Source organism: Muntiacus reevesi, chromosome 4 (assembly GCF_963930625.1).
Source record: "Muntiacus reevesi chromosome 4, mMunRee1.1, whole genome shotgun sequence".
Classification (NCBI taxonomy): domain Eukaryota; kingdom Metazoa; phylum Chordata; class Mammalia; order Artiodactyla; family Cervidae; genus Muntiacus; species Muntiacus reevesi.
The window spans coordinates 145,003,321-145,141,478 of NC_089252.1; the positions used below are offsets into that span (position 1 = coordinate 145,003,321).

A 138,158-nucleotide genomic window follows, 5' to 3' on the forward strand; every position below is an offset into this window, starting at 1 on the left:
GATTGAGCTCACGCCCCCCGACCCCTGCAGTGAAAGTGCAGAGTCTTAACCACTGGACCACAAGGGGGAGTCCCAATATATTCAATCTTAGGATTAACCTAGATTCATATACTCACTCAGTTTCTGAGTTTTAACACTATGGAGTCAATTTGTAAAAGGATACTCTGATAGTATATATCCAGGATGTCAGAAAAATGCAATTGAATAGTTGTTTCTGAACAGCTGCTGCTATCTAACTGTGTGCTGGCCTAATAAAAAAGTAGTCAGAGCATACCCAATAGTCAGGGAGCCATCAGAGGTTATAGCGGCTGATAAAAATAGCCTCAATTTTAAACATTATGATATTAAACACCGAGCCTTTGTCCCAGAAATATTGTACAAATTCAGGTTTGTATCTGTTTATAGGGTCTTCCCTCAATGACCTCCCCGTTTGGCCAAGCTAATGTTGGTAAATGGGCTTCCTGCATCCTTTTCTCCATAGATGATTTTACATTTTAATTTAAGCATAATTTTTGAGCTCTTATGTATAGCTACTTTTAATATTTTTCACTGCTTTTTTTCAAGCAATAAATACATTAGTACTTTCAGAGTAAGATTATCACAAAGTTCTGGGATCTTTTGTGTTTTGAGAAGAGCCCATTTCTGAGTTAACACTTCATCTATTTTTAATGCTGAGCATGTTTTGGGAGAGGAGGATCTTTCTGGTAGCCTGATTAGAAGTATCTTCATTGTGTAATCAACATGAAGGATGACATTTCTGTGCCAGAGGTCTTAAAATTTCCTGATTTCATGGAACATATTAGCGCCAACTGCTGGAATGTTTACTCTGGTGAAGTAGCATAGTTGCATTCTTTCCTCGCCTGTTTTCTAAAGAGGACAGTGTTGACTGAAACATGTCTGTTTGTTGGTGGCACTTGAAGAGCCTCATAGTAGGTACAGATGGCAACTTTAAAAATAATTACCCTGAGCCAGTAGAGAAGAGTGTATATAATACACAGAACAATGAGTTAATGTCTAGAATGCAGATTTATTTTCAATGTTGTTGCATCTTTCCCTTCCCCAAATACTAGACTTCCAGTCAGAGTATTTCTCCACTACAGAAAACAAAGAAAAGGAAATCATCACCACAGATCATATTACATTCATTTTAGTGCACTTTTTGTTTTTTTACCTTGGCATTCTTGATTTTATCTCAGTGGGTACTTTTTCTTTTTCCTTTGGTTTTCTTTCCCAGAAGCGCCTGGCAGGCTCTACAGCCCGTGGGGTCACAACGAGTCGAACACGACCGAGTGACTAAGCGCATTTCTTTCCCAGGCCTGGAGTCAGAATAAATCTGAGGCATAATGGTTATGACTTCATTAAGGTGAAACTAGTTTTTAGAACCCTAGGCTTACAGAGGAGCTTGAGGCCTCGGGTATACTTCACATTTATCATCTTCTTTGTTTCCTGTGTTTTCTGCAGTATCGTACCAGATTAGCAGTAGCACAAATGGACTAAATCTTTCCACTCCCACAACACTGCCATTTGAGGTAAAAGGAATTTTTTTTTTTTGGAGTTTACCTCTGTACTCCCAGACATACTTTCAAGAAGTATAAAGATGAATACACAAATATTTAAATGTTAGACATTTATGTTTGTGGTAAATTAGACCTTTTTTTTTTTTTTAATTTCACTGAGCCCCAGGCAGCGCGCTAACCTGTGCTAACCTGCGTGTGTCCCTCTGCTTGTCTGGTACACTCCCACACGTGGCCTCCCGGCTGAACCAAATTTAAATAACAACATGGCCATTCATTTGCCTCTGATGTAATTTTTGCCCACTCTAAAAAGGAGTTTATGAAAGCCTCAATTACCCAGCCCTGTTTGGAGAGAATTAAGTGATAAATAGAGCATCATGTCTAATATGGATAGTGAAAATTTTTCTGTAGCTGTTAGATAACTCCTAATTTTCAGATTGATTTGGCATAATATAGGTTATTTTCTGCTGTTAACTAGAAAATAAAAATTTTAAAAGTCAGAAAATCATGTCCTAGGTTCTAAAGGACATCAACAAAGGTATTTTTGAGTTGACTATTTATGATAGTTGATTTGGAAATCAACTATCTTAAAAAAATTGAAGGCTGTGAAAATTCTGACTGAAATTTCTGCAGTATAATTTGCTACATATTGAAAATTCATTTTTTGTAAGTACTTTTCAGAAGACTTCTTATTTTTCTTATATGTGGCTTCATTTTTTGTAATCCTTATAGAGTAGAGAACACCTATAAGCAAAAAGTTGTATATCAATAGAATATGGATAGGAAACAAACACTGAATTTCATCACTTCTATTTTTTCTAAAACAATTGAAAGCAAACATCCTCTGTCTTATTATTTTTTGGCTTGGATCATACAGCTGACTCCAGAACTGGGGGAGAAAAAAAAAATCTTTAAGAGCCCTTTGCTGCTAAGTCACTTCAGTCGTGTCCGACTCTGTGCAACCCCATAGACGGCAGCCCACCAGGCTCCCCCGTCCCTGGGACTCACCAGGCAAGAATACTGGAGTGGGTTGCCATTTCCTTCTCCAATGCATGAAAGTGAAAAGTGAAAGTGAAGTCGCTCAGTCGTGTCTGACTCTTAGCGACCCCATGGACTGCAGCCCACCAGGCTCCTCTGTCCATGGGATTTTCCAGGCAAGAGTACTGGGGTGGGGTGCCATTGCCTTCTCCCAAGAGCCCTTTAGGATAAGTATAAATCTGAGTTTATGATGTTACCATGCCACCCTAAAGCTTGAATTTTAAAATATTAGAAGGGAAAGTGGGAAGATTTGGCAAGATCTTGAGATAGAAACAATAAGCACTTCTACTTAGCAAACATCTATTTAGTATTGTTCTCAGTATTGTACTTGGTATTCTGATAAAAAGGAAAGTGAATGGATCGTAATTCCTGATTCTAGGGATTTACCATTGAGTGGGTAAATTAGCTGTGTTTAGGCAGATGAGACAGGTGTACATCTTCCTCAAGGATGAGGTCCTAGGGCCCTGCAGAAAGCGGGGAGGGGCTGGAAAGATAGCATGAGGAAGAGCTGATTCAGTGAATTGCAGGGAAGTCAGCAAGTGTTCATACCCAAAGCAAGATAGAGAGCAGCAGATTTAAAATACATTCCATAACAGTTGTCAAGGGATCAGCTATCTTAGGTTGTCTAAACTAAACCTTTGCTTCATGTTCCTTCTACTTTATTTATGACACTTCTTGTTAACAACTACAGAGTACACAGAGTCTAAAGTGTCAGTAAGTTCATTGTTCTCATCCCAATCAGATAGCAAAATGAGGCAGATGCCTGCATCATTTCTAATGAAATAATACTGTAAGTAACTGTGAAAGATGCATAAAATTCAAGCCAAAAAATGTTTAAACTTGAATCATTGTGGTATCTATGGAAATAACATTCTCAGGTTCAAAGAGAAATTATATGGCTCATTCCCCTGTGTTTATTAGACACAGTTATTAACCTTTTGCCTACCTCTTAAGGCTTTATAGGTGGCGCAGTTGTAAAGAATCTGCCTTCCAATGCAGGAGACGCAGGTTCAATCCCTAATTCATGAAGATCCCCTGGAGTAGGAAATGGCAACCCACTTGGACCAACCCAGTATTCTTGCCTGGAAAATTCCACAGACAGAAAATTTCTGGTGGGCTACAGTCCATGGAGTTGCAAAAAGTTGGACACGACTGACTCCACACCCACACTACTTCTTAAATGTAGGTGTTCCCCAGAGCTCTGATCCCAACCCTTTTCTCACCTCGTTCACACCTGTTGCTTCACTGGTAAGCAAGTTAGATCTGTCTTCTGAGTGTGAGACCTATATATAGATTATATTGTATGTGAGGTTTCTACCTCCCATAGGTAGGTGTATATAAATAAGTGTGTTGGCCGTTTACAATAGCCAGGACATGGAAGCAACCTAGATGTCCATCGGCAGACGAATGGATAAGAAAACTGTGGTACATATACAATATACACAATGGAATATTACTTAGATATTAAAAAGAATGCATTTGAATCAGTTCTAATGAGGTGGATGAAATGAGCCTATTATACAAAGCGAAGTAAGTCAGAAAGAAAAACACCAATACAGTATCTTAATGCATATATATGGAATTTAGAAAGATGGTTACGATCACCCTATATGCGAGACAGCATAAGGGACACAGATGTAAAGAACAGACTTTTGGACTCTGTGGGAGAAGGCGAGGGTGGGGTGATTTGAGAGAATAGCATTGAAACATGTGTATTATCATATGTGAAATAGATCACCAGTCCAGGTTTGATGCATGAGACAGGGTACTCAGGGCTGGTGCACTGGGATGACCCTGTGGGATGGGATGGGGAGGGAGGTGGGAGGGAGGTTCAGGATGCGGAACACATGTACACCCATGGTTGAGTCATGTGAATGTATGGCAAAAGCCACCACAATATTATAAAGTAATTAGCCGCCAATTAAAATTTAAAAAATAAATGTTGAGCAGCTCCTCAAAATGTGCAGTTGTAAACCTCGTAAATGTACTATAGTCAGCCTACTACTGGTAAAGCTTTTTAGATTTGGTTTTGGCTCTGCAGTGTGGTATGCAGGATCTTAATTCCCACTGACTAGGGATTGAACCCATGCCCCCTGTATTGAAAGTTTAACCACTGAACTGCCAGGGAAATCCCCCAGCGGGCATCTTTCTTCACTGCTATTCTATTTCACTCCCCTGTTTAAATCCTTCAGTGGCTGGCTTCATCTTGTTGTGCCTCAGCTAGCAGCCATGTTAATCTATTGGGGGATTTGTTTTATGTCAGTTTAGCTAACCTGTTACTGTGTTTTCCTTCTGCCTTCTCTGCAGAGTTATGGGTTAGCTTGGCCGTGAGTGGCATCTTGCTTGAGATTTGAAGGTGAAAGGTGAAGCTGCTGCTGCTGATGCTAAGTCTCCTCAGTCGTGTCCAACTCTGTGCGACCCCATAGACGGCAGCGCACCAGGCTCCCCCGTCCCTGGGATTCTCCAGGCAAGAATACTGGAGTGGGTTGCCATTTCCTTCTCCAATGCATGAAAGTGAAAAGTGAAAGTGAAATCGCTCAGTTGTGTCCAACTCCTAGCGACCCTATGGACTGCAGCCCACCAGGCTCCTCTGTCCATGGGATTTTCCAGGCAAGAGTACTGGAGTGGGTTGCCATTGTCTTCTCCGAAAGATGAAGCAGCAGCTGCCAGATTCTTTTTGTACTTGGAAGGCTTGGTATGGAGCGGTGCTATTACAGTTTGTGTGTGGTGTTTATCTGCTGGCTCACGTCACTGTTGTTGAGCAGCAGTCAGGCCCACAGATCCTTCAGTTGCTTGTGGATCTCCTCCACAAACCAGCTTGTCTGGCTCATGGGCCAGGTGTGAGTTAGCTCCATGATAGAGGCTGCCAGCTTTTCCTAAAGGTCATGCCATCAAAGTTAGAGTCAGCAGGACTCTCACTCAAGTTTCTACCTGTCTTTGTAAGTTATCTAGTTCATCCTTGCAGATTCTAGTTTCTTTTTCCTTCTCAATTGCTGCCTTGTTAACTTTGGGTGCCAGGATTAGAAATACAACCAACAGCCTAAAACGGACTGTTTAACCAGCTCCCCAAATTGCTTGAGGTCATATCTTTATAATACATCTCTTTTTATATATCACTGCTAGTAGTTTTAGAAGGAAATGGCAACCCACTTCAGTATTCTTGCCTGGGAAATCCCATGGAGAGAGGAGCCTGACTACAGTCCATGAGACTGCAAAAGAATTGAACCCAACTTAACAATTAAACAACAACCAAAACAACTAGTAGTTTTGTTTATCTAACTGAACAGACTGAAACAGAATTTGGTATTAGAAGCTTCCAGAGGAACATAACTCCGAAGATCGGTTCTGGGTTTTCTGGGGTTCTCTTGATCTGATATAAGGTGTGGCAACTCCAGTGGCAAAGAGTATGCCAGCAGTCCATGGCATGTGTTAACAAAACATTAAAAAAATTGTCACTTTGCAGATACCCTTAATCAGCTGCCTATAGAAAGCAAGGCTTTGGGAGATCAAGTTTTTACTGCCATAGAACATTTAGTGGAAATAAGGAGTCTACTACAGTTGGTTACTTATAAGTGTGCTGGAAACCTTGGGAAAACTATATGATGGGTTCATGGGTTGTTTTTGAGAAGCAATTTCATTTCTTTATTAAGGTGCACCAGTGTTGGTCCTTTATTGGACCGGAACCTGGTGGCCCGGAGTCGATGATGAGAGAGTGAAAGATGGAAAGAGGCTAATATTTCCTGGGTTACATAGCTGGCTTTCATACTCCAGGAAATCAGCCAGAAATAGAAAGAGGGAGAGAGAGAGAAAGAAAGATACGGGGACCCAAGCTCTGATGGAGCAAAGGTGCTTTATTGGATTCTGTATGAGTATATATATATATATATATATATATATATATATATATATATATATATAAAGATCAAGAGACCAGACTTTACAAGTTTACCAAGGAAGCAAGGAGCAGTAGAGGACATAAGGCCAAGAGGCTATCCATATGAAAAGAGGGTCATAAAATAGTTACTTTTCACCGTATGGAAAAGCTAATGAAGGAAATCCTATGCAAGCATCCCATCTCTCTGATCTCTGTCCTGGGAGGGGCTTGCCTGCTCCGCTCATCCAACATGGACTGATAAGGAACAGAGGGCTCAAGAGAGGTAGGAAACGGCACACAGGAAGCCTCCTGTTAAATGCTACCTGACACACCAGGTCTCACTTGAACCATGTGGGATCTAATTCCCTGACCAGGTATCAAGCCCAGGCTGCATTCATTGGAAACTCAGAGTCTTAGCCACTGGACCACCAGGGAAGTCCCTGGGTACATGGCTCTTAATTCCTAGCTTAAGTTTGTGTGAGGGACCTGAAAGTTTTATGACATTCCAAAAAGAAACTATTAACTCCTTAGCCATGAGATTGATACTTTTGAAAAATATACACAGAGGCTAATCTTGTAAGTGACTAATTACAATACAAATTAAATTCCCAGCCTCATAACCTCTTGTGTTAAAGTTTAGGTCATTGGTTTGGAAGGATTAGGACTGAAAATTGAGATGGGGACGAATGGGCAGATTTCAGTGAAAATGGGTCCTAGAGCCCCAATATCTTACCGATACTCCTTTGCCAGGAGAAACAGTCGTTTGATCTGTCTGATAATGGCTGAAATTTGGACCAAAAGGTAGTCTCCACTTAAAGAAGCTGAAATACCAGAACTTCCTTAGTATACTTCCATGGTAGAACAGTGATTCCTTTTTACTGGTGTCATTCTGTTGCCCGGGGAATCTGGCAATGACTGGAAATAATTTGGTTATCACAGTGGGGGGGTGGGGTGGGTACCATTGGAATCTAGTGGGTAGAGGCCAGGGATACTGCTGAACTTACTAAAATGCACAAGACAGATAGTCCTCCGCAACAAGGAATAATCCAGTCTAAAATGTCATAGTGTTGAGATTGAGAAACTGTGTAAAAGAAGGTATTCAAAGCCTTAGGGAGATTGGAATGTTAAATTTGATTTATGCTGCTCATGTGTGCTCTGTGTGTGTGCTCAGTTGTGACCGACTCTTTGCAACCCTGTAGGCTATAACCCGCTGGGGTCCTCTGTCTTAAGAGATTTCCCAGGCAAGAATAGTGGAGTGGGCTGCCATTTCCTCCTCCAGGGGACCTACCCCTGACCCAGGGATCGAACCTGGGTCTCCTGCAATGGCAGGCAGATTCTTTACCCCAGAGCCATCTTTATCCCGCTCATCCACCTGCTAAATGTATCTCCTTCCTTCTGCAAAGCTGTGAGAAATACATTTGTGAAGTGAGCCCTGGCCTCCTTGAAGAGATCTATGGTAATGATTTTCTGTAAGCCAGAAATGACAGTGGCAATTTCAGGGCTTCCTGAATTCAGTGGGAATGATAAGATTATAGATTGGCTGGGATAAAGTGGCAGCATTTATTTGGCAAAGACAAGGAAAGTGTGATTACTGTAATGGGCAGCAAAGCCAAAGTAGTAGTCAGCATAGTCTAAGCCAAAACGATCTTTGATGTTGGCTAATTCATTATCATGTACCTAGAGTTTCAAGTGGTGAGCAGCATGTAAGCTGAAAAGTTCTAGATTTGCTGAGCAAAAGTTTGACTCGAATCATCACAGTAGAGAGAGCCGTGGCCCCTCAACCAATTCCCGAATTTGAGTCAGCTCACAGACCCAAAGTCCCTGCAGTAAAGAGGTCAGATCTCCTTAAGGACACACCCTGTTTCATAGCCCCAAATGCTAATACTACATATCCTCCTTCTAGTCTTCCCCAAAGAACCTGTGACTGTTCAATAGGTTGCTTGTGTAAAAGGAAGAGGGAAATAATCATATTTATGGGATACTGTTAAATATTAGTTCTGAATTGACACTAATGCCTGGAGAACTAGTGTGTTCTACCAGGCAAACTAGGAGTTTATGGTCAGATCAGTGGAGGTATGCTGTGGGTCTATTTCATAGTTGGTCTGCTGGGTCCCTGAACCTACCTTATGTTATTTCCTCAGTGATGGAATGTGTAATTGAAACAGACATACTCAGTAACTATCAGAATCCTCACATGGGTTCTCTGACCTGTGGAGTAAAAGGCTTTTATGGAAGGGAATGTGAAGTATAAACCATTCTAAATGCTTCTGTTACCAAAGCAATATTATATTCCCAGAGGGACTGTAGAGCTTAGTGTCATCACCAATAACTAAAGGTGCAAGGGTGGTGATTTCGACAACATCTTTATTCATTTTGCCTCTGGCCAGAAGGCAGATAGATTTTACAGAGTGAGAGTGGATTTCTATAAACGTAATCAGGTGATAAGTCTAATTGGAGCTGCTCTACAGGTGTGGTTTCATTCCTGTAGCAAATCAACACAATTTTTGGTATATTGTTGCAGCTGTTAATCTGATGGATTTTTTTTTTTTCTGTACACTTTTTAATAAAGACTGTCAGAAGCAGTTTGCTTTCATCTGGCAGGGCCAGCAGTATACTTTCAGTGTTCAGTCTCAGGGCTGTGTGAACTCTCTGGCCCTATGCCACAATCTAGTCTGTAAGACCTTGTTCAGTTCAGTTCAGTCACTCAGTTGTGTCTGACTCTTTGCGACCCCATGAACTGCAGTATGCCAGGACTCCCTGTCCATCACCAACTCCCAGAGTTCACCCAAACCCGTGTCCATTGAGTTGGTGATGCCATCCAACCATCTCATCCTCTGTCATCCCTTTCTCCTCCTGCCCTCAATCTTTCCCAGCACCAGGGTCTTTTCAAATGAGTCAGCTCTTCGCATCAGGTGGCCAAAGTATTGGAGTTTGAGCTTCAACATCAGTCCTTCCAATGAACACCCAGGACTGATCTTTAGGATGGACTGGTTGGATCTCCTTGCAGTAACTCTCAAGAGTCTTCTCCAACACCACAGTTCAAAAGCATCAATTCTTCTGTGCTGAGCTTTCTTTATAGTCCCAACTTTCACATCCATACGTGACTACTGAAAAACCATAGCTTTGGCTAGACGGACCTTTGTTGGCAAAGTAATGTCTCTGCTTTTCAATATGCTGTCTAGGTTGGTCATAACTTTCCTTCCAAGGAGTAAGCGTCTTTTTAATTTCATGACTGCAGTCACCATCTGCAGTGATTTTGGAGCCCCCAAAATAAAGTCAGTCACTGTTTCTGCTGTGTCCCCATCTATTTGCCATGAAGTGATGGGACCAGATGCCATGATCTCAGTTTTTTGAATGTTGAGCTTTAAACCAACTTCTTCACTCTCCTCTTTCACTTTCATCAAGAGGTTCTTTAGTTCTTCTTCACTTTCTGCCATAAGGGTGGTGTCATCTGCATATCTGAGGTGACTCATATTTCTCCTGGAAATCTTGATTCCAGCTTGTGCTTCATGCAGCCCAGCATTTCTCATGATGTACTCTGCATATAAGTTAAATAAGTGGGGTGACAGTATACAGCCTTGACGTACTCCTTTTCCTATTTGGAACCAGTCTGTTGTTCCATGTCCAGTTCTAACTGTTGCTTCCTGACTTGCATACAGATTTTCTCAAGAGGCAGGTTATGTGGTTTGGTATTCCCATCTCTTTCAGAATTTTCCACAGTTTATTGTGATCCACACAGTCAAAGGCTTTGGCGTAGTCAATGAGGGTAGGGAGTTACTTTTATTTTTATATGTCTAGACCAGCACAGTGCTTTGCACATAGCACATGCCCAATAAGTGTTTACTGAATGACGGAAATGAGAACATATTACTTTGCAGTAGTTTCTTGGTGTGTTTTGTTTAAGACCTGGTGTCTCAGATGGTAAAGACAGCCTGCAGTGCAGGAAACAGCCCACAGTGCAGGAGAGGCAAGTTTGATCCTGGGTTGGGAAGATCCCCTGGAGAAGGGAATGGCAACCCACTCCAGTAATCTTGCCTGGAGAATTCCATGGATAGAGGAGCCTGGTGGGCTATAGTCCTTGGGGTTGCAAAGTTGGACATGACTGAGAGACTAACACTTTCACTTCTTTCACGTATCACAGCTTCAGTAAATGAAATTGAAATAAAAATGACAAAAACAGCAAAAAATAAATAATAGTAAAATGATGATGGCAGGTATATTGAGAAACAGGTACAATGCTGAACACTGTAAGTTTAGCCAAATCTTCCTGGAAAGATATAATAAGTGATATTAAGCTGAATATGCTTCCTGCCCTGGAAAGTTTACTTTGGTGAACATACTCCAAGGAACTAAGCAAAGAAAAAGTCAAGACGTTGACACAAAGATGTTTATGGCTATACTATGTATGAGGAGAACGGTGCCACAAGAGAATGAGAGGGTTGGATGGCATCATTGACTTGATGAATTTGAGCAAACTCCAGGAGATAGTGAAGGACAGGGAAGCCTGGCGTGCTGCAGTCCATGGGTTCACAGAGAGTCAGACATAACTGAGTGACTGGACAATATGAACAAAGTGTGAGGAAAAACAAAACATCCCAAATGGCCCAAACAGAAGAAAAACCACCATAGCCTTAGAAAAAATTGTAAGTATAGGAAACGTTGAGAAAGAAGCAAAAACAAATAATCTATTGCCACAGAGTTTAAATACATGTAATGTACACATATACCTTAGCAGTGATCATAAGATTTTAAACAATACAAATCAATTATAATGACAGAAGTTAAGAAATATATTCTGTAAATTATCTGCACAGACTCCTCTATCCTGAAGCAGAAAATACTGAGTAGATATTCTTAATAAAACAAGTGAAACAAACTATTTAATAATATATATATACAAATTTTATCATTTATTTTTCTAGCAAAAGCTTAGCCCTCTTCCCTTATCAAATCAAGACTCTGTTCTTACTGAAATTTGTTTTCTTTCTTTTTGAGATTAAAGTCAGAACCTTTATTGCTTTCTATACAGCCTCTCTGTAATTTGTATATAATTGAGTTTAGCTGGAAACACTTTCATCTTTCTACTTCAGTCACCCTAAATGTCTCTGGATAAACAGTTTAATTTACAACAGACACAGTGATTAATCTCTGTTCATTGTAGTGATTTGTTCAAGTGACACTGAGTTCTTGAATTGTTTTTCTAGTTAAAAATGCTAAAAAAGATGAAGCAATCACTATAAAATTATTTGCCACCATTTCTTGCTATTACAAGCCTTAATCAAATTAAGTGGCACATTTGGGGTGGGATGAGGAGGGAGATGGGAGTAAGGTTCAAAAGGGAGGGGATATATGTATATCTGTGGCTGATTCATGTTGAGGTTTGACAGAAAATAACAAAATTCTGTAAAGCAATTCTTCAATGAAAAGTAAATTTTAAAATATTAAATGGAAAAAAATTAAGTGGAATATTTAAACATAGAATATATCTATAAAATAAAATAAAATTTTGATTCTTTTTGATATGGGAATAATGACACCTATAAAATTGCTAGATTTGTAGTGACATTTAATGGAAACATGACATACCTTTTAGAAGGTTTTGTGGAATTAATCACAAATTATGTATGTCTGACTTTTATATGTATATATTGAACTTTTATTGAAGTATAGTTGATTTACAATTTTGTGTTAATTTCTCCTATACAGCAAAGTGATTCTGTTATATATATATATATTTTCATATTCTTTTCCATTATAGTTTATCACAGGATATTGAGTATAGTTCCCTGTATATATGTATGATTTAAATAAGTTATTTTAATAGTTTCCAGACAAACACAAAGAAAGAGGCGTGGCTGAAGTATACAATAATAATTCTTAGGGCAGCTAAAGTATCCAAGAGAGAAGGAAGAGAAAGTTTAGCTTTTGAAACAAAATACTGATGTTTAGATTTTGTGGGTTTTTTTTTTTAAGTCCACATACTTATAGTATTTGTTAAAAATATAAATGTATTAAATATCTGTTGGGAAAGGATAAAGAGGCCAAGACTCCAGATACAACTATAGTAATATTGATATTTCTTGAACTAGAGTTTATTTAACCATCATTGTTAGCATCTGGAACACAGCAGGAGGCTAGCAACCGGTCACAGAGCTCAAACACCACAAAGTTCATGCTCTCAAGTATATAGGTAGGCCCAAGGTTTCATTCAGAGCTCTTTAACTCTGAATTGACTCAGTTCTTTTAGGCATGGGTATCTAGCTTCTGGCAACACAGAATATTAGAAGCAGAAGTTTCTGATGATGCACAGTAATAATGGAAGAAACTGAAAAATCTATGAACACCAGACACCAAAACTTAAAGGAGTTGATTAGAGAACAGAGAGACATTTCCTCAACTCATGATGGGGTTGTATCTTAATAAACCCATCATAAGGTGAAAATACGGTAAGTCAAAAATTCATTTAATACAACCTCATCTATTGAATGAACTTTTTTTTTTGGTGGCTTAGGGGTAAAGAATCCTCCTTCTGTGCAGGAGATGCAGGAGATATGGGTTCAATGCCTGGATCAGGAAGATCTGGAGTAGGGGATGCCATCCCACCCAAGTATTTTTGCCTGGAGAATCCCATGTACAGGGGAGCTTGGCAGGCTCTAGTCCATAGGGTAGCAAAGAGTTGGACACAACTGAAGAGAGTGAGCACATTCCCACACACCTATTGAATATCACAGATTAGACTAGCCTATTTTTTTTTTAAGTTTATTTATTTATTTTTGGCTGTACTAGTCTTCATTGCTGTGCCCAGGCTTTCTCTAGTTGCACTAGAGGCTACTTTTCATTGCAATGAGGGCTATTCTTTGTTGCTTTGAGCAGGCTACTCATTGCAGTGGCTTCTCTTGTTGTGGAGCATGGGATCTAGGCACTCGGGCTCAGTAGTTGTGGCTCACAGGTTTAGTTGCTTCACGGCATGTGAGATCATCCTGGATCAGGGATTGAACCTGTAACTCCTGCATTGCAAGGCAGATTCTTAACCACTGGACCATCAGGGAAGCCCTAGACTAGCCTATTTTAAGTGTACTCAGAATACTTACATTAACCTGTAGTTAGGAAAACTCATCAAACACAAAGCACATTTTATAATACAGTGTTGAATATCTTACGTAATTTATTGAATATTGTACTGAAAGTGAAAAACAGGATGGCTGGGTACAAAGTGGTTGACACTGTATTGGTTGTTTACCTTCATGATGGTGAGGCTGACTGGGAGCTGCTGCTGTCCAGCATCATCTTGAGAGTATGGTACCACATATCATTAGCCCAGGAAAAGAACAACATTCAAAGGATGATTTCTGTTTTTTCTTTTTTTTTTAACATGTGGCTATCTACAGGTTTCCCAGCACCATCTGTTGAAGGATCTATCTTTCCAGCATTGTGTAGTCTTGCCTTCTTTGTCATAGATTAATTGACCATAGGTGCATGGGCTTATTTATGGGTTTTCTGTCCTCTTGTTGATCTCTATTTTTGTTTTTGTGCCTGAACCATACTGTTTTGATGACTATAGCTTTGTGGTATAGTCTGAAATCAGGAAGCCTGATTCTTCCAGTTCCTGTTTTTCTTTTTCAAGATTACTGTGGCTATTCAGGATATTTTGTGTCTCTGTACAAATTTTGAGGCAAACTCAAAAAATTTTTTCTAGTTTGTTCTAGTTCTGTGAAAAATGCCATTGATAATTTGATAGGGATTGCAGTGAATCTGTACATTTTCTTGGACAGCATAGTTATTTTGACAATGTTAATTCTCCCAATCCACAAACATGGTATATCTTTCCATCTCTTTATGTCTTTGATTTCTTTCGTCAGCATCTTACTGTTTTTAGAGTATAGGTCTTTTGTGTCCTTAGATAGATTTATTCCTCGGTATTTTGTTTTTTTTGATGTGATGGTAAATGGAATTGCTTCTTGAATTTCTCTTTCTGATCTTTCATTGTTAGTGTATATAAATGCAACAGATTTCTGTGTATTAATTTTTTAACCTGCAACTTTACCAAATTCATTGATGAGTTCTAGTAGTTTTCTGGTGTTATCTTTTGAATCTTGTATATATAGTATCATGTCACCTGCAAACAGTGATAGTTTAACTTCTTTTCCAGTTTAGATTTCCTTTACTTCTTTTTCTTCTCTGATTGCTATACCTAGGACTTCCAAAACTATGTTGAATAGAAGTGACGGGAGTGGACATCCTTGTTTTTATTGCTCATCTTAGAGGGAATGGTTTCAGCTTTTCACCATTGAATTTGATGCTACCTGTAGGTTTGTTGTATGTGGCCTTTATTATGTTGAGGTTTGTACTTTCTGTGTTCACTTTCTGGAAAGTTTTTATCATGAATGGGTTCTGAATTTTGTTAAAAACTTTTTCTGCATTTATTGAGATGATCATATGGTTTTTATTCTTCAGTTTGTTGATGTGGTCTATCACATTGATTGATTTGTGAATGTTGAAATGTCCTTGCATCCCTGAGATGAATCCCATTTGATCATGGTATTCTTTAACTTTATACACAAAAATAAGCTCAAAGTGGAATAAAGACCTAAATGTGAGACCGGACACTATAAAACTCCTAGAGGAAAGCATAGGCAGAACACTCTCTGAAATAAATCACAGCATCTTTTTTGGCCCATCTCCCAGAATAATGGAAATAAAAACAAAAATAAACAAACTGGAACTGAGTTAAACTCAAAAGATTTTGCACAGCAAAGGAAAAGATATAACAAAAAGACAACCCAGAGGTTGAGAGAAAATATTTGCAAATGATGTGACCAATAAGGGATTAATCTCCAAAATTTGTAAACAGCTTATGATGCTTAACAGCTTCAAAATAGCCCACTGCAAAAATGAGCAGAAGACCTGAATAGACATTTCTCCAAAGAGGCCATACAGATGGCCAACAGACATATGAAAAGATGTTCAGCATAGCTAGTTATTAGAGAAATGCAAATCAAAACTATAATGAGATATCATTTCACACTGGTCAGAATGGGTATCTTCAGAAACACCATTAACAACAAATGCTGGAGACGGTGTGGAGAGAAGGGAACCCTCTTACACTGTTGTGTGCCGTCACTTCAGTCGTGTCTGACTCTCTATGACCTATGGACAGTAGCCCACTAGGCTTTTCTCTCCATGGGATTCTCCAGTCAAGAATACTGGAGTGGGTTGCCATGCCCTACTCCAGGGGATCTCCCTGACCCAGGGATCAAACCTGCATCTCCTGCATTGCAGGTGGATTCTTTACTTCTGAGCCACTGGGAAAGCCCCTTACACTGTTGGTGGTAATGTAAATTGGTACAGCCACAATGGAGAACTGTATGGAGATTCCTTAAAAAACTAAAAGTAGAGCTGCCATATGACCCTGCAGTCCCACTCCTGGGCATATATCTGAAGGAAAACATCTGAAAGGTCACATCCACCCTGTGTTCACTGCAGCACTGTTTACAACAGTCAAGGCATAAAAGCAACCTAAATGTCCATTGAGAGAGGTATGGATAAAGAAGACATGGTACATATATACAATGGAATATTACTCAGCCATTAAAAAATGAAATAATGCCATTTATAGCAACATGGATGGACCTAGAGTGTGTCATATTGACATACGAAGTAAGTCAATCACGGAAGGAGAAATACTGTATGACATCCTTTATACAGTGGAATCTAAAATTATACACATGGATTTCCTTATAAAACAGAGACTCACAGATTTAGAAAATGAGCTTATGGTTGTCGGGGGGACGGGGTAGTTAGTGAGTTTGGAAAGGTCATGTACAAACTGCTATTTTCAAAATGGATAACCAACTAAGACATATTGTATAGCACATGGAACTCTACTTAATGTTATGTGCCAGTCTGGATGGGAGTGGGGTTGGAGGAGAATGGATACATGGTTGGAGGAGAAGCCATACATATGGCTGAGTCCCTTCCTGTTCACCTGAAACTACCACAACGTTGTTATTGGCTATACCTCAATACAAAATACAAAGACAATACAAAATAAAAAATTTAAAGTTTGGAAAAAAACATCAAGTGAGAAATGCACATTAAAATGATGTATAACATAACCACATTTATTTAAGAATGTATTTCAGTACCTAATGGCAAATTTCAAAAATGGAAAATCACAATTACTTTTGCTCCAAGTTACTTTTACTAATGCATGCTCCATGAAATAAAAAGCTTGTCCCTGAGAAAGAAAAGGAAAAAAAAAAAAAAAAACACCAAGGATTTTAGTTTGAGGAAAATAAATTGATAAGATGATTAAATGTCAGATTTCAGTGGCCCCAGAGGCCCACTTCATGAGAAGACATGGAGAAATCCAAAGTTACTACCATAACATTGTGGTTAATAGTGTCATCTTCTGTCAGATTGTATACAGAGCTGCCAATCCATATTTTCTGTTCATGGAGTAAGGGATAATAATAGTTAAAATTTAAAGCAATTTAAAGTATTCAAGGTCCTATCTATCACATGTTAACCTACTTAATCCTCACAATACACTTATTTGGTAAATATTATTATTCCTATTTTTTACAGATGAGGAAACAGAGTCACATAGATAATAAACAACTTGCCCAGCATCATACAAATAAATGTCAAAACCAGGTTTTTAACTTGGGTTGTCTGACTCCAGAGGCTTGTAATACTGTCCCACCAATATGTTTATTTTAGAAAATTGAGAAAAAGTTTACAAAGAAAAATAGTCGTCTCCTCAAGATAACTACTGTTAAGATTTTGTGTGTACTTTTTTATGAAAATGTGATGGTGGTGGTTTATTTGTGAAAGGTTGTTGCTAAACCACAAAAGACGCTGGGATTCTGGGCCTCCAGAAGAGTTCAATCCGGGGCCAGAGACGAGGCTTGATCCCTCAGAGATTTTGTGTAATAAAGTTTTATTAAAGTATAAAAGAGATAGAGAAAGCTTCTGACGTAGACATCAGAAGGGGGCAGAAAGAATACTCTCCTGCTAGTCTTTCGCTGGTTGTTATATAGCTACTAACAGTCTACTAATTAAAGAATGGAAATATCTCAAAACTCAGAGAATGGCCCCAGGCCCCTCACCCACAACATGCATTTTGAGATAACATTGGCACCAGGTGAGTCATCCCAGGCCGTAAAACAATTGGTATGAATCTTGAAGAAAGGCAGATTTCCATACAGAATACATAGTTTCATTAACGTAGATTAGGAGAACAATGTATGAGTATAACATACTGGTTTGTCAAGTCAGTTCTGAGCCTAAATCTGAGCCTTTAGGCGGAACTGACTTGAAGATAGAGTCTAGGGTAAATGCATAGCATATTAACATAGCCAAACATTTCCATAAGAAAAATGCATTGATTAGCTCAAGGTTTGAGAAAAGTTAAAATCAGGTGGAACCAGGTGTCGTTATGGCAACAAAGAATTTTAAGAAACACCTCTTTTTAAATTTGTATAGAGAAGGGGAAAAATATAACACTAGTTTGTTTCCTCCTGCCGATTCAGAGAGAGAAAAATGTCTGACACTTGCAGCCTCTTTCCTCCATTTGGAGACCCCTGGCCTTCCTGCCTGTTACCTGCTCACTTGCTAAGGTGTGTCCAACTCATGCAACTCATGGACTATAGCCTGCCAGGCTCTTCTGTCCATGGGATTCTCCAGGCAAGAATACTGGAGTGGGTTGCCATTTCCTCCTCCAGGGGATCTTCCCAAACCAGGAATCAAATCTGGGTCTCCTGCATTGTAGGCAGGTTCTTTAGCAACAGCTACAAGGGAAGCCCATATAAAAACGTATTTTTCCCCTATACCAGGATTGGAATATACATTCTGTTTTATAATATTTTATTTATGATTTTGAGTATTATTCTAAAACATGGTTTAAAAAATCTTTACACAAAAAAAGAAAAAATCTCTACACAGTATTTCACACCATTAAAGTTACCATCTCCTATTTAACTATTCTCATTTAGACTATTTCCAGTTTTTCACTACTGTAAATACTGTTACAGTGAACATCCTTACCCATAAGTATTTGTGACCATCTAAATTATTTCCAAATAAATAACTTGCTAAAAAGGGGAATTGCTGAACCAAAAATGTGCCTTTTTAAAGGTGCCTTATATATATATTTAAATATCTATATATATATAATATATATATATATACCAACCTGTTGGTACAGGTTGTCAAATTGCATGTGTGCCCAGTTGTCCACTCACATCCAACCCATGGACTATAGCCTGCCAGGCTCCTCTGTCTATGGGATTTTCCAGGCAAGAATACTGGAGTGGGTTGCCATTCCCTCTCCAAGGGATCTTCCCGACCCAGGGATCGAATTGGTGTCTCCTACGTCTCCTGCATTGGCAGGCAGATTCTTTACCACTGAGCCATCTGGGAAGCCCAGTTGTCAAACTGCCCTTTGGAAAAGTTGCAGCAGTTTGCATTCATACCAGCAATAGATGTGAGTGTCCATTTTCAATAAATGCACATTGATACTTTTTTGTCATTTTGGTGTGTAATGTATTTTTGATAACATGCATATCTTTAATCTTAACATCTCTTACTAAACGTTATTGGTTGTTTGGATTTCTTCTTTTCTGATTTGTTTCTTAATGTCTGTTATCATTTTTCTAATAGGCAGTTTTTTTTTCCTTACTGATTAGTAAGAGCTTTTAGTATAATTAGACTTCGTATGTGATAAGTGTTTTTCCCCCATTTGTTGTTTGCCTTTTAATTACAGTTTTTTTAAACTTTAAATTCATCTGAACATTGTTCTTAGGCTCTGCTTTGCAAACCTATGGGAGTCTGAATCCATGCCAAGCACTACCTGAGGCTAAATAGCCATGTTTTATATTTTGTATCATTGCCACAGAATGTAAATGATAGGAAAATTTTAAAAAATTGAATCACCTGACAAATGAAAAACATACTGTACGGCACAGAGAACTCTCATTAATGCACTGTGGTGACCAGAACGGGAAGGAAGACCAGAAGGGATTCGCTTTGCTGCACGGTAGAGACTCACACAATATTGTACAGCAACCATATTCAATCAAAATTAATTTAAAAAATAAAAGAGTAGGGAAAAAATTTTTAAAAAAGCACAAATTTTTGCTTTGTTGAAATAAAAATTATTGAGCCATCTAACAGTGTTACTAATTCATGGTAATATTTTTCTTTTTTTCTTTTCTTTTTTTATGTTGGTTTGATTTCTGTCATACATCAACATGAATTAACTGTAGGTATACATATGTCCCCTCCCTCTTGAATCTCCCTCTCACCTCCCCGCCCATTCCTACCCCTCTAGGTTATTACAGAGCCCCACTTTGAGTTCCCTGGGTCAAACAGCAAATTCCCATTGGCGGTGTACTTATATTTGTTACTGTATATGCATCCATGCTCCTCTCTCCATTTACCTCACCCTTTATTTACTTTTATTTGAAGAATAATCACTTTATATTATTGTGTTGGTTTCTGCCATATGTTCACATGAATCAGCCATAGGTCATCTCCCTCTTGAACTTCCCTCCCATCTTCTACCCCATCCCACTCCTCTAGGTTGTCATAAAGCACCAGGTTGAACTCCTGCATCATATAGCAAATTCCCATTGACTGTCTCCAAGCAGTTCATGATATTTTGTCCATGGTATTTTATTCAGTCTGTGGATGCTGTGTGTAAATAACTGTCATACAGCAGTAACTGCTGCTTTCATCTCAGTTCATTCAGTTCTGTCGCTCAGTCGTGTCTGACTCTTCGGCCCCATGGACTGTAGCACACCAGGCTTCCCTGTCCATCACCAACTCCCAGAGCTTGCTTAAACTCATGTCCATCCAGTCAGTGATGCCATCCAACCTCATCCTCTGCTGTCCCCTTCTGCTTTCAGTCTTTCCCAGGATCAGGGTCTTTTCTAAGGGGTCAGTTCTTCGCATCAGGTGGCCAAAGTATTGAAGCTTCAGCTTCAGCATCAATCCTTCCAAAGAGTATTCAGGACTGATTTCCTTTAGGATTGACTGTTTTGATCTCCTTGCAATCCAAGGGACTCTCAAGAATCTTCTCCAGCACCACAGTTCAAAAGCATCAATACTTTAGTGCTCAGCTTTCTTTATGGTCCAAGCCTCACATCCATACATGACTACTGGAAAAACCATAGCTTTGACTATACAGACTTTTCTCAACAAAGTAATGTCTCTGCTTTTTAATATGCTGTCTAGGTTTGTCATAGCTTTTGTTCCAAGGAGCAAGCATCTTTTAATTTCATGGCTGTAGTCACCATCTGCAGTGAGTTTGGAGCCCAAGAAAATAAAGTCTGTCACTATTCCATTGTTTTCCCATCTGTTTGCCATGAAGCTTTCATCTGGGACAGTCTTATAAATATAGATCAAGTCTGGATACAGTAGAGGCTACACATTATTAAGGAGTCTAAAGAAGTTTTCTACTTATCTACCTTGGTGGGGGGAGAAGGGAGACAAGAACCAATGAGTACCTCTAAAAGCCATGGTGACTCTCCCATTCTCCTTAGCTTCATCTAGCTTTCCTTAGTCTTGGCTGTCCCAAGCAGAGTTCCTTAGAGAGGGAGTTCCCCCAAATTCTGTGGGCAACTATGAGACCTGTGTTCAGGAATGGAAAACTTGAAATTTCCTGTTGGAAAAAAATTTCTCCATAGAAGGGGAGAGAATGGAAGAGGAGACCCAGACTTGGGGAGGTTGGTGATGCACTCTGGGTTACACAGGTTAGGCTAGAGAGATGCATGTTACCCATTCAGGTGACTGTCTAGTAGGAAGCTGTACATGAAGATTTGGTTTAGAAGAGAGCTGAGCTTGATACTAGATTCGGAAACCATCTGTGTGCATGGTCATTGAAAACTCGGGGAACATGAGATTACACGGGTGTATATAAGCAAAATTAGAGCCCAAAAAGAACTCCAGTGTTTAGGGAATGATCACAGGAAGAATAGCCAGCAAAAGTAGTTTTGCAAAAAAAGAAAAAAAGTGGTTTTGCAGGAAAAGTTGAAATCGGAGCGATACAAAGCCCCAGTGATAAGCACTGTGGTGCAATGATAAGAATATGTGCATTAAAGTCAGATTTGCTGGCCAAGTATCGTGGGGGCAAGTTTCTTAACTTCTCTGGGTCTATTTCCCCAGCCCAACATGAAGACAATATCTGCATTAAGGACTGTGTGGGAATGTAGGAAAGTTCCTGGTTCTATTAAGCACTGAGTGGGTGCTTTGTAGGAGCTAAGGAGGAATATGATCCCCTAAGAGCATTCTCAGTGCTTAAACCTGAGATGATTATTTGCTTTGCAGAGAAGTTGTGAGATTAGTAACACTGTAAGCAAACCATCTCCTAATTGTGCCAGTTAATGCCCAATCTTGGGACATAAGAATTTGAGTATCAGAGCTTTTTCAGTTACAGTTTTGATGTTGGCCTACCCTTGAGCCAAATTGTAGTCGGCCCTTGATATCCACAGGTTCCACATCCTCAGATTCAACCAACCACAGATCGAAAATACTGGGATAAAAATCCAAAAAGTTCAATAAGGGCCAAACTTGAATTTGCCACATGCTAGAAACTGTTTATGTAGCATTTACATTGTGTTAGGTATTATATATAATCTAGAGATGAGTTAAGGTACGTGGGGGTATGTCCATATAAATTATATGCAGACACCACACCATTTTATATAAGGGGCTTGAGCTTGTGTTGATTTTGGTATCTGTGGTGGGGGCAGGGAGGGACCCCAGGCATACTAGGGACGACTATATATTATTGCCTCGAAACCCTGTCTTCAAGTCCTTTTCTTCCTGAGGAATTTCTCTGTTGGAAAAAAACACTGGGGATTGCAGAACATCCTTTTCCCCTAGAGCAGTAAATTCAAATGTCAAGGTATTCATATTATATGTATGTTCACTTATATTTAGAATAAAACTTTAAGACTAGTTTTTAAGCAAACAATAAAGATAATATGTGAAAATTACATATGGGTATAAAGAATTTCAACGTATACAGAGAGACGTAAAATGAAAAGTAATTCTTACCCCTTATTCAGTTTCCTTCCCAAGAGCTTGTTGTTATTTCTTCAGTCGCTAAGTCATGTCCTACTCTTTGCGATCCCATGAACTGCATCACAGTTCTCTGTTCATCACTATCTCCCTGAGTTTGCTCAAACTCATGTCCATTGAGTCAGTGATGCCATCCAACCATGTCATCCTCTGTTGCCCCCTTCTCCCAAGAGGTAACCACTGTTTATAATTTCTTGTTTATCATTCTCATTAACATAAATGCTTATATAGGTATATTCTTCCCTACACACACAAAAGGACTTGTACTCTACATAATATCCTGTTTTCATTGCCTTTTAAATTAACAATATCTCAAGGATTTTTTTCATATGCCATAGGTAACTCTTCCTTGTTCTTTTTAACAGATGCACAGAAATCCTTTATACTGTGTGACAGTTTACGTAACAGCCTCCAACTGATGGATGTTTAAGTTATTTCCAATTTGCGGTATTTCAAATACTATGATGAATATTTTCACATATGAATGAGTTTTTGCAGATTTGTGCAGAATAGCTATAGGATAAATTCCTGTTGGGTGAAGGAGTAAGTGTACTTGAAAATTTAATATTATTAAATAGCCCTCCAGAGAGGACACTTCCTCCAACTGGGGTATCCAGTCCTCCAAATCCATCCCAACACCATATTGAACTTAAAAGTCTCTGACAGAATAGTAGGTAAAATAGCATCTTCTTTACTTTCTTTTTAATTAAAGTATAGTTGATTTATAATATTAGTTTCAGGTATACAACATAGTGATTCAGAATTTTTATAGATTATACTCTATTTAAAGTTATTACAAAATAATGGCCTATATATTCCTCTGTTGTAGAATATATCCTTATTGCTTATTTATTTTATACATAGTAGTTTGTATCTCTTAACCCCACACTCTTGTCTTGCCCCTCCACCCTCTCCCAACTGGTAACCAATGGTTTTTTCTCTGTATCTGTGAATATGTTTCTGTTTTGTTATATTCATGCCTAAAAATATCTTGCTTTAATTTGTTCTTTAGTTGCAAGACTAAACATTTGAATCATATATTAGCTATCTTTATTTGTATTTCTGTTTGAGTAATTTGCTTCTTTTTCTCTTTTTAAAAACGATTTAAGAATCCTGTTGATCCTGTTGATTTGTGATGTCTTAATATGAAGGAAGTTAACTCATTATCTATCATCCTTGGCAAATATTTTTACAAATTTTTGTACTTTGTTTATAGTCCTTTTCCCTGCAGGAGTTATAAAATTTTATTTTTTATGTATTTATATATGTATTATCAGTCTTTTCCTTTATAGCTTCTTCTGCACGCTAAGACTTTTTTAAAAAACTCAACAGTATCTTTTCCAGGAGCTTTACTTTTATGTTAGGGTGTTTGATCTACTGAAATTGGGAGGGCTGCCCTTGGTGATGGTGGTTGCTACTAAGCAGCCCTCCACAACCCACATTCACCGGCCTGAGCACTCGGCAAACTTGCTGGAGGATCTGCTCCTGGTTCTTCAGGGAGCAGAGCACCAGGGTGCAGACCACCACATCCATGGAGCCTGTGGCCACCTGATGCATGTTCTCCCCGGCAGCCACTATGAAGCGCTCAAACTGCAGGTGTTGGCCTGGGCAATGCACTTGATCAAGAACTTCTCAAAGTTGGGGTTAGGATCAACACAGGTCACCTGGCATCCAGGAGAGGTAGAACTTGAAGTTGACCCCGGTGCCACAGCCCAGCTCCAGCAGGGAGAGCTTCCTGGAGGGGCCCGTGAACTTCCGCAGGTTGCTGAAGAGCTCCCGCAGGTTGCTGAAGAGCTCCCGCTTCTTGCTCGCCATCTGTTCATTGTACATCACAGTGAACCTCGCCAGGAAATAGGGGAACCACTGTTTGCATATCCAGTTCCACAAGCCCAGAAAGTCCAGCAGGGACATGGGAAATGCCAGGATGCAGACAGCGAGCTGGAGGATTAAAATGGTGAGCGCCATCACTCAGAAGAGAACAGATCAACGTTAAGAGATCTGACTCCTTTAACTGGCGGAAGTACCTTTCTGGGCACACTCCAGAGCCAATCAGCTGCAGAGTAGAGAAGAACTGGCTGTGCTGGAAATACACAGCTGAAGTCAGATCTCGAGCAAGAGACCTGTTTCATCCAATTAATAGATGTTTGGCAGAAGTTGCCTCATGGCTTACTTTTCATGAAGTGAAATGAGAAGGTTCCCAGCTTTTCCTTAGAAGCAAAGCTGATTACAACCCCCTATCCCTGCTTAGAGACTACTGCTGCAGTTTAAATGCGGAGTGTGTGTAATCACAGCTTGTCTGTGAGTGACCTCTCCTAAGAAAATGATCTGTGGGTGGAGCCTGGCTAAAACCCACACCAGCAAGCCCATGCCAAGGCCTAGTTATTACTATGTGCCCCATCCCACTGCCATTCCATCCCGCCCACTTCTGCCTCAGTTTTTTTTTCTTTTTTTTCTTTTTTTGTAAGCGAAAGCACTTGCCAGTCTGGTCACAGTTGGCAAGACCTTTCCCTTTTGCATCCTCGGCAGAGGCACTCAGATGTTCATAACTCCACAATAGGATTATTTAAAAATCACTGTTTTGGGCCACCCATCTTTTAAACGGCATGTTTCACCTTCAAACTGTGCCAAACTGCTTCAGTCCAGAGGCTCCCTAGGTGGCGCTGGTGGTAAAAAACCTGCCCAATAAAGCAAGATAGGCTTAAGAGATGAGGGTTCGATCCCTGGGTCAGGTAGATCCCATCCCAATATTCTTGCCTGGAGAACCCCATGGGCAGAGAAACTTGGCAGGCTACAGTCCATAGGGTCACAAAAAGAAGGACACTACTGAAGTGACTTAGCATGCATACATGCCCCGTACTACATTGCTGAGCTTATTTACATAAAAAACAGTCCCCAGAATGATCACCTTTGGGAACCTAGAGTATTTAGAAAATGTTTTCAGATACCCGTCAATTTTAAATAAGAAAGCATGAGTTTTTGGGTGATTAGGGAACATAGAAATTTTCAAAAATAATGATATTTACTTTTTTAAACCAGGTGATGGATACAGAGAATGTTCTGTTGTTTCATTATTTGTTACCATGGTTTAGTTGCTAAGTTGTGTCTGACTTTTGCGACCCCATGGACTGTAGCCCACCAGGCTCCTCTGTCCATGGGATTTAGCAAGCAAGAATACTGCAGTGGGTTGCCATTTCCTTCTCCAGAGGATCTCCCCCACCCTGGGATGGAAACAGGGTCTCCAGCTTTGTAGGCAGATTCTTTACAGACCGAGCCTCCAGGTAAGCCATTATTATTTGTTATACCCTACACATATTTTATAAATATATATTCCATCTTAACAGCTTTCTTGAGGTAAAACTGACATACAATAAACTATACACATTTAAGCTGTCTAGTTTGGTTAAGTTTTCACGCATGTACACACCCATGAAATCATTGCTTCAGTCAAGGTAGTGAACATACCTATCACCTCCCCCAAATACCTCTTGCCCCTTTGTGATCCCTCTTTCCTGTCCTCCCTGCTCCTGGGCCACCACTGATCTGTTTTCTGTCACTAGAAATTAGTTTGCATTTCCTATAATTTAATGTTAATGGAATCATACAATGTCTACTGTCTGTTTTTTCGGTCTGGCTTCTTTCATTTAGCATAATCGAGAGTCATCCGTATTGTTGCATGCATCCATTGATTTTCCTCCTGAGTAGTATTCCTTTGTATGGATCTATAACAATTGGTTTATCCACTCACCTATTGATGGACATTTGGGTTGTTAACAGTTTTTGGCTGTTGCGAATGACGCTACTCTGGGGACTTCCTTGGTGGTCCAGTGGTTAAGAATCTACCTTGCAATGCAGTGTAATAAGGTTCAACCTTTAGTCAGAGAACTAAGATCCCATGTGCTGCAGAGCAACTAAGCCCCTGTGCCACAACTACTGAGCCTGGAACCCACAAACCGCAACTAGAGAGTCCATGAACCACAAGGAAAGATCCAGTGTGCTGCAACAAAGATCCTGTGCACCATGCTAAGACCCAATGCAGTCAAAAAAAAAAAATATGTTTTTTAAAAATTAAGCTACTGTGGACATTAGTGTACAAGTCTTATATATGTACATATGCTTTCTCCTGGATAAATTCCTATGAGTAGAATGTGTAAGTCACATGGTAGGTACATGATTATCTTTTAAAGAAAATGCCAAACTGTTTTCCAAAGTGGTTGTACCACCAGCAGTGAATGAAAGATTGAGTTGCTCCACATCCTCACCTACACTTGGTGTGGTCATCCTTTTAATCTTATCCATCCTAAAAAATGTCTAGTGGTCCCTCATTGTAGTTTTAATCTGCATCTCCCAGATGATTAATGATATCAAGCATCTTTTAATGGGCATATTTGCCATCTATGTATCTTATTTGCAGTATCTGTCCCAATCTTTGGAGTGTTGTATTTATTATTATTGTTGTTGTTTTTGGCTATGCTGTGTGGCATGTAGGATCTTAGTTCCCCAGCCAAGGATCGAACCTGCGCCTCCTGGAGTGGAAGTGTGGCACCCTAACCACTGGACCGCCAGGGCATTCCCTGAACATGTTAAAACTGGGTCATTTTCTTATTGAGTGTTGAGAATTCTTTGCAAGTTGTTATTAAATATGTGATTTGCAAATATGTTTTCCTACTCCATGACTTGTCTTTTTAATGGTATGCTAAAAAGTGCAGAAATTCTTTGTCTGGTTTTGGTATTAGAATTCCATGGGCTCATGCTATGGGAAAGGGAAGAATATAGTATAGAGTATAGGTGTCTTAGACATGTCACTCAGAGACTGGAGTCACAAAGGGCTTTTTGGAGGAACGAACATCTATTTATTTATTTATTTGCACCAGGTCTTAGTTGCAGCATGCAGGATTTTGAGTTGTGGCATGTGAGAATCAGTTCCTGACCAGACATCCAACCTGGGTCCCCTGCATTGGGAGCACAGAGTCCAGCCTTCTGGACTTCCTCTAGGAAGTCCCCCCTAGATGAAGGAACATCTAAAGTGAGACATCAGGGACTTACGTGGTGGTCCAGTGGATAAGAATCCACCTGCCAACACAGGGTACATGGGTTTGATCCCTGATCTGGGTAGATCCCACATGCCATGGAGTAACTAAGTCGATAAGCCACAACTATTGATCCTGGGCTCTAGAGCTGGGGAGCTGCAACTACAGAGCCCATGTGCTGCAACTCTTGAAGTCCGTGTGCACTAGAGCCCGTGCTCTGCAACAAGAGAAGCCACCGCAATGAGAAGCCTGCACACTGCAACTGGAGAGTAGTCCCCGAACTCTGCAACTAGAGAAAAGCCTGTGCAGCAAAGAAGAGCCAGCACAGCCAAAAATAAAATAAAGAAATAAAATTATTTTTTATAAAAGCACAGTGAGACATCGATGGTAAGAGGGCATTAGGTGGATGGAGGATGGGCGGAGCCAGAATGCTGCAACATAGGCACAACATATGAAAAGACAGGGAGGTAAAAGAGAACATCGGTGCATTTGGGGAACAAAAAACATAGGGAGCATCCTTGTGAGGCTGGTATCATACTCAGTTCAGATAAAGAAATGAAACAAAGATTTGATAATTTACCCACAGTATTTCAGTTGGTCTGACCTGGAATCCAGGTCTGTTTTACCCTTAAGGGGCTGTTTTTACTCTCACTGTCCCTCGAATGTCCCTAATGCTGATTGGGTCCTCAGTATTATTACACTGAAATTGCAGACAGGTTGTTTAAAATTAGGAGAGGACGAAGGAGTGAACCTAAGGAATACCTACCTGTGAGGAGTAGGAGGAGGAAAGTGCCAATTGAAGGTAGGAGTGAAAGAACAATTCAAACAGAATGACTCAAACAGCACAGCGTGATGGAAGCCAAAGAAGTCGTTGTAAGAGGAATGGTATCACATTTCAAAGATGGAGAAAGTTAAACAGTTAGTGGGTTTTCTGACTTGCCGGGAGCCAGCTCACAAGATCCCACCCTTGACAAGGTCATGGGGAGAAAGCCTGATGGGCAAGGCGGATCAGGTTTTCAGGGATTCCGAAAAGCTGCCCCCGGCGCTCACCTTAAAGATGATCTCTGTCTTTCTGATGCTTGCTTCAATAGACTACTCCCTAATTTCTGTGACACAGGCAGAAGGCCTTCCCCGATCTCTTTCCAAATAAGAATCAATTTAGAACTTTAATCAATAAGTGTCCCAGGTGGTGGTATTTTATGAGATTATCCAGGGTGAAAGGATTGTTTCGGTTTAAACTCTTTTGCTGGTATTTTAGTTTGTTTGACAACTGCGTTTATGCCCTTGGCACTAATATGCATGATTGCTTATAATACCCTAATCATAAAACAGCATAAAGAACCTGATCACATAAAGGCCCTAATAGGCACAAAGCCCTTCGGGGGTGAGGAAGCCTTATTAGAGAACATAAAATTATTATTCTAAAAGTGGTTATAGTTAAAGATTTAGAAAAATAAGAGTTTAAAATTGTTAATTTTAACCAGGAATGCTAAACAGGGGCTGCCTCACTGGAGCTGCAGAGTCTTTGTGTGATAAACCTTTTAGATAAATTTAACTAACTTCTGCAAAAGGACTGACCTTTGTGTTCATTAAAGAATAGATTACGGAAAACAGCTTTGCGTTCACCTAGGTCATAAAATGTCAAGAGACCCCAAGGCCAGAAGATACTGTACAAGACTCTCATAAACAAAGAAGTATGCAGAAAACACCCTGGTTTCGTGAAGAACAAGCTGATGTAATGTTAAACTATCTTCCCCTTAGAAATGTACTAATTTAGGGTATAAAAGCCATGGTAAAAAATAAAGCATTGCCAGACTCTGCCAGACCCTGCAAACACCCCCGTCTGGTCATTCTCTTCTCTCTCTCTCTCTCTCTCTCTCTCTCTCTTTCTCTCTCTGTCCCTCGCAGACTTGGCCCTATCAAGACTGGTCTCATGTGTCTTCTCTCTCTCTCGCTGACGCTGTTCATCCTGAGGGTACCCCCTGGATCCTGCCGAGGCTGGACCCCGGCACTGACTCTAGTTGGCGATGATCTCATTTAGCTAATGAGACTGTAATTTCTCATTACGGGAGGCGGGGGCGGGGGGGTGTCACAAAAGGATGGAAAAATGAGTGTTAGGTAGAGGAGTGCAGATCATTTTTTCAGGTATGTTAATTACTGGATGCAGGAAAGGGTAAGAAGGGAAACCAACTTTGAGATGGAGGCAGTCTTATTAGGAGGTGATCTTGAGAAAAACACTGAAGAAGGGGAAGGAAGCAGTCTGCACAGAAGTTAAGCTGTGATGTAGGATACAGGCTGAGCTGACCATCAGAACTGTCCCGGGTTGAGGTAAGAGGGGTGAATCTTCACCTTCCCGCCTAGATCAGTTAGTTACTTGATGTGGGCTGCCTGAGAAAGTAGTAAGAGTTCATGCCTGAGGCCAACAGCATTCCCACTCAAAACAGGGGTAATAAGTCCTTCATTCTCACAGGGGATACATCTAGTGCATTCCAGCATTATCACAAGGAGGAATACTTTTAGGATCAATAAAGATATCACAAGGAGGAGTGTTCTTAGAATAGCTGAAGATAATATTTATTTTCCCAAGTGGCTCTGTGGTTAAGAGTCCAATTGCCAATGCAGGAGCCTCTGGTTAAATCCCTGGGTTGGGAATATGCCCAGGAGGAGGAAATGGCAACCTACTCCAGTGTTGTTGCCTGAAAAATTCCATGGACAGAGGAGCCTGGTGGGCTACAGTCCATGGGGTTGCAAAGAGTTGGACATGACTGAGCGACTTTGAGTACACACCCACACATGGTATAAGCTTAGTTATTTAGCTTTGGATAAAGACAATTTAGTACTTACATAGTGTTGAAAGTTGAATACTGGCTGGGTCTGAGTGGAGGACCTTGTCTTTATGAATCCTATTTATATAAGGAAGACAGGGAGTGACCTCTTTGAAGAATGGAGTATTTGAGGCAGAAAGGGAAGCCTTTTGCCTTATTATTATTGTCATCTTTATCATGGGAGTCTCTCTGGTTATGGAGCATTTGAATGTGCACAATATAAGGAGTTAGAAGACCTAGACCTTTGTTGTCTCAGCCATCCAATGCCATTTAGTTTTGATAACTTAACAAGCATGTAGTGAACAATTAATGTTTATTCACCCCTGGAGACACATGAAGAGTACTCCAAGTATCATCAGGAATATCATGGACATAATAAAACAAATATGGATTATAAACTTCAATACCATCAGAATGGAATATAAAAGAGTTGACCAATGATAAAAATATATTTGTTGTCTAATTCCTCTTTCATTTTTAATTTAAGGTCAGAGTAACTTACATTTTTTAGCATAAGAATCAGTTCCCAGTAAAAACTTACACTGGGAAATTAGGGTTCTTAGTCTTGTCTTTGTTCTTATTGCTAGTAGGTCATCTTGTGTGGGTTATTTTTGTTTTCTTTTGTTTCATCTATCACTAAGAGTGTCTATAAAATTCCTAGGAAATGAAAGGAGGCTGAAAGTTAACTATTGAAATTTCAGCAGGTTCCAAAGGATAGAAGGAGGAATATATGAGTCTTGATTCCCTGGTGGCTCAGATGGTAAAGAATCCACCTGAAATGCAGGAGTCCCAGTTTCGATCCCTGGGTTGAGAAGGTCTCTTAGAGAAGGGCATGGCAACCCACTCCAGTATTCAGTCAGAATAGCAGTAAATTGAGCTTAAGGCCACATATGACTGCCCACCGACAGCTTCAGATCTCTGGTTATCCATTGCTGAGGCTTTATCAGAGAGAACTGATATATCCCTAAAGCGTTCATTGAGAAATGGAAGGTGCCTGAGGTGTTTGTTGGGAAACTGAGTAAATCTACATGAACTTTATGTTTTTAAAAGACAAACGATACGTTTACTTGGCAAAATTATTTTAAATTGCAAAACCGTATACAATGTATATTCATGAGAGATCCTTTTGCCTGATCTCCTTTTTGCTCCTCCACTCCTTCCTCTTGGAGTTGGCATTACCAGTTTGGGGTGTCCTTTGGATTTCACTTGTACATGTGTATTCTCTCTCTCTCTTTTGCTGCATAAATGATAGCATACTGTTCTATAAATTGTATCTTTAACTTCACAGTGTATCTTGGAGATTGTTTCCTATCAATCCGTTTAGATCTGCATTATTTATGGTATTCCATTCTATGAATGTCCTAGGTTGTTTTAGTCTTTTGACACTACAGACAGTGCTGTGGGAAATATTCTTGCACATACTGATACTTCCTGTACAAGTGTTTCTTTATTAGGCATTCTTAGAAATGGAATTGCTGGGTCAAAGGATATGTAGACTTTTGACATTTAGATAGAAAATTAATTAGCATTCTTATCTTGTAAAACAGCCTTAACAACTTTTTTGATAAAGAATGAGATAAAATAGTTACATTACATTGACTCATGAGTGCCTTTGTTTCTTTAAGAGAAGGTGACACTTAGTGGTTGGGAGTGAGCTAGCTCCCAGTATACTGAAATAGTGGAGAACTTGGGAATCATGGCCGTGAGGGAATCCCAAGGGAAATTCTATAGCTCCTCTTGCTGCTAAACCATGTTTCCCTGATGCTGGGAAAGATTGAAGGCAGGAGGAGAAGGGGACCACAGAGGATGAGATGGTTGGCTGGCATCACCGACTTGATGGACATGAGTTTGAGCAAACTCCGGGAGTTGGTGAAGAACAGGGAAGCCTGGTGTGCTGCAGTGCATGGGGCCGCAAATAGTCAGACACCATTGAGCGACTGAACAATGACAACGATGCCTAGAAGACAGGTTTAAACTGATTTGATGTTTAGATAACTACTAATCTACCTCCAGTTTGTCCTAAATGTTCAATATCCTTTCCTTTCCTGGCTGTGAGAGTATCCTTACCTGCATTTTTTTCTTTTATGCCTCTAAAAACAAAAAAACTTGGTAACCTATAGTTTGTTTTATCTTCTCTCTCTCTCTTTTTTTTTTTTTTTTTTGTTTTTCTGCCCCCTCCACTCCCTTATCTTCTCTTTCTTCCTGTATCTTAGTGGTTGTTTTTTGTGACATATTTTTTGGGTAGTCGATAATTGGGGGTGGTTTTTTTTTTCCTGGCCTCAGTGAGTAAGCATGATTAAATTTCTTTCTGTTCGATTATTTGACCAGATTAGTTCACAGATTTTATTATAGAACACCCAATTCCAACACTTCACCCCAAGTCCCTTTGCATATCTGTCTTTTTTTACTTGCTTGTGCATTACTACATTAAGGATGACTCCAACCTGTTCATGTTTGTTTTGTCTCTTCAGCTATGGTCAGGATAGATATTTCTTTCTGCAGTATTTTTATTCTCTCCTGAACAATAGTTTGACCATCCTCATTTTCCCCTAACACTTACAGGATTGTTTTCAGACCAAAAACTAAGTGGAAATAATGAATGGAAATTCCATTCTTCTGTCAAGTAAAACAGAAGGATAAGAAATAGGCATCAGCTGCTGCCCTGACCCTGACTCACAGACTCTGCCACAAAGAGCAGCCTGGCCCTCTCCAGCAGGGGGCCAAGTGCAGAGTTCTGGTCCTTCATCTCTAGACCTAAGGCTTAATAAAGGACCGTTATTGGATCACTGACAAAATGTGAATACCAAACTATGGGGGAAATTCTTAGAAATGATTAACTAGAACCACGTCTTTCTGCTGTTTGATGTTTAGGTTCCACGAATCCTTCTGTGGCTGATGGTAGAGCTGGCTATCATTGGTGTAGATATGCAAGAAGTTATTGGCTCAGCTATTGCCATCAATCTCCTGTCTTTAGGAAGATCCGGGGTTTTTTCTCTAGAAAGTAATCAATGTTTTGCGAGATTTCAAAGCAAGTATAAAAACAAAAGTCCTTCCCAGGTGGCTCAGTGGTAAAGAATCTGCCTGCCAAGCAGGAGATGCAGGTTCAATCCCTGGGTCGGGACAATCCCCTGGAGACAGAAATGGCAACCCACTCCAGTATTTCTGCCTGGGAAATCCTATGGACAGAGGAGCCTGGTGGGCTACAGTCCATGGGGTCACCAAAGAGTTGGACATGACTTATCAACTAAACAACAACAACATAAAAACAAAAACTCAAGTGTACCCCAATTTTCAAAATTCAACTAAAGTATTATTTTTTCTGTGTAACCACTCTGGAACCACCTTCTTCCCTTCTGGCAGACATAGGCTCTTTATCTCCCATGTTCTCATGTTTGGTCGTGCATACTGGGTTATCCAGTGTATGGCAATGTATATGATAATTAATTTGTATGTCAGCTTATCCCACTTGTCAAGTGAACTCCTTGAGAGATAAGGCCCATACTTTACAGCTTTGCGTCCCGAATGTCTGTAATAGTAGATAAAGTTTGAATGAATGTATTACTTTACTTAGTGCTGTGATCCTAAAACACCCAAGGCCTGGCCTCCTTACCACTGTTCCCTTTTCCTCAGGTCCTTGCTCCTCCAAGGATCATATATCTAGAGAGTTGTTGGGAAGAGAGTCTTTTTCTTAATGTTTCTATTCTTTTCTTTAATCTCCCTTTTTAATCTCCAACCTAGGAATTCTCTATGGGATGGAGTTCTTATCACCATTGCAGATACCCTTATATTTTTCTTTTTGGACAAATATGGTAAGGACAGTGGGAATGGAAGGGTCACTCAAAGTTTCATCATGTGGCTCACGGGGAAATCTGCCTTCTGTGAACTCACTGCTGCATTCTTCCCTTTAGGTTTGCAGAAGCTAGAAGCATTTTTTGGTTTTCTCATAACTATTATGGCCCTCATGTTTGGCTATAAGGCATGTTTTACAACAGGCTGATCATTAGCTGTTTGTCTCTTTTTCATTAGCTTTTTAAACAAAATTTTTGCCCTTTTATTATAAAAGACAGTGTGTGCTAACAAAACCCAAATTCAGCACTGAGCCAATTTTAAAGGAATAAGGATGTAGGAAAGACTTGCGTCCAGAAAGTTTTGCAGGAATTCCTAGGTCAAAAATGACTAGAATTTCTAGGACTTTCCAGACTAGACTCCCTGGTCCCAAGTTGGCCATCTGAACAACGGAACAGCCTTGGCGAGGGTTAGGAGAGGAGTTGCAGTCTGTAAAAGCAGATGAATCCTGCATTGCTCTCTTTGTTTCCTTTATCATCAACGGAGTAGATGAGGCAGGGTCCCTGGTTCCCTTTTGCTAACTGTGCTGCTTGCTGGAGTGTTACAAGGATGCCCCATAGCCCATGATCTTAGTTTTTTCTTTTGCCCCTTCTCTTTGCTCTCATACCCATCCTCACGTTTGCAAGCTTGTGGCTGGTGATGAGCGAATTTGCCAATGGATTGTGAGTGTACTTCTTAAGATGTGTGGTGCTGAATCCAGCACAGCTGGGAATAAAGAGCTGAAACAGGGACGATCGCGTAATGAAAAGAGAGACATATATAATTTGGCAAGCTGGGAGTCAGGGGGCCCTCCTCTTCTCCATGGCAGGAAGACAAAATGGCTCCTTTCAGCCCGTACTTTTATTGGCAGAAGTCACATGAGATCATTCAGTTCAGTTGCTTCGTCATGCCCGACTCTTTGCAACACCATGAACTGCAGCACGCCAGCCCTCCCTGTCCATCACCAACTCCTGGAGTTTACTCAAACACATGTCCATTGTGTGCCATCCAACCATCTCATCCTCTGTCATCACCTTCTTCTCCTGCCTTCAATCTTTCCCAGCATCAGGGTCTTTTCAAATGAGTCAGCTCTTCACATTAGGTGGCCATAGTATTGTAGTTTCAGCTTCAACGTCAGTCCTTCCAATGAATATTCAGGACTGATTTCCTTTAGGATGGACAGGTTCAATCTCCTTGTAGTCTGAGGGACTCCCAAGAGTCTTCTCCAACACCACAGTTCAAAAGCATCAATTCTTTGGCTCTCAGTTTTCTTTATAGTCCAACTCTCGCATCCATACATGACTACTGGAGAAACCATAGCTTTGACTAGACAGACCTTTGTTGGCCAAGTAATGTCTCTGCTTTTTAATATGCTGCCTAGGTCGGTCATAACTTTTCTTCCAAGGAGCAAGCATCTTTTAATTTCATGGGTGCGGTCACCATCTGCAGTGATTTTGGAGCCCAATAAAATAAAGTCAGCCACTGTTTCCACTGTCTCCCCACCTATTTGCCATGAAGTGATGGGACCAGATGCCATGATCTTAGTTTTCTGAATGCTGAGTTTTAAGCAAACTTTTTCACTCTCCTTTTTTACTTTAATCAAGAGGCTCTTTAGTTACTCGCTTTCTGCCATAAAGGTGGTGTCATCTGCATATCTGAGGTTATTGATATTTCTTCTGGCAATCTTGATTCCAACTTGTGCTTCATTTAGCCCAGCGTTTCTCATGATGTACTTTGCATATAAGTTAAATAAGCAGGGTGACAATATACAGCCTTGAGGTACTCCTTTCCTAATTTGGAACCAGTCTGTTGTTCCATGTCCAGTTCTAACTGTTGCTTCCTGACCTGCATAAAGATTTCTCAGGAGGCAGGTCAGGTGGTCTGGTATTCCCATATCTTTAAGAATTTCCCACAGTTTGTGGTGATCAACACAGTCAAAGACTTTGGCATAGTCAGAGCAGAAGTAGATGTTTTTCTGGAACTCTCTTGCTTTTTCAATGGCCCTTTGGATGTTGGTAATTTGATCTCTGGTTCCTCTGCCTTTTCTAAATCCAGTTTGAACATCTGGCAGTTCATGGTTCATGTATTGCTGAAGCCTGGCTTGGAGAATTTTAAGCATTACTTTACCAGTGTGTGAGATGAGTGCAATTGTGCGATAGTTTGAGCATTCTTTGGTATTGCTTTCTTTGGGATTGGAATGAAAACTGACCTTTCCAGTCCTGTGGCCACTGCTGAGTTTTCCAAATTTGCTGGCATATTGACTGCAGCATTTTGACAGCATCATCTTTTAGGATTTGAAATAGTTCATCTGGAATTCCATCACTTCCACTAGCTTTGTGCGTAGTGATGCTTCCTAAGGCCCACTGGACTTCACACTCCAGGATGTCTGGCTCTAGGTGAGTGATCACACCATTGTGATTATCTGGGTCGTGAAGATCTTTTTTGTATAGTTCTTCTGTGTGTTCTTGCCACCTCTTCTTTTTTTTTTTTTTTCCACCTCTTCTTAATATCATTAAGATCATTCTTAATATCATTGAGATCATGAGGGGATAGGGAGTTTGATCAGCACACCATAAAGAGGGAGTAAAGTTAAGGCCCTGCTGTTCTTCAGGAACATCTTGTTTTGTTTCCATGGGGACGGATGCTGGGGCAGGCAGTGAGGCGGAGCAGAGAGCAAGTCCAGCCCCAGGTATGTCCGTTAGGTGTGCTTTTTAGGACAATCACGGGGGTGCAGTTTGCCGCACCCTCAAGTCATGGGGCAGGTTCTGGTCTCTGCTCTGCCAGTCTGCAACAGTGTGGGGCAATGGTATCCACAACAAACAGGCCAGTCAGAAAATAAGTCATAGGAGAGCTATGTGCTTTAAGAGATGATTGCTAGAGCTGCCCCCTCAATCTCTGACTTAGAAAAGAGAGACTGCTGGGGACTTCCCTGGTGGTCCAGTGGTTGAGACTCTGCCTTCCAGTGCAGGGGGTGCCGGTTCAATCCCAGGTCAGGGAACTAAGGTCCCACATGCCACAGGATGCGACCAAAAATTAAAAATAAATAAACACAGCATCGTAAATCAACTATATGTCAATTTTAAAAAATTAAAGAAAGAAATAGAGATGGTGAGTGTAACAAAGGAAGGCAAGCAGTTTTTTTGTTTCTGGGGAAACTTTTTCAGCTTTTAGTGCTTTGACTCTTCAACTTCAGCCACTGAAGGTTGAAGCATCTGAAATCCATGTTAAATGATCTTGATGAGAGAGGCATAAGCCAATACTTTTTATATACATCTCTAAAGGACATGGAGTATTTGAAATGACTTGTTGCATCTCTAGGGACTCATGATTTTTTCACTTGTCGGGTTTGTTGCATTTTTAGGGACTTCAATAATACAGATTATTTGATTTTTTTTTCTTCTTCTTTTTCCGTATCATTGTGTAATTTTTGCTCAGTTAATCTAATTTGGGACATAAGAAGCACTTTTCAGTTTATTTTGAAATGCTGCTTACTCTTGTCCTGTGATCCCAATGACACAGTATCTTTTTCTGTTTGTGGACAGGTTAGACTAGTCCACCAATAATTATGCTGATTCTTTGACAGAGGTTTGAGGATTGTAGCTGGTATTGTGGTCCTTATCATCTGTTCCATCAGCATGTGCTTTGTTGTGGTTTATGTCCAGAATCTAGGGCATGTGGCATTGTATGTAGTGGCTGCAGTGGTCAGCGTAGCTTATCTGAGCTTTGTGTTTTACTTGATAAGTTCAGTTGGGAAGAGGCAGGGGTGGTTGAGGTGGGGCTAATGCTCAGAAGAGAAAGGACCCAAAAGAGCACATAGCAATCTACCTTCAGGTTATTGACACAATTTACATGAAATCGTTAAACCAGCTGTGACTAAAGAATATTTTTAGCCATAAATTTTCCCTGGTTCCTAAGAGCTTTCATTTTTCTTTCTGTCACTCTGTCTGGTTTCCATTCCTAATAATTCCTAACAAGAGAGTATGTTTGAAGAACTCAAAGAAGATCAGCCATGTAGAAAATAGAGAGTATTATGAGATGGGGTTGGAGAATGGCACTGTGTCTTGTGATTTCAAATCTTTGGAGGGCAGTGCATGTGGGTTCACAGCCCTGCCCAAATTTACTACTTAATAGCTGTCCAATGAAAACATAAGTAAATAGTGATAATCTCTTGTTGAATTATTCTAAAATTATTAAAGAATGATGGTTATAAAACAAGCTACATAGAAAAAGAATACAGAATTATTTATACCTAGATAATAAAAAAATTATCAAAAGTCTAGAGTAAATTATGTAAAAATATTGATAGTAGTTGCCTTCGATGGTGGGACTGTGGATATTCTTTTCTCTATTTTCCAGATCTTCTGTAACATTACTTATATCAATGAAGAGCAGCGATAGCAACGCATCCATCTCCCTATTCTACACAGATTTCTCTAAAAAACATAGGATTGAGGATTAGGGACAGCAGAATTTATACCGTATCTGCTACAGAGAATGGCAAGGCTGGAGGGTGGAAATCCCCTTCTCGTCTTTTTTTTTTTTTTAATTTATTTTTATTTTTATTTTATTTTATTTAAAAAAAATTTTTTTAATTTTTTTGTTTTTATAACCCTTCTCGTCTTTATAACACTTACCTAGTCCTCATGTCAGTGTCTGACACAAGGTAGATACTTATTGGGAAAACATTTTAGTGAATATTGAGAAATTATGTCTTGGATGGATATATCTCTTCTCTTTTCTTGCCCAGTAAACCGTGGGCACACTTAGATTAAGCTGACCCTATAATATAGAGGCAGTTGTTCAGTTGCTAGGTTGTATGCAACTCTTTGGAACCCCATGGACTGCAGCATGCCAGGCTTCCCCGTCCTCCTCTATCTCCTGGAGTTTGCTCAAACTCATGTCCGTTGAGTTGATGACGCCATCCAACCATCTCATCCTCTGTTGCTCCCTTCTCCTCCTGCCCTCAATCTAGGAAACCCAAGTAACTGAGTATGGCCTTGACAGAAATTGTTTTAACAATTTTCTATAGGACATCTTCTGGTGGCCTAGTGGTTAGGATTTCAGACTTTTGCTTCAAAGTCCCAGGTTCAGTCCATGGTCAAGGAATGGAGATCCTACAAGCTAGGTGGCATGGCCAAAAAAAAAAAGAAAAAAAAAGTTGCTGTAGAAGTTAAGGGGATCCTTCCTTTATGCAAATTGGTTATGAAGGTGCTGAGTTGTTCTCAGTCAGCCTGAGGCCATAGAAATTGTTGAAGACCCATTTTTAAGGCCCAGGACTGATTCTGGAATGAATTACTATTCTTTAGTTCAGAAGACTATCACAGCTGTTCTTAGCCAGTCAGTCGTTCCCCGTATTGTGAGGAATGGTGTAAGACTGAAAAAAGTGGTCTTCAAGGACCTCCCCCAGTCAGATAAAGGAAAAAAACACAAAGCAGTAGGAACAGCGGGAACTGAGTATCAAAATTAATACGACAAAGAAGTTTGCATCTGAGCAGCGAAGTGTGGGCGATGAGGCGGGGTAAGAGGACTCTCCAGAGAGGTTGGTGAATGATGACCGTATTTTCTCTTTTACAGTTGACAAGTGTTTCATTGCCACTGGGCATGTCCTCCCTGGACTCTGGGCGCATGGTAAACAGCTCCAAAGTCCTGGAGACCAAAGAAGCCACCCATGGCTATATTAAGTCAACACTGTCCACAGGTACCATCAGGGCCAGTGTGTTTCTGTGGTTTACTGTGTGAACATAGCCAAACGTATGTGCTATTGCACAGGCTGCATTTAGGACTCAACTGTTTGTTGGGAAAGACTTTGTTTCATATTTTTTTGAAAGATGGCTTTATTTTTCTTCCTAAACTTCTCATCTGGGGACGGATTAAGTAGGATCTTTGACAACTTGACATCTGCTGCTCTCAAACAACACTGAACTCTTTCGCTGTCCCAGGGTCAGCTTATTTTATCTTTAATAGAGATAATCCTCATGCATGATTCTTAACAAGACTGACTACATGTTAAAAGTATTTGGAAAATATAATTAATGTTTCATAATACAACTTATAGAGTAGGAATGTAAATTTTTTAATCAAAAGATAATGGTTTTAAAAGGCTGAGAAAGCTATTAAAAAGAATGAGATAATTCCATTTGCAGACCTGGATGTACCTAGAAAGTGTCATTCTGAGTGAAGTAAGTTTCAGAAAGAGAAGGAGAATATCGTATGACATCCCTTATACATGGAATCTAAAAAGAAATAATACAAATGGACTTAGTTACGAAACAGAAAGAGACTCACAGACTTAGAAAACTGTTATTGCCAGGGGAAGGGATAGTAAGGGAGTCTGGGAAGGTCATGTACACACTGCTATATTCAAAATGAATAAACGACAAGGACCTACTGTATAGCATATAGAACTCTGCTCAATGTTACGTGGCAGCCTGGATGGGACAGGGGTTTGGGGAAGAATGGATATCTGTATATGTATGGCTGAATCCCCTCACTGTTCAACTGAAAATGCCACAACATTGTTAACTGGCTAAACCCTGATACAAAATTAGAAGTTTAAAGTTTGAAAAATAAAATAAAAATATACAGCAAAAAATAAATAAAAGGCTACAAAATACTTATGTATATTCTTTTGAGTTATTTTAATTATTTTTGTTGCTGTTCAGTTGCTCAGTCATGTCCGACTCTTTGCAACCTGGACCACAGCATGCCAGGCTTTCCTGTCTTTAGCTATCTCCCTGAGTTTGCTCAAACTCATGTCCATTGAGGCGATGATGCCATCCAACAATCTCATCCTCTGTTGCCACCTTCTCCTCCTGCCCTCAATCTTTTGCAGATCAGGGTCTTTTCCAGAGTCAGCTCTTTGAATCAGGTGGCCAAAGTATTGGAGCTTCAGCTTCAGCATAAGCCCTTCCAGTAAGTATTCAGGGTTGATTTCCTTTAGGATCTACTGGTTTGATCTCCTTGCAGTCCAAGGGACTCTCGAGTCTTCTCTAGCACCACAGTACAAAAGCATCAATCCTTTGGTGCTCAGCCTTCTTTATGGTCCAACTCTCACATCCAGACAGGACTACTGGTAAATGCATACTTTGCCTATACGGACCTCTGTAGGCAAAGTGATGTGTCTGCTTTTTAATATGCTGTGTAGGCTTGTCATAGCATTTCTTCCAAGGAACAAGCGTCTTTTAATTTCATCACTGCAGTCGCCGTCCACAGTGATTTTGGAGCCCAAGAAATAAAGTCTGTCACTGTTTCCATGTTTTCCCTATCTATTTGCTGTGAAGTGATGGGACTAGACCCCATAATCTTAGTGTTTTGAATGTTGAGTTTTAAGTCAGGTTTCTCACTCTGCTCTTTCACCTTAATCCAGAGGCTTTTTAGCTCCTCCTCACTTTCTGCCATAAGGGTGGTGTCATCTGCATATCTGAGGTTATTGATATTTCTCCCAGCAATCTCAATTCCAGCTTGTGATTCATTCAGCCTGGCATTTCACATGATGTATTCTACCTGGAAGTTAAATAAGCAAGGTGACAATATATAGCCTTGAGGTACTCCTCTCCCAATTTTGATCCAGTCTGTTGTGTTCCATGTCTAGTTCTAACTGTTGCATCTTGCATACAGGTTTCTCAGGAGGCAGGTAAGGTGGTCTGGTTTTATTGTCTCTTCAAGAATTTTCCAGTTTGTTGTGGTCCACACAGTCAAAGGCTTTAGCATAGTTAATGAAGAGAAATAGATGTTTTTCTGGAATTCCTTTGCTTTTTCTATGATCCAACTGATGTTGGCAGTTTGATCTCTGGTTCCTCTGCATTTTCTAAATCCAGTTTGTACATCTGGAAATTCTTGGTTCATGTACTGCTGAGGCCTACCTTGAAGGATTTTGAGTGCCTAGCTAGCATGTGAAATGAGTACAGTTGTGTGATGGTTTGAACATTCTTTGGCATTGCTAGTCTTTGGGATTAGATTGAAAACTGATGTTTTCCAGGCCTGTGACCTCTCCAAATTTGCTGGCATATTGAATGCAGCACTTTAACAGCATCATCTTTTATGATTTGAAATAGTTCAGGTGAAATTCCATCATCTCGACTAGCTTTGTTTGCAGTAATGCCCAGTTGACTTCAGGATGTGTCGCTCTAGGTAAGTGACCACACCATTGCGGTTATCTGGGTACTTAAGATCTTTTTTCTTTTTATAGTTTTCCTGTGTATTCTTGCCACCTCTTCTTAATTTCTGCTTAATCTCAATTATGGGGTTTTGATCCATATTAAATATAAGAATATGAGATAAATGATACCAAGGGAACATTTCATGCAAAAATGGGCACAATGAAGCACAGAAATGGTATGGACCTAACAAAAGAAGAGGATATTAAGAGGTGGCAAGAATACACAGAAGAACTATACAAAAAGATGTTAATGACTGGGATAGCCATGATGGTGTGATCACTCACCTAGAGCCAGACATCCTGGAGTGTGAAGTCAAGTGGGCCTTAGGAAGCATCACTATGAACAAAGCTAGTGGAGGTGATGGAATTCCAGCTGAATTATTTCTTTTTTTTTTTTTTTTCAGCTGAACTATTTCAAATCCTTAAAGATGATGCTGTCAAAGTGCTGTAGTCAAATGCCAGCAAATTTGGAAAACTCAGCAGTGGCCAGTCTGGAAAAGGTCAGTTTTCATTCCAGTCCCAAAGAAGGGCAATGTCAAAGAATGTTCAGTCACACAATGTCACATGCTAGCAAGGTAATGCTCAAAATCCTGCAAGCTAGGCTGCAATGGTACATGAACGGAGAACTTACAGATGTACAAGCTGGATTTAGAAAACGCAGAGGAACCAAATTGCCAACATCCATTGAATCATAGAAAAAGCAAGGGAATTATAGAAAAACATCTACTTCTCTTCATTGACTATACTAAAGCTTTTGACTGTGTGGACCACGACAAACTGTGGAAAATTCTTAAAGAGATGGGACTACCAGACCACCTTATCTGCCTCCTGAGAAACCTGTATGCAGGTCAAGAAGCAACAGTTAGAACTAGACATGGAAAAACAGACTGGTTCAAAATTGGGAAAGGAGTACCCTCAAGGCTATATATCGTCACCCTGCTTATTTAACTTCCATGTAGAGTACATCATGAGAAATGCCATGCTGAATAAATCACAAGCTGAAATTGAGATTGCTGGGAGAAATATCAACAACCTCAGATATGCAGATGACACCACCCTTATGGCAGAAAGTGAGGAGGAGCTAAAGAGCCTCTGGATTAAGGTGAAAGAGCAGAGTGAAAAAGCTGGCTTACAACAATCCTGGGAGATAATGAAGGACAGGGAAGCCCGGGGTCCTGCAGTCCTTGGGGTTGCAAAGAGTCCGACAGGAGTGAGCAACTGAACAACAGCAATTTATTTCACTTAGTGCTGTGATCCTAAACTGCCCAAGGCCTGGCATCCTTGCCACTCCCTTGCCACATCCTTCCCTTTCCCCCAAATTCCTTCTCCTCCAAGTGTCATATATCTGGAGAGCTATTGGGAAGAGTGTATTTCTCAATGTTTCTTTTCTTTTCTTTATTGTCCATTTCTAATCTCCATCCCTGGGTTGGGAAGATCCCCTGGAGGAGGGCATGGCAACCCCCTTCAGTATTCTTGCCTGCAGAATCCCCATGGATGGAGGAGCCTGGTGGGCTACAGTGCATGGGGTCGCAAAGAGTTGGGCATGACTGAGCAACTAGGCACAGCGTGGCACACCTCTTAACCTCCACTGAGAAATTTAAAAGGAAAATAAGTTGAAAGAATCATGAACCTGACAGAGGTAGATTGTCTCATAATTTTATATTTAATATGGGTCAAACCACCCTAGTTGAGATTTTATTGTTTTATAATTGAAATAATTCTAAGAGTATGAATAAGGAAAGTATTTTGCAGCCTTTTATTTATCTTTTGCTGTATACCTTTATGTTTTCAAACTCTAAACTTTTTATTTTGTATCAGGGTATAGCTGATTAACAATGTTGTGGTAGTTTCAGGGGAACAGTGAAGGGACTCAACCATACATATACATGTTCCCGTTCTCCCCCCAAACTCCCTCCCATCCAGGCTGCTACATAATGTTGAGTAGAGTTCCTTGTGTTATACATAGGTCCTTGCTTGTTATGTGTTTTGAGTATAGCAGTATTTACATGACCTTCCCAAACTCCAGAATTATCCCTTCCCCTGGCCACCACGTTTGTTTTCTAAGTCTATGAGTCTCTTTTTGTTTTGGTGTTAAGTTCATTTGTATCATTTGTTTTAAGATTCCACATATAAGGGATGTCATACGGTATTTCTCTTTCAAGAAGGAATTTGTCAAGTTTTCAAAGATCCTATTTAATCCAGCTCCCAGATTAGGAGTTCAGGAAGAAAAGTAATGCCATCATTCAAACAGATATGAAACAAAGTTGCTCCCAACAAACAGTTGAGTCCTAAATGCAGTCTGTGCAACAGGACGTCTGGCTATGTTCATGGGGTCACCCACAGAAACACACTGGCTCTGATGGTGACTGCAGACAGTGTTTACATGGTATAAGCCACCGGTGGCTTCTTCAGTCAGCAGGACTTTAGAGATGCTTACTGTGTGCGCCCAGAGTCCAGGAAGGACATGCCCCCTGCAATGAAGCATTGCCAACCCTGAAAGATAAAATACGGTCATCATTCACCAACTTCTCTGGAGAATGCTCTTAGCCCCCTCACCGCCCACACTGCGCTGCTCAGATGCAAACCTCTTTGTTGTATTGATTTTGATACTCAGTTCCCTTTGGTCCTACTGGTTTGTGTTTACTTCTTTTCTCTGACTGGGAAAGGTCCCTGAAGACCTTTTTTTAATTCTGTCCTACACCATTCTTCACAATACAGGGAATGATTGATTGACAACCACTAGTCTCCTGAACTTAACAGTAGTTATTCAGTGTAAAATCAGTTCTGGGCCTTAAAAATAGGTCTTCAGCAATGTCTATAACCTCAGGTTGACTGAGAACAACTCAGAACCTTCATAACCAATTTGCATCAAGGAAGGATCCCCTTCACTTCTACAGCAATCTTTAAAAAAAAATTTTTTTTTTTAAATTTTTTGGCTTTGTCAACTAGCTTGCAGGATCTCAGTTCCATAACCAGGGTTTGAACCTGGGACTTTGAAGTGAAAGCCCAAATTCCTATCCACTATGCCAGTAGGGAACTCCTTACAGTGAATTTTTAAAACAATTTCTGTCAAGACCATACTCAGTTACTTGGGTTTCCTTGGAGTAAGTCCCTATATTATAGGCTCATCATAATCTTAGTGTGCCCATGGTTCACTGAGGAGGAAAAAAGAAGAGATATATCTATTTAAGTCATAATTTTTCAATATTTACTATAATGTTTTCCCAATCAAGTACCTACCCTGTGGCTGATACTGGCCTGGGAACTAGGTAAGTGTTGGAAAGATAAGCAGGGGGCTTCCACCCTCCAGCCTTGTCACTTTTTGTAGCAGATACAGTATAAATTCTGCTGTCCCTAATCCTCAACCCTATGTTTTTTAGAGAAACCTGTGTAGAATAGGGAGGTGGATGTGTTGTTGCTATTGTGACTTTGCACTCTTATAAGGAATGCGATAGAAGATCTGGAAAATAGAATATATCCGTAATCCCACTATCCTAAGACAATTGCTATTATCATTTTTACATAATTTATTCTAGACTTGACAATTTTTTTGATTATCTACATATACATAATTCTGCATTCCTTTTCTATGGAGTTGTGTTTTATAACCATCATTTTTAAACAATTTTAGAATAATTCAATGAGAGAATATCACTATTTAGCTTGTTATCATTGAACAGCTATTAAGTAGTAGAGCTGGGCAGGGCTGAGAACCCACATGTGCTGCCCTTCCAAAGTTTGAAATCACACGACACAGCTCCCTTCTCCAACTCCATATTTTACCACTCTCTACTTTCTACACAGCTGATCTTTTTTGAATTCTTCAAACATACTACATTCTCTGGTTAGGAATTATTAGGAATGGAAACCAGAGTGACAGAAATAGAACAATGATAGCACTTAGGAATCAAGGGAAAATTTATGGTTAAAAATATTCTTTAGTCACAACTGATATAACAATTTCATGTGAATTGTGTCAATAACCTGAAGACAGATAGCTATGTGCTCTTTTGGGTCCTTTCTCTTCTGAGTGTTAGACACACCTCAACTGCCCCTACCCCCTCCCAACTGGACTTACCAAGTAAAACACCAAGCTCAGATAAGCTACGCTGACCACTGCAGCCTCCACATACAATACCATATGCCCTAGATCCTGGACATAAACCACAACAAAGTACATGTTGATGGAACAGATGTTAAGAATCATGACACCACCTGTGATCCTCCAGCCTCTGAAAAGACTCAGCACAATTATTGGTGGAATAGTCCCATCTGTCCACAGACAAAAAGACACTGTGTCTTTTGGGGCCTCCAGATAGGAGTAAGCAGCATTTCAAAGTAAACTGAAAAGTGCTCTTTGTGTCCCAGATTAGATTAAATGAGCCAAGATTACACAATGATAGGGAAAAAGAGAGGGGAAAAAACCCACTATCAAATAACCCATATCATATAAGTCCCTAAAAATGCAACAAGCCCTAAAACTGCACAAAGTCATGAGTTTCTAGAGATGCAACAAGTCATTTCAAATAGCCCACGTTCTTTAGAGATGTATTTAAAAGATATTAGCTTATGCCTCTCTCCTCAAGATCATTTAACATGGATTTAAGAAGCTTTAACCTTCAGTGGCTGAAGTTGAAGAGTTAAAGCACTAAAAGCTGAAAAGCTTCCCCCAGAAATAAAAAATGTGCTTTTTGTCTTCCTTTGTTACATTCAGTCTCTATTTTCCTTTGATTTTTAAAATTGACGTGTAGTTGATTTATGATATTGTGTTTATTTATTTTTAATTTGACCTTTGGCATGAGGGACCTTAGTTCCCTGACCTGAGATAGAACTGGCACCCCCTGCACAGGAAGGCAGTCTCAACCCCTGGACCACCAGGGAAGTCCCCAGCAGTCTCTATTTTCTCAGTCAGAGATTGAGGGGGCAGCTCTAGCAGTCCCCTCTTAAAGCACATAGTTCCCCTATGACTCATTTTCTGACTGGCTTGTTTGATGCAGACACCACTGCCCCACACATCTTTAGGAGCTAACAGAAGTACACTCACAATCCATTGGCAAATTTACTCATCACCGGCTGCAAGCTCATAAACGTGAGGCTGGATACGAGAGCAAAAGGAAGCTGCAAAAGAAAAAAATAAGGTCAGATATAAAAGTAAGATCAGATATAAAAAACAAGACCAGAGCTCCTGTAATACCCCAGAGAGCAACACTGTTAGCAAAGGGGAACCATAGATCTTGCCTCATCTACTGTGTGAGAAATTATTCCTGTCATCACAACATGCTGGAGGGTTATGTGGAAATCTGTAGCACGAACCCAGCGTCAGTTCTGCTCATGGTGTCCTTACAAAATGTGTATCTGCCCTGTCTTAATTTCCATAAAACCCAACAGTGTCCTATATAATATTTAATGTTTGCTTGGATTAACAAACAATAATTTTATGTTCTATGTGTAACTATAGCTAAAATTTCCATTCAACAGACTTAGAAAAGAATAAGCTATTTCAAAAAGCTTTCAGATGCCAGGGATTTCAATGCATTCACTGTAGACTAACACTGCAAATCTTTATTCCTCTGAATTTTCCCCACACCCAACACTAGGCCTGGTACCTAAGGTCAATATAGAGTTCTGCTTGACTCAACGGGATGTGAGTTTCCCCAGCTCCCTCCTCACTTGTAAGCTCTGAAGAACATTCAGGAAGTCATTCATCCCTGTTAGTTGCTCCATGTCTTGGAAGACGGCAATAAGCAGAGCGGGGATGATGGAAATAGAGTGGATCAGACTCACTCAGCAAAGTGTGACCATTTTAGGTTGAGGAATCCCTGGAAGAAAACACAGAAGCAGAATGAATGTCTGGAAGAGGAAACAGAAAAAGGTCTGAGGAGGTTCAGGAAGGCACGGGAGTAAGGGACAAAAGGGAAATGTCCTCTTCCCCTAGTCTACCCCGGTCACAGCAGCACGTACCTCCATGACAAACTGGCCGGAACAGGTCCCTGTCATGGTGGAGCTCTGCCCCACAGCTAGGATCCCCACCGCCCAGATAGAGCGACAGGCCCGAAGTAACACCCCAGCACAACACCCTGGAGAGGCAAGGGAGAAAGATCACCCGAGACAACACCTCAAAATACTCCTCTCTGTCACCTCTCCGTCTTCCTGGCCACACACCCACCTCTATCAAGCACTGTGCTGGCACTGTCCCAGAAGCTAGACTCGGGTCCTGACCTCATACTAGAGGCTTTCAACCTAAATTCTGCCGGACGGTCCCCCATTCCTCCTCAACCTATTCCCTTCTCTTTAGGTTCCTAAAGCCTTTATCCTCAACTGACATGTTAACTATTAAAAAAAAACATCTACAGCACATTTCCCAAATTATATTCCTTAACACAGTATTCTGGAAGATGGTAATAGAAATGGAGATAAAGTGCAAATGAATTCTGGAGATGCTACATACTATTTATTCTACTCTTGGAGGTTCACAGTGTATCTGGCATAAAAGGGACAGAGGTCCCAACAAAGACCACTTTCCTGGGACCCTCCTGGTGGTCCAGTGGTTAAGACTTCATGCTTTCAATGCAGGGGGCATGGGATGATCCCTGGTCAGGGAACTAGATCCCACATGCCACACAGAGTGGCCTAAATAGATAAATAAAGTCTCCAGCCACAAGAGTGAGAGGCGGAGAGGAGAACAAGTATAAAAAAAAGACCACTTTACAAAGAACACTTTCTTGAATCACCCCCAATTAATATCCTGTAGAGTAATATACTTTCAACATAATTTTGGGAATTGCTGATACAATTAATTCATCTTTTCAGCTGATCTTCTATTCCCTTCCATGTATTGAAAAAGGCCTGTCTAGCATCTGAACCTCTGGAATATGACACTCCAGAGAAAATATGCTGAGCTCTGAAGTGAACCCATGCAAAAGACTAGATACCACGCTAAGAATATTGATTCAGGAGCAAAGATAAGACATCTGAACAGCTTTACCCCTTCGTAGATGTGCACAGCCAATATTGACTTTTCGTTAGAGACAATGTATGTGGACTGCCGCTGTTTTTACAGACTGCGACCTGGAACCAAAGCAGTTTAGGGACATATTTTAATTTTGAGGTCAGAACTCAGATAAGATCTCTCCTACAGACGCACACAGACAGATCATCTAAGACACGGATGCTGCAGGCGAAACAATGAACGGGGATTGATGGCAGCAATGTCCTTGAGCTCTTCCTCCATAATTTTTCTACACCCCCAGGTCATCAAAAACTTCTCCTGAGTTAGAGTGTGCAGAGTAATACGTCAGTGGTGGGTCATTATAAATGGTGACAGGAAGTAAGGGCCCTTAAGAAGGCTTCAGCCATGAGAGGACACCCAGAACAGGGAGCCAAGTCAAAGCAGAGCCAAGAGTCAGAGGTCCTATGATGGGGAACAAAGGAGTGATCAAAACTAGACTGGCAGTCAGGAGTCAAGAGGACAGAGAATTCACTGTGACAAAACAGGCTGTCTAGCCACAGATTCTGTTTTCTGTGTGTTGACGTCCCCAACCTGTCATCACCAAATGGCAGGACTGGCAAGCAGCCAGTAGTTGGTAAACAGGAAGGGGAAGGGAATGAAAAAGAGTCAAACAGATGTGAAGCTACCAATAACAGCAGGAAGCAATCTTTGTCTGAGGAAAGCTCCTTCCCGGTCCAAAGGTGCGAAGGATGGGTCCAGGCCTCATCACAGTCCCAGAATGTAAAGCATGACCAGAGCAGTGCTTTAGTGGGCAGCGCTAAGATCTATTTCCCCTGAGTCATATTTTCCTGCCCCAATCCAGTCTTCTCTTCTCCAGTAAAGAGAAGCCACTACTACCCAGGACCGTGGCTTACTTACCACCTGCTCGTTGGTTTTAAAAAAAAAGTGCTCTGTCAAGCACTGAGTGGAGCAGGCAATGGCACCCCACTCCAGTACTCTTGCCTGGAAAATCCCATGGATGGAGGAGCCTGGTAGGCTGCAGTCCATGAGGTCGCTAAGAGTCGGACACGACTGAGCGACTTCACTTTCTCTTTTCACTTTCATGCATTGGAGAAGGAAATGGCAACCCACTCCAGTGTTCTTGCCTGGAGAGTCCCAGGGGCGGAGGAGCCTGGTGGGCGGCTGTCTATGGGGTCGCACAGAGTCGGACACGACTGCAGCGACTTAGCAGCAAGCACTGAGATGACACAGATGTTGATAAAGGAAACAGAGCAATGCAAGAGTCAATGAAAAAGTACTCTATTGGCGTCTCAAATTTCCTGTTTATTGGCTCAGTCTACCTGTCTGGACTAGAGAAATAATAGCAAAAGTCATTTTTTTACTAATTGGAACAAGTTTCCTTGTGATATTTCACAAATTGGAGTCAGCTAAAAGTCCTAGCGGGCAAACAACTGACCACATGAAAGGTGAGGCTCTGCTTACACCCTGGTTCTCTGAGTAGGTAAGAAGTCATGAACCTTTGATGACATCACACATCTCCAAACAGAAAAAAATGACTGAGTGATTGCTGAGCCCTCAGTTACTGTGGCTTAAAGAACCACAGTCCTGCAAGAACAACCTTATTTCACACCTAACAGGGAGATAACCTTAATTACAAAGGCCTCTGAAATCTTCTAGCAAAAGATTGTGTTGGACTGACTGGTAAAACCAAGTTGGGCTCTTTCCTCCTGACCTCCACGAGACCACTCAGGCTTCTGAGAGTTAAAGACAGGAGACACGGTGCCCCATCAGATCTTTAAGAAGGTCTTTGGTCCCTTCTCTATGGGGTCATTTATCTCTGGTCATCTTTGTGATAAAAACAGAGTCCAACTGTGTGGAATCCAACTGTGGAAATGCATCTTGCTCCTACATGGTTCTAATAGTTGTAAACCAAGTGTGTGTCACTTGCTACTAGAGGAAAATTCCCGTGAAATTACACAGGCTACTGAGATAAGATAGGTCTAGCTCACCTTGACTAAGGCAGAATACAGGTATATATGGTGTGGCGTGATAATGGCGCCCACAATGGCCACAGCCTGCATGATCTGTGGGGTAAGACAGTCTGAATAGGATGGCAGGAACATGCCTTTGAGGATTTGGGTCTGTCTGGGTTTCTCTGTAACACACTACATATGAACAGAACATGAGACTAAGGGAATAAGATAGTACTAGAGAACACTGCATCCTTTATTCCTTAAACCCCTTTATCAACAACTACATAGGACATGAGGAATATGGAACCATCTAAAAAAAAAGCTAAAAAAAAAAAAACCAAGCCAGCACAACATCACATAATTTAGACTAGGGTATCCAGACCTTTCACATTGTATTTTAGTTGTACAAAATAGATGTATAGAGAATGTAATTAATATTCTAAAGAAATAAAATGGCTGCTAATATTAATATTAGCATAACAATAACACTTGGGAGACACACCTTAGAAAACAGAGTCAATTCTTGATTACCTACACTAACCATGCTTCTGTGCTCACTATGTACATAAAAATCACTTATGCTTGTCACTAGCAACTGCTGAGACTCACTCAGAAACACTTCTCATACACTCTTTTTCCTGGTTCGATATATCTCTTGGAAGTCTTAGACCAAGCTGTATCATCTACTCATAGCATAGACACATTTTCAAAGCTTAGCTAGGCCAATACACAGAAATCAGTTTATAATAACTGGACATAGAAAGGTGTTAGGTTTCACTTCACTGCATTTAATGGTAAGGTTAACCCAACGGAGTTTTGGGACTGGGGCACAAACTGGGAAACATGCACTATATCCCCTATAGTTCATTAACTGCTGCAATACAGAGACAGTCCAAGCTGCAATTACTGTCAACTAGGATGAGCAAAAGTCTTTTCATGTGGCACTTGTGGTAAAGAACCTGCCTGCCAATGCAGGAGACAAAAGTGACATAGGTTCAATCCCTGGGTTGGGAAGATCCCCTGGAGAAGGGCATCGCAACCCACTCCAGTACTCTTGTCTGGAGAATTCCATGGACAGAGGAGTCTGGTGGGCTACCTACCATGAGGTCACAAAGAGTCAGACATGGTTGAAGTAACTTAGCATGTACAGTTCAATTCAGTTCAGTCTGTCAGTTGTGTCTGTCTTTGTGACCCCAGGGACTGCAGCATGCCAGGCTTCCCTGTCCATCACCAACTCCTGCAGCTTGTTCAAACTCACATCCATCAAGCTGGTGGTGCCATCCAGCCAGCTTATCCTCTGTCATCCCCTTCTCCTCCTGTATTCAATGTTTCCCAGCATCAGGGTCTTTTCCAATGAGTCAGCTCATCCTATCAGGTGGCCAAGTATTGGGGTTTCAGCTTCAGCATCAGTCCTTCCAATGAATATTCAGGGTTGATATCCTTTAAGATTGACTGCTTTGATCTCCTTGCTGTCAAAGGGGTTCTCAGGAGTCTTCTTCAGCACCATAGTTTGAAGGTATCAGTTTTTCGGTGCTCAACCTTTTTTATTGTCCAGCTCTCACATCCATACATGACTACTGGAAAAACCATAGCTTTGACTATACAGACCTTTGTAAGGCAAAGAAACGTCCCTGCTTTTTAATACACTGTGTAGGTTTGTCATTGCTTTTCTTCCAAGGAGCGAGGGTTGACCATGTGGACCTTTTTCAGCAAAGTCAAATTTTTAGGTTATTGCTATCCAATAGATGTGAAATGGGTCTCATTGTTGGTTTAGTTTGCATTTGCCCAGTTACTAGAGATGTAGACTAGTTTTTTACATATATTATTGGTTGTTTTTATTTCTTCTTCTGGAAATGGTCTATTCATACCTTTTGTCCATTTTTCTATTTGGTTGTTTATCTCTATTTTTATTGTCATTGTTGTTGGTTTGTAGGAATCCCTTACAGATACCCATCTTTTTCTAACATGTATGTTAGAAACATATATGTTGCAGATAACTTCTCCCCATTTCCCTATCACTTATGTTTTAATCTTGTTTAAGATATCTTTTATGTAGGAGGTTTTAACTTTGTTAATTTTATCAAAATTTTCCATTTTTCAAAACTTGATTTAAGAAATTAGATCATGAGCTATTCTTTTTTTTTTTTTTCAGATAATTTTGAAGGTTTTGTTTTACAATTTTAGGTCTTTCACTCTCCTGGAGCTTATTTCGCCTTCTTTTCCTGTCTTCTGAAGCTTCTGGAGCTCACCATTTGCTTCTTCACCACATTTCTCTAGTGAGAAGTCTTTGACATTCTAGGCATCTTACTTCCTCCCTCTGAGTCTTTCTCTTAGAAACAACAGAATGGGAACATAAATGAAGCTCCAGGCTTAGAAAACTAGCTCTTTGAAGGCCTGTAAAGAAGAAGCAAGTGGCAACGATCAGGTAAAAGGAGACATTGGGAGGAATCTCTGCAAAAGATGATACATAGGATGGTTCTTCATCCTTCACACCAAGAATCTGAGACTTCTGGGAGAAAATTTAGGCTTGTGGGGAGAAGGAAGAGTGTTTCAGAGAGCTGGCCCCGAAAGAAAGGAGGTGTAGACTTGAGATAGGATCCTAAAAAAACCTTTTTATTTGGTACTGGGGTATAGCCGATTAACAGTGTTGTGTATGGTTTCGGGTGAACAGTGAAGGGACTCGGCCGTACATATACATAAATCCATTCTCCCCCAGTTATGTCCTACTTTTAAAGTCCTTCCACATCTACTGTCTTTCTTTTTTTAAAAAAAATTTTCTACTTTCTTACTTTACCTCTCTCCCCTCCCTTCAAGTCCTGTGAACTTTTTTTTTGTCTTGCACCAGAAGATTGTGAAAGTGAGGCATATAGAATCATATAGAAATTGTTGGTGAATTTAAGGAAGAACCCAGGTTTCTTGATCTTCTTGAACACTGGAAGCTTTCAGACAAGCCCAGCTTGAAACCAAGTTGTGGGAAAGAGGAGCAGTATCCCAAAATTACAAAAAGGAACCTTTGATTTCTAGTGTCATAAACATCACCACAGTCATAATCACCATCAAAAAGCCTTTATCAGGACCTGCTTGCAATGAGCAACTAAAGTAGACACTGAAATAAATTTAGAATGCATTGCCCATGCACATGGTCTAAAAATTCACACTCTATGAAAATTAATATAAGCAGATAAGCAAAGGACATATCTATATGACAATAAAGAAGAGAGATCAATCTAGCTACTGCGGACAGTAAAGAATTAACATAAAACATGTCAGAAGTCACTGCAATTCAAGGAAAAGAGGCTTGCCTGGAGGAAGAACAGGGCCTAGCAGAAACTGGTTATGGGGGTTCCAAGTTCAGGGAAACTGTTACCGACCAATTAGGGAGGGCGCGTCTCTTGCCTTCTGACTTCTTCCCCTCCCTTTTACCCACCACACACATGCCCCATCCCAAGCTTTTCCTCTTTACAGCAACATAACCCTTGCCACCGCTCAAGATCAGAGGAAGTTTTATTTTGTGTTAGTCTTTGATTCTATTCAGAATCAAAATCTTATTTGATTGACTTTGATGACTTATTCAAGGTGACCTTTACTCAGCCTCGGTGGAAACCACCCTCAGGAGCCACTTTGTGCTCCCTGTCTCGTCCACAGCAACTAAGAGCAAAAGGACTGAAATAATGCGTTTGTATCACAGTGCTGTTTTCCCACCTTTTTTGACTGCTACAGTAAGAAACATATTCTACATCAACCCAGTACATACACACACATACATGCAAACACATTATTAAAAATAAAGTTTCACAAAATAATACCTACTTTAGTACTTTTGACATTCTCGGATAGTTCCTATAGAGAGGGTTAATAGCCTTGGTAGAGAGGCCAGGAGGAGAAAAGGACAAACCTTTTTTTTCCTACATTCCTGCATCTTAGTCACATAAGATGTTTTTTTCTTTAAGCCCAGAGCTGATGATTACACAACAGAACAAAATCGGTTTAAACTCTGTTCAGTTCAGTTGCTCAGTTGGGTCCAATTCTTTGTGACCCCATGGACTGCAGCATGCCAGGCCTCCCTGTCCATCACCAACTCCTGGAGTTTACTCAAACTCATGTCTATTGAGTCCGTGATGCCATCCAACCATCTCATCCTCTGTTGTCCCCTTATCCTCCTGCCTTCAATCTCCCCAGCATCAGGGTCTTTTCAAATGAGTCAGTTCTTCCCATCAAGTGGCCAAAGTATTGAGTTTCAGCTTCAGCATCAGTCTTTCCAATGAATATTCAGGACTGATTTCCTTTAGGATTGACTGGTTGGATCTCCTTGCAGTCCAAGGGACTCTTAAGAGTCTTCTCCAGCACCACAGTTCAAAAGCATCAATTCTTCGGTGCTCGGCTTTCTCTATAGTTCAACTCTCACATCCATACATGACTACTGGGAAAACCATAGCTTTGACTAGATGGACCTTTGTTGGCAAAGAAATGTCTCTGCTTTTTAATATGCTGTCTAGATTTGTCATAGCTTTTCTTCCAAGGAGCAAGCTATTTAAATGTCATGGCTGCAGTCATCATCTACAGTGATTTTAGAGCCCTAAAATATAGAGTCTCTCACTATTTCCATTGTTTCCCCATCTATTTGCCTTGAAGTGATGGGACTGGGTGCCATGATCTTAGTTTTCAGAATGTTGAGCTTTAAGTTAACTTTCACTCTCCCTTTTCACGTTCATCAAGAGGCTTTTTAGTTCTTCTTCGATTTCTGCCATAAGGGTAATGTCATTTGTATTTCTGAGGTTATTGATATTTCTCCTGGCAATCTTGATTCCAGCTTGTGCTTCATCCAGTCTGGCATTTCCCACGAGATACTCTGCATATAAGTTAAATAAACAGGGTGACAATATACAGCCTTGACATACTCCTTTCCTGATTTGGAACCAGTCTGTTTTTCCATGTCCAGTTCTAACTGTTGCTTCTTGACCTGCATACAGATTTCTCAGGAGGCAGTCAGGTGGTCTGGTATTCCCATCTCTTTCAGAATTTTCCACAGTTTGCTGTGACCACACAGTCAAAGGCTTTGGCATAGTCAATAAAGCAGAAGTAGATGTTTTTCTGGAACTCTCTTGCTTTTTCTATGATCCAACAGATATTGGCAGTTTGATCTCTGATTCCTCTGCCTTTTCTAAATCCAGCTTGAACACATGGAAGTTCACGGTTCAAGAACTGTTGAAGCCTGGCTTGGAGAATTTGGAGCATTACTTTGCTAGTCTGTGAGATGAGTGCAATCATGCAGTAGTTTAAGCATTCTTTGGAATTGCCCTTCTTTGGGATTGGAATGAAAACTGACCTTTTCCAGTCCTGTGGCCACTGCTGAGTTTTCCGGATTTGCTGGCATATTGAGTGCAGCACTTTCACAGCATTATCTTTCAGGATTTGAAATAGCTCAGCTGGAATTCCATCACCTCCACTAGCTTTGTTCACAGTGATGCTTCCAAAGGCCCACTTGACTTTGCATTCCAGGATGTCTGGCTCTAGGTGAGTGATCACACCATCGTGGTTACCTGGTCCTGAAGATCTTCTTTGTATAGTTCTTCTGTGTATTCTTGCCACCTCTTCTTAACATCTTCTGCTTCTGTTAGCTCCATACCAATTCTGCCCTTTATTGTGCCCATTTTTGCATGAAATGTTTTCTTGGTGTCTCTAATTTTCTTGAAGAGATCTCTAGTCTTTCCCATTCTATTGTTTTCCTCTATTTCTTTGCATTGATCACAGAGGAAGACTTTCTCATCTCTCCTTGCTATCTTTGGAACTCTTCATTCAAATGGATATATCTTTCCTTTTTTCCTTTGCCTTTAGCTTCTCTTCTTTTCTCAGCTATTTTTAAGGCCTCCTCAGACAGCCATTTTGCCTTTTTGCATTCTTTTTCTTGGGGATGATCTTGATCACTGCCTCATGCACAAACAAACCTCTGTCCGTAGTTCTTCAGGCACTCTGTCTGTCAGATCTAATCCCTCAAATCTATTTGTCACTTCCACTGTATAATCGTAAGGGATTTGATTTAGGTCATACCTGAATGGTCTAGTGGTTTTCCCTACTTTCTTCAATTTAAGTCTGATTTTTGCAATAAGGAATTCATGATCTGAACCACAATCAGCTCTCGGCCTTGTTTTTGCTGACTGTATAGAGATTCTCCATCTTTGACTGCAAAGAATATAATCATTCTGATTTTGGTATTGACCATCTGGTGATGACATATGTAGAGTCATCTCTTGTGTTGTTGGAAGAGGGTGTTTGCTCTGACCAGTGCATTCTCTTGACAAAACTCTGTTAACCTTTCCCCTGCTTCATTTTGTACTCCAAGGCCAAATTTGCCTGTTTCTCCAGGTATCTCTTGACTTCCTATTTTGCATTCCAGTCCCCTGTGATGAAATGGACATCTTTTTTTTTGGTGTTAGTTCTAGAAGGTCTTGTAGATCTTCACAGAACCTTTCAACTTCAGCTTCTTTAGCATTACTGGTCCGGATATAGACTTGGATTACTGTGAAGGTTTATATAACAACCATGTACCCTGCTCAAGGGCATGTTTCTCCTTCTTAAGAAACTTCTGACTAAGCCTCTCATCTTAAAATGTATATTGTGAGAGTGGGTCTGATAAGACCTTTACAACCTTGAGACCCTCTTCTGATTTACTGTTAATAATCAATTGAAAAAGTATATAACTCCCTTGCTAGGACTAGTGAGGGGGCACTCTCCATCCCCCTTCTGATGTCTGTGTCAGAAGTTTTCTCTGTCTTTTTTCACTGTAATAAATTTTCTGCCACATGAAGTCTTGAGTGTTTGGAACTTTGTCCCTGATCCTGAAGCTAAGTCCTGTTTTTTGGAGATCACAAATCACTATTCCATTTTTACAAATCTTGATTTTACAAATTCTGATTGTGACACACTAAACTGATTTCATAATCCAGTGATGTGTTGAGATTCAGTCTGAAAAGCACCGTTTCAGGTCACAGATATACAAAGTCACATGCAAGCTAATATTCACATCCTGTGAGAATCACAGAAGGGTTTATAGGGTGTGTGACATTGAGTTATGTCTTGAAAAATGGACAGGATTTCAATCCTGGAAGTGCAGGTGGAAGTAAGAGTAGGAGTCTAGGAGCAGGTCTGGCAAGCCCAGTATGTGTTCAGGATGAAGAGAATATGAAATTCAACTGGAATGAAGAATTTCCGTGGTGGGGAGGTAACAGATGAGGTGGAAAGAAGACTGAGACACGGATTGGATCCCTGAGTCATAACCCCTAGAGGAGAAAATGGCAACCCACTCCAGTATTCTTACCTGGAGAATCCCATGGACAGAGAGCCTGGCAGGCTACAGTCCATGGGTTTGCAGAGTCAGGTAGGACTTAGCAACTGAGCACACACCCAAAGACTCAATTTTGGAAATATATACATAAATATAAACAGTTGTTGTTCTGTCACTAATATAAACATATTCTAATGAGTAGTCTTTATTGCCTGACAGCCATAATATATTTAAAAAATGAGATGATACGTTTACCTCCTATATACCAGACCTCTTTTAGCACCAGGTGTACAAAGATAATTGCCCCTAATGAGAAGCTCACATTTTAGTGGGAGAAGAAAACACAAAAACATTAGCCCACTAAAGGATTCTCCTCATCTTATTTGTGTTGTATCTGTACCACCCATCTTCTGCCTGATGGTGGTTGTGGTGGTAGTTTAGTCGCTAAGTCGGTTCTGCCTGGTATGTAGTTGATTTTCAATAAGCATATTCAGAATGATATAGTGCTAGGGTAGAGTAAGAAATATTCAGATAGCAGGCAGAATATAGGGCTAATGCTCCCTAGAGGAAGGGGTTCAGGAATGCTTCAACAAGAGGGGGATATTTTAATGAAACTAATGGTAGTAACAATAAAAACAACAATAATGAGTTTCTCGGGTAAGGAAGGTGTATGACTGTTACCATAACTGATGCTATCTTGGGCCCCTAGCGGTCCTCTTGTTTTTCCACTGACCCTACCCAGGACTGTACAGTCCATTGAATCACTTCTTTGTTGCCAAGTACTTTGTAGTGCATAGGAATTGTTTGATAATCACTGGGCCCATGACATTAGTAACCCATTAATAAATCTTGACTTAGGAATGCATGTCCTGTTTTGAGCACCTACCCCATATCCTAATTTAACAATAAAATTGTCCCATTGGCCCCTTGGCCATGTGGAGTGCAGTTGTGAAAGCTTCTGGATTATTTTTCTCCCAATCCCACCCTGTGAGTAAGTACCATGTACTAATAATAAACTGAAGCATGATTATATGGAGCTGCCTGTCTTGCTTTCCTGTCTCAAGATGCCGTCTCAGTTTGATGGGCACTTTTTGTTCCCTCTGTCCTCCAACAAAAAAGGAGGGGAGGGAAGAGTTAGGGGGCTTCCCAGTTGGCTTAGTGGTAAAGAATCCACTTGCCAATGCAAGAGACATAGGAGAGGTAGGTTTGATCCTTGGGTTGGGGAAGATCCCCTGGAGAAGGGAATGGCTACTCACTCCAGTATTGTTGCCTGGGAAATTCTATGGACAGAGGAGGCTGGTGGGCTGCAGTCCATGGGGTGAGAGAGTCGGATATGACTTAGTGACTGAGCACACACACAAGACTCAATTTTAGAAATAGATGCATAAATATAAACAGACATAGTCTAATTATTAGTCTTCACTGCCTGACAGCCACAACAGATTTGAAAAATGGGATGATATATTTACGGAACATCTCCTATATATCTGGCCTTTGTTAGCACCAGGTGTTCCTGAAAGACACAAGGTCTGGCTGCTCACAACTCAAAGCCAATAAATAAGCCAGATTGGTGAAAAGAAAAGAATGCTTTATTTCAGATGCTGGCAACTGGGAGTTGAGGTGTATTCATCTGTCCAAAGGTTGACCCCCCTACCCCCATAGGTAAGAGATTTTATAGACAGAAAGAGGGGACTACATACAGAAACAGCACAGTTCGCTCTGACAGTCATCTTCAACTTGGTCATGTGGTAGTCTGACCAGTGTCTCTTGATTGTTTTAGGTATAGTTAATCTTCAGTTCCGGGGTCTGTTTGTTCCCACTTCTTTAAGGCCAATTCTCGGAATTGTGGCAGCTCATGTTATGGGTACAGCCTGGTCATCATGTAGTTAAATTCTCTACCTGGAGTTTCGGTATCTATAAGACAGCTCACAGGATATGGCTCAGAATATTAGCTATAGTCCTTGAGAAGAAATTAAAAGTCCTTCACTATGCTTAATGACTACATTATTATTATTAGGCGTCCTTTGGCTGTTTTCCTTTGTTTTCACATTTCTCAATTCTCAGATTAAACTTATTCTTTGACTAAAGTTCTCTGCAGACAAAAGGCAGGCAGAAGACATCGGGTAGGAGGTAGGGATCAAGGACCTAAGGCTCCTGCTCTGTTTCACAGGTATACAAAGATACCTGCCGCTTTTGAGAAGCTCACATTTTAGTGGAAGAAGAAAGCACAAAAACATTAACCCACGAAAGTATTCTGCTTATCTTATTTGTGTTGTATCACCCATCTTCTGCCTGGTATGTAGTTGATTTTCAATAAGTATATTCAGAATGATTTAGTGCTAGGATAGAGTAAGAAGTGTTTGGGTAACAGGCAGAATGTATAATGCTGCCTGGAGGAAGGAGTCCCGGAATGCTTCAACAGAGATGGATATTGTAATGGAACTAACAGTCGTAACAATAAAAACAACAACAATAATGAGTTTCTCAGGTAAGGAAGGTGTACGACTGTTAGCATAACTGATGCTATCTTGGGCCCCTAGGGGGTCCTCTTGTTTTTCCACTGACCGGACTTAGGACTGTACTGTTCATTGAATCACTTCTCTGTTGCCAAGAGCTTTGTAGTTAATAAGTATCATTTAATAATCCTTAAGGTCTTGTAGCCCTTATGCTCTGCTGATCCTCAAACAATGGCAACCTTTTACTGATGTATTCCAGGAAAGTAGTTACTCCTCATAAATCTAGACTTAGGAACACAGGTCCTATTTTGAGCACCTAACCTAATACCCTGCATTAACAATATAATTGTCCCAGTGGCTCCTGGATGGTGTGGAATTCAGTCACCCATGCTTCTGGACCATTGCCCAATTTCACTCTGTAAGTTGTTTTTCGGCCACTCAGTGGTGTCTAATTCTTTGCAACCTCATGAATTGTAGCATGCCAGGCTTCCCTGTCCTTCATTATCTCCTGGAGTTTGCTCAAACTCATGTCCAATCATTTTATCCTCTATTGTTCCCTTCTCCTCCTGCCCTCAATCCTTCCCAGCATCAGAGTCTTTTCCAATGAGTCGGCTATTCCCATCAGGTGGCCAGAGTATTGGAGCTCCAGCTTCAGCATCAGTCTTTCCAATAAATATTGAGGGGTTGATTTCCTTTAGGATTGACTGGTTTGATCTCCTTGCTGTTCAAGGGACTCTCAAGGGTCTTCTTCAGGACCACAGTTCTAAAGCATCAATTGTTAGGCTCTCACCCTTTTTTATGGTCCAGCTCTCACATCCATACATGACTACTGGAAAAACCATAGCTTTGACCATATGGATTTTTGTCAGCAAAGTGATGTCTCTGCTTTTTAACGTGCTGTCTCAGTTTATCATAGCTTTTTTTCCAAGGAGCAAGCATCTTTTAATTTCATGGTTGCAGTCACTGTTCATAGTGAATTTGGAGCCCAGGAATGTAAACTCTGTCATTGTTTCCACATTTCCCCCATCTATGTGCCATAAAGTGATGGGACAGGATGTCATGATGTTAGTTTTTTGAATGTTGAGTTTTAAGCCAGGTCTTTCACTGTCCTCTTTCAGCTTCATCAAGAGGCTCTTTTGTTTCTCTTCACTTTCTGTCATTAGGGTGGTGTCATCTGCACATTTGAGGTTATTGATATTTCTCCTGGAAATTTTGATTCCAGCTTGAGCTTCATCTGCTGGGCATTTTGCCTGATATAGCCTGCATATACGTTAAAGAAGCAGGGTGACAATATACAGCCTTGATGTACTCCTTTCCCAATTTGGAACTAGTCTGTTGTTTCATGTCCGGTTCTAACTATTGCTTCTTGACCTGCATACAGATTTCGAAGGAGGCAGGAAAGGTGGTCCGGTATTCCCATCACTTGAAGACTTTTCCACAGTTTCTTGTGATCTGCACAATCAAAGGCTTTAGTGTAGTCAATGAAGCAGAAGTATTTTTTTTTTGGAATTCCCTTGCTTTCTCTACGATCAATGGATGTTGGCAATTTAATTTCTATGTTCCTCTGCCTTTTCTAAATCCAGCTTGTACATCTGGAAGTCTTGGTTCACATACTGTTGAAGCCTAGCTTGAAGGATTTTGAGCATTACCTTGCTAGTATGTGAAATGCACGCAATTGTGCGGCAATTTGAACACTCTTTGGCATTGTCCTTCTTTGGGACTGGAATAAAAACTGACCTTTTCCCATCCTGTGGCCAGTGCTGATTTTTCCAAATTTGCTGGCATATTGAGTGGCGAAGTTTAACAGCATCAACTTTTAGGATTTGAAATAGCTCAGGTGGAATTCCATCCCCTTTACTAGCTTTGTTCACAGTAATGCTGATAGTAAACTGAAACATGATTATATGGAGCTGCCTGCCTTTCTTTTCCGTCTCAAGATGCCATTTCATTTTGATGGGCACTTTTTATTCCTTCTGTCCTCCAGCAAAAAGGGAGGGATGGGAGAAGTTAGGAGAGCTTCTCAGGCGGCTCTTTAGTAAAGAATTCGCCTGCCAATGCAGGAGACATAGGAGATGAGGGTTAGATCCCTAGGTTGGGAAGATCCCTTGGAGGAGAAATAGCAACCCTCTTTGTATTCTTGTCTGGAAAATCCCATAGACCAGTGGAGCTTCGTGGTCTATATATAGTCCATGGGGTTGCAAAAAGTCAGACAGGACTGAACATCTGAGCAGATACAAACAGGAGGAGTTAATTTCAGGCAGTTCAGGGAAAACAAAAGCTTGAAAAAGAATATTGAGAGAGTGGATGGGAGATGAGTATGGAAGGAAAAGTCTCCTATTCAAATAAAAAGCACATACGATACAGATACATATTAGCATCTATACAGAAATCAGTTGGCTATTGTGGTAATGTGAAATGTTCAGTGAATTTACATGAATAGGCTTTTATAAAAGAGGATCATTTCCAAGCTGGAGATTTGAATGGAAGGAAATTGTTTTAGATGGAGACACTATGGTATGGTAGTGGGGTACTGGCTCTTGGATCTAACAACTCTTTATTCAAAGCCTGGCTCTATCACTAACTTGTTGTGGGTCTTTAGGCAAAGTTCTTAATCTCCCTCAGACCTAGGTTCCTAATATACAAAATTAAGATTATAGTTCTTGCCTCACAAATTTATTGTGAGGATTAATTCCTGTTTATAACATTTTACATATGGTGTTTGATGCATAATAAGAATTCCATTAATGTTGTCAGTTACTATCAGTGAATAGTAGGGACCCAGTAGGCAAGACTGGAGTGTGTATGTTGGGAGCAATTCCTGAGTAAAAGCGACAGGGGTGCTATGCTAGAGTCTCCTTGTAAAATGCATTCCTATTTTGGAAGTCCTAAACTAAAATAGGGTCTTTCCTTAAACAGGTTTATTCTTGGGTGATTTCATATTTCTTCTTTTTTTTCTTCTATTTTCCCATGAAGGCAGATACATTGAGCCCAACCCAATCTAAGGCAGGTTTGCCTTAGGAAACTTGTCTGCTGTAGAACAAGGAAAAAAGAGATAGATTAGATTGTAGTGGGATTACTTCTAGTCCTGGAATAAAGACATCTTCATCTTGTGATGCTATGCTGTTCTGTGACTCTAGCTCCTGCAAAATGAGACAGAGGTGAAATCTTAGAATAAAAGTTTTCAAACGCAATTAATTGTTCATTAATATCCAGGAGTGGCAGATATATGAAGTTTTTCTTTTCAGGGCAGGTCAAAGATGAGATTTGATTATGCTTCTAAGAGTGTTATTTGCTTCTTGAAATTTCCTCTGGTATCTTTAACAATGTGTTGCCCAGAGAAGCATAAGAGGCATTGTCTAACCAAGAGAAGGTGCACTCCACTGCATATATAGAGGCAAGAAACAGGGGCAGCAGTGGAGAAAATCAGACTGAGCCTGCACAATGAAGAAGCAGAGTAAGAAGGAGGCAGCCCCGCAGTGTGAGCTAAGTAAGTAGCCAGAAAGTAAATATACAACAACCCAGGGAATCTACCCACCAAAGCAGACGTGGAACACGACAAGGATGCCTTCAGCCATTTTATTTTTTAGTTGCAGTAGAAGTTCCCAAAGGAAAGGTTCTGTTCTGGAGGAACTTCATTAAGCCTTTCTGAAACTCCCCATATGTGTTGCAGAGAGATTCTCAGAATTAATTTGTGCATTTTCTTTTCTCTCTAGGAGAAATTCTGTAAGGAAACCCGCCTGTATCAGATGACTGATCATCAACAGACCAGTTTTTTGGGTCCCTGAATTTGCCTGTACTTTGTACTTTATTTGGATTTTGGTTTTTGCAGTTTACTCTCTTTTACTCTTCTCTTGGACTCCTTTATCAACTAATAAAAATTTCTCCTAGCAGTTTTTACACGAAGAAAGATGTTGGAGAGTTTTATGCTTTTCTTCTCTAGGTCTATGACTTGTTTAGATAAGCTTGGTTACCTTTAAGGAAAGCGGTTATGGGGCGATGTGGGGGCCAGGAGAGAGAGGGGTCTAAGAATGTTTCTGGTAGCTATAAACGACATTGTAGAAGATTAGAATGGTTAGTCAAGACTATTTTCTCCCTTCTGAAGCATCACTAGCCTGGTCGTCATCTTCAGAGAAAGACTCTGGGATGTGCGATTGAAACTGGGAATGGAGCGGGACTGCTTTTGGGTAGGTGGAAAATAAAGTTTGGGAGGAGAAGCGAGGCAGCTGAGTAGGAGAGCGGAGAACAATTCATTGCGAGACTTGGGAGCAGAGCCCCTGACGCCGCCGAACTGGCTGCACTAGCTGAGGCTTCGCGGTCCCTCCCAGCTGTGGGGCGCTCTTGGTGGGGCCGCGGATACCATAATGTGGCTCTGGGGGCGAGAGGCGGCTATACTTTGCAGGGTGGAGTCGGAACTCTCTCCGAGCCGTGTCTCAGAAGAAATGATCTTGTCTTCCAGGGACGTGAGGTCACGGCGAGCTACAGCCGGAAACTTACTCTTCTGCAGGTTGCTAGCGGGGTGGGAGACTCCAGCACACAGTGTGGGTTGGACCAGCTCCCCGCTAGCTCAGCCGCAGACAGCTCCCGCCCAGGCCTCCGTGGCCCCGCCCCTAGTCAGCCCCGGAGTGGGCGGAGACTCGGGATCCGTAGTCAGCCTGCCACGCGCGTTGGCCCCACGGCGACTATGGAGAGTCCAAGCCATAGGAATATGCGGCTGCGATCCTGTGGGTCAGCCGCGGGGCGTGTAGGGGGTAGGCTGGCGTGGCGCTGGCTCCAGGGATATGGAGCCGCTGGCGCGGGGACCGATTGTCAGGTGGTTGCGGAGCCGGTAAGGTGGGGAGCGGGCCAGGTCAGGGGTCACGCGGGCGCCCCGCTTTCCCCGGGCTCCGGGCGGCTCGAGGGCCAGCCTGGGAGCAGGCGCCGCGGCCAATATTTGGCGTGCGGGGCGCCGGGCGGGTCTGCGAGGGGCGGCGCGGGCCGGGAGGGCCTGGACGCGTAAGGAAGAGCGAAGGGAGGGCGCCGGGAGCGGGGGGCGGGAAGCGAACGCCGGAGGTCGCAGGGGCCTCGCCCCTTCCCCGCCGCGACCTAAAGAGAAGATGGCTGAACCCCTGGGCGGACCTGCCGCGGTCCCGGCACCCGTGGTCGAAGGTCTGCTGACCCCGCTTCACGCCGCGGGAGAGGCCGACGGACGCGAGGCAAGGTCCCCTCGGCCTCCTTATCTTCGGAGCCCTGGTGTCCCGTCCGCTCCCTGGGCCTCCCGCCGCCGCACTTCAGCGAAAGAATTCGTATTACTCCGGGCGACATCCAAGAAGCGCCTCTTCGTGCGAAGGGCCTGGACAGACCGCCGAGTCCTGGTGTGTAGATCGGTTTTAGGGCTGTTGTGCGGCCTCCAGGCCCAGGAACTTCTGTAGGGGCGTTGTCGCACTCCTTGTGTGAGAAGGCTTCCTGCTGTTACAGCTGTGTTTACTTTTGGATGTTCTGTTTTTGTTTGTTTTGTTTTCAATTGGTCTCCCCCAGTTCTCTTCATATATCAGACTATTTCAAAGAGCATCATTGAAGGAGAAGTTGAGTAACCTGGACTTGAGTTTTCCTGTGTGTAAAGATATTCCCGTACCGTCCACTGCTTTCATAAGGAGTGTTACGAAGTTACGGGAATGTGACACCTCTTTAAAGTGAAAATCAAAAGCAAAAATTCTACGAAATGCGAGGCAAGAGGAGACAGGTTTCCAGAAACTTACTGGCCATAGTTGTAGTGAATATCGCTGCAACTAGGGGACCTTGTGTTTCTCCCTTGATTCCCGTGGAATCTGAACCCCAACTCGTCTTGGCTCTGTAAACCTTTGAGCAAGATTCTTAGGCTCTTTGTTCCTTTGTTTCCACATACTTAAAATGGGGATTGATAATATCAATCTTAAAGAGCTGATGATGAGTTTTGAATTAATACAGATAAAGGGCTCAGAACATTTCCTAGCATGTAGGAGTTTTTGTTATTCCCTGTAAGTGCCTTCTTTCCCCTAAAAGATTCCACAGTAAAGGAATTATGATTCCCTGAACCTATTGCCCGTAAACCCTTAGGCCTGTTTTTCATCCTTGTCATTCATTACCTGAGGGCATAATATGATAACCTGTGACAATGGACTTTCTGCTGAGTTTATTTTATCATTAAGTAAGACGGGAAACTACAGCTATGCAGTACTGGGTCTGTCCATGATAGCTATGTTGGGTAAATGAAAACTTTATTTAGTTTTTATTGGATAATATGTCATTTATAGTCTTGGCCTAGGCCAGTTGTTGTTGTTGTTGTTGTTGTTGTTTTAAGTCAGTGCCCAAAAGACCATGATTGCAGCAGACTTGGTTCCTTCTGTTTCTGGGATGGCTGTGGGACTTGGGTGGAGAACTTTTGGGCAGCCTGGCTACACTTCTTGTTAGTGAATGGGGAAACTATACATAAATCTTACTCTAATGTTAGAAAGTCAGCAGTGGTCCCTTGGAATATACACAGAGATACTAAGCAGCTTTGGTTGATTTTTTTCTTTTTAAACACTTACTTATTTTGTTTATTATTTATTTGACTGCATGGAGTCTCAGCTGTGATGCTCTGGTTTCTCTCTGTGGTGCTGGCTCAGTAGTTACCTCTCCATGTGGGATCTTAGTTCCCCAACCGGGGATCAAACCTGCATCCCGTGTTGGAAAGTGGACTCTTCAAACCACTGGACCATCAGGGAAGTCCTTGGTTCAGTTTTGACTCAGTGAAGTGACGGTTAGAGGTTACACACTGGTATTTACAAAGCAGCATCTTTTCTAATATTTGACTTTTAATGCTAAGAGCTTGGGTGGGTGCTGTGAAATCAAAGATATCTTTATTCCCTATTTCCTTATTGTGTATATAAAGAGAAATGTCTGCTGACAGACTTATGCTCTTTATGTAAGCTTAAAAGCTTCTCTCAGGTTCTCTTGCTACTATTTGGAAAGCTCTAAAGAAAGACTTCTGTCTGAGGTTCTCTCCTTCCAAAAAGCTGCTGTATATATAGGTAGCAGAATTGGGACCTTCTTGCAAAGTGAGAAACTTTGAGTTTACAAAAAAGAACATCATTTAGTGCATAATATGCTGGCCTGATTTGACTGAAGTACATATGGTGTAAATTCAATTATTTTTTTTACTAGATGAATTAAGCATTTTAGCTGGAGTGTCAATATCAAAGTCTCCAAATTAATAGAATGAATATACAGAAAAGTAGAAGGATACAGTAGGCCTGAAAAGCACTGTAAAGCAATTCAAGATAATTAAGATTTATTTAATTTTCACACAACAGTAGGATACAAATTCTATTCATGTTCCCATAGACTATAAACTAGGAGACACTGGAACATATCTGGGAAGATAAAGCAATGTGCAAAAATTTCATGATCTAAAGGTATTAAAATCATACAGAGTCTGTTCTGTTATCACTGTGGAATCATGTTAGAAATCAATATCGAAAGATAATTGCAAATAACCCACATATTTTCAAGTGCAATGTGACATTTACCAAGAGAGATCTTTGACTTAGCCATTGAAAGTCTCAATAAAGTTAGATTGAAAAAAACAGAGGAGGTGATTGCAGAGAAAAAAGCATTTAAATAAGAAATTAGTATCAAAATAAAAAATATTAAAGATACTTTAAAGAAAATCCCATGTTTAAACAAAATTTCCATGTGGAAATTAAATGTCCACTTTTAAATGATGGGTGTATCTGAGAAGACTTAACAAGGAAAATTAGAAAATATTTGTAATAAAATAAAAATGAAAAGACTGTTTGCCAAGATTTGTTGCATGAAGCTGAAGCTGCTCAAGGCAGTTAAATACAGTGTGGAATCTTGAATAAGGTATAAAAACAAATAATGGACATGCATATAATTTTGTGAAACCTGATTCAATGTTCTGATGAAAAAGTTGGAATCTAGGGAGTTCCCTATTGCCCCAGTGGTTAAGATTCAGTGCTTTCGCTGTCAGACTGGAGTTCCATCCTTGTTCTGGAAACTTAAGATTCTACAAGCTGCATGGCGCAGCAAAAAAAAAAAAAAGTTGAAATCTAGAATCCATTTTCTCTCTTGACAGAGATTTCACAGAAAAGATTAGACTTATTGTGTTTTATTAGCTCTGTAAGTAATTATGAGACTAATCATTTAGAATACTAATAGTAAAACTTTATTTAAATTTTAATTTATTAAAAATTTTGTCTTGAGATACTTTTGTTTAAAATTATTTTACAAGCACCTTTTCACACTTCATACTTGAAGAAAAGGCACACTACTATCTCAGTTGTTTACTTTTCAAAGATAAGCTTTAAAGGCCTGTTGTGAATAGGAATTTTCCTTAATTGTATTGAAGACTTTGGTGCCTTCTGAAACAGGATATCAGTCATCACGACAAAAATAATCTGTTAATAATTGAATTGGTTCCTCATGAGTAGGTCAGAAATTAGAAACTTTTAATAATAATAACAATATTAATAATAATGTTCTTTTAGAAATAACTGCTTTTAATACTTTTGGACACTTCTATTTTATTTTATTTAATTAATTTATTTTTTGGTGAGGGAGTTCTTATGTTTTCTAAATTAGCATGAGGGGCTATGTTTTACACTCCAGAAGATACCCCGCCAACACCCCTACCCCTACCACCGGCTTCTGAGAAAATTGAGACTTGCGCTCACTTGAGTTGTTTGTTGGATCAAAAAGAGTTATAGATTCTATCCTTAAAAACCCATCAAAATGAGGGGAAGTCAGTCTTTTAAATATTTGGATTAATCTGGAGGCAAAGGCAGAGACTGCCAGAAGGGCTCTCTGTGGAGGCTGATTAAAACCTGTTTGCCTACTTCCCAGAAATACTTTTTACTTCAGTTTGGTTTTGAATTCTTGCCACCAAAAACATGATTAAGACTTTTACATTTTTTCTATTAAACATCTCTTAATCATATTCAGAAAACTGCGATTATTTTCAAGGTTATCTAATTCAGTAGAACAATTATTCATTTCATATAGTAAGGGTTCAGTCATACAGAGTCACAGAATGCTTGTTTTGAACTTTTTTTTATTTGTTCTTGTTAATTCTTCTCCGTCTCGTCTCTCCTTTCCAGAATCCTATTCTATGAACTCAGACACTCAGGTATCCTCCATAGTATTGGGTCCTACAGCTTCTGTTCAGATACCTGTTCCAGATGGTAATTTATTGCTTTGTGCTATTGACTCATTTTTGTTTGGAATTAGGCTTCAGCCAATAACAAACTTACCATATTGTCCTTCTTGTCCTCTGTTCCATCAAAAATTGTCTGCATTTCCTGTCCTCCAGGACTTCTCTGTAGCTCAGCTGGTAAAGAATCCACCTGCAGTGTAGGAGTCTGCCTGCAACACAGGAAACCCAGGTTTGATTCCTGGTTTGGGAAGATGCTCTGGAGAAGGAAAAGGCAACCCACTCTAGTATCCTTGCCTGGGAAATCCATGGACAGAGGAGCCTGGCAGGCTACAGTTCATGGGGTTGCGCACTAAAGCACCATTGTCCCCCATGCAACAATATCATGGAGACCTCCTCCATTCAGGGGTCACCACCTGGTGACTTAGGCTGTAAATGAAATGGATTTATAACCACAGAGACCTCCCCCAAAACTTATTTCCAGTTCTGAGATGAGCTAAGATTAGCTTCAAGTCTGGTTTCTTATAGCAGTAGTGCTCAGCTAGGGCTTCCCTGCTGGCTCAGATGGTAAAGAATCTGCCTGCAGTATGGGAGACCTGGGTTCAATCCCTGGGTTGGGAAGATCCCCTGGAGAAGGAAATGGCAGCCCACTCCATATTCTTGCTTGAAGAATTCCATGGGCAGAGGAGCCTGGCAGGCTGCAGTCATGGGGTCACAGAAAGTCAGACACAACTGAGCGACCAACACTTTCAGTACTTGTAAAGGCAGTCTAACTTGCAGCCTGGCATAAAAACCTCTAGGGTGCTTAGGCTGCTTCAGATGAGAATGCAGCAGGAAAACATTGAACTAGCGCCTTATAGAGTGTTTAATGAGACTGTGCTTTGACTAATCCTTCCTGATTAAATTTCTCCTTTAGAATTTCCATTCCTTTTCAGTAAATTTCCTCCTCAGTTCAGTAACACTTAAGGTGAAGTGGGTCAGTTCCCTTTAGAAAGCTGCAAAGGTATCTTGGAAACCCTGAGATTAGAGCTTTGTGGTTAAAAATAACCATTTGATGGTTACACACACCGAGTTTCCTAACTTTCTTGTTGGTTAGCCCTCTTCTCCCAGCCCCTGCATTTAAAATTAGCAGCACAATGCAGGAGGAAGGGAAACGCTGATGATTAGTCTGCAATGAGCCCTCCTGTCATGAGGGTGATTCTTCCCCTCTCCCCAAGCTCTTCACTGCAGGTCTTAGTCAGATGGCAAAGGGTTCTTGTTTGGTGGTTTCCCTGCTGCTTCAGATTTTAGCCTGAAATGTGGCGGGGTTTTGCAAGTTACCAATTTTGGGGGAAGCCTGATGGAGATGTAATGTCCAAGGATAATCCTTTGAGTAAATCCTACCAAATAATGGGATGCGGGGTAGAGAGGGTAGTGTCCCATTAGCCTGACTATTTCCTTATAAAAGTTAAGATTTTAGGTTATCAGTGAGGCTAGTCTGGGGATGTTATATATTGAGCCCTAGACATCAGTGATTTTAGAAGAAAATGAAATGATTCTAAAAATCAGCAAATGGCAAAGAAGTGTGAAAGTAGGGGGAAACCATTTATGAGATTTATGTTGACAACTGATGTAGAGCTGAGTGACAAGGGAAGAGGGCTGAGAGGGAGCTTTATCACCATAAGCATTTTTGTATTTCTCAAATTTTCAGCCATGTGAATGTATTGCCTATTCAAAACTTAATTTATTAACAATATAAATAAAAGTAAAGTAAATTGAGATAGAGTCAGGTCAGTCTTACATATTTAGGTATTAAAATATTTAATTTCAGTATTTCTAAGATGTTTATTAATATTAGAGTATCTTGTTAATTTTAACTCACTTCTTCTCAAATCTGTTAATTCAGAAGATGCTTTTGGAGACCATGGGGACTCTGTCAGTCTTGGTGCCATCAACCCTGCCTACAGTAACCCCTCAATTCCTCAGTCCTCTGGCGGGCTCTCAGAGGAGCCCTTCACCACCTACCTGGATGAGAATCATGCCGTTCCTGAGGAGGTTAGTGACAGGTCCTTGGGGGAAAACATTATTATCTATTATTTAGGGAAAATCTATGAATTCAGAGTCTGCTGGACAACTCAAAATCAGCAACCTCAGAGTCAGTTCTGGCAGGTAATCTCTGAAGACTGAATTTTTGCAGTCAGAGTAAACAGAAACTGTTAAGGAAACTAAGGTCCTTGAAAAACAGTTGCCAAGTTTTACTAGTGAGCATTTTTTGATCCATGAATTTCAGGTTCCTTTTTTTACGGTGCCTTTTGTCCCATTTGGATGGTATTGATATTCTCGCTGGGGTTTTAGAATGAAAGACTTGGAAATGGCAAGTAAGAGAAGGGTTGGACTCTTGTTTGAACAGAGTTGACCAGCTTATTGATAAGCAGTGGATAAGATGGCGGTTAAACTTGGACACACCCATATCCAACTTCCGAAATCCTTTGTTTATGAAACTGATATTGTTGCTTTGTATGTGATAAAATAATAAATTAGATCAGCAGTTTGGAGGTGTTAATTTTTTTATTTCTCCAAGAGACACTTTATTATTATTATTATTTTTCTTAACTTTTTATTCTGTATTGGCCTATAGTCATTTAACAATGTTGCGATAGTTTCAGGTGGACAGCAAAGGGAGTCAGTCATAAATGTGCATGTGTATCCATTCTCCCCCGAAGGTGATAATCATTTTACTTTGTTTTCCTTTCTCTTCAGTGCTCTTGTTTTAGCTTTCGTAAACTCTGGGTCTTCACAGGACCAGGACTTCTTATGAGCATTGTGGATCCAGGAAACATTGAATGTGATTTGCAGTCTGGAGCTCTGGCTGGTTTTAAGGTGAGCATGGAATCCTCCTTCTCCTTTTTAAACACACAGAGCACACCACAGTCTTCTCCTCTGCTCTACCTGCTGGATATCAGCCTTGGTGGCTACATACTGATACTTCATTGGCTCTGACACTTAGGTGAAAAGTACTTTTCCATCTGTTTTTAAATTTTATTTTGTCATGTAGTTGGTTTTTAATTTTATTCTACCCAGGTAGTTTCCTTGAACAAAAGTGAAACAGCAGATAGGAAAAACTAAGACTCAGAAAGGTACAAGGTGACCTAGCAAGTTCTGTGCAGAATGTGATACAGAACTCAGGTCATTTGATCCCTGAATGGGGCGCTTTCCTAAGCATACTGTTTCCCATTCCCATTGCCAAACAACCAAACCGAAACTTCCAGTTGTCTCACGAGTGTGATGGTGGGATTTTGTTCTTCTCTAGCTGCTGTGGGTTCTGCTGTTGGCCACCATCATCGGGGTCCTGCTCCAAACGCTTGCAGCTAGGCTGGGAGTGGTCACCGGACTTCATCTTGCTGAAGTGTGTTACCGACAGTATCCTAGGGTAAGCATTGTTTGTTACTCATAGGTACCTGTGTGTCTGGCAACCTGTGCTGTCCCGCCGCCTCCCCCTGACCCCATACTGAAATAGTGGAGGAAGAGGGGATCTGTGTCCCTGAGGACTGGCAGTCCCAAGGAAAATTCTGTAGCTTCTCTTGCTGCTAAACCATGTTTCTACACTCCTTCAAAATCTAACATGAGATTCCTATTTACCAGAAAGTTTCCTTAGACAAATTCTATGAGTAAACACTTACCTTTTACTGTGCCTTCCGGCACCCAGCAGGGCCCAGTTCTCAAAGGGGTGGGGGTGTTCTCTAAAGCTTTTATTCATTCATCCGTATTACTCCATTACTTTGCATTGTTCATATTTTCTTTTTTGTTTGTCTTTGCTGTCAGTCTGAAGTGAGTTTTTTTTTTCACCAGGGCATGTTTGGCAGGATCTTTGAATTTGTTAGTGATGATTTTTCATTTTACCTTGACCCTGGAGTTTACACTGTCCTCCGTAGTTTCTTTCTGGATATTTAGGTCTTTCTTGTTCCTGCTTAAGTCAGGAGTGGATAGACGCAGGGTCTGGAAGATAGCTTTAAACTGACTTGATCTTTAGATAAGTATCTACCTCCAGTTTTTTCTTAAAGTTTAATCTCCTTTCCTGGCTGTGAGAGAGTATCTTTACCTGCTTTTTTTTTTTGGTTCGTTTTTATATGCATCTCGAAAAAAAAAAAAAAACTTGGTAATTTATAGTTTGTTTAGCTTCTCTTTCTTCATGTACCTCAGATCTTGCTTTTTGTGACTTTGTTTTCAGTGGTAGGTACCACGAAGTGGTCCCCCCCACCCCCCTCCCTCAGTGAGCTGGCACTACTAAATTTCTTTCTGTTTAATTATTTGACGAGATTATCTTCCAGATTTTGTTATTGGACACCCAATTCCAACACTTTACCCTGAGTCCCTTTTGCATATCTGTCTTTTTTAACTTGCTTGTGCATTATTATATTAAGGATGACTCCAGCCTTTTCGTGTTTGTTTTGTATCTTCAGCTATGGTCAGGATAGATATTTTTTCTATAATATTTCTGTTCTTTCCTGAACAATATTTTGACTATCTTAGCATCCTCATTTCCCCCTAAGAATTTTAGGGTTGTTTTTAGGCAAAAAAAATTAGTGGAAATAATGAGTGGAAATTCCATTTTTCTGTCAAGTGAAATGGAAGAAGAAATTTACATCAGCTGCTGCCCTGACCCTGACTCACAGACTCTGCCACAGAGAGCAGCCTGGCCCTCTCCAGCAGGGGGCCAAAGCTGAGTTCTGGTCCTTCATCTCTAGACCTAAAGTTTAATAAAGGACTGTTTATGGATCACTGCCAAAATGTGAATTCTAAACTATGGGGGAAGTTCTTTGAAATGATTATTTAGAACCATGTCTTTCTGCTGTTTGGTGTTTAGGTTCCACGAATCCTTCTGTGGCTGATGGTGGAGTTAGCTATCATTGGTATAGATATGCAAGATGTTATTGGCTCAGCTATTGCCATCAATCTCCTGTCTGCAGGAAGGTGAGAGGTTTTTCTTCTAGAAAGTAATCAATGTTTTGTGAGATTTCAAAGCAAGTATAAAAACAAAAGTCCTTCCCAGGTGACTTAGTGTAAAGAATCTGCCTGTGAAGCAGTAGGTACAAGTTTGATCCATCAGTCTGGAAGATTTCCTGCCGAATGAAATTGTACCCCACTCCAGTATTCTTGCTTGGGATATCCTATGGCTAGAGGAGCCTGGCGGACTATAATCCATGGGGTCGAAAAAGAGTTGCACACAACTTAGAGACTAAGCAACAACATAAAAAGAAAAACACAAGTCATTTTCAATTTCCAAGATTTACTCAAGTATTATTTTTTCTGTAGAACCTTTCTGAAACTACCTTCCTTTCTCCTGGCAGATGTAGGCTGTGTATCTTTCATGTTCTCATGTTGGGTAATACATACCTGTGTTATGCAATATGTGGCAGGGTGTATTATAATTAATTTGTATGTCAGTTTATCCCAAGTGAGGTCATTGAGAGATAAGACCAATGCTTTTCAGTTTTGTGTCCTGAATGTCTGAAATACTAGACAAAGTTTGAATGAATGTATTGTTTCACTTTGACAAACCTAGACAGTGTGTTAAAAAACAAAGACATTACTTTAGTGACAGGGGTCCCTATAGTTAAGGCTATGGTCTTTCCAGTAGTCATGTACAGATGTGAGAGCTAGACCAAAAGGAATGCTGAGCGCCGAAGAATTGCTGCTTTTGAACTGAGGTGCTGGAGAAGACTCTTGAGTCCTTTAGACAGCAAGGAGATCAAACCAGTCAATCTTAAGGAAATCAACCCTGAAGACTCATTGGAAAGACTGATGGTGAGGCTGAGCTCTAATACTTTGGCCACCTGATGCGAATAGCTAGACTCATTGGTAAAAGACCCTGATGCTGGGAAAGATTTATGACAGAAGGAGAAGAGGGCGACAGAGGACGAGATGGTTGGATGGCATCACTGATTCAATAGGCGTGAACTTGGGCAAGCTCTGGGAGATGAGATGGTGAGGCACAGGGAAGCCTGGCGTGCTGCAGTCCATGGGATCTCAAAGAGTTGAACACAACTTGATGACTGAACAGCAACAACAAATGGTTTCATTTAGTGCTGTGATCCTAAACTACCCAGGGCCTGGCCTACTTACCATGGATCCATTTTCCCAAGTCCTTACTCCTCCAAGTGTCAGATATCTGGAGAACTGTTGGGAAGAGGGTCATTCTTTTTTTTTTTTTTAAGAGGGTCATTCTTAATGTTTCTTTTCTTCCCTTAAATCTCTGTTTTTTATCTCTGACCTAGGATTCCACTATGGGGTGGAGTTCTCATCACCATTGCAGATACATTTGCATTTCTCTTTTTGGACAACTATGGTAAGGAGTGTGGGAATGGAGGGGTCAGTCAGAGGAGCTGCTTTCCATCATGTGATTTACAGGGAAATCTGCCTTCTATGAACTCACTGCTACATTTTCCCCTTCAGGTTTGCGAAAGTTAGAAGCATTTTTTGGTTTTATCGTCACTGTTATGGCCCTCACATTTGGCTATGAGGTGAGTATTACAGGCTATTCATTAACTTTATTTTTTTTATTGGCTTTTTAAAACAAGATTTTTGTTCTTTCATTATAAGATACAGTAGGTTTTAACAAAAAGCCAAATTCAACCTTATGCCAATTTTAAAGGAATGAATTGTAGCAAAGACTAGTGTCCAGGAAGGCCTGCAGGGACTCTTAGTTCAATTGATTAGAGTTTCTGGAACTTTCCAAACTAATCTCCCAGGTCCCAGGTTGGCCATCCCAATAACAGAGCAGCCTTGGAGAGGGTTAGGAAAGCGGTTGCAGGGTTATTCTGGCTGTTACCTAAACGGATTCTGGTTTTGCTCGTCCTGGTTGACAGTAATTGCAGCTCGGACTGTCTCTGTATTGTAGCAATGAACTATAGGGGATACAGTGCATATTTCCTGGTTTGTGCCCCAGTCCCAACACTCCATTGGGTTAAAACTAACTCTACCATTATATGTAGTGAAGTGAAACCCAGCACCTTTCTATGTCCAATTATTATTAATTGATTTCTGTTAATTTCCCTAGCTAATAAGCTTTTAATAATGCATCTGCTCTGAGTAGATGATACACCTTGATCTAAGGCTTCCAAGGGAAATGCTGAACCAGGAAAAAAGTGTGTATGAGAAGTGTTTCTGAGTGAGTCTCAGCAGATGCTAGTGGCAAGCGTAAGTGATTTGTATATACATGGTGAGCACAGAAGCATGGTTAGTGTGGGTAATCAAGAATCGGCTGTATTCTGAGGGGTGTCTGACAGGAGTTATTGTGATACCATTATCAATAAGGCCCTTAGCAGCTGCTTTATTTCTTTAGAATATTAGTTACATTCTCTGCACATCTATTTTGTATATATAAAACACAATAGGAAATGTCTGGACGCTCCAGTCCTAAGTTCTCTGAACTGTGCTGCTTGGCTTTTTTGGGTTGTTCTGTGGTCCTCATGTCCTGTGTAGTTGTTGATGAAGGGGCTCAAGGAGTAACGGATGCACTGTCTCTAGTACTGATACTCCCTGGTCTCATGTTCCAGAAAAGGCTAACAGCTGTTCTGTTTGTATGTAGTATGTTACAGTGAAACCCAGCCAGACCCAAATCGTCAAAGGCATGTTCCTGCCATCCTGTTCAGACTGTCGTACCCCACAGATCATGCAGGCTGTGGCCATTGTGGGCGCCATTATCACGCCACACAACATATACCTGCATTCTGCCTTAGTCAAGGTGAGCAAAACCTTTCTTATCTCAGTGGCCTGTGTAGTTCATGGGACCCTTTCCTTTAATTGCAAGGGAGGGACACTTAGCTTACACTTGTTAGAGCCCTGAAGGAGCACCTTGTTTTTCCACAGTTGGACTCCACACAGTTGGACTCTGTTTTTATCGCAAAGGTGACCAGAGATAACAGACCCCATAGAGAAGAGACTAAAGTCACTCCTAAAAATACTGAAGGTGTACCAGGTTTCTCATCTTTAAATCTCAGAAGCCTGAATGGACTCCTAGTGGTTCGGGAAAATAAGCCCAACCTGGCTTTTACCAGTCAGTCCATCACAATCATCAGAGACTTTTGTCATTAAGGTTGTCTCTGATTTAGGTCTGAAATCAGATTGTTTTTGTAGGTCAGCGGTTCTTCCAGCCATAGTAACTGAGGGCTCAGAAGTCACTTAGTCACTTTTTCCAATTTGGGGATGTGTGATATCATCATAGGGTCATGACTTCTTACTCAGTGAACCAGGATGTAAGCGGAATCTCACACATTTCATGTGATCAGTTGTTTGCCATCGAGGACTTGCAGTGGACTCCACACACATGAAATATTGCAAGTAACTTGTTCTAACAGTTTTTAAAAAATGACTTTTGCTGTTACCTCTCTAGTCCAGACATATAGACCGAGCCAAAAGGCAGGAAGTTCAAGAAGCCAATAAGTACTTCTTCATTGACTGCTGCATTGCTCTCTTTGTTTCCTTTATCATCAACACCTGTGTCATCTCAGTGTTTGCTGAAGCATTTTTTGAGAAAACCAACGAGCAGGTGGTAAGTAAGCCGGGGACCTGGGTACTACTGAATGTGAGGGTAAGGAGGCTGATTGGGGCAGGAAAACGTGACAGTGACTTGGAGCTCAGGGGAAGTAGATCTCAGTGCTGCGCCTAAGTCACCGCCCCAGTCGTGGTTTACACTCTGGGGCCATGGTGAAGCTCAGTCCATCCTTCCCAGATTTTGGCTGGGAAGGGAGTTTTCCTCGGACAAAGATTGCCTCTTGCTGTTGTTAGTGGCTTCACATCTGTTTGCTCTTTCTCATCCCCTTCCCCTTCCTGTTTACCAACTACCGGCTGCTTGCCAGTCCTGCCATTTGGTGATGACAGGTTGGGAGGAATCAACACACAGAAAACAGGATCTGTGGCTAGACAGGCTGTTTTGTCACTTTGAATTCTCTGTCCTCTTGACTCCTGATTGACAGTCTAGTTTTGATGACTCCTTTGTTTCCCATTATAGGACTTCTGACTCCTGTCTCTGCTTTGACTAAGGGCTCCCTATTCTGGGTGTCCTCTCATATTTGTGGCCAATCTCTGCTCTCATCAGAATCCATGTCCAGTTTCTTGCCTTCAGCATCTGTCTCTTAGGTGACCTGTGAATGAGCTATAGGAGAGGTCTTCTTCTCTTGAGTCCTGGACTCAAAATTAAAAGTTGTTCCTAAACTACTTTGGTTCCAGGTTGTGGTCTGTAAAAACAGCAGCAGTGCCCATACTCACCTTTTCCCTGATGATAACTCAACACTGACTGTGGACATCTACAAAGGGGTAAACCTGTTCAGATTTCTGATCTTTGCCCCTGAGTCAAGATTCTTAGCATAGTATTTGGTCTTTTCTGAGGGTTCACTTCAGAGCTCAGCATATCTTCTCTGGATTGTTGAGTATTGTTATTCAGAGGTCCCATGCCAGACAAGCCTTTTGGATTATGTGGAAGGAAATATAAGATCAGCTGAAAAGATGAACTGTATCCGTGATTCTTAAACTTATGTTGATGACATTTTGTGCTATAGGCGTTAATTGGCGTCAAAGAAAGTGTTCTTAGTAAAGTGGTCTTTTTTTTTTTTATATATTTGTTCTCCTCCCCAATCCCTCACCCTTGTGGCTGGAGACTTTATTTATTTAGGGCACATTGTGTGGTATTTGGGATCTAGTTCCCTGACCAGGGATCATCCCATGCCCCCCACATTGGGAGCATGAAATCTTAACCACTGGACCACCAGGAAAGACCCAGGAAAGTGGTCTTTGTTGGGACCTCTGTCCCTTTTATGCCAGTTACACTGTGAACCTCCAAAGGTAGAATAAATAGTATGTAGCATCTCCAGAATTCATTTGTGCTTTATCTCCATTTCTATTACCATCTTCCAGAATACTGTGTTAAGGAATATAATTTGGAAAATGTGTTGTAGACTTTTTTTTTAATAGTTAACATATAAGTTGAGGATAAAGGCTTTCGGAGCCTGGAGAAGAGAAGGAACTAGACTGAGGAGGAATGGGGGCCCATCCAGCATAATTTAGGTTGAAAGCCTCTAGAATGAGGTCAGGACCCGAGTCTCGCTTCTGGGACAGTGCCAGCACAGTGCTTGGTAGAGGTGGGTGCATAGCCAGGAGTAGAGGAAGTGACATAAAGGAGTATGTTTGGGGTGTTGTCTCAGGTGATCTTTCTCCCTTGCCTCTCCAGGGTGTTGTGCTGGGGTGTTACTTCGGGCCTGCCGCTCTCTACATCTGGGCGGTGGGGATCCTGGCTGCGGGGCAGAGCTCCACCATGACAGGGACCTATTCCGGCCAGTTTGTCATGGAGGTACGTGCTGCTGTGACTGGGGTAGATTAGAGGCCCTTGCCCTTTTGTCCCTTCTTAATCCCGTGCCTTCCCGAACCTCCCCAGACCTTTTTCTGTTTCCTCTTCCAGACATTCATCCTCCTGTGTTTTTTCCCAGGGATTCCTGAACCTAAAATGGTCACGCTTTGCCCGAGTGATTCTGACCCGCTCTATTGCCATCATCCCCACTCTGCTTGTGGCCGTCTTCCAAGATGTGGAGCATCTCACAGGGTTGAATGACTTCCTGAATGTTCTTCAGAGCTTACAAGTGAGGAGAGAACTGGGGTGTCACATCCTATTGAGTCAGGAGGCATTCTGTATTGCCGTTAGGTACCAAGCCCAGTGTGGGTGTGGGGAAAATTCAGAGGAAGAAAGAGACACCTTCTTGGTCTACAGTGAATGCATATGAAATCTCTGGCATCTCAAAGGCTTTTAGAAATGACTTGGTTTTTTTTTCTAAGCCTGTTGAATGGAAATTATAAGCTGTAATTACACAAAGAACACAGTGTTATTGTTTGTGAATCCAAGCAAACACTAAATAATGTATAAGACACTCCTTGGTTTTATGGAGATTAAGAAAATTTGGCAGATACAAATTTTGTTAAGACACTATGAGCATCACTGATGCTAGGTTCATGCTACAGATTTCCACACAACCCTTCAGCACGTTGTGATGACAGGAATAATTTCTCACAGAGTAGGTGAAGCAAGGTCTGTGGTTCTGTTTTGCTAAGAGTGCCGCCCCCTGGGGTGTTACAGGAACCCTCCATAGCCTTGTCTGATCTTCGTTTTCTCTTTTCTAGCTTCCCTTTGCCCTCATACCCATCCTAACATATACGAGCTTGCGACCAGTCATGAGCGAATTTGCCAATGGACTGTGAGTGTGTTTCTTTTAGTTCCCAAAGTGTGGGGGGGAAGGGTATCTTCATCAAACAGGCCAGTCAGAAAATCAGTTATAGAGGAGCTATATGCTTTAAGAAGTGATTGCTAGAGCTGCCTCTTCAATCTGTGACTTAGAAAATAGAGACTATTGGGGACTTACCTGAACTAAGGTCTCACATACCACAGAGAATGGCCAAAAGTTAAAAAAAAATAAGTGCAACGTTGTATTATCAACTCTACTTCAATTAAAAACAAAAAAACAAAAGATAGAGATTGTGTATGTAACAAAGGAGGGAAAGCACATTTTTTGTTCTGATACCTTTTCTGTACATCTTTAAAGGGCATGCAGCATTTGAAATGACTTGTTTCATCTCTAGGGACTCATGACTTTTTGCAGTTTTAGGGCTTGTTCATTTTTAGGGAATTAAAGAATAGGGATTATTTGATAGTGTTATTTTCCCTCTTTCTCTGTGTGTGTCAGCCACTCAGCTGTGTCTGATTCTTTGTGACCCATTGTAATTTGTGACCATGGAGTCTTCTTCAGGCAAGAATACTGGAGTGGGTAGCCATTCCCTTCTCCATGGGATCTTCGTGACCTGGGGATTGAGCCCAGGTCTCCTGCATTGCTGGCAGAGTCTTAGCTGTCTGAACTACCAGGGAAGCGTTTCTTTCTCCCTAACATTGCTTAACTTTGACCCTTTTAACCTAATCTGGGACATAAGATCTACTTTTAAGTTTATTTTGAAATGCTGCTTACTCCTGCCTAAGGAGATACAGTGTCTTTTTCCATCTGTGGACAGGGTGAACTATGCCACCAATAATTGTGCTGATTCTTTTTACAGAGGCTTGAGGATCGTGGGCGGGATCGTGGTCCTTATCATCTGTTCCATCAACATGTACTTTGTCGTGGTTTATGTCCAGGATCTAGGGCATATGGTATTGTATGTGGTGGCTGCAGTGGTCAGCGTAGCTTATCTGAGCTTTGTGTTTTACTTGGTAAGTCCAGTTGGAAGGGGTAAGGGTGGTCAAGGCGGGGCTAACACTCAGAAGAGAAAGAACCCAAAAGAACACATAGCTATCTATCTTCAGGTTATTGACACAATTTACATGAAATATTTAAACTAGCCGTGACTAAAGAATATTTTTAGCCATAAATTTTTCCCTTGGTTCCTAAGTTTTGTCATTTTTCTGTCACTCCAGCTGATTTCCATTCCTAATAATTCCTGACAAGAGAGTGTAGTATGTTTGAAAAACTCAAAGAAGATGAGCTATGTAGAAAGTAGAGAGTGGTAAAAGATGGGGTTGGAGAAGGGAGCTGTGTCCTGTGATTTCAGATCTTTGGAGGGCAGCACATGTGGATTCATAACCCTGCCCAACTCTACTACTTAATAGCTGTCCAATGTTGAAATTAGTAAATAGTGATATTCTCTCTTTGAATTATTCTAGAGTTATTAAAAATGATGGTTATAAAACATAGCTCTGTAAAAAAGGAATGCAGAATTATGTATACCTAGATAATCAAAAAATTATCAAAAGTCTAGAGTAGATTATATAAGAATGGTAAGAGTAGTTGTCTTAGGATGGTGGGATTATGGGTATATTCTTTCTCTATTTTCCAGATCTATAATGTGATATATATCAGTGAAAAGCAGTGATAGCTACAACACATCTATCTCCCTGTTCTACACAGGTTTCTCTAAAAAGCACAGGGTTCAGGATTAGGGACAGCAGAATTTATACTGTATCTGCTACAGAGAATGGCAAGGCTAGAGAGTGGAAACCCTCTGCTCATCTTTCTAACACTGACCTAGTTCCCATGCCAGTATCTGCCACAGGGTAGGTACTTGATTGGGAAAACATTTTAGTAAATATTGAAAAATTATTACTTGAGTAGGTATAGCGCTTCTTTTTTTCCTCCTCAGTGAACCATGGGCACACTAAGATTATGATGAGCCTATAATATAGGGACTTGGGAAACCCAAGTGACTGATTATGGTCTTGACAGAAATTGTTTTAAAAATTCGCAGCAAGGCTTTCCCTGGTGGTACAGTCGTTAGGATTTCGGGCTTTCACTTCAAAGTCCCAGACAGACAGACAGACAGACAGACACACCACCGCCCAAAGGAAATGCTGTAGAAGTTAAGGGATCTTTCCTTTATGCAGAAGTGCTGAATTGTTCTCAGTCAGCCTGACGCTATAGAAACTGTTGAAGACCTACTTTTAAGGCCGAGCACTGATTCTGGAGTGAGGTGCTACTGTTTAGTCAGGAGACTATCTCGGTTTTATTAGTCAGTCATTCCCCGTATTGTAAGGAATGTGATAAGCCTGGAAAAAAGTGGTCATCATGGAACTTTCCCAATCAGATAAAAGAAGCAAACACAGAGCAGTAGGAACAAAGGGAGCTGAGTATCAAAATTAGTACAACAAAGAGGTTTGCATCTGAGCAGTGTGGTGTGGGTGGTGAGGGGGTAAGGGCTCTCCAGAGTTTGGTGAATGATGACTGTATTTTCTCTTTCAGGGTTGGCAGTGTTTCATTGCACTGGGCATGTCCTTCCTGGACTCTGGACACACACGGTAAGCATCTGTGGAGTCCTGCTGACTGAAGATGCTATCCATGGCTACACTGAGTAAACACTGTCTGCAGGTACCATCAGAGCCAGTGTGTTTCTATGGTTTACTGTGTGAACACAGCCAGACATGTGTGTTGTACAGACTGCATTTAGGACTCAACTGTTTGTTGGAAAAGACTTTGTTTCACATGTTTGAAAGATGGCATTCTTTTTCTTTCTGAACTCTAACCTGGGCACTGGATTAGGTAGGATCCTTGACAACTTGACACCTACTTCTCTCAAACAACACTGAACTCTTTTGCTGCCCAAGGGCCAGCTTCTTTTATCTGTTTGAGGCATAATCGTCTTTGTAAGATTCTGAGAAAGACTGACTATATGTTAAAAAATTTTATTTAGATAATTCAATAAATTTTTTATAATACAAAGTACAGAATATGTGTGCATGTTTAGTTTATCAAATGACAGTGCATTTAAAAGGCTGAGGAATTTCCTTATGCATACCCTTTGAATAATTGTTTTTTCTTTACATCTGTTTAATCTCTTATCTCCCTTAGTACAATCAAGAGAAAGCAGTTTGTGTTGTTTATAGCTATACTCCCAAAACCTAAAGTAGTGTCTTAGTTCAGTTCAGTTCAGTCGCTCAGTTATGTCCAACTCTTTGCGACCCCGTGGACTACAGCAGGTTTCCTTGTCCATCACCAACTCCTGGAGCTTACTCAAACTCATGTCCATCAAGTCAGTGATGCCATCCAACCATCTCATCTCTTCCCCTCCTGCCTTCAATCTTTCCCAGCATCAAGGTCTTTTCCAATGAGTCAGCTGTTCGCATCATGTGGCCAAAGTATTGGAGTTTCAGCTTCAGCATGGGTCCTTCCAATAAATATTCAGGGTTGATTTCCCTTAGGATTGACTGGTTTGATTTCTTTGCAGTCCAAGGGACTCTCAAGAGTCTTCTCCAACACCACAGTTCAAAAGCATCAATCCTTCAGTGCTTGGTTCTCTTTATGGTCCAACTCTCACATCCATAATAACTACTGGAAAAACCCTAGCTTTGACTATATGGACCTTTGTTGGCAAAGTAATGTCTCTGCTTTTTAATCTTCTGTCTAGGTTTGTCATAACTTTTCTTCCAAGGAGCAGGCGTCTTTTAATTTCAATTTTATTTTCAATTTAATTTACTTTATTTAAATTATAAAATTTTATTTTATTTTCAATTTAATTTTAATTAAGTAGTGCCTGAGATATATTAAGTGCTCAGTAAAGTGTTTATTGCATAAAAGGTTAGCAAAGATTTTTGTCTGCTACATATGGGCAATGAACTTAGAAATTTGAACAATAATATATTTGGAAAGTGTCACACTGGAATGTTCGTCCACTTAGAAAACCTGAAACCTGTTCTCATTTTTCAGCAAACTTATGAACCTATCTCTCTGATGGACGGAGGTGTCAGTGCCATTGAAGGATATGAGAAGCGATTGTTCCACGTTGCTCTCTCGCCGTACTCCAAAGTGACCACAACTTTGATTGTTGTAAAGAGTTTGTTTCAGGATTCATCAAAATCCACTACTCTTGGTTTCAAAGCCATTGTGCAAGTTCAGTGTTGAAATCTACTAGTGTTGGAGGGTCTCCTCGAGAGGCGTGGGTCGGCAGTGGGTCAGTGCAGGGACTGGGGCACTGACTCCAGCAGTTCTCTGGATGATTTTAATTATAAAATTATACATTTTTAATTATAAAAGATTAAATCTCAACTAGGGTGGCTTGATCCATATTAATATAAATGAGATAATATAAGTGAGATAATTACCACTGTCAGGTTCAGGATTCTTTTATTTTCACTTTAAATTTCTCAGTGGCAGTTAAGAGGGATGAGAAAGCTTAAAATAGATGATAAATGGACAGATGGTAAAACTTACTTGTAGGTGGTGGTAACTAATCTGTTAGAAAATCACTTCAACAATTTTCTGCAGAGATTAAAGAGTTTATCAAATTTTTCTCTGGAGTCCTGATTTTAATAAGTCTCGTATTAGTACAGAGCTCTCCTGATGGTATTTCTTCTTGAGCACTAGAGTTGGGAAACCTTCCCCTTCCTCCTCTAGGAGGGTTGTGATAGAAAAAGATGGTAGCATTTATGAACTGGTGTTTTCAAGAGACTTTGGGGTGAGGAGAAAAAGTTTGAAAGAAAAGGAACCATCTGTTTTATTCCTAAAAAACACCTTCTACCAGAATTGTCATGTTTTTCTGAAGCATGCCCAAGACGACTTGCAAGGCAATCTGAGGAGCTCTGGATGTGAGCGTTGCAAAGCTCGCTTCCTCTCAGCGAGTCCTTTGGTGTCACTCTGGTTGCCAAGTCCTCTCTGCAGGGTTGCACTGAGCTGCCTCTCTTCAGCCATTCCCTCAGAGGGAAAAACTTTGAGACCAGATGGTGGAGCTCTGGAGTCAGAGGAAATGGGTCCCTTCAGCATGGAGCTGCTGCTCTTCAGCCACTTCTGACATTTTGACATGTGGAGCCTGACACCATGTGATTATCTCAAACCAAATCACATTGTCTGGTGGACATAAATAATCAGGCCTTTTAAAGCCACTGACTTGGTGAGAACAGTAATGGGGATGCAGTCGAAGGACTTTTCATTTTTGGTGTCTTCCTTCTGGAGTGCCCGTTGATTGATCTCTGTTCACCTGAGCCCCTAAAGGCATTGTTTCCAATACTTTGTACACAGTCAAAATCGCAGACTGAATGGACTGTTTTATGTTTCATTAAGGGTAAACTGGGGGCTTCTCTGGTGGCTCAGGTGGTAAAAAATCCATCTGCAGTGCAGGAGACCCAGGTTTGATCCCAGGGTTGGGAAGATCTCCTGGAGAAAGGAAAGGCCACCTACTCCAGTATTCTTGCCTGGAGAATCCCATGGTTAGAGGAGCCTGGTGGCCTACAGTCCTTGGGGTCGGAAAGAGTTGGATATGACTGAGTAACTAAGACTCACTCACTCACTCACGGTAAACTAATGTGTTCCACTGACCATACCTTACCTCAGCCCTTCCAGTGACATAGCGCAGAATCATGAGAGGAAAATTCCCTAGCCATCATTCCTCACATCCCTTTCTCTCCCTACTATCATTCCCCAAACTGGTCACAAGGGCACTCTGAAAATAACTAGGGGCTGACGTCTTAAGTTCTCGTATGGCCTCAGTAGGTGAGGGCCATGTTGACAAAGTTCTTTGTAAAGACGGTACACTATCATTTACCTTTCTCCAGAGTCTGGGTAGGTCCGGTCAGTCTCAGATATACAAATGTTTAAAAACCCAGGTAAAAGCTGCTAGTTTTCTTTTAAAAGTTGTTGCAGTCCTGCAGTTGAAGGCCCTGACTTGCAATGATGGCAAATTTCTTCCCAGTTAAGCTGCAGTGTATATCACTATGTGTGTAGTATTTTACAGTGTTAACACTCCCATGCTATATTCCATCAGATGCTCTCACATGTAAAGTGTACTTTCTGTTCAGCCAGTACTTCGGGTACAGTAAACAACATTTGAAATTGAAATCTTCCAGCGCCAGCATATGCACTCTGTGGAATAAAATAACTGCTGCTACAGCATACTGGGAATTAACAGGGATGCGGAGAGCTGCAGTTTGGCTCCTGTGAGGTCCTGTTAGTGGTTTTAGGAGTTGTTAAAACAAGCTTTTAGTGACACTTAACAATGTGTACACTTAGTTCGTAATTTAAAAGTTTTTTCTTCTTTTTTCAATTTGGTTTCCTGGTAAATTTTTTAACCTTGAAAATACTCTTAATGGGTTTCAACAGCTTTGAAATACTGAAACATCAACTACCACCTGGAGAACATATTAGACCCACACTGTTAGTGATTTTTCACTTTATAAGAGTTAGAGAAATACAGTTTACACCTGGATAACCAGGGACGCTGACCCTTTGTGGAATAAAAAAAAAAAATTGGCCTGTAATCTATAGTCAGCTCTTTGTGTTTATACTCGGCCCTTCATGTCCAGTGTTGCTCTGAATCTGTGATTCCGCATTCTCAAATTTCACCCGACTTGGGATCATGTATTTCTGTGGCATTTAGTATTGAAAAAAAATCTGCATGGGGCTCTTTTCTCTTCTCCGCCATCCTATGTGCGGTTGAGATCTGTCCGCACCATGTCTTCTCACAAGACTTTCAGGATGAAGCGATTCCTGGCCAAGAAGCAAAAGCAGAATCGTCCCATTCCTCAATGGATTCGAATGAAAACTGGCAATAAAATTAGGTACAACTCCAAGAGAAGACATTGGAGAAGAACCAAGCTGGGTCTATAAGAAGCCTCACATAAAACGTGGCACACATATTAAGATCACTTACTTAAGCAGCCGTATCACAGTGAGAACATCACTACTGTAATGCTTGGCTCTTGATGTTTCTTATTTCCTCACAATCAGTCTGAGACCAGTAATAAATATGTGTCATCCTTGTACCTGAACGCAGCACCTTTTTAAAATAAACTGTTGTGGGGGGGGATGCCTTGCCACAAGACATGCAGGATCTTAGTTCCCCAACCAGGGATTGAACCCACTTGGCTGCCAGGAAAGTCCCATAAAAAAGCATGTTTATATGCTATTCTATGATGTGAACCAGGGTTTGGCCAACTGGTCTCCCACCTGTTTTTGTATGGTCTGTGAACTAAAGTTCTGCATTTTTAAGTGGTTGGAAAAAAAAAAAAATCTGCATGGGAATAGACCCTCATTCAAATTTACATCATTCAGGCCTCAACATACAACATACATTTAGTTCTGAGAACACTTGATGAATTGTAGACACCAAACACTAATTTCTACTACCTATTCAGTTTTGCTGTTGCTAAAGATTACATCATTACCATATTTAAAGTTGAAAAAAACGGTCATTTTGCCTTTCTCTGCTCTAAGCTGAATGTTTCTCTGTCTGTAGTCTTGTTTCACCATTGAGGTAGCCAATAAGAAGTATGTGTATTTGAAAAGAGAAAGGAAAATTGTTCAGCTTAGATACGAAAGCACTTTGGCAGACCAGATATAAACACAAAGACAAAGCTCAGACACAGTAAACTACTAGGCTTGTCACCAAACACACGGCAGGAAAAGCTAAGTCAGCACTTAATCTGTCCCAGGTGTGTCACCAGAACTTCATTTTCCCTTTCTCTGTTGCAAGCTTCCCCTGTCTGTCTTACAGGAATTGAATACTGTAAGTTAACACCATATAAATTATCTTAGAATTATGTTCTACATGTTGTCCTTCCTCATTTAGCTATTCCTTCTTACTTTTTTTTTTTTTAGCCACTGTGCCATGTGACTTACGGAATCTTAGCTTCCTGACCAGGGATTGCACTTGGGCCCGTGGCAGTGAAAGTCTGGAATTGTACCCACTAAGCCACCAGGGAACTGCTTATTTGGGTTTAATTTCTGAGCTAAAATAATATGCGTAACACTTTGAAGGTCCTGATTTGAGACATTTCCTTTAGCTCTGCCCTCTGCAGTGCTTTCTATTTTTTCCATGGACAGGACCAATGAGTCCAGATGTGTCACCTTCTTTTGACACCTTAGCTTTGGAATGTTAAAAATGACTAACGCGTGCTCATTGGGTGTCTAAGCACTCACGTTTGTGTGTGTGTGTGGAGGGGGTGTGTGGGGCTCAGTTGTGTCTGACTTTGTGACTCCATGGACTGCAGTCCGCCAGGCTCCTCTGTCCATGAGATTTTCCAGGCAGGAATACTGAAGCGGGTTGCCATGCCCTCCTCCAGGGATCTTTCGAACCCAGGGATCAGACTCGAGTCTCTTGCACCTCCTGCATTGGCAGGAGGATTCTTTACCACTGTACCACCTAGGAGGCCCAAGCACTCACATGATCTCATGTAATTCTTATAACAAAAGGATATAGATAAGACATCTGAAGGACCAAAAATTAAAACGTTATCACCAGTAAGTCGGCAGTTGGCATTTGAACCTGACTAGCTTAATTCCAGAGCCCATGTTATCATTACCAATCATCCTACAATATCTAGTATACACTTTGTAGTATACACTTTAAGACACCAAGCTTTGGTGTCTAGCAGCACCCAGAACAGTACCATATCAAAGGTACTTTTCTTAATGCTCTGATGAGTGCTACAGTACATTTTAGGTCAAAAGTTGCCAATTGATAGGCTCATTTTGTTTGGCCTGTGCTAAATTTTCAAAAGCACCTGATTGCTTTTTCTGGTAGGTGTAGAAAATGGGCAGGGCCAGCAATAGCTAAGAACTGAGAGTTTATTCATTTCCGTACCCCTGTGCCCTTGAAAAGTTTAGCTAATTCTCTGCCATTTAGCCCCATTTCGCAGTGTCCCCAAGCAATACCACAAACTTCTCCAATGAAGGAGTTTTCTCTACTAAGTCATCAAGTGATATAATCTGGAGGTCAGAGAACTAAAAATGCAGCCCTTGCTTACTACAAGCCCACCCCACTACCTTAGCTCACTTGAGAATAGGCTGCAGTGAATTGTCCGGTATCTTACAATTGCTCTTGGTTATTACAACCTTAAGTCATAAGACCCTAAAATGTGTGTGAAAGGTGAAGTGCTGTTATTCTGCCCTGAGGCTAGTGTGTTTCAGTAATTCCTAGCCTGGTAGTTGAGAATAGTTTTAATCATGGGCTCCATTTTGTCTCATCTTCTCACAGTCATCACCATCCTCTGATGGGTTTTTTTAATGTCTGAAAAAATATCAAAGACCTAAATGAGTTAGGCTTCCCAGGTGGCACAGTGGTAAAGAATCTGCCTGCCAGTGCAGGAGAGACAAGAGATGCAGGTTCGATCCCTGGATTGGGGAAAATCCCTTACAGTAGGAAATGGCAAACCCTTCCCGTATTCTTGCCTGGAAAAATTTCATGGTCAGAAGAACCTGGTGGGCTATAGACCATGGGGTCACAAAGAGGCAGACATGACTGAGCACAGACATACACACACAAAATGTGATAGCTTATTAATGTCCTTGGCATTTTCAAATGTACTATTTTTTCTAGTTTTACAAATGAGTAGGATAAGGCTCCAGAAGGATACATGACTTGCTCAAGATCACAGGAGGTGGCAGAGTTGGAGCCTGATCCCAGCCCCAGTGCCTTTTCCACTATACTGTACTAGTCCATAGGGTCACGGAGTCAGATACGACTGAAGTGACTTAGCACGCCTGCATACTGTGAATCTATTGTGTGAATTCAGCATCCTGCCTATTCATATAGTCTCATTTAATTCTTATAACAAAAAAAAAATCAGCCTCTAAATTACAGATTAGGTAACTGAAAGGGCCAAAAGAGGCTGTTACCAAGGGCCAACAACATTCCTCAAAGCCCAGGTAATACCAGCAGGGCTAAAAGGAGACTCAGTGATGGTCCCATGGTGAATGCAGAGAAGAAAAAAAGAGTAAGCTACATCTTCACAAATGTCAGTACAAGCCATCTGGATTAAGTCTCCAGGAGTGGGTCTGGCAATGTGTTTTTTTGCTTTGTTTTCATATTTATTTTTGATCTGTACTGGGTCTTGGTTGCGTCTTAAGACCTTGGTTGTTGCCGTGTGCAGGCTTCTCTCTAGTTGCTGTGGGCTCCAGAACCAGAGCTTGCTTAGTTGCTCCCAGGCATGTGGGATCACAGTTCCCTGACCAAGGATCACACTAGTCTTCCGCCTGGCAAGGCGAATTCTTAACCCCTGGACCACCAGGGAAGTCCCTGACAATGTGTTGTAAAAGCAGCTGAAGTAATTCTTATTTGGTCTGATAAATGTTCGGGACCCATAGATTGTTTCCTTTTCTCTTAGCACATGCCATGTTATGTTTCTTTCTTTTTTTAAATGGAAGACTTTTCTCTGCTCAGGTGCCAAAGGACAATAGAGCCCAGATAATAGGGCTCGGGATTTAGACTATTTGAAATTTGATTTCTTTTCTGTCTTTTGGCTGCACTGTGCAGCTTGTGGGATCTTAGTTCCTTGACCTGGGATTGAACCTGAACCCTCAGCAGGGAAAGCACAGAGTCCTAATCACTGGATCACCAGGGAATTCCCTGAAATTTGATTTCTAACACACTTGATATTAAGATATAAAAGTTCACAGTACATTTCCTCTTAATATCCTGATCAGAAACACCCATCCTGAGGTAGAGTATGTCACAAGAATAGTTAAAGTGCAAATTTTGTATTTGGCATTAACAAATCCTTAACAAATTTCAGTTCCTATCAATTATTTTGTATAATTCATATATCTGTAAGCCATTTATTTTCTGAAAGAAGATCAGTATAGCAGAACTGAAATAAGAGCTACTTTTTTTTTTTTAAGAGCTACTTTTATATGCTGATTATAGGTACCTAGATGCCAATTTTAAATACTTATAAATCAGTCTAACCCTTTTCCATCTTTTTGTCCTCAGTACCATCTGGGATTGACAGTTCAACCTGAACTCTTACCTTCTGAACACCATGGATGCTGGCTCACTTTTGTTTACATGACTGACAGCCTGAAGGACCATATAAGACCCGCTTTCTCTTAGTCCTTTTGTGCCAAGTGTCCTGTTAACATATCTCTGTTAGTTCAGTCGTGAGTTTTGTTCAGATGTTTTGAACTAAAGGTAAAGATTTCCTCATAGGGTAGATTTCCTCACAGTGTTAAAGCTGACAGCTGTTAAGTGTAGGTCAGAGACCCACCCACCTCACAACAGGCCTACAACTGCCAGAGTTAAATGATTAGCCTATGATGGCCACACACCCCTATGGGCTTGTGTCTGGACTTCTGGAATTTTAAAAGTATGTATGTGTGTATGTTTGTGTAAACCTGAACATACTCGTTTGGGTAGAGTTTTATATAAAAATGATATTTTGTATTTTTTTTTTTAAAGAATGTTGTTTCAGATAAACCAGATATTTTGTCTGAATCACAAGTGACAATGGAGTAAGAACACTGTTCTTTTTCAGAATGAGCTGACCAAATTGACTGACTTTTAAAGTGATACTTGACTGTGGCCAGTTAAACTTGACTTGGATTTAATCAACCTATCCTTGGTGACTACTGATACTAGCACATCAATTCCAAAGAAAACATTTCTTTTATTCGGCAGTTGTATTTCATTCTGGTTGCTGGCATGCTCTGTGATTATTATTTTCTTTCTTGTTGTTTTTCTTGAATTTTTCTTCAGAGATATGATGGCATTTTCCAAAGAGCTTAATACCTACTAACAATATCCAGAAGTCATTCATTAACCAATGATCAGTTTTCCATGCTGCATTGTAACTCAGCCCACTCTAGCCCTTTAGGTATAAAAAGAATTCTAACATTGAATTTTATAAAGCCCAACAGAAGATAATGGAGATATTAGTTTTCTTTCTAATATGTGTATAGTCCCATCTTTCCTTCCCACTTTTTCCATTAATACTCAAACACCATTTCTAGGCCAAAGTCTATTTCCTAATAGACTTTGAAAATATTTCTAATATGTCTAATACTGACTCTCCTAGGGAATGCTAAGCATTTATAGTCATTTACACCATGCAGTATGAGACTGGAACTAGACTGGGACTTGGAGATGAGTCTGCATGTCACACACTGCCTGCCCACTTTGGATTGTAGATTTTTTTTGACTCCTCTTTCTAACCAGGATTTTTTTTCCATAAAATTTTTATAATAAATCACTTAATACCTAAAACTTGAAAGTTTCTGCATAGTGATCTGATCGAAAAGTCAGAGGATTTTCCACACCAGGCTCGTACCCCTTCATGGAAGTGCAGTTGGCTTATCTGCAGATGACACCACCCTTATGGCAGAAAGTGAAGAACTAAAGAGCCTCTTGATGAAAGTAAAAGAGGAGAGTGAAAAAGTTGACTTAAAGCTCAACATTCAGAAAACAAAGATCATGGCATCCGGTCCCTTCACTTCATGGCAGATAGATGGGGAAATAGTGGAAACAGTGGCTGACTTTATTTTTCTGGGCTCCAAAATCACTGCAGATGGTGATGGCAGCAATGAAATTAAAAGACGCTTACTCCTTGCAAGGAAAGTTATGACCAACCTAGACAGCATATTAAAAAGCAGAGACATCACTTTGTCAACAAAGGTCTGTCTAGTCAAGGCTCTGGTTTTTCCAGTGGTCATTTATGAATGTGAGAGTTGGATTATAAAGAAAGCTGAGTGCCGAAGAATTGATGCTTTTGAACTGTGGTGTTGGAGAAGACTCTTGAGAGTCCCTTGGACTGCAAGGAGATCCAACCAGTCCATCCTAAAGGAGACCAGTCCTGGATGGTCATTGGAAGGACTGATGCTGAAGCTGAAACTCTAATACTTTGGCCACCTGATGCGAAGAGCTGACTCATTTTAAAAGACCCTGATGCTGGGAGGGATTGGGGGAAGGAGGAGAGGGGGACGACAGAGGATGAGATGGTTGGATGGCATCACTGACTCGATGGAGATGAGTTTGGATAAACTCTGGGAGTTGGTGATGGACAGGGAGGCCTGGCTTGCTGTGGTTCATGGGGTCGCTAGAGTCGGACACGACTGAGCAACTGAACTGAACTGGACTGAACTGAACTGAATGGCAACTGTCCATTTTTAATGTAATGAAGTCTGTGCCTTCTCTCCTTTCCTTCTAGCCTCAAAGACACTGAGTTTGCAAACCCTGCGGCCTTTGTATGTTTGAGCATCATTTTCCTCTTTCAGCTTAAACCTTGCTCCCTTATTTTAAAACAGGACCTTTCAGTAAGACTTAAAAAAAAATCCAGACATTGCCTTTGTTCATTTATAATGATTTGATTCTCTGAGTGGCAGGGATTTTTTTTCCAAAATGATTCTTTAAAATTCCCTCGTTTCTACTTCATGGCCTTTGAAATTTCTGATTAAGAGCAACAGCCTTGCATCCCAGGTTAGAGAGCTTGTGATCTTAAAAGTAAAACTGAATTAACATCATTTATCAGCTCTTATTTGAAAAAGGGACTTAAAAAATGAATTTCAGTGTTTTAGTTTCTTTATACAGAGACAGCAACTCTAGATGAATCAATTTGTTGGATTTTTCTTCCCTCCCCGGGCAAGTGTCCAGATGTTCATTTATCAGTAGTTTCATTACCAGAGAATGTTTGGGGAAAGAAAAAAGGAAAAAGAATCCTGTTATACAACTCATGAAAAAGATAAGGTGGTTGGTTAAACAGAGATTAAGTTCTTGGGGGCGTTTCTGTAGCTTATCTCCATTCTTTAATTGTATGTTACTAGGAATAGACTAGAGTTTGCGGAAATTTCTAAGTATACCCCTCAGGTCATACAACTCCTGTAATCAGGAAACTTAATATAAAGCAAAAACTAGATCATGCCAAAATCAGTGGAGGAGACTGATGTTTAAAGAGTGAGTCTTGGGTAAACGTTTTTGCTAAGTTAAGAGCATTTAATCATTATGATTTACAAATCTGGATTTCTATGATATGTACTTATACAGACAATAATATAATCAATCTCCCCCCTTTTGCATGCGGGATTCCCCACCTGGAATCAAACTGATGTCCACCTCCAGTGAAAGTAGAGAGTCTTAACCACAGGGGAAGTCCCAATATATTCAGTCTTAAGATTAACCTAGATGTATATACTCACTCAATTCCTAAGGTTTAACACTGTGGAGTCAATTTGTAAAAGGATGCTCTGACAGTGTATACCCAGAGTTTCAGAAAAATGCAGTTCCATAGTGAGCAACTGCTCAGTACTGAACTGAACAGCTGCTGTTACATACTACATTATTGAGCAGCTGCTGCTACATAACTGTGTGCTGGCCTAATAAAAAAGGCATTCAGAGCATACCCAATAGTTTAACTAGTCAGTGAGGCATCAGAGATTACAGCAGCCAATGAAAATAGCCTTCTCACTTTTTAAACATGATATTAAGCACCAAGCCTTTGCCCCAGAAGTATTGTGCACATTCAGGTTTATATCTATCTATAGGGTCTTCCCTCAGTGACCTCCCCTCTTTGCCCAAGCTAATGTGGGTAAATGGGCATCCTGCATACTTAGCTTTTCTCCATAAATGATTTTACATTTTAATCTAAGCATAATTGGTGAGCTCTTATGTATAACTACTCTTAATATTTTTCACTGCTTTTTTCAAGCAATAATTACATTACTTTAGTATATTCAGAGTAAGATTATTGCACAATTCTGGAGTCTTTTGGGTTTTGTGAGAAGAGCCCATTTCTGATTAAACATTTTTAATTCTGAGCATATTTTGAAAGAGGGGGATCTTTATGGTAGCCTGATTAGAAGTATCTTTTTATTGTGTAATCAGTATGAAGGATGACATTCCTATGGCCTCGGTCTTAAATTTTCCTGACTTTCATGGAGCACATTGGAGCCAACTGCTGGAATGTTTACTCTAGGGAAATAGAGTAGCTGGATTCTTTCCTTGTCTGTTTTCTAAAGAGGACAGTGTTGACTGAAACATGTATGTCTTTTGGTGGTACTTGAAGAGCTTCATGGTGGGTACGGATGGCAACTTTAAAAATAATTACCCTGTGCCCTAGAGAAAAGTGTAAATAATACACAGAACAGTGAGTTATTGTTGTCTAGAATGTAGATATAGTATCCAATATTCCTGCATCTTTCCCTTCCTCAAACACTAGACTTCACTTTCCGGTCAGAATAATTTCGCCAGTATAGAAAACATCAAGGAAGAGGAAATCAGCACCACAGATCATATTATAGTGCCTCCTGCCTTTTTTTTAAATAGTGCATTCTTGTTTTTATCTCAGTGGGTACTTTTTTCTCCCCCTTTGGTTTTCTTCCCCAGGCCTGGAGTTGGAAGAAATCTTAGACATAGCAGTTATGACTTTAGCAAGATGGAGCTAGTTTTTAGAACCCTAAGGCTTACAGAGGAGCTTGAGGCCTCAGGTATACTTAACATTTATTATCTTCTTTGTTTCTTGTGTTTTCTGCAGTGTCAAACCACATCTCTCACAATACTGCCATATGAGGGAAAAGGGATTTTTTTTTTAAGCAATTTTCCTTTGTACTGCCAAAAATACTTTTAAGAAGTATAAGGATGAATACACAAATATTTAAATCTTAGATATTTATGTTTGTGGTAAATGAGTCAGGTTTCTTTATAACAGTGAGGTGCACAGTGGTGAACCAAGTTTTTTTTTTTTAATTTCACCAAGCCCCAGACAGCATGCTACTCAGCACAAGCTCCTGTGCTAGCCGTGTGCACTCCCACCGGGGGCCTCTGGGCTGAACCAAATTTAAATAAAAACATGGCCATTCATTCTCCTCTAATGTAATTTTTGCCCATTCTAAAAAGGAGTTTATGAAAGCCTTAATTACCTTGCCCTGTTTGGAGAGAAATGAGTGAAAAGAGCACCATGTTTAATATGGATAGTGAAAAATTTTCTGTAGCCATTATATAACTCCTAATTTTCAGATCAGTTTGGCATAATATAGATTGTTTTCTGCCACTAACTAGAAAAAATTTTTTTAAGTGAGAACATCATGTCCTAGGTTCTAAAAGACATCAACAAAGGTATTTTTGAGTTGACTATGATTATTGATTTAGAAATCAATGTCTTTTTTTTTTTTATTAGTTGGAGGCTAATTACTTCACAGAAATCAATGTCTTAAACATTTGAAGGCTATGAGAATTCTGATGGGAACTTCTGCAGTATAATTTGCTACATATTGAAAATTCATTCTTCATAAGGACTTTTCAGAAGACTTCTTATTTTTCTTGTGTGTAACTTCATATTTTGGTAATCCTTACGGAGTAATCCTTATAGAGTAGAGAACACCTAGAAACAAAAAGATGTATATCAAAACAAACACTCTTTTTCTTATTAATTTTTGGCTTGGATCATACAAGTGATTCTAAAGGGAAAAAACCCCAAAATCTAAGAGCCCTTTAGGATCAGTATAAATCTGAATTTATGATGTTACTGTGCCACTGTGAAGTTTGAATTTTAAAATAGTGGTGAGAAGGGAAAGTGGGAAGATTGGCTAGATCTTGAGATTTAAAAAATAGGCACTTAGAAAACATATATTCAGTATTGTACCCAGTATTCTGCATTCAGTACTGTACTCAGTTTTGTATTCAGTATTTTGACAAAAAGGAAGGTGAACGGATCGTAGTCCCTGCTTCTAGGAATTTACCGTTGACTGGATGAATTAGCTACATTTAGGCACATGAGACAGAGGTACATCTTCTGCAAGGATGAGGTCCTAGGGCCCTGCAGAAAGGGGGAAGGACCTGGGAGGATAGCCTGAGGAAGGGCTGATTCTGTGAATTCCAGGGACCTCAGCAAATGTTCATACCCAAAGCAAGATAGGGAGTGGCAGATTTAAAATACATTCCATAACAGTTGTCAAGGCATCAGCTATCTAGTAGATTGTCTAAACTTAACATTTACTTCATTTTCCTTCTGCTTTATTTTTAACACTCTGTTAAAACCTACTGAGTGAACAGAGTCTAAAGGGTCAGTAAGTTCATTTTCTGATCCCAATCAAATAGAAAAGTGAGGCAGATGTCTGCATAATTTTCTAATGAAATAGTACTGTAACTATCAAAGATGCATAAAATTCAAGCCAAAAAATGTTTAAACTTGAATCACTGTGGTATCTATGGAAATAACATTCTCTGTTTCAGAGAGTACTATAGGACTCATTTCTCTGTGCTTATTAGACACAATTATTGAGATACCAAGGGAATATTTTATGCAAAGATGGGCACAATAAAGGACAGAAATGGTATGACCTAACAGAAGCAGAAGATATTAAGAAGAGATGGCAAGAGTACACAAAAGAACTATACAAAAAAGATCTTCATGACCCAGATAACCACGATGGTGTGATCACTCACCTAGAGCCAGACATCCTGGAATGTGAAGTCAAGTGGGCCTTAGGAATCACTATGAACAAAGCTAGTGGAGGTGATGGAATTCCAGTTGAACTATTTCAAATCCTAAAAGATGATGCTGTGACAGTGCTGCACTCAATATGCCAGAAAATTTGGAAAACTCAGCAGTGGCCACAGGACTGGAAAATGTCAGTTTTCATTCCAATCCCAAAGAAAGGCAATACCAAAGAATGCTCAGACTACCGCACAATTCCACTCATCTCACACGCTAGTAAAGTAATGCTCACAATTCTCCAAGCCAGGCTTCAGCAATGCATTAACCCCGAACTTCCAGATGTTCAAGCTGGTTTTAGAAAAGGCAGAGGAACCACAGATCAAATTGCCAACATCCATTGATCATGGAAAAAGCAAGAGAGTTGCAGAAAAATATCTACTTCTGCTTTATTGACTGCACCAAAGTCTTTAACTGTGTGGATCACCACAAACTTTGGGAAATTCTTAAAGAGATGGTAATACCAGACCACCTGACCTGCCTCCTGAGAAACCTGTATGCAGGTCAAGAAACAACAGTTAGAACTGGACATGGAACAACAGACTGGTTCCAAACAGGAAAAGGAATGCGTCAAGGCTGTATATTGTCACCATGCTTATTTAACTTATATGCAGAGTACATCATGAGAAACGCTGGGCTGCATGAAGCACAAGCTGGAATCAAGATTTCTGGGAGAAATGTCAATAACCTCAGATATGCAGATGACACCACCCTTATGGCAGAAAGCCAAGAACTGAAGAGCCTCTTGATGAAAGTGAGAGAGGAGAGTGAAAAAGTTGTCTTAAAACTCAACATTCAGAAAACTAAGATCATGGCATCTGGTCCCATCACTTCATGATAAATACATGGGAAAACAATGGAAACAGTGGCTGACTTTATTTTGAGGGGCTCCAAATACACTGCAGATGGTGACTGCAGCCATGAAATTAAGACACTTGCTCCTTGGAAGAAAAGCTATGACAAACCTAGAAAGTGAAAATGAAATCGCTTAGTCATGTCAGACTCTTTGTGACCCCATGGACTGTAGCCTACCAGGCAACTCCATTCATGGGATTCTCCAGGCAAGAATACTAGAGTGGGTTGCCATTTCCTTCTCCAGGAGATCTTCCCAACCCAGGGATCAAACCCGGCTCTCCTGCATTGCAGGCAGACGCTTTACCACCTGAGCCACCAGGGAAGCTCACAGCATATTAAAAAGCAGAGACATTACTTTGCCAACAAAGGTCCCTCTAGTCAAGGCTATGGTTTTCCCAGTAGTCATGTATGGATGTGAGAGTTGAACCATAAAGAAAGCTGAGTGTTGAAGAACTGATGCTTTTGAACTGTGGTGTTGGGACTCTTGAGAGTCCCTTGGACTGTAGGGAGATCCAACCAGTCCATCCTAAAGGAAATCGGTCCTGAATATTCATTGGAAGGACTGATGCTGAAGCTGAAATTCCAATACTTTGGCTACCTGATGCGAAGAACCGACTCACTGGAAAAGACTCTGATGCTGGGAAAGATTGAAGGCAGGAGCAGAAGTGGGCGACAGAGGATGAGGTGGTTGGATGGCATCATCGACTCTATGGACATGAGTTTGAGTAAGCTCTAAGAGTTGGTGATGGACAGGGAAGTCTGGCATGCTGCAGTCCATGGGGTGGCAAAGAGTCAGACACGACTGAGTGACTGAACTGAACTGATTAATCCCTTGCCTACCTCAGGTTCAACCCCTGAGTTGGGAAGATTCCCTGGTAGGAAATGGCAACCTACTTGAACCAACACAATATTCTTGCCTGGAAAATTCCATGGAATAAAAATTCCTGCTGGGCTACAGTCCATGGGGGTACAGAGTAATTAGCCTCCAACTAATAAAAAACAAACAAACAAATAAATAAATTCAGTCTCCATATGTTTGTTGTTAGTATACAGAAATGCAGTTGATGTTCATGAAGGATAGCAAGTTTTGACTAACTGTGTTTTCACATGTTTATCTCTGGTTGGTGAGGATATATTTATTCTCTCAGAGTCAATTTAATAAGTGGAAATTAGAATCAATAAATAATCACATTTATATGTATATTTTGAAGGCTGATTAGCAATAAGTGAAATTGAAGTTAAAATGACAAACAAAAACAGCAAAAAACAAATAACAATAAAACGATGATGGCAGGTACATTGATAAATAGGTACAATGCTGAAAGCTCTATAAGTTCAGTCAAATCTTTCTGGAAAGAACTCTGGAAAGGTATAAGTGGTATTAAACTGAATATATTTCCTGCCTTGGAAATTCTACTTTGGGGAACAAACTCCAAGGAAGTAAGTAAAGGAAAAGTCAAGAAGTTGATACAAAGATGTTTATGGCTATACTGTGTATGAGGAGAAGCGGGCAACAAAGAATGAGAGGGTTAGATGCCATCGCTGACTCACTGACTCGATGGACATGAGTTTGAGCAAACCCTGGGAGACTGTGAAGGCCAGGGAAGCCTGGCGTGCTGCAATCCATGGGGTCTCAAAGAGTCGAACGCGACTGAGGAACTGAACAGCGAGAATTTATGCGGGAAAACAAAACCACCCAAATGGGCCAAACAGAGGAAAAACTACCATAGCCATATAAAAACTGTAAGTATAGGGAGGACATAATGAAGTGCTAAGTGAAAGAAGCAAAAACAAATAATCTATTGACAGAGTTTAAATACATGTAATGTATACATAAACCTCAGCAGGGATCATGAGATTTTAAACAATATAAATCAGCTATAATGACAAGTTAATGTAAGAAATTAAAATATTCTGTAAATTACCTGCACAGGAAACTCCATCCTGTGGCAGAAAATACTTAGTGGATACTCTTAGTAAAACAAGTGAAAGAAACTATTCAATAATATATATATGCAAACTTCATCATTTATTTTTCTAGCAAAAACTTGGCTCTCTTTCCTTATCAAATCAAGACTATATTCTTACTGAAATTTGTTTTGTTTCTTTTAGAGATTAAAGTCAGAACCTCTACTGCTTTCCATACAGTGTCTATAGGTTGTATACAATTGAGTCTAGTTGGAAACATTTTTATCTTTCTACTTTAATCACTCTAAATGTCTCTGGAAAAACATTTAATTTACAACAGACACAGTGATTAATCTCTGTTCATTATAGTGATCTGCTCAAGTGATACTGATCTCTTGAATTGTTTTTCTAGTTAAATATGCTAAAGAAGATGGAGAAATCATTGTAAAATTATTTGCCTCCATTTCTTGCTTTTACAAGCCTTAATCAAATTAAGTGGAACATTTAAACACAGACTATTACCATAAAGTAAAATTTTGATTTTTTTTGATATGTGAATAATGAGACCTATAAAGTTGCTAGATTTGTAGTGCCATTTATTGGAAACATATGACTTATACCTATTTAGAAGTTTTTGTGGAATTACTCACAAACTTAGCATATGTCTGATATATATGTGTCTGTATATATATATATATATTTAAAATTTGTTGAATTATAGTGGATTTACAATATTGTGTTAATTTCTCCTGTACAATAAAGTGATTCTGTTATACATATATATTTTCTTTTTCATATTCTTTTCCATTATGGTTTATCACATGATATTGAGTATAGTTCCCTGTATATATATCGGAACTATTTTATTTTTTATTTTATCTTTTAGCAGTTGTTTTATATTTAATTTATAAAAGAGACCCCCAAATAATAATAATAAATTATCCAGGGGCAGGGGAGTAGGGTCAGGTCCTCCCCATCCCAGCTGTGCCCCTCTTCCTCTCTGGCAGGAAAGAATTGGCCTCCCAAGGGTAAATAAGTTATTTTAATAGTTCCCAGACAAAATACACTCAAAGAAAGAGGCATGGCTGAAGTATACAATCGTAATGCTTAGGGCAGCTAAAGTATCCAAAAGAGAAGGAAGAGAAAGCTTAGCTTTTAAAACAAGTTACTGGTGCTTAGATTTTGTGTGTGTGTTTGTGTTTTTAAGCCCACATACATATAGTATTTGTTAAAAGTGTGAATGTATTAAATATATGTTGGGAAAGGATATAGAAGGCAAGACTCCAGATACAATTATAATAATATTGATACTCCTTGAACCTAGAGTTTACTTAACCATCAATGTTAGCATCTGGAACACATCAGGAAGCCGGCAACAAGCCACAGAGCATGAACACCACAAAGTTAACGCTCTCAAATATACAGGTAGGCCCAGGCTTTCATTCAGAGCTTTTTAACTCTGGATTGACTCACAGTTCTTTTAACTTGGGTATCTAGCTTCTGTCAGCACAGAATATTAGAAGCAGAAGTTTCTGAGGATACCCAGTGATGGATGAAACAGAAAAATCTATAAACATCAAACACAGGAACTTAAAGATTGGAGTTGATTAGATGACAAAGAGATATGTATATCTTCCTTAACTCCTGATCGGGTTACATCTTGATAAACCCATCATAAGTTGAAAATACTTTAAGTCAAAAATTAATTCAATACTACCTCACTTACTGAACAGGCATCTCCAGTGACTCAGCAGTAAAGAATCCACCTGCAATGCAGGAAATGCAGGAGATGCAGGTTCCATCCCAGGGTCAGAAAGGTCCCCTGGAGGAGGGCATGGCAGCCCACTTAATTATTCTTGCCTGGAGAATCCCATGGACGGAGGAGCCTGGTGGGCTACAGTCCATAGGGTCACAAAGAGTTGGACAGAAATGAAATGACTGAGTATGCACCCAAGCACCTATTGAACATCACAGCTTAGCCTAGCCACTTTAAACATGCTTGGAATACTCACAGTAGCTTGTAGATAGGCACCGTCATCAAACACAAAGTCTATTTTATAATATAGTGTTGAATATCTCATGTAATTTATTGAATATTGTACTGAAAGTGAAAAACAGAATGGCTGGGTACACAGAGTGGTTGTAAGTGTTTTGATTGTTTACCTTCATGATGGCGAGGCTGACTGGGAGCTGCTGCTGTGCATCATCACATACCACATATTGCTAGCCCAGGAAGAGATCAACATTCAAAGGATGATTCCTTCCCTTTTTTTTTTTTTTTAACATGTGGTTGTCCAGATTTCTTAGCACCATTTGTTGAAGGGACTGTCTTTCTAGCATTGTGTAGTCTTGCCTCTTTTGTCATAGATTAATTAACCATAGGTACATGGGTTTATTTCTGAGTTTTCTATCCTGTTCCTTTAATCTCTTATTTCTAATTTTGTGCCAGAACCATACTGTTTTGATGACTATAGTTTTGTAGTATAGTCTGAAGTCAGGGAGCCTGATTCCTCCAGCTCCATTTTTCTTTTTCAAGATTGCTGTGGCCATTCAGGATCTTTTCTGTCTCTATACAAACTTTGTGATTTTTTGTTCTGGTTCTATGAAAAATGCCATTGAACTGAATCTATAGATTACTGCCTTGGGCAGTATAGTCATTTTGACAGTATTGATTCTTCCAATCCACAAACATGGTATATCTTTCCACCTGTTAATGTCTTTGATTTCTTTCATCAGCATCTTATCATTTTCAGAGTATAGGTCTTTTGTGTCCTTAGGTAAGTTTATTCCTGGGTATTTTGGTTTTTTTTGATGTGATGGTAAGTGGAGTTGCTTCTTGAATTTCTTTTTCTGATCTTTCATTGTTAGTGTGTATAAATGCAGCAGATTTCTGTGTATTAATTTTTTAACCTACAACTTTACCAAATTCATTGATGAATTCTAGTCGTTTTCTGGTACCATCTTTAGGATCTTGTATGTATGTATAGTATCATATCATCTGCAAATAGTGATAGTTTAACTTCTTCTTTTCCAATTTAGATTTCCTTTAACTTCTCTTTCTTTTCTGATTCTTGTACCTAGGACTTCCAAGACTATGTTGAATAAAAGTGATGAGAGTGGACACCCTTGTCTTATTCCTGATCTTAGAGGGAATGCTTTCAGCTTTTCGTCATTGAGTATGATGCTAGCTGTAGTTTTGTCATATATGGCCTTTACAATGTTGAGGTATGTACCCTCTATGCCCACTTTGTGGAGAGTTTTTATCATAAATGTGTGCTGAATTTTGTCAAAAGCTTTTTCTGCATTTATGGAGATGATTGTATAGTTTTTATTCTTCAGTTTGTTTTTGTGGTCTGTCACATTGATTTGCAGATATTGAAAATTCCTGGCATCCCTGAGATGAATCTCATTTGATCATGGTATTCTTTAACTTCATACACAATAATAAGCTCAAAATGAATTAAAGACCTAATGTGAAACTGGACACTATAAAACTCCTAGAGGAAAACATAGACAGAACACTCTCTGACATAAATCACAGCAACATCTTTTTTAATCCATCTCACAGAATAATGAAAACAAAACAAAAAACAAACAACTGACCTACTTAAACTCAAAAGCTTTTGCACAGTAAAGGAAAAAATAAACAAAATGAAAAGACAGCCTACATACTGGGAGAAAATATTTGCAAATGATGTGACCCCTGAGAGATTAGTCTCCAAAATTTTCAAACAGCTTATGATGCTTAACAGCTTCAAAACAAACAGCCCACTGAAAAAATGGGCAGAAGGCATGAATAGACATTTCTTCAAAGAAGACATACAGATGGCCAACAGGCACATGAAAAGATTTTCAACTTCGCTAGTTATTAGAGAAATGCAAATCAACACTACAATGAGATATCACCTCATACCAATCAGAATGGCTGTCATCAAAAAATTCACAACAAATGCTGGGGAGGGTGTGGGGGAAAGGAACCCTCTTACACTGTGTGTGCTGTCACTTCAGTTGTGTCAGACTGTTTGAGACCTATGGACAGAAGCCCAGCAGGCTCCTCTGTCTATGTGATTCTCCAGGCAAGAATACTGGCGTGGGATGCCACGCCCTCCTCTCGTGGATCTTCCTGATCCAGGGATCAAACCTGCATCTCCTGCATTAAGGTACCTTATGACACTGCAGTCCCACTCCTGGCCATTCATCCAGAGGAAAACATGAAGGTCACATGGATCCCAGTGTTCACTGCAGCACTGTTTACAATAGCCAAGACATCAAAGCAACCTAAATGTCCACTTAGAGAGGAATGGATAAAGAAGGTATGGTACATATACAGAATGGAATCTTACTCAGCTATTGAAAAGAATGAAATAATGCCATTTATAGCCACATGGATGAATCTAGAGAGTGTCATAATGAAGTAAGTCAGACAAAAAAGGAGAAATATTGTATGACATCCTTTATATGTGGAATCAAAAGAAGTGATACAAATGAACTTCCTTACAAAAGAGAAAGAGACTCACAGACTTGGAAAACAAACTTACGGTTGTCAGGGGGAAGGGATAGTTAGGGAGTTTGGGAAGGTTAAGTACACAGTGCTATGTTCAAAATGGATAACCAACTAGGACCTATTGTATAGCACATGGAACTCTACTCAACAGTTGTATACCAGTCTGGATGGGAGGGGGGTTTAGAGGAGAACAGATACATGTATATGCATGGCTGAGTCCCTTCATTGTTCACCTGAAACTACCACAACATTACTATTGGCTATACCCCAATACAAAATAAAAAGTTTAAAGTTTGGGGGAAAAAAACCCCAAAAAGTCATTAGCCAAAAAACAAAATGAGAAATGCGCATTAAAATGATGTATAACTTAACCATATTTAAGAACATATTCTAATATCAAACAGCAAATTTCAAAAATGTAATACCATAATTACTTTTGCTTCAACCTAATATATACTCCGTGACATAAAAATCTCCTCTCTGAGAAAGAAAAGGGGGAAAAAAAAACCAAAATACACCAAGGATTTTAGTGTGGGGAAAACAAGATGACTAAATGTCAGATTATACATTATATTTATTATATGTCAGATTATATATATTTAGAAGATGACTAAATGTCAGATTTCAGTGGCCCCATGAGCCAACTTCATGAGAAGACATGGAGAAATCCAAACTTACTACGGTAACGTTGTGGTTAATAGTATCATCTTCTGTCAGATTGTCTACAGAGCTGCCGATCTATATTGTCTGTTCATAGAGGAATAGATAATAATAGCTAAAATTTAAAGCAATTTAAAGTATTCAAGAGCCTATCCTTAATGCCTGTCTATCACATGTTAACCCACTTAATCCTCACAATACACTTATTTGGTAAATATAATTATCATTCCTATTTTTCACAGGTAAGGAAACAGTCACATAGAAAATAAACAACTTGTCCAACATCATACCACCTATAAATGTCAGAACCAGGTTTTTAACTTGAGTTGTCTGACTCCAGAGGCTTGTGATACTGTCCCACCAATGTGTTTATTTTAGAAAATTTAGAAAAGAGAGAAAAGTTTACAAAGAAAAACAGCCACCTTTCATTACCTCGAGATAACTACTGTTAAGATTTTGTATGTACTTTTATAGGAATATGTATTTTCCCCCCTAATACTAGGATTGGAATATACATTCTATTTTATAATCTTTTATTTTATCTATGTATTTGAGTATTATTCTAAAACATGGTTTAAAAGATCTTTACAAAACAAAGAAACAATAAAAAATCTCTACACTGTATTTCACACCACTAAAGTTACCATCTCCTATTTAACCATTCTCATTTAGACTATTTCCAGTTTTTCACTACTCAGATACTGTTACAGTGAACATCCTTACCCATAAGTGTTCGTGATCATCTAAAATTATTTCCAAATAAATAACTTGCTAAAAAGTGGAGTTGCTGAGTCAAAAATCTGTGCCTTTTTAAAACTGTTGATACAGGTTGTCAAATTGCGTGCGTGCTCAGTTGCTCAGTCACCTGTAGCTCTTTGTGACCCTGTGGACTTAGCCCACCAATCTCTTCTGCCCATGGGATTTTACAGGCTAGAATACTGGAGTGGGTTGCCATTTCCTCTCCAAGGGATCTTCCCAACCTGGGAATCGAATCTGTACCTCCTGCATTGGCAGGCAGATTCTTTACCAATGAGCCACGTGAGAAACCCGTTTTCAAACTGCCCTTTGGAAAAGTTGCAACAATTTGCATTCATACCAGCAATAGATATGAGTGCCCATTTCCAATAAATGCTCATTGATACTTTTTTTGGTCAACTTGATATGTAATGTGGTATTTTTGATAACATCCATATCTTTAATAATCTTAACATCTTTACTAAATGTTCTTGGTTGTTTAGATTTCTTCTTTTCTGATTTGTCTCTTGATGTCCACTATCAGTTTTCTGATAGGCTGTTGGCTTTTTTCTTACTGATTTGTAAGGGCTTTTAGTATAGTTAGGCTATGTACACTACAAATGTTTTCCCTCTCCCATTTGTTTTTTGCCTTTTAATTACATTTTTTAAAAAACTTTAAATTTATCTGAAAATTGTTCTTAGGCTCTGCTTTGCAAACCTGTGGGAATCTGAATCCATGACAAGCACTGCCTGGTGCTAAATAACCATGTTTTATATTTTGTACCATTGTCACAGAATGTAAATGATAGGAGTAATTAAAAAAACTGAAGTACCTAACAAATGAGAACATATCACACAGCACTACTTAGTGTTCTGTGGTGATCTGAATGGGACTGAAATCCAAAAGACATTCAGTTTGCTGTATACTAGAAACTAATGCAACATTGTAAAGCAATACACTTCAATACAAATTAATTTAAAAAATAGGGAAAAAATTTAAAAATAAAAGCATACATTTTTGGTTTGTTGAAATTTTAAAAAAAAATATGGAGCCATCTAAAATCTTACTAAATTCCTGATAACATTTTTCTTCTTTTGATTTATTTAATTGGAAAATAATTGCTTTACAATACTGTAAAACAATATTGTATGGTTTCTGCCATACATCCACATGAATCAGCCATAGGTATACATATGTCACCTCCCTCTGAAACTTTCTTCCCTTGTCCTACCTCATCCCACCCCTCTAGGTTGTCACAGAGCACCAGGCTGAAATCCCTGCATCATACAGCAAATTCCCACTGGCTATTTACAAGCAGTTCATGATAATATTTTGTCATTAGGCATTTTATTCAATCTGTGGATGTTGTGTGTAAATAACTGTCATTCACAGCAATTGTTGCTTTCATCTGGGACAGTCCAGGTCAAGTCTGGACACAGTAGCAGCTACACATTATTAAGGGGTCTTCAGAAGTTTTCTACGTATCTACATCTTGGGGGGAGAAGGAGGAAAGGGACCGATGAGTACCTCTAAAACCCATGGTGACAGTCCCATTCTCCTTAGCCTCTTCTAGCTTCTCTAGTCTTAACTGAGGCAGAGTTTAGAGAGGGAGTTCCCCCAAATTCTGTGGGCAAGTATGAGACCTGTGTTTAGGAATGGAAAACTTGAAATTTTCTGGTGGAAAATAATTTCTCCATAGGAGAGGCCAGAAGAGAAGAGGAGACCTGTGCCTGGAGAGGTTGCTGATGCGCTCTGGGTTACACGGGTTAGGCAAGAGATGCCTGTTACCCATTCAGGTGACTGCTGTGTAGACAGCTGGATTTGAACATTTGGAGTTAGAAGAGAGATCTGAGCTTGATACTTAGATTTGGAAACCATCTATGTGCATGGTAATTGAAAACTTTGGGGGGCATGAGATTGCACAAGGAGTGTATATAAGCAAAATGAGAGCCAAAATAGAAACCTCAGTGTTTAAGGGATGGGCTAGAGGAAGAATAGCCAGCAAAAGTGGTAGAAATGTTGAAGTTGGAGCAATACAAAGCCCCAGTGATAAGCACTTTGGTGCAGTGATAAGAAAATGTGCATTAAAATCAGATCTGCTGGCTGGGTAATGTGGGGCAAGTTTCTTAACTTCTCTAGGTCTGTTTCACCAACCCAACGTGAAGATAGTCCCTGTGTTAAGGAATCCGTGATGGGGTGAATGAGAATGTAGGAAAGTCCCTAGTTCTATTCATCAGTGAGAGGGTGCTTTGTAGGAGTTAAAGGAAGAATATGATCCCCTAAGAGCATTCTCAGTGCTTAAACCTGAGATGATCATTATTTGCTTTGTAGAGGCATTGTGAGATTAGTAACACTATAAGCAAAATGTCTCCTAACTGTGCCACTTACTGCCCAATCTTAGGACATAAGGATCCGGGATGTGAGTATCAGAATCAGACATTTTTCAGATACTATTTTGATGTTGGCCTCTCCTTGAGCCAAAGACAGAATTACAGTTGGGTCTCAGCCCTTGGTATCCATGGACTTCCCTGGGAGCTCAGCTGGTAAAAAATCCACCTGCAATTCAGGAGACCCTGGTTTGATTCCTAGGTTGGGAAGTTCCCCCCGGGAAGGGATAGGCTTCCCACTCCAGTATTCTTGGGCTTCCCTGGTGGCTCAATCGGTAAAGAATCTGCCTGCAATGTGGGAGACCTAGGTTTGATCCCTGGGTTGAGAAGATCCGTTGGAGGAGGTCATGGCAACCCACTCCAGTATTCTTGCCTGGAGAATCCCTATGGACAGAGGAGACTGGTGGTCTACAGTGCATGGGGTCGCAAAGAATCGGACACGACTGAACAACTAAGCACAACAAAGCGCTCGGTATCCATAGGTTCCATGTCCTCAGATGTAAGCAGCTACAGATTGAAAATACTGGAAAAAATCCAGAAAGTTACAAAAAAGCCAAACTTGAATTTGCCACATGCTGGCAACTATTTATATAGCATTTACATTATATTAGGTATGCTAAGTAATCTAGAGATGACTTAAGGTAACAGATCACCAGCCCAGGTGGGATGCATGAATCAAGTGCTCGGGCCTGGTGGGCTGGGAAGACCCAGAGGAATCGGGTGGAGAGGGAGGTGGGAGGGGGGATCAGGATGGGGAGTACGTGTAACTCTATGGCTGATTCATATCAATGTATGACAAAACCCACTGAAAAATTAAAAAAAAAAAAAGGTATATGGGAGGATGTGCATAACTTATATGCAGATTGTACACAATTTTATATAAGTGACTTGAACTTGTGTAGATTTTGTTATCTGTGGTGGGGGCAGAGAGGGACCCCAGGGATACTAGATTCGACTGTATATTATTGTCTCAAAACACTTTCTTCAAGTCCTTTTCTTCCTGAAGAACTTCCTCTGTTAGAAAAAAGAACTGGGGATTACAGAACATCCTTTCCCCCTAGAATAGTAAATTCAAATATTAAGATATTCATACTTAATATATGTTCACCTATATTTAGAATACTGGAAAACTAATTTTTGAATAAACAATAAACGTAATATGTGAAAATTACATATAGGTATAAAGATTTCAAACTATACAGAGAGGTATAAAATGAAAAGTAATTCTTTCCCCTCATCCAATTCCCTTCCCAAGAGGTAACTGTTAATAGTTTCTTGCGTATCATTCCCATTAACATAAATACTTGTATAGGTATATTCTCCCCCATACACACAAATCGACTTGTACTCTACATAATATTCTGTTTTCATTGCCTTTTAAATTAACACTAAGTCGAGGATTTTTTTCATATCAACATAGGTAACTCTTCATTGTTCTTTTTAACAGATGCACAGAAATTCTTTATACTATGTGAAAATTTACTTAACAGCCTCTGACTGATGGATATTTAAGTTGTTTTCAATTTGTGGTGTTGCAAATACTGTAATGAATATTTTCACATATAAATGAGTTTTTGCACATTTATATGTATAGCTATAGGATAAATTCCTGTTGGATGAAGGAGTAAGTGTACTTGAAGTTTTAATATTATTAAATTGTCCTCCAAAGAGGACACTTCTTCCAACTGGGGTATCCAGTCCTCCAAACTAACCCCAACACTATATTGAACTTAAGTCTCTGACAGAATAGTAGGTAAATAACATCTTGCTTTACTTTCTTTTTAATTAAAGTATAGTTGATTTATAATATTAGTTTCAGGTATACAACATAGTGAGTCAGAATTTTTATAGATTATACTCCATTTAAAGTTATTACAAAATAATGGCTATATTTCCCTGTGCTGTAGAATATATCCTTATTGCTTATTTATTTTATACATAGTAGTTTGTATCTCTTCATCCCACACTCCTGTCTTGCCCCTCTACCCTTCTTCAGTGGAATGGCAAACCTACTTCAGTATTCTTGCCTTGAGAACCCCACGAACAGAAGAAAAGTCAAAAAGATATGACATTGAAAGATGAACTCCCCAGGGCAGTAGGCGCCCAATATACTACTGGAGAAGAGTGGAGAAAGAGCTCCAAAAGGAATGAAGAGGCTGAGTCAAAGTGGAAATGATGCCCAGTTGTGGATGTGTCTGGTGGTAAAAGTAAAGTCTGATGCTGTAAAGAGCAATATTGCATAGGAACCTGGAATCTTAGGTCCATGAATCAAGGTAAATTGGAAATGCTCAAACAGGAGATGGCAAGAGTGAACATTGACATTTTAGGAATCAGTGAACTAAAATGCACAGGAATGGGCAAATTTAATTCAGATGACCATTATATCTACTACTGTGGGCAAGAATACCTTAGAAGAAAAGGAGTAGCCCTCATAGTCAACAAGAGAGTCCAAAATGCAGTACTTGGGTATAATCTCAGAACAGAATGATCTCTGTTTCCAAGGCAAGCCATTAAATATCACAGTAATCCAAGTCTATGCCCTAGCCACTAATGCCAAAGAAGGTGAAGTCGAACAGTTCTAGGAAGACCTATAAGACCTTCTAGCTAGAAGGAACACCAAAAAAAGATGTCCTTTTCATAATAGGGGACTGGAATGCAAAAGTAGGAAGTCAAGAGATACATGGAGTAACAGGCAAGTTTGGCCTTGAAGGACAAAATGAAGCAGGGCAAAGACTAACAGAGTTTTGCCAAGAGAACACACTGGTCATAGTAAACACGCTCTTCTGACAGACAACACAAGATGACTCCACATATGGACATCATAAGATGATCCATACAGAAATCAGATTGGTTATACTCTTTGCAGCCAAAGATGGAGAAGCTCTATATAGTCAGCAAAAACAAGACCGGGAGCTGACTGTGGCTCAGATCATGAACTCCTTATTGCAAAATTCAGACTTACATTGAAGAAAATAGGGAAAATCATTAGCCCATTCAGGTATGACCTAAATCAAATCCCTTATGCTTATACAGTGGAGGTGATGAATAGATTCAAGGAATTAGATCTGATAGAGTGAAGAGCTATGGACAGAGATTCATGACATTGTACAGGAAGTGGTGATCATTGTACAAAAAGTGGTTTTTGAAATGCAAAAGGAAAAATGGCTGTCTGAAGAGGACATATAAATAGTTGAGAAGAGAAGCTGAAGGCAAAGGAGAAAGATATACCCATTTGAATTCAGAGTTTAAAAGAATAGCAAGGAGAGATAAGAAAGCCTTCTTAAGTGAACAATGCAAAGAAATAGAGGAAAATAATAGAATAGGAAAGACTAGAGATCTCTCTGATAGCCTATGGTGAATGGTGAACGGTGTCGGGTTCGTGATCTCCATTGGAGAGAATTTTGCTTCAGATTCAGAGACTCAGCTTTGGTCACTCAGAGCTTCCTGGCAAAAGTTTTATTACAGTGAGAAGCGGGTAGAGAAAGCTTCTGACATAGACATCAGAAGGGGGCAGAGAGTGCCCCACTAGTCTTACCTGCCGGGGTCCAGCCTCAGCAGGATCCAGGGGTACCCTCAGGATGAACAGCGTCGGCGAGAGAGAGAGGTGAGACCAGCCTTTATAGGGCCAAGTCCGAGAGGGAGAGAGAAAGAGAGAGAGAGAGTGACCAGACGGGGGGTGCAGCTGGCAGAGTCTGTCAAATCTTTATTTTTTTACTGTAGCTTTTATATTCTAAGTTAGTACATTTTTAGGGGAAGAAAGTTTAACATTACATTATCTTGCTCCTCAGGAAACCAGGGTGTTTCCAGTAACTTCTTTGTGTGTGTCTTATACATTATCTTCTGGCCTCAGGGCCTATTGACATTTTATGACCTGGGTGAATGCAAAGCTGTTTTCCTATAATCTATTCTTTAATGAACACAAAGGTTAGTCCTTTTGCAGAAGTTATTAGTTGAATTTATCTAAAAGGTTTACAACACAAAGACTCTGCAGCTCCGGTGAGTCAGCCCCTGTTTAGCACTCCTGGTTAAAATGAACAATTCTAACCACTTTTAAAATAATATTTTTGTTACATTAATACGCATTTGCCAAGCAGGCTAGAATGCCAGCAAAGGGGTCTAAATTGAAACACTCCTTTCATCCTGGATAATCTTATAGGATACCGCCGTCCGGGGGACATGTTGATTAAAGTTCTAAGTTGATTCTGTTTGGAGAGAGATCGGGGAAGGCCTTCTACCTGTGTCACAGAAATTAGGGAGTAGTCTAATATAGCAAGCATCAGAAAGTCAGAGATCATCTTTAAGGTGAGTGCTGGGGCAGCTTTTCGAAATCCCTGAAGTCCTGATCTGCCTTGCCTGTCAGGCCTTCTCCTCATGACCTTGTCATGGGTGGAATCTCGTGTGCTGGCTCCGGCACTTACCAAGGCCTTATGTACTTTTCAATTGGTTATTAACAAGAGAAAGGTGTTATCAGACCCAAATAACAAACATTTTAAGATAACAGGATTAATCAGAAGGTTCTTAAATATGTCTTCCAGCAAGATATGTTGTTCCTAATCATTAGTACAGAATTTAAGGAAAAACAAGCCCTTGAGTAAGATAAGTTGTTTTGTTGTGTAATCATTAGCTGTATGCTTAAAGAAAAAAAAGTCTTATGTGACTAAGATGAAGGAATGTAGACAAAAATCTTTGTCCCTTTCTCCTCCTTGAGGGCCCTGGACTCCTCATCAACTTACCTAAGAATTAACTCTCATCTTCAAGAAAATTAGAGATACCAAGGGAACATTTCATGCAAAGATGGGCACAATAAAGGACAGAAATGGTATGGGCCTAACAGAAGCAAAAGATATTAAGAAGAAGTGGTAAGAATACACAGAAGAACTATACAAAAAAGATCTTCATGACCCAGATAACCACGATGGTGTGATCACTCACCTAGAGCCAGACATCTTGGAGTGCAAAGTCAAGTGGTCCTTAGGAAACTTCACTGCAAAGCTAGTGGAGGTGTTGGAATTCCAGCTGAGCTATTTCAAATCCTAAAAGATGATGTTGTGAAAGTGCTGCACTCAATATGCCAGCAAATTTGGAAAAGACAGCAGTGGCCACGGGACTGGAAAAGGTCAGTTTTCATTCCAATTCCAAAGAAGGGCAAGGCCACAAAGTATTCAAACTACCAAACAATTGCACTTATTTCACATGCTAGCAAAGTAATGCTGAAAATTCTCCAAGGAAGGCTTCAATAGTACATTAACCAAGAACTTCGAGATGTTCAAGCTGGATTTAGAAAAGGCAGAGGAACTAGAGATTAAATTGCCAGCATCTATTGCACTGTGGAAAAAGCAAGTGAATTCCAGAAAAACTTCTATTTCTGCTTTATGGACTATGCTAAAGCTAAAGCCTTTGACTGTGTGGATCACAACAAATTGTGGAAAATTCTTAAAGAGATGGGAGTACCAGAACCACCTTACCTGCCTCTTGAGAAACCTGTACGCAGGTCAAGAAGCAACAGTTAGAACTGGACATGGAAGAACGGACTGGTTCAAAATTGGGAAAGGTGTATGTCAAGGTGTATATTGTCAGCCTGCTTATTTAACTTATATGCAGATTACATCATGAGAAATACCAGGTGGATAAAGCACAAGTTGGAATCAAGATTGCCAGGAGAAATACCAATAACCTCAGATATGCAGATGATACCACCCTTAAGGCAGAAAGCGAAGAGGAACTAAAAAGCCTCTTGATGAAGGTGAAAGAGAAGAGTGAAAAGGCTGGCTTAAAGCTCAACCTTCAGAAAACTAAGATCATGGTATCTGGTCCCATCACTTCATGGCAAATAGATGGGGAAACAGTGAAAATAGTGACAGACTTTATTCTCTTGGACTCCAAAATCACTGCAGATGGTGACTGCAGGCACAAAATTAAAAGATGATTGCTCCTTGGAAGAAAAGCTATGACCAACCTAGACTGCATATTAAAAGGCAGAGACATTACTTTGCCAACAAAGTCTGTCTAGTCAATGATTTTTCCAGTAGTCATGTACGGATGTGAGAGTTGGACCATAAAGAAGGCTGAACGCCAAAGAATTGATGGTTTTGAAATGTAGTCTTGGAGAAGACTCTTGAGAGTCCCTTGGACTGCAAGGTGATCAAACCAGTCAATCCTAAAGAAATCAACCCTGAATATACATTGGAAGGATTGATGCTGAAGCTGAAACTCCAAAACTTTACCCAACTGATGTGAAGAGCTGACTTATTAGTAAAGACCCTGATGCTTGGAAAGATTGAAGGAGAAGGGAATGACAGAGGATGAGATGGTTGGATGGCATCACTAATTCAATGGACTGAGTTTGAGCAAGCTCTGGGAAATGGTAAAGGACAGGGAAGCCTGGCATGTTGCAGCCCATGGGGTTGCAAAGATTTGGGCCCTCCTGAGCAAGTGAACGACAACATACTCTATTTAAAGTTATTACAAAATAATGGCTATATGTATCTGTGCTGTGGGATATATCCTTGTTGCTTATTTATTTTATACATAGTAGCTTGTATCTCTTAATCCCATACCCTTGTCTTTTTTCTCCCCTCTACCTTCTCCCAACTGCTGATCACTAGTTTATTCTATCTGTGAATTTGTTTCTGTTTTGTTAGATTCACTTGTTAGTTTTAAGATTCCATTATAAAATATCTTGCTTTATTTTGTTCTTTAATTGCAAGACTAAACATTTAAATCACATATTGGCTCTCTTTATATTTCTGTTCCAGTAATTTGCTTCTTTTTTGCTTCTTTTTCTCTTTTTAAAAACAATTGATTGAAGAATCCTATTGTTGATTTGTAATGTCTTTTAATATGAAGGATGGTAACCCATTGTCTATCATCCTTGGCAAATATTTTTATAATTTTTTTTGTACTTTAAGTTTGTTTATAGTCCATTTCTCTTCCTTGCAGGAGTTCTAATATTTTATTTATTTATGTATTATCAGTCTATTTCTTTAAAGCTTCTTCTACACTTTAAAGATTTTTTCTTAAAAAATTCAACAGTATTTTTTCTAGTAGCTTTACTTTTATGTTAGGGTGTTCGATCTACTGAAATTGGGAGGGCTGCCCTTGGTGATGGTGGTTGCTACTGAGCAGCCTTTCTCAGCCCATACTCACCGGCCTCAGCACTCGGCGCACTTCCTGGAGGATCTGCTCCTGGTTCTTCACGGAGCAGAGCACCAGGGTGCAGACCACCACATCCATGGAGCCTGTGGCCACCTGATGCATGTTCTCCCCGGCAGCCACTATGAAGCGCTCAAACTGCAGGTATGGGTTCTGGGCAATACTCTTGATCAAGAACTTCTCCAAGGGGGTTGGGATCAACACAGGTCATCTGGCATCCAGAGGGGTAGAACTTGAAGTTGGCCCCCGTGCCACAGCCCAGCTCCAGCAGGGAGAGCTTCCCAGAGGGGAAACTGAACTCCCGCAGGTTGCTGAAGAGCTCCCGCTTCTTGCTCGCCATCTGTTCGTTGTACATCACAGTGAACCTCGCCAGGAAGTAGGGGAACCACTGTTTGCATATCCAGTTCCACAAGCCCAGAAAGTCCAGCAGGTACATGGGAAATGCCAGGATGCAGACGGCCAGCCGGAGGATTAAAATGGTGAGCGCCATCACTCAGAAGAGAAGAAAACAGATCAACAGTTAGAGATCTTACACCTTTAATTGGGGGAAGTGTGTTTCTGGCCACACTCCAGAGCCAATCAACTACAGAGGAAAGAACTGGCTATGCTGGAAATACACAGCTGAAGTCAGATATCGGGCAAGAGACCTGTTTTATCCAATTAATAGATGTTTGGCAGAAATTGCCTCATCACTTATTTTTCATGAAGTGAAATGAGAAGGTTCCCAGCTTTTCCTTAGAAGGAAAGCCGATTACAACCCCTTATTCCTGCTTGGAGACTATTGCTGCAATTTTAAATGCAGAGTGCACTCACAGCTTGCCTGTTTTCCGATGCCCTCTCCTAAGAAAATGATCTGTGGGTGGAGCCTGGCTAAAACCCACACCAGCAAGCCAATGCCAAAGCCCAATTATTGCTACATGTCCCCTCCTACCTTCGTTCCATCTCCCCCCTCTCTGCCTCGGTTTTTTTAAAAAAAAGTGAAAGCACGTGCCTGTCTGGTCACAGTTAGCAAGACTTTTCCCTTTTGCATTCTCAGCAGAGTCTCTTGGCCAAGATTATTATTATTATTATAATCCGAAAATGGGATGATTTTTAAGTCACCGTTTAGGGCCGCCCATCTTTTAAAGGGCAAGTTTCACCTTCAAACTGTGCCAAACCACTTCATTACTGGGGCTTCCCAGGTCGCTAGGGGTAAAGAACCCGCCTGCCAGTGCAATGATAGAGGTTAAGAGATGCGGGTTCTATCCCAGGGTTAGAAAGATCCCATTCCAGTATTCTTGCCTGGAGAATCACATGGGCAGAGAAGCCTGGTGGGCTACAGTCCATAGGGTCACAAAGAGTAGAACACTACTGAAGCAACTTAGCACACATACATGCATGTACTACACTACTGAGCTTATTTATATCAAAAATGTTTCCAGACATCCATTTGCTTTAAACAAGAAAGCCTGGGTTTTAGGGTGGTTGGGGAACATAGCAATTTTAAAAAATAATATTTACTTTTTTAAACCAGGTGATGGATACAAAGAATGATCTGTTGTTTTATTATTTGTTACCATAGTTTAGTTGCTAATTCGTGTCTGATTCTTGTGACCCCATGGACTGTAGCCCACCAGGCTCCTCTGTCCATGGGATTTAACAAGCGAGAATACTGCAGTGGGTTGCCATTTCCTTCCCCAGAGGATCTTCCCCACCCTGGGATGGAACCAGGGTCTCCAGCTTTGCAGGCAGATTCTTCACAGACTGAGCCACCAGGTAAGCCATTATTATTTGTTATACCCTACACATATTTTATAAATATATATTCCATCTTAACAGCTTTCTTGAGGTAGATGTTGCATATAATAAACTACACACATTTAAACTGTCTAGTTTGGTTAAGTTTTCACATATGTACACACTCATGAAATCATTGCTTCAGTCAAAGTAATGAAGATACATATCACCTCCCCCAAATACCTCTTGCCCCTTTGTGATCCTTCTTTCCTGTTCTCCCTGCTCCTGGGCTACCACTGATCTGTTTTCTGTTGCTAGAGATTAGTTTGCATTTCCTATAGTTTAATGTTAATAGTTTTTCCAGTGGTCATGTATGAATGTGAGAGTCGGACTGTGAAGAAAGCTGAGCACCGAAGAATTGATGCTTTTGAACTGTGGTGTTGGAGAAGGCTCTTGAGAGTCCCTTGGACTGCAAGGAGATCCAACCAGTCCATCCTAAAGGAGATCAGTCCTGGGTGTTCATTGGAAGGATTGATGCTGAAGCTGAGACTCCAATGCTTTGGCCACCTCATGCGAAGAGTTGACGCATTAGAAAAGACCCTGATGCTGGGAGGGATTGGCGGCAGGAGGAGAAGGGGACGACAGAGGAAGAGATGGCTGGAAGGCATCACCGACTCGATGGACATGAGTTTGGGTAAACTCCGGGAGTTGGTGATGGACAGGGAGGCCTGGTGTGCTGCGATTCATGGGATCGCAAAGAGTCGGACACAACTGAGCAACTGAACTGAACTGAATGTTAATGGAATCATACAATATCTACTTTTTTTGGTCTGGCTTCTTTCATTTAGTATAATTGAGAGTCATCCATATTGTTGCATGCATCCATTGATTTTCCTGCTGAGTAGTATTCCTTTGTATGGATCTATAACAATTGGTTTATCCACTCACCTGTTGATGGACATTTAGGTTGTTAACAGTTTTTGGCTGTTGCAAATGACGCTACTATGGGGACTTCCTTGGTGGTCCAGTGGTTAAGAATCCATCTTGCAATGCAGTGGAATCAGGTTTGATCTTTGGTCAGGGAACTAAGTTTCTGAGGAGCAACTAAGCCCCCATGCCACAACTACTGAGCCTGGAACCCACTAGTCAAAACTAAAGAGCCTGTGAACCTCAAGGACAGATCCACTGTTTTGCAACAAAAGATCCCGCAAGACACAACAAAGATCCCGTGTGCCGCATTAAGACCCAATGCAGTCAAATAAATAAATATACTTAAAGAAAATTAAGCTACTGTGTACATTAGTGTACAAGTCTTACATATGTACATATGGTTTCTCCTGGATAAATTCCTATGAGTAGAATGTGTAAGTCACATGGTAAGTACATGATTATCTTTTAAAGAAAATGCCAAACTGTTTTCCAAAGTGGTTGTACCACCAGCAGTGAATGAAAGATTGAGTTGCTCCACATCCTCACCTACACTTGGTGTGGTCATCCTTTTAATCTTATCCATCCTAAAAAATGTCTAGTGGTCCCTCATTGTAGTTTTAATCTGCATCTCCCAGATGATTAATGATATCAAGCATCTTTTAATGGGCTTATTTGCCATCTATGTATTAAAACTGCAGTATCTGTCCCAATCTTTTGAACGTTTTATTTATTATTATTATTATTGTTTTTGGCTATGCTGTGTGGCATGTAGGATCTTAGTTCCCCAGCCAAGGATCGAACCTGCGCCTCCTGGAGTGGAAGTGTGGCACCCTAACCACTGGACCACCAGGGCATTCCCTGAACATGTTAAAATTGGGTTATTTTCTTATTGAGTGTTGAGAATTCTTTGCAAGTCATTATTAAATATGTGATTTGCAATATGTTTTCCTATTCCATGGCTTGTCTTTTTAATGGTATGCTATGAAATGCAGAAATTCTTGTGGCATCTTTGTCTTGTTTGGTATCAGAATAATGCTGTCCTTGTAAAATGGATTTGGAAGTGTTTCTTCCTCTTCTGTTTCTTGGAAGAGTTTGAGAATGATTGGTACTAATACTTTACATATTTTATAGAATTCACTAGTGAAATCCTCTAGTCCTTGACTTTTCTTTGTTGGGAGATTGTTCCTTACTGATTTAATCTCCTTACTAGTAATCTATCTCTTCAGATTTTCTATTCATGATTCAGTCTTGGTGGGTGGTATGTTTCTAGGAATTTATTCGTTTCTTCTATGTTAACCAATTTGTTAGCTCATAGTAGTCACTTATGATTCTTTGTATTTCTGTGGTATCAACTGTAAAGTCTCTTCTATCCATTTCTGATTTTATTTATTTGAGTCATCTCTTTTTTTTTCTTGATGAGCCTAGCTAAGATTTGTCTATTAAATCTTTTTAAAAAGCCAAGTGTAGTTTCATTGATCTTTTCTATTGTCTTTTTAGGCTCTGTTTTATGTATTGCCACTCTGATCTTTGTTATTTCCTTCCTTCTACTAATCTTGTGCTTTATTTGTTCTTTTTTTAGTTTCTTGAGGTATAAAATTAGGATATTTGAAATTTTTCTCGTTCCTTGTGGCAGGCATCTGTCGTTTTGAACTTGCCTCTTGGTATTGCCTTTGCTGCATCCCATGAGTTTTGGTATGTTCAGTTCAGTTCAGTTCAGTTCAGTCGCTCAGTCGTGTCCAACTCTTTGAGACCCCATGGACTGCAGCACACCAGGCCTCCCTGTCCATCACCAACTCCCAGAGTTTATCCAAACTCATCTCCATTGAGTCGGTGATGCCATCCAACCATCTCACCTTCTGTCGTCCCCTTCTCCTCCTGCCCCTAAATCCCTCCCAGCATCAGGGTCTTTTCCAGTGCGTCAACTCTTCGCATGAGGTGGCCAAAGTACTGGAGTTTCAGCTTCAACATCAGTCTTTCCAATGAACACCCAGAACTGATCTCCTTTAGGATGGACTGGTTGGATCTCCTTGCAGTCCAAAGGACTCTCAAGAATCTTCTCCAACATCACAGTTCAAAAGCATCAATTCTTCTGCACTCAGCTTTCTTTATAGTCCAACTCTCACATCCATACGTGACTACTGGAAAAACCATAGCCTTGACTAGACAGACCTTTGTTGGCAAAGTAATGTCTCTGCTTTTTAATATGCTGTCTGGGTTGGTCATAACTTTCCTGCCAAGGAGTAAGCGTCTTTTAATTTCATGGCTGCAATCACCATCTGCAGTAATTTTGGAGCCCAAAAAATAAAGTCAGCCACTGTTTCCACTGTTTCCCCATGTATTTGCCATGAAATGATGGGACCAGATGCCATGATCTTGGTTTTCTGAATGTTGAGTTTTAAGCCAACTTTTTACTCTCCTCTTTCACTTTAATCAAGAGGTTCTTTAGTGCTTCTTCACTTTCTGCCATAAGGGTGGTGTCATCTGCATATTTGAGGTTATTGATATTTCTCCTAGCAATCTTGATTCCAGCTTGTGCTTCATGCAGCCCAGCATTTCTCATGATGTACTCTGCATATAAGTTAAATAAGCAGGGTGACAATATACAGCCTTGACGTACTCCTTTTCTGTTGGGGTCCTTTAATGGACTGGAACCTGGTGGTACGGAGTCGACGATAAGAAAGTAAAAGAGAGAAAGAGAGAGGGAGAAAGAGAGAGAGAGACAAAAAAGACCCGGGGACCTAAGCTCTGATGGAGCAAAGGTGCTTTAATGATTTTTCTATGAGTATATATAGGCTACAGTACAAGAAACTTCTTTCGGGAATGATAGAGATCAGAAAACCAAATGTACAGCAACCATTACCAAGGGAACAAGGGGTAATGTTAGTCACAAGGTCAGGACACAATCCATATCTCAAGAAAGGGGAAGGAGATTAAGCTGTTTTGTCCTAAGGAGAATGTTTACTAAAGGAGACTCATGCTTGCCTCACACAATGACCTTAGTCCCTGGGAGCAGCGTGCTGTTCCGCTTGAAGAGGGACAAAGGACTCATGAGAGACAGCATGTAGGAATCCTCCCATCAAACATTCCCTGACACTTTTCCTATGTGGAACCAGTCTGTTTTTCCATGTCCAGTTCTAACTGTTGCTTCCTGACCTGATTACAGGTTTCTCAAGAGGCAGGTCAGGTGGTCTGGTATTACCATCTCTTTCAGAATTTTCCACAGTTTATTGTGATCCACACAGTCAAAGGCTTTGGCCTAGTCAATAAAGCAGAAATAGATGTTTTTCTGGAACTCTCTTGCTTTTTTGATGATCCAGCAAATGTTGGCAATTTGATCTTTGGTCCCTCTGCCTTTTCTAAAACCAGCTTGAACATATGGAAGTTCACAGTTCACGTAGTGCTGAAGCCTGGCTTGGAGAATTTTAAACATTACTTTACTAGCATGTGATATGAGTGCAATTGTACTGTAGTTTGAACATTCTTTGGCATTGCCTTTCTTTGGGATTGCAATGAAAACTGACCTTTTCCAGTCCTGTGGCCACTGCTGAGTATTACAAATTTGCTGACATATTGAGTGCAGCACTTTCACAGCATCATCTTTCAGGATTTGAAATAGCTCAACTGGAATTCCATCACCTCCACTAGCTTTGTTCATATTTCCATTATTATTTTTCTCAAGGTATCTTTCAATTTCTCTTTTGATTTCTTAATTGACTCTGTTCAACAGCATGTTTTTTTAGCTTCCATATATCTGTAAATTTTCTGATCTTCTTTAATATCTAGTTTCACACCACTGTGGCTGAAGAAGATACTTGACATGCTCTCAGCTTTCTCCTTTTGCTTCTATTTTATGATTTGGTTTTTTGGCCATACGGCATGTGGGATCTTAACTCCTCGACCAGGGATTGAACCCACACAGCCTACATTGGAAGACAAAGTCTTAACGACTGGAATGCCAGGGAAGTTCCTCTATGTCTTAACCACTGCAATTTTCCAGTGTCTAGAATAGTATCTGGCACAGAGTAGATCCTCAATGCTATATTATATGAATGAAGTGAAACAGAACCAACATACATGTTTGTGTGTCCTCATTCTAACGTTGTTTGGTGACATTAAATAGAAGAGACTGTGATGTCTTTCTAAACTAAACCTATTCAGCTTTGGAAACTTGGTCATTCTGGACCTCTGACCCTGCCTCTTGAGAAGACTCCTCCCCACCCTCTTTTTACTCTGGGTGACTCACCCTCTAACTCCAGGGGTCAGCTTGCGTCATAGGCACCCCGACCACTATTTTTGGTTTGGGACTTGACTCATAACCCAAGCTACGTGTCAGACAGAGCCCTCTCTGAGATTTTTGCTGGAACAATAAGGGAAAAGATACTCTATCTGCTAGTGGTGAGGATTCCACCAGCCCAGAGCAGGTGGTGGCTGCCGTCCCACCATGCAGGCAGAACCTGTCTAGGAATCAACCACACTGGGACTGAAGTAGAGCCCAGAGCGAGAGGGAGTTAGAAAAAAAGAGATAAGTGGACAGTGGCTTTGTTGATATTATCTGAGTTCCCAGATGAAGCCCTGTCCAAACTCACTGTACCACTGTGTTATGTGTGATTTACTTCTCTTTGAGCATAGTCTGAATTGGGTTTCTATCACAGGTAATAAAAAGCCAAAACAAGGGAATTTCCTGATGGTCCAGTGGTTAACACTCAGTGCTTTCACTACTAGGGCCCTCGGGCCTGGGTGGGATCCTTGGTTAGGACATCTTTTTTTGTGTTAGTTTTAGAAGGTCTTTATAAAAACTTTCACCTTCAGCTTCTTCAGAATTAGTGGTTGGAGCATAGACTTAGATTACTATGATATTAAATGGTTTGCCTTGGAAATGGACTGAGAGCATTCTGTCGTTTTTGAGATTGCACCCAAGTACTGCATTTCAGACTCTTGTTGACTATGAGGGTTACTCCATTTATTCTAAAGGATTCTTGTCCACAATAGTAGATATAATGGTCATCTAGATTAAATTTGCCCATTCCTGTCCATTTTAGTTCACTGAATCCTAAAATGTTGATGTTCACCATTGTCTTCTGCTTGCACGCCTGCTAAGTTGCTTTAGTCTTGTCTGACACTTTGGGACCCTATGCCTGCCAAGCTCCTCTGTCCATGGGATTTTCTTTCTCTCTCTTTTTTTTTTTTTAATAATTTTTTTTTTCCTAGTAATGTAACAATATTGGTTACTTTTTTCTTTTTGATTTTTTAAAAATTATTATTATTTTTTTATTTTTTATTTTTCAGTGGGTTTTGTCATACATTGATATGAATCAGCCATAGAGTTACACGTATTCCCCATCCCGGTCCCCCATCTCACCTCCCTCTCCACCCGATTCCTCTGGGTCCTCCCAGTCCACCAGACCCGAGCACTTGACTCATGCATCCCACCTGGGCTGGTGGTCTGTTTCACCACAGATAATATACATGTGGTTCTTTTGAAACATCCCACCCTCACCTTCTCCCACAGAGTTCAAAAGTCTGTTCTGTACTTCTACGTCTCTTCTTCTGCCCTGCATATAGGGCCATCGTTACCATCTTTCTAAATTCCGTATGTATGTGTTAGTATACTGTAGTGTTCTTTATCTTTCTGGCTTACTTCACTCTGTATAATGGGCTCCAGTTTCATCCATCTCATTAGAACTGATTCAAATGAATTCTTTTTAATGGCTGAGTAATATTCCATGGTGTATATGTACCACAGCTTCCTTATCCATTCGTCTGCTGATGTGTCCATGGGATTTTCTAAGCAAGCATACTGAATGTGGATCAAGAATACTTGCTTGGATCTGAAGTTCGTGATCATTTCCTAGTTAGGGGATCTTTCCAACCCAGAGAACGAACCTGCATCTCTTATGTCTCCTGCATTGGCTGGCAGGTCTTTACCATTAGTGCCTCCTGAGAAGCCTCTTAACATCTCTTGCTTTATCATGTCCAATTTACCTGGATTCATGGACCTAACATTCCAGGTTCCTATGCAATATTGTTTTTTTTAGCATTGGATTTTACTTTCACCACCAGGGCCACTGGTGACTTTACTTTCACAGCTGGACCACCAGGGATGTCCTCCCTAGAGGAAGGAACATCTAAAGTGAGACATCAGGGACTTACGTGGTGGTCCAGTGGATAAGAATCCACCTGCCAACATAGGGGACACGGGTTTGACCCCTGATCTGGGTAGATCCCACGTGCCATGGAGCAGCTAAGCCATGAGCCATAACTACTGAGCCTGGGCTCTAGAGCTGGGGAGCTGCAACTACAGAGCCCATGTGCTGCGACTCTTGAAGTCCGTGTGCACTAGAGCCCATGCTCTGCAACAAGAGAAGCCACCGCAATGAGAAGCCTGCACACTGCAACTGGAGAGTAGTCCCCGAACTCTGCAACTAGAGAAAAGCCTGTGCAGCAAAGAAGAGCCAGCGCAGTCTAAAATAAATAAATAAAATTATTTTTTAAAACAGCAAAGTGAGACATCGATGGTAAGTAGGAATTAGCTGGATGGAGGATGGGCGGAGCCAGAATGCTGCAACATAGGCACAACATATGAAAAGACAGGGAGGTAAAAGAGAACATCGGTGCATTTGGGGAACAAAAAACATAGGGAGCATCCTTGTGAGGCTGGTATCCTACTCAGTTCAGATAAAGAAACGAAACAAAGATTTGATAATTTACCCACAGTCTCTCAGTTGGCTTGACCTGGAATCCAGGTCTTAAGAGGCTGTTTTTACTCTCACTGTTCCACGAATGTCTCTAATGCTGATTGGGTCCTCAGTATTATTACACTGAAATTGCAGACAAGTTGTTTAAAATTAGAAGAGGACGAAGGAGTGAACCTAAACAATGCCTTCTTGTAAGGAGTAGGAAGAAGAAAGCCCCAGAGAAGGTAGGAGTGAGAATAATTCAAACAGAATGACTCAAACAGCACAGTGTGATGGAAGCCAAAGAAGTCGTTGTAAGAGGAATGGTATCACATTTCAAAGATGGAGAAAGTTGAAAGAGTTAGTGGGTTTTCTGACTTTACTTGGCGATGATCTCATTTAGCTAATGAGAATGTAATTTCTAGGCGGGGTCACAAAAGGATGGAAAAGAGTGTTGAAGAAGTAGAGGAGTGCAGATCACTTTTTCAGATACATTAATTTCTGGGTGCAAGAAGTAGTAAAAAGGAAACCACCTTCAAGATGGAGGCAGTCAGTTTTTTGGAGGTGATCTTCAGATAGACACTAAAGGAAGGGAAGGAAGCAGTCTGCACAGGAGTTGACCTGTGATATAGGATACAGGTTGAGCCGACCATCAGAGCTGTCCCCGGTTGGGGAAAGAGGGGTGAATCTTCATCTTCCCGCCTATATCAGTCATTTGATGTGGGCTGCCTGAGAGAGGCATAAGAGGTCATGCCTGAGGCCAACAGCATTCCCACTCGAAACAGGGGTATTAAGTCCTTCATTCTCACAGGGGATACTTCTAGTGCATTCCAGCATTATCACAAGGAGGAATACTTTTAGGATAGATAAAGATATCACAAGACTCAGTTTCAGTCCCTGGGTTGGAAAGATCCCCTGGAGGAGGAAATGGCAACCTTTTCCAGTATTCTTTCCTGGGAAATTCATGGACAGAGGAGTCTGGTGGGCTACGGTCCATTGGGTTGCAAAGAATCTGATATGACTTAGCCACTGAACACACATACAAAGACTCAATTTTGGAAATAGATACATAATTATAAACATATAACCTAATTATTAGTCTTCATTGCTTGAGCCATAACATATTAAAACAATGGGATGATACATAGTTATGGAACACCTCTTATATATCTGGACTTTGTTAACACCAGGTGTACAAAGATAATTTCCCCTTTTGAGAAGCTCATATTTTTGTGGGGAAAGAAAGCATAAAAACATTAACCCACTAAGAGGCTGTGCTTATATTATTTGTATTGTGTCTGTTCCACCTATCTTCTGCCTGGTAGGTAATTGATTTTCAATAAATGTATTCAGAATGAGTTGGTGTTAGAGTAAGAAATGCTTGTGTAGCAGACAGGATATAGGGCTAATGCTGCCTGGAGGAGGGAGTCAGCAACTGCTTCCATAGAGGAGGGTGTTTTAATGGAACTAATAATAGTAACAATAAAAACAACAGCAATAATGAGCTTTTTTTCTAGGTAAGAAATGTGTATAACTATTAGCATAACTGACGCCGTCACGCCCAAGTTCCTTTTGTCTTTACCCTGACCCAACCCAGGACTGTACTGTTCTGTTACTCACTTCTCTGTTGTCAAGTGTTTTGTAGTTAATAGGTACAGTTTAATAATCATTAGGATCATGTAGCCGCTATGCTCTGTTGATCCTCAAACAATGACAACCTTTGCTGAGGTATTCCCATGAGACTAGTTACTCATTCATAAGTCTTGACTTAGGAATACAGGTCCTGTTTTGAGCACCTATCCCCATACCCTAGTTTAACAATAAAATTGTCCTAATGGACACTGATGTGGAATGTAGTTTCGAAGTCTTCTGGTCATTGTTCGTCCAATCCCACCCTGTGAGTAAGTTACCATATAATAAACGGAAACATGATTATATGGAACTGCCTGTCTTACTTTCCTGTCTCAAGATGCCATCTCAGTCTGATGGGTATGTTTTGTTCCCTCTGTCCTCCAACAAAAAGGGAGGGGTGGGAAGACTTAGGAGGGGGGCTTCCTGGGTGGCTCAATGGTAAAGCATCTGCCTGTCAATGCAGGAGACACAGGAGATGTGGTTCTTGTTCGATCTTGGGGGTCTTGGGATCTTGAGTTTGATCTCTGAGTCTTGAAGATCCTCTGGAGGAGGAACTGGCAACCCAGTCCAATATTCTTGCCTGGAAAAATCCCATGGGCCGAGGAGTCTGGCCTGCTATAGTCCATGGGATTGCAAAGAGTCACAGAGTACTGAACTTCTGAGTAGGCATGCATGGAGGAGTTAACTTCAAGCAGTTGTTCAGGGAGACAATAAAGCGTGAAAAAGAATACTGGGAGAGTAGAAGGGAAGTGAGCATGGAAGAAAAAGTGTCCTATTTAAATAAAACCACACATGATACAGATACATATTAACATCTATTAAGAAATCAGTTGTCTATTATGATAATGTGAAATGTTCAGTGAATTTACATGAATAGGATTTTATAAGAGAAATTATTTCTGAGCTAGAGATTTGAATGAAAGGAAACTGTTTTAGGTGTGTAAGATGAGGCACTGTGATATGGTAGTTGGGGTGCTGGCTTTTAGATCTAACAAATTTTTATTCAAAGCCTGACTCTACCACTAACATGCTGTTAAATTAATTAACTTTAATTAATTTACCTCCTTAAGTAACTAATTACTTAATCTCCCTCAAATTCAGGTTCCTAACATGCAAAATAAAGATTATAGTCCTTGCCTCACAAATTTATTGTGAAGAGCAATTCTTGTTTATAATGTCCTAAATATGGTATTTGATACATAATAAGGATTCCATTAATGTTACTGTAAGTGCATTGGGGACCTAGCAGGCAAGACTGGAGCGTATATGTTGGGAGCAGTTCCTGAGTAAAGGCTACAGGAGCACTGTGATAGAGTCTCTTTGTAAAGTGAATTCCTATTTTGGGAGTCCTAAACCACAACAGGGACTTTTCCTGCAACAGGTTAGTTCTTAGGTGATTTCATATTTCTTCTTTTATTTTCCCATGAAGGGGGGCAACTTGAGCCCAACCCAATCTAAGGCAGTTTTACCTTAGGGAACTTGTCAGCTGTAGAACAAGGACAAAGAGATAGGTCAATTGTAATGAAAGGAAAGGATCTTCTTCATTTTGTGGTGCTATGTTCCGGGCCTCTAGCTCCTGCAAAATGAGAGATGAAATTTTAGAATCAAAGTTTTTAAATGTAATTAACTGTTTGCTAATATCCATGAGTGGCAAATGTACACATGCATGCTCAGTTGCTCAGTTATGTCTAACTCTATGCGACCATATGGACAGTAGCCCACCAGGATCCACTGTCTATGGAATTCTCCAGGCAAGAATACTGGAGTGGTTTGCCATTTCCTCCTCCAGGGGATCTTCCCAACCCAGGGACTGAACCAGATCTCCTGTCTCCTGCATTGATCGGCAGATTCTTTACTATGAGCCTCCTTGGATGCTCCTGCAGATATACGGTGTTTTCTTGCCAAAGATGAAATCTGATTATGCTTTGAAGGGTGTGGTTTGCTTCTTGAAACTCCCTGCGGTGTCTTGAACAATGTGTTGCCCAGAGCAGGGTAAGTGGCTTTGTGTAACCAAGGGGAGGCGCACTTGTCTCTATATATAAAGGCAAGAGACGGGAGCGGCACAGGGAGAAGTCAGACAGAGCCTGCACAATGAAGAAACAGCTTAAGGAGGAGGCAGCCCCACAGTGTGAGCTAAGTAAGTAGCCAACAAGTAAGTATATAACAGACCAGGGAATCTACCCACCAGAGAGCGGACCTGTATTGCGAAAAGGAAGGTCCAGTCATTTTATTTTCTAGTTGCAGTAGAAGTTCCCAAAGGAAAGGTTCTGGTCTGGAGGGACTTCATCAAGCTTTTCTGAAACACCCCATATGCATTGCAGAGAGATCCTCAGAACTAGTTTGTAGTAAAGAACCTACCTGTCAATGTGGGAGACGCTGCAGACTCAGGTTCCATCTTTGGGTTGGAAGATCCCCTGGAGGAGGAAATGGCAACCCACTCCAGTATTCTTGCCTGAAAAATTCCATAGACAGAGGAGCCTGGTGGGCTACAGTCTGTGGGGTTGCAAAGAGTTGGACATGACAGAGAGACTTTGAGTTTACACACACATGGTATAAGCTTAGTTATTCAGTTTTGGATAAAGACAACTCAGTACTTGCATAGTGTTGAAAGTTGGATACTGGCTTGGTTTGAGTGGAGGACATTGTCTTTATGAATCCTGTTTATATAAGGAAGACAGGGAGTAACATCTTTAAAAAGTGGAGCGTTTGAGGCAGAAAAGGAAGCCTTTTGCCTTATTATTGTTGTCTTCTTTATCATGGGAATCTCTGGTTAGGGAGCATTTGAATGTGCAGAATATAAGGAGTCAGAAGAACTAGGCCCTTGCTGTCTAAGCCATTTAAGTGCCATCTAAATGCCATTTAGTCTTTGATAATTTAACAAGCATATATTGGACAATTAACATTTATTAGCCCCTGGAGACACAGGAAGAGCCCTGCAGGTATCATCGGGAATATCATGGACATAGTAAAACAATAAATATGATTTATAAACTGTAATACCATCAGAATGGAATATAAAAGAGTTGACCAATGATAAAAATATATTTATTGTCTAATTCCTCTTCCATTTTTAATTTAAGTTCAGAGTAACATACTTTTTTTAGAATAAGGATCAGTTCCCAGTAAAGACTTACACTGGAAAATTAGGGTTCTCAGTCTTATCTTTGCTCTTATTGCTAGTAGGTCATCTTGTATGGGTTATTTTTGTTCTCTTTTGTTCCATCTGTCACTAATAATAGAGTGTCTGTAAAATTCCTAGGAAATGAAAGGAGGCTGAAGGTTATCTATTGAAATTTCAGCAGGTTCCAAAGTGTAGAAGGAGGAATATATGAGTCTTGATTTCCTGGTGGCTCAGATGGTAAAGAATCCACCTGAAATGCAGGAGATGCAGATTTGATCCCTGGGTTAGGAGGGTCTCCTAGAGAAGGGCATGGAAATCCCCTCCAGTATTCTTGCCTGGAGAATTCCATGGACAGAGGAGCCTGGCAGGCTACAGTCCATTGGGTGGCAAAGAGTTGGACACGACTGAAGTGACTTAGCATTTTTGCTTGCACACTAGAGAATCTTATATATATTGTCTGTCATTACAGACAAGTTTTCTTTGCTTTAAGCAAAGAAACTTTGAGGAACATATTACTAAAAATTGTTAAGGTCAGTCTACATTGGGGGCAGCCAGTATCTGTCACTGGAATAAATAAGGTGAATGTAACCTAATGGTAATCATTCCTCACATTTTCGAGAGAAAAGCTACTTAAGTATAAGGGCAAAACATTTTTTTCTGAGGTAAGAAGTCGGTACAGACTGGTTTAATAGACTTCTTATTTCAGGGTAAAGGAGTCTCTGAAATTTTTACAGAACTTGGAGTTGTGTTCTGAGATAGTTGTGTCAGGATAGGAGGCCAGGTTGGGCTGTCAAATACACTGCTGTGAACTTCCGGTTGGGAGGAAATCAGGGAAGAGCTGGGAGGGACAAAGACCAAGCTATAATGTCTGAAAGGAAGATATTAGTGGCCCTGACATGTGAGCAGGCAAGGAGGTTTGGAAGCTGGCAAAGCCTCAGAGGGCTGAGCAGAGAAAGTGAAGAGCCCTATTTAATGGGTATTAATTGAGCCATTCTAGTTCTCAAGTCTCTGGTTAATGAGTGATATTTTTGTCTAAAAACTCAGTACTTCTCGACAGCCTGGCCACATCTCTCCCCAGTTATCGCCTTTGACACCAAGGCAGTTGATGTTATTTTCAAGTGTACTCTTCCTCCTTGTATCTTACCCCCTCTCCTCTTCTTGCTGCCTAACATTTTCTCTTTCTATTTTTTTTTTTTTTCTTAATCATTAGATGTTCTGCATGTCAGATTTCCCTTTCAACTTTCAAACGGATTTTCAAAAGTCTAAGTCAAGTGGAAACAGCAAACTTGGTGCTGAGTTGAAATTGTGGTTCTCCGATTGACTAATTGAGTTGTCTCCAATTTTGAGATTATTACCTTGACATAAAAAGTCAGTAACATGGTCCATCTCAGTGGCCATTGTGTGAGAGAGAGAGAGAGAGATTGAGGCTCTGAAGCAAGTTAGGCATGTTGTACAATAGCAGCACTGTACTTTATGAACTGGGCGTGCTTGTGTGATGTTCAGCTTACTGAAATATTAGCCACTAGGGTATAGAGCGGAGCAGGCAATGGCACCCCACTCCAGTACTCTTGCCTGGAAAATCCCATGGACAGAGGAGCCTGGTAGGCTGCAGTCCATGGGGTCGCTAAGATTTGGGTACAACTGAGCGACTTCACTTTCACTTTTCACTTTCAGGTGCTGGAGAAGGAAATGGCAACCCACTCCAGTGTTCTTGCCTGGAGAATCCCAGGGACGGGGGAGCCTGGTGGGCTGCTGTCTGTGGTGTCGCACAGAGTCGGACACGACTGAAGTGACTTAGCAGCAGGGTAGAGAGGGTTAGAGTTTCAAGGCTTTTTTCTTAAACTAACACCAGAGGGGCTTTTCACTTTGCTCTTCTGTCAGGTGAAAAACATTGAAAGTGTTAGTTGCTCAGTCGTTTCTGACTCTTTGAGACCCCGTGGACTGTAATCCACCAGGCGCCTCTGCCTGTATTCTCCAGGCAAGAACACTGGAGTGAGTAACCAGTCCCTTATCCAGGGGATCTTCCTGATCCAGGGATCAAACCCAGGTCTCCTGGATTGCAGAGAGATTCTTTATCATCTGAGTCACCAGGGAAGCTTGTCAGGAAGTAGATGTAATCTGTCTCCAAGATGTAATCTGTCTTTTTTTTATTATGTCATTTTATATCAGCATCATTTTTATGAAAGAAAAATGGGATTATTTTGTATTCAAATTTTAAAAATAATTCCAAACTTCCCATCCTCAATTATAATTTAGAAATTCACATGGTTTCTCTCTTATCACCCCTAGTGGGGGCAGATTGAGTTTCAGAATCAATTAGATGGAAAGACTCAGAAACTGATGCTTCTTTATTGACCTGGAAAGGAAAAACAGAGGAAGCTATCATTTCTCATTCTAAAAAATGGCCAGTAATATTCCTTATTAAAATCCATAAGTTCAGAGAGCAGTTAGCTCTGTTTGAAACACAGAATATTTCAGTTTGTTGACTCCTAATCATTCAGGGGCAGGAGCTCACCTTCATGAAGAGCATCTTATACAAGATGAAAGCTATACTAAAAATAATGGTTTGGTAGGATTATCAAGTATTTGAGCCTTAAAGTAGACCTTTAGAGGAAAGGGAATTTTAGAAGGATCTGGAAATCCTTACATTTTCTTCAAAGCAAATGGAATTCTGTGTTGTTTTTCTTTTAATCACAACTCCTTTTTATTCTCTAATAAACAACTTGGGTATGACTTTTAAGGTCTATTTCAGCAGTTTCCATTTTGTCACCAGCATGTTGAACACTGAATATTGACTGAGGAAATATCAAGAGGGAGAAGAGGTGGCTTTGCCAGTCAGCTTTAAATATCCCTGTTCACATTTATCTAATCAGCTGATTGCATGCACACTTTTCTGGTTGCCCCTATGAAACTTCTTTTCTTACTTAATGCTGTCTCCGGTTTTATCTATATAAAGGAGTGAAAGAAGGGGAGAAGAATTAGAAGACTGTTCAAAAAACATTCCTCTCCAAAACTAAGATTTATTTTAGGGAGACCTTTGCAACATTGAACACAGCTCTAAAATCAATGAAATGGTTTTGGGTGACTTTGCTGTTTATAAGAGAGTTTAATAAGATAAATATTAGTTCAAATTCAATTTTTTTTAACCATAGGGGGGAATAGTTGAAATTGTATGTACTTTAGTATGCAGTATTTCACACTTTCTTGTTGGCAATTTTTAAACCAGGTTTGGGCTATCCAGATTGTTCTTCAGAGTTCTTGTAAATGCTAAGAAAACACTTGGAAGTATTTTCAACTAAAGATTCAGAATTTATGATAGCTAGTAAGTGTTGGGGGATATAACTTCTTATGTTGATATAATTTAAAAGTTGCAGAAAAGTTGCAAGAGTAGTATCAGGGAATGAATGCTTTCAGAGTAACATGGTATGATAATAGTAAGCTGCAGGTGCTTTGGGGGAGCATGAAAGAGGGTCATTTAACCCAGGTTAGGGAGTGAGGAAACACTTTGTTGAGGAAGATTTTTTACTTCTTTGGACTCAGGAGAAACTTCCAAATCACAATTTCAGAGCATGGCTGTTTGCACACTAAGGCAAAGTAGTAGTAAGTTAAGCTTAAGGCCACATATGCCTGCCCACCGACAGCTTCAGATCTCTGGTTATCCACTGCAGAAGCTTTATCAGAGAGAACTGGTATATCCCTAAAGTGTTCATTGAGAAACGAAAGGTTCCTGAGGTGTTTGTTGAGAATCTGAGTAAATCTGCATGCTCTTTATGATTTTAAAAAATAAACAGTACATTTACTTGGCAAAATATTTTAAAATTGCAAAACCTTATACAGTGTATATTCATGAGAGGTCCTTTTGCCTGACCTCATTTGTGCTCCTCCACTCCTTTTTCTTGGAGATGGCAATACCAGTTTTTGGCATGTCCTTTGGATTTCATTTGTACGTGTATTGTATATTCTCTGTCTCTCTTTTGCAACATAAATGGTAGCATACTGTTCTATAGTATCTTTAACTTCACAGTGTATCTTGGAGATTGTTTCCTGTCAATCTGTTTAGATTTGCCTTGTTTATGGTATTCCATTCTATGAATGTCCTAGGTTGTTTTAGTCTTTTGAAACTACAAACAGTGCTGTGGGAAATATTCTTGCACATATTGATACTTCCTATACAAATGTTTCTTTAGTATGCATTTTTAGAAATGGAATTGCTGGGTCAAAAGATATGTAGACTTTTGACATTTAGACAGAAAATGTAATTAGCGTTCTTATCTTGTAAAACAGACTTAAAACTTTTTTGATGAGGAATGGGATAAAATGGTTATATTGCATTGACCCAAGAGTGCCTTTTTCCCCCCTGCTGTTGATGGGTGTTTGACAGGAGGAAACTTACTGGCTTTAAGAGAAGGTGACACTTAGTGGTTGGGCGTGAGCTAGAATGTCAAGGCACACTGTTAATCATAATTGTCCGAGTACTGGAGGGTTGATTCTTATTGCTTGTATCTCCACTTGATCTTTTTCTTAAGATAATTTAATGACTAAAATGACCTGGTGGTATGGTCCTAGAGAGCAAAGTGGTCTTATTATTAACTTACTGCTTCTATCTGGGCGTTGGATTTCCGTGGAGACCTAAACACTGGGCAGCATGCAGAGCGTACTGACTCTCCATTCCTTGCCCTCGTTATGTTCTCTAGACACTCCAAGCAATGAAATTTATAGTTGCTCACTCAATGTTTTGATGAGAAAGTTGGAATCTAGGGAATTCCCTGATGGTCCAATGGTTGGAACTCGGGGTTTTATCTTCCAGGCCCAGGTTCCATCCTTGTTCTGGAAACTAAGATCCTACAAGCTGCACAACGTAGCAAAAAAAAAAAAAAAAAGCAAGAAGTTGAAATCTAGAATCCATTTTCTTTCTTGGAGAGAGATTTTGGAAAGAAGATTAGACTCTTGTGTTTAAAAGTTCTTTAAGTAATTATGGGAATAATCACTTAGAATACTAATTACAATAATTCGATTTTTTTGTGAGACACTTCTTTTTAAAATTATTTAACTATCACCCTTTCACACATGATACTTGGGGAAAAACACACTTCTGTCTCAATTTGCTTTTTAAATATAACCTTTAAAGGCCTGTTTTGAATAAGAATCTTCCTCAAATGTGTTGAATACTTCTGTGCCTTCTGAAACCAGATATCAATCATCAAGACAAAAGTATTCTAATTGAATTGGTCCTTCCTGAGTAGAGCAACAATCAGAAACTTGAGTTATTCTTACTAATATAAAATTAATAATACTAATCTTAAAAAAAAATCACTCACGACATTTTGGCACTTCTTTCTATTTTATTTATTTAATTAGTTTATTTTTTGGCTATGTTGTGTGGCTTCAAGATCTCAGTTCCCCAGCCAGGGATTGAACCTGGGCCACAGCAGTGAAAGGCTAGAATCCTAACCACTATGCCACCAGGGAACTCCCATAATAATATTCTTCTTTGGGAGGTGGGTTGGAGGGGGCCTTTGTTGTGTGACTTGTGGGATCCTAGTTGCCTGACCAGTGATCAAATTCACACCCTTGGCAGTGAAAGCATGGAGTCCTAACCTCTGAACCACCAGGGAATTCCCAGTAATTTTCATAACAATGTTTCTGAGGGATTGAAGCATACAGAAGTTTTCTCATATAAATAGCCCACGATTTTCTGTGTAAGAGTCATAGTCCCAGATCAATTTTTGGTTTCTAGTTTATTGTGTGTTACCTTGGTTTCTTAGAATTAATGTAAAATAAAAGTAAAAACGCTCTGAGTGGGGTCTAGGAGCTGTGTTGTGATTGGAATTCAAGTGGTACTGCTACTGAGTGGTCAGATGTGTAAGTCCCATTTAGGTGAGGTGCTGGCTGAGAAAGGGGTGGGGTTTAGCCAGCAGTATTGAGATCTGCTGGTGAAACCATCTGGTAGCCCAAACTCTGATAGGAAGCACATGGATTTTGTTCATTATACAAAGTTCTTGATATTGGTGACTATAGAGATGAAAGGTTATGTTTTCTAACTTAGCAAGAGGTGGTATGTTTTACACTCCAGAATATAGATGAAATCTAACACACCCTTCAGGTCTTAATTCTGCAAAATAGGTATAGAATATGTCAATTTGTTGTTGTTTTAGTCATTAAGTCATGTCCGACTCTTTTGAGACCCTATGGACTATAGCCCATCAGGTTCCTCTCTCCATGGCATTTCCCAGTCAAGAATACTGGAGTGGGTTGCCATTTCCCTCTCCAGGGGATCTTCCCGACCAGGGCTCAAGCCCAAGTCTCTTGCATTGGCAAAAGGATTCTTTTCAGCTAAGCCACCAGGAAAACCCCAGAATATGTTACTAGAATATCTAAAAAAGAAAGTAGAGCACTGTTCACACAGGAGTGGAAAAAGACTAGTAAAGGATAGAGAAGGGGAGGCTTCCTTAGTTTTTTAGTAGGATAGTTGTTGGGGTTCAAGGGGAGGTGGTTAACAATTAATATTATTTACCTTTCCCCTTCGAAGTTTGAACTTAACTGAGAAATAGATTCCTTAATCAGTAGATCAAAATTTTTTAAAATTAGCCTTATTGGTGGAGTTGACTGGAGAATATGCCATAGATCTGTGACCCAATGGACTTACTAATATACCCCCTCTAACCCCCAGTTAAACTTAACCCAGTCGTCCTCATGCTCTCCCTTCCCAGGCTGCTTGTTGCTGATGGAGAGAAGTGCAGGTGGACTGTGGACTGTGACTGGTCCTCCTGGTGCCTCTGGGGGGGCGGGGAGGTGGGGCTGTTCGTTCATTTTTCTCTCAGTTGTTGAAGTGCTGAGGGATGAGACCTGAAACCTTACAGCTGAAGTCTCTGTTCACGGAAAGGTGAGGCTGCGAAACAGTGGCCCTCTTCTACCAGTGTGCTCGTGAGATGCTTCCCCCCGACCCAGAATCTTGAAATATGAGCTTAAATTGTTAGTTAGATCAAAGAGAGTTATAGATCTCTGTGCTTAGAAACCCATCAA

The 138,158-nt window shown here is 40.4% G+C and overlaps 2 protein-coding genes and 3 pseudogenes across 2 annotated transcripts; 2 read left to right on the top strand and 3 right to left on the bottom strand.

Moving 5' to 3' along the window:
* Positions 1-21,698: 21,698 nt before the first annotated feature.
* On the bottom strand, positions 21,699-24,859 carry LOC136167131 (thiol S-methyltransferase TMT1A pseudogene; annotated as a pseudogene).
* A 19,921-nt stretch (positions 24,860-44,780) lies between these two features.
* On the bottom strand, positions 44,781-60,296 carry LOC136167531 (natural resistance-associated macrophage protein 2-like; annotated as a pseudogene).
* A 5,924-nt stretch (positions 60,297-66,220) lies between these two features.
* LOC136167133 (natural resistance-associated macrophage protein 2-like) lies at positions 66,221-84,031 on the top strand. The gene is given in 17 exon segments (XM_065934416.1): positions 66,221-66,358; positions 70,124-70,207; positions 72,062-72,210; positions 72,916-73,035; positions 73,466-73,585; positions 75,020-75,126; positions 76,431-76,501; positions 76,609-76,676; positions 77,744-77,899; positions 78,548-78,706; positions 79,384-79,470; positions 80,381-80,500; positions 80,637-80,786; positions 81,322-81,395; positions 82,243-82,396; positions 83,919-83,966; positions 83,969-84,031. Coding segments are annotated over 16 exon segments (1,719 nt in total). The 5' UTR covers positions 66,221-66,358; positions 70,124-70,134.
* A 4,049-nt stretch (positions 84,032-88,080) lies between these two features.
* On the top strand, positions 88,081-88,426 carry LOC136166075 (large ribosomal subunit protein eL39-like). Its single transcript, XM_065932110.1, has one exon. The coding sequence runs from the start codon at positions 88,116-88,118 to the stop codon at positions 88,269-88,271; it is 156 nt and encodes a 51-aa protein (XP_065788182.1). The 5' UTR covers positions 88,081-88,115; the 3' UTR covers positions 88,272-88,426.
* A 28,615-nt stretch (positions 88,427-117,041) lies between these two features.
* LOC136167532 (thiol S-methyltransferase TMT1A pseudogene) lies at positions 117,042-117,552 on the bottom strand (annotated as a pseudogene).
* Positions 117,553-138,158: the final 20,606 nt, after the last annotated feature.

Coding starts and splice junctions, on each gene's coding strand:
- LOC136166075 (XM_065932110.1), top strand. CDS start 88,116: ATGTCTTCTCACAAGACTTTCAGGATGAAGCGATTCCTGGCCAAGAAG.